Source organism: Coenobita brevimanus, chromosome 52 (assembly GCF_032717465.1).
Source record: "Coenobita brevimanus isolate Jiangsu-jjx chromosome 52, ASM3271746v2, whole genome shotgun sequence".
In the NCBI taxonomy this organism is placed as follows: Eukaryota; Metazoa; Arthropoda; class Malacostraca; order Decapoda; family Coenobitidae; genus Coenobita; species Coenobita brevimanus.
The window spans coordinates 35,044,366-35,188,544 of record NC_137005.1 but is presented as its reverse complement, the minus strand read 5'-3'; positions in this window follow the sequence as shown (position 1 = coordinate 35,188,544).

Sequence of the window (144,179 nt, the reverse complement as noted above, 5' to 3'; positions counted from 1 at the left end):
ACTCACATTTTCCAATTCCTCACCATCCAACCTCGCTGTACATTCACTAACTTCACCTCTCTCAAAGACCATCACTTTACTCTTCCCTACATTCACCTTTAGGTTCCGTTACTTACACACTCTCTCAAACTCATCCACAAAGCCTTGCAGCTCCCCTTCGTCTTCACTCAACAACACAGTATCATCTGCAAACAACAGTACAGGGAGTTTCCAAACACTATCCTCTCTCACCAGGGCCACTCCAACATCCACTACCCTACCTTGTACCTCTTTTATTACCCCATCCATGTACAGATTGAACAACCGTGGAGACATGACACAAAAAGAACTCATTTCGAAGAGTGAGGAGTTCCGAACAAGACGTGAAGAAGGGATAAGAAATTTTAAGAAAAGAGTGAAGGAGAATAAAGAAGGGATATGGTACAAAAGGATGAGAAAATGAGAGAAGAAGGAATGAAGAGCAACAAGATCAACTGAGAGAAAGGAGATAACTGATATGGAATGAGGACGTGAGGGTGAATGTGTAAGAAAGGAGGGGTGAAAGACAGGGAAAAGCCGGACTGGGAGAAGGGAAGACAAAATGAGAGTATGGAAAAGGAAAAGGAATAATAAATACAGAAATTGAGGTGCGTGTCAGCTTTGAAATCTAGACGTCAGAAAGAAGGTGTATGGAAGAATGACAGAACAAAAGCGTATTGAGAGAGAGAGAGAGAGAGAGAGAGAGAGAGAGAGAGAGAGAGAGAGAGAGAGAGAGAGAGAGAGAGAGAGAGAGAGAGAGAGAGAAGAAATTTAGAATGAATGAATACATGTAGGGGAATATGCAAGAATGTAATGATGGCAAAGAAGTGGAGGGTAATAACACGGACGAAACGAGAAGTGGAGAAGCGGAGAGGAGAAAGAAATGGGTGAAGAACGAGAAGACAGACTGAGAGAGAAGAGAGAGAGAGAGAAGAGAGAACAGAGACAGAGGGAGAAGGTGTAAGAAAGACTGGAAGGCAAGAAGAAGCAGAGAAATGTGGAAGGAAAGAAATGAGAATAAAGTGTATACGAGAGAAGAGAGAGGAAAGAAAGACCAAAACAATGATATTGACACAATTGGAAACTAGATGCGAGGGAGGAGGAGTAAGAGATAGTAATAGAGCAAATGAGAATGAAGGAAGGAGGAAATGATAATCGGAGGAAAGAAAAGGACAAATAAACAGAAAAAAAAAAAAAACAGGCGCACGAAGGGAAACGATTACTCGTAAATTTATGAGGAAGAATGTGGAAGAAAGTGAGGCAAGAAGGTCGAGGGGTACGGGGTGGAAAGACAAAGGACGAGAGTTTGAAACGAAAAATAAGAATACTAGGAAAAGGAAGAGCTAACAAAGAAGAGGGAATGGATTTAAAGCGGAGATGTGGAAGCGAAAGTGTGAGAAAAAAACAAAGACAAAAGGTGAAGGGGAGGCAGGAGAGAGAGAGAGAGAGAGAGAGAGAGAGAGAGAGAGAGAGAGAGAGAGAGAGAGGGCATACGAGCAGTGAATAGGACAGAAGTAAGGATGAAGAAGATGAAATAAACTGGTAGAAGAGAGAAGAGGGGACTTGAAGCGAAGACGTGAGTGAGAAGGTGCAATAAACAAACTGAAACAAAAAGACGAAGGGAAGGAAAAGAAGAAAATGGTAGATAAGAGAAGGAAGGGCTAAGAAAGACAAGAAAAACTAAAAGAGAGTAGACGAAGGACTTAGAAAGAAGACGAACTGGAGAAGGTATAAGAAAGAATAGGAGGCGAAGGGGTGAATGGGACGGCAGAAGGAGGGAAAAGATGAGGATAAGAGACAAGGAAGACGAAAAAAGGGAAGAAATGACAAAGCAGACTAACATATCTGGAAATTAAATGTGAGGGAGTAGGTATTGGGAGTAACAGAGAAACGAGGAGTGAAAGAAGGAGAAGAGGATGAGAGACCTTCAAAGGACAAATAAACAGGAAAGGCAGGCAACGGGGTGGGAAGATTTAGAGCCAGAGTTGTGAGGAAGAAAGGGGAAAGAAAGAGAGGCAAGTACGTAAAGGGAATGAAGGTAGAAAGAGAGAGGCGAGGGGAAGAGAAGAGTTTATGAGAGAAGGTTGAGGAATAAGAATTTAAGGGGGAACCAACAAAACACAGGAAAAAAATTAAAAAGAAAAAGACGTGAAAGAGATTGTTTATGAAAAAAGAGACTAAAAAAAGGATGAAAAAAGGGAAAAAGAATCGGAAAAGAGAGCAAAAAAAGATGACAAGAGGACACAGAAATGGGAGAAGAAGGACGCGATAGACTGAGAGAGGGAAGAGAAGGTATTAAGAATGAAGACGTGAGGGAGAAGGTGTAAGAAAGAATGAGAGATGAGAAGGCGGCAGGAAAGAGGAGATGAGGAGAGGAAGGGAGAGAAGGACGTGTGGAGAAAGACAAGCTGAAAAAGAGAAAGATTTAGAAAGATGTTATAAGAGGGAAGATATACGTAAGAAAAGTAGGTATATATATGAAAGTGAAGGAGAGAACAATTAAGAGCAATATGATCACACCAGAATGAATTATTTGAAAACAGGTTATTACGGAGAAAGTTAAAATGAAAACAGTAACAGAGTAAGAAAGAGTGAAGAAACTAGGGGAAGAGGACCGTAAAGAAATAAAGTGAAAGGAAGTTTGGAATGAACGACAATGAGGAACAGAATTTTGGGAGAGAAAAGAAAAAGAACGTGGAGAAAAAACAAAACAAAAGAATGAAAGGGAGGCAACAAGATGGAGAAAAAGAGCAAGAAGGAGGGAGGAGAGAAGAAAGATGAGAGAAGGAGGGAGAAAATGGGAAGACACACTGATAGAGGAAAGAATAAGGATTTAAAACATAGGAGTGGTGGAGATCCTGTGAGGAAGGAGATGCAACACGTTGAGAGAAGAGAGTATGAAAAAAAGAGCATAAAAAAAAAGAGGAAAATTAAAGGTGAAAGGAAGATTTGTCAACGGTGAGTCTGGGAGAAAGGTCCAAGAAAGAAGGGAGGAATGAAGGTAAGAGGAAAAAAAAAAGATAGAAGAGAAGAACGGAGGAGCGCCTAAAAGAAACGTACAGAAAAAGATGAAAAAAAGTACAGATAAAAGAGAATAAAAAAACTGGTGGCAGGACGTGAGGGAGATGTTAAATAATGAATACGAAGAACACACAGGGCGTAGAGATTTACGAGCAGGACTCATAGGAGAATGGATAAGAAAGAAAAAGCAACTAAAAGGTGGATTTATAAAAAGAAGAACCGTAAAACAGAAACCATGGGAAAAGAGAAAACACTTAAGTACTTAAAAAAGAATGAGATAATAAGAACAAGATACTAAGAACATTCAAGGAAGGGGAAGAAACAAGGTGGTGCAGGAAAAGGAAGAAATGATAAAATGAAGAGAGAGAGAGAGAGAGAGAGAGAGAGAGAGGATGAGAGGCGAAAAACAAGAAGAGCTGACAGAGGATGGAAGGAGATTTACTGCTAACACTCGAGGTGAACGAAAAAGGGGCAAAAAGGTGGAGTGAAAGGAGGGAGAAGATGAGAATAAGAGAAGACTGAAAATAGGATTGTAGAAATGAATCGGTGACTAAAATTATAGGAAATGTAGCAGAAAGAATAAGTAGGAGAAAACGATAAAAAGGTGAGAAGAAATGAGAGAAGAGCAGAAGTGAAAAGAAAACTGAAAAAAGACCAGAAAGTCGGAAGAGGATAAAGAAAGACTAAAAAACAAGGCTTGAGGAAGAATATTGAATAAATATGAGACGAGAAGGTAAATAAAAAGGCGGTAGTTGAAGATGAAAGGAATGAAGGGAAGAGAGACGAAGTAGATAAAAAAAACGGAATGGGGAGAGAAAGAACTGGAAATATAGCATGGTACAGAAAAAAAAGGGAAGAGAAGAAAATTGGAGAGAAAGAAGAGACTTGAGAAAAGAGATAAAGAGAATAGGAGAGAAAAAAGACTGAAAAAACTGGAAATCGGACGTGATAGAGAGAAATGCAAAACCGTGAAATAGACCAAAAGTTAGAGCGAAAAGAGGATGGAATGAAACCTCAGAAGGGAAATCGAGGTAAAGGAAGAGAAGAAGAATAGAATAGAAGAGGAATTACAGGAGGAATAAAAAAAGATATGAATAATAAGAGTCTACACCAGAAGAATAAGAAACTGAAACAAAGGAAAAGATGAAATAAAAAGAGGGAGCTGAACAAATGGCAGACAAGAAGATACAGAGAGCGGGATGGAAGAAAGATTGATTAAATTTAAAAAGAAGTGAAAGAACTGGAACAGGATGTGAGGGAGACGCAGAAGAAAGAGATATTGGCTGAAGGTCAAAGTGTGACGGCGGAAAGGACAGAGCAGAAAAAAACTAAAAAGAACAGGAGGACGGAAAAGAGAATAAAAGAGGTGAAAGACAGGAGGAGCAAGAAAGGATAGTAGTGAGATAGATCTAGAAATCTAGATGCAAAGGATAACAGAAGTGCATACTTGGTCGATTCAAATGGAGAGGCAAAAGATGAAGAAGACGCAAGAAGAAAGAAGAGAAAGGATAAAGACAAGACAAACTGATAAAAGTAAGTGAAAAACTGAAGAAAGTAGGGTAAGAAAGTATGACTGAAAGAATGCTGAAGTGAAAGGAAAGTGTAGAAAAAAATATAAAAAAGAAAGAAAGAAAGGGGATACAAGACAGAGGCAATGCGGAAAAAAAAGGAAAAAAAAAAATGGAGGGAGGACGATGATTCCGTTTATGACCTGAAGACGTAAGGGAAACTGGAACAATTAAAAGGCTAAAGAAAGAGATGGCTTGAACTGATATCGCCGAGGATGATGGGGAGAAGAACAGACACAAAATAGAAAAAGAGAAGGAGAAAAGGGAGCCGGGAAAACATAATAATAATGGCAAGTGAAATGTAAGGAGTAAGAGAACTTTACCTGTTGTTCCTGAGCAGAGTAAACAGCCCCCTTAAGCGCTAAAGTTGACGTCACACACCTTTTCATGTCACTGCATAGCTACAGATATCAACCGTCCTTATTAACTATCAGGAGAGTCTGAGTTGGAAAGTGAGGGAAAGAAAAGGCATGCAAACCGTCAGAGTTAACTAAAGAAGAATATAAAAAATGTGCAAAAAAAAAAAAAGAAAACAGTCAACAGAAAAGAAAATTTGGAAACACGACACAAATATGAAGGAGCCTAAAAAAAAGGGAGGAAGGTAAATAGGTAAAGTGAAAAAAAGGAATAAGACTGAAATTTTGCTAAACAGAAGATAATACAAAATAATTACATAATCAGCTGACTATGAGGTGATGAATTTATAAGGCTGGCAATGTTGGCAGGTACAAAGAAAAGAGAGAGAGAGAGAGAGAGAGAGAGAGAGAGAGAGAGAGAGAGAGAGAGAGAGAGAGAGAGAGAGAGAGAGAGAGAGAGAGAGAGAGAGACTGTGGACATAACCAGAGGCCTGAAAAGTTCACTGCGGGGAAAATCGTCTGTGTTTAGCTATTTCACATTGTCTACTTATCTGTCTTGGTCTGTGGCACTTTCTGTCTGTCGCTCTGTCGTTCTCTATCCCTGTCTCTATTTCTTTCTCTCTAGTACCATTCTGCTTCTCATTTTCCTTTTTCTTTTTGTGTTTTTCTCACGACATATTGCCAGGCTTTCACACCAGCCTTCCCGGAACTCAAACAATGCATGATATTTCCACGTACGTTATTCCTCTTCCTCAGATCTCTCTCTCTCTCTCTCTCTCTCTCTCTCTCTCTCTCACACACACACACACACACACACACACACACACACACACACAAACACAGACGCACCCACCCATCCACACGCACACACATACCTATCTATCTATCGATCAATTAGTCAATCAATCAATCAATCTATCTGTCTGTCCATTACGCGCACACATATCTATCTACCTATCGATCAGTCAATCAATCAATCTATCTATCTATCTATACAATATCTGTTTGTCTGTCTATCTGTCTGTCTATCTATCTATCTATCTATCTATCTATATGCATCTATATCTATATCTGTCTATCTATCTACCAACATATATACAGAGAGAGAGAGAGAGAGAGAGAGAGAGAGAGTTTTGTGGACATACGAGTAATTATTAGGAACATACAGCTAGACAGCAGTATGTTAGGGCCCTGCCTCTTAATTTAAGTGTAAGTGAAATGTGGCGTGTAGATCTATAAGACTTTTCTCGCCACAAGACCGTGTCAGTAAATTCAGTGAACTATGTAGATACCGAAGACCAGTGTTGTAAAGGGGATAAGGGGGTATACGCGGCAGTACGGCGTATGCTAGTTTTTTTTCAGGCATGCCGTGTGACCAAGAGATAATATCAGGTTATAGGCAAATATACTGTATACTGTATGGTAATGTAGACTGTATATTCTTTGTTCTAAACAATGCACTTCCCTGTACAAAATAGCATGCTTTCAAATGTTCTAGACTACAATCCAGCTTCCACCACTGAAAGAATTTTACCTCTCCAGTTTGCAATGTTATACAATATTATATTTAGTACTTCTAGACTGGTCATGGACGCGTTCACGCTTGCTGTGTGAGCTGCTGCACGGAGTCACTTAATAGTGCAATTACACCGCACACCATTAAGCTTGTGTACGGATAAGAACAGCGAATTCCTCGCTCCACACACCCAGTCTAGAATTCTAGATTAAACAGAACTCAAGCAGTACATACTATTAATTTCACCGTTAAAAAAAAAAAATGCTGGTTAGCCCGTCCCACGTTCATTTAGTGATTAAGGAGGGAGAGCACATAAACCCGTCGCTGGTGAACAAGAAAAATTTTAGCAACATAGCGCTGCGTAACACACCTCAGGCATCTTAGTGCTCAGAAGGACGAGGGATAGACTTTACCATGATCTTGGTGTAAGTGGACACTAACAAGAAATATCAATGGAAAGGAAGAAAAAAATAACTAGCGTCCTTGTATCCAAATTTCCAATGCATCATAGTGAAAAAAAGTAAGCGAAACAAGGAGGGGCGGTTCCTAAGACGTTTTCACCTCGCTGTTCTGTGCGTACTGGGGAGACACCTTACATGTGACTGCTTCCTCGTCCCTTAAGCCTTCTACCTTTTGCCTCTTCTCTCCAAACGCACACACGCACACTCCCGCACGCACACACAGGAACATTCAACCAGACACAGATACACATACACACATGGATATTCTGAGACAGATACACATATGGTAACATAATTATATAAGCACGAAATGAATGCAGATATGCACAAAGGTGTGTATTTATATATATTTTTGGCTAAACGCTTGTGTATATAAGGTAACACACACACACACACACACACACACACACACATATATATATATATATATATATATATATATATATATATATATATATATATATATATATATATATATATATTGTGTGTATGTGTGTTTCGTTTACAACAAGTGCCACGCAAACAAATAAGGACGTTAAATCCTCTAACCTCAGCTAGCATAAAACAAGTCCAATAACATTAGTATGATTAAAAAAAAAAATACTGTAGCAAGCTTCCCATCCAAAGGAACTTAACAACAACCTTGTGTGTCTTTCGTGCCTTCTCTGGTGTAGTCTCGAAAAGTTATCATCTATTCATTTAGTCCATTTTTTTCTGGGCCATAATCTTACTTTGATTCTTTCAAGCACCAGACAGCTGCATTTAGCTTAGGGAAAAGTTTTTGAACTGAAGAGGTTTGATGAAGCATTTATTGACCCTGTAATTTAAAGTGTGCTATCCAAAACAGAATACATTTTCCTAGCAGCACCATAAATGAAATATAATTCACGTACTAATGATGAAGATCTTAACTTGGCTAAACGGGAAGAGTGGGAAGCATCTACAGTGGATCCTTACTATTTTTTTTTTTTTTTAATGAAGCAGTCTCATAACGGTGAAATCTTATCAGCAACTATTTTGCTTGTATTAATCGTCAAAAAGTAATTCATTCTTTTTATTTTTATTTTTTAATCCTCGATAAAATCAGCTTCAATTTAACACGTTGTTTCATACTGTAATAATCATATTTCACGATTTCTTCTTGACATCACCCTCTAAATTAAGATTTTTAGGATAGTAATGGAGCAGAAAGTTATGAAGGGGTGTAGAGGAAACGGGAAGAAGAGAATAATGAGAACATAGGAATATGAGAAATTAGAGAGATAATAGAAAAAGAACAGAGGGTAGAAGAAAACGGTAGTCCCAAAATTAGGAGAGAACAAAATATAAAATGAGGACAAGAGGATAAAGAATTAGAGAAGAATGGACTGGACACATAAGAATATTAGCAGGATGAGGTGAGGCAGAAATAATAAAACATATTAGCAGCAACGGGAGGAAAGGAAGGGAAAGTATATGGTAAGAAATGAAGAGATAGGAAAATGAGAGAACATAAATATTTGAGATGATTGAAGGATAAGTGGAAACAGTGATATTAAGAGGACAAGGTAAAAACAGAAGGTGATGGAGAACGAAGAGAGGATAAAAAAAGAAAGAAAAAATGAAGAAATGAGAGATTAGAAACACATTTAGAAGTGAGAGAATGACAGGGAGGAACAGATATATCTGGAGAATGGGCTGACAGGAAGAGCCGATAGATGAGAAGAGGAAGAAAAAGAAAAATAGTTGTTGTTGTTTATACCCGGTTTGTTTGGTAGAGCAGACCCGTCGACCACAGGTCAGTAATTGTTTCTTTGGGGGCGTCCTACAGGTTCAGTACAGTACATCTAGCATACAGGGAAGCAGCGCCACCTTGTGGTAGATAGCGCCTCACCAGGGTCGGGCCAGGTTCCTTCCCCTCGACGAGGTGCAGGAAGTAGAGGAAGTTTGGCTCCCGGTGGGCGCGCAGCTGCCTCGTTCCACCCAGGGTGCACAGCTCCACCAGGTGTACGCTCTACGTTAGCGCCGAAAGAAGAGAAGACTGGATGGAAGAGAAGAGAAAACTGGAAACACCGGAACATTACAAGTGATGGAAGGATTGCAAGAGGGAAAGTGGGTAATGGAAGATAATGGAGCCAAAAGTTGGAAATGGAGGGGAAGAAACAAGTCGCGCAATAAGGCATGTAGAAAAAGTAAATGGAAAACAGGAAAGGGGGTAATAGAGGCAAGGAATTTAGAAAGAAAATTAGTAGAAAAGAGCAACAGCAAAGGATGGACTAGAAGAGCGTTAAAGGAGGAGGGGACAGTGGGAGGTAAAGAAGAGTTGAAGAAAGGAAAGAAGGAAAGATGAAAAGGGTAGGAAAATGGAGAAACAAATGTAGGGAATACGCAGAATATCAAAAGGATATTGAAAAAAAGGAAGGGGGGGGGGGAGGAACAGCGTAGAAGAAAATAAGGAAGGAGAAAACGATGGCATTGGTGTATGAGTTGGCGAAAAAAGGATAAGGAAGGGAGAGAAGCAAAATAAGGAAGGTGGAGTTTTGATAAAGTACAACCATTCTAGAAGTGAGAGAAAGATTAATAGAAACAGAGTGATTAGAACAGGTTGGGGGGAAATGCAAGAGGATAAGGGAAGGAAGGAAGGAGAAAAATGGAATAAAGAAGAAAGGAAAGGAAAAACGACAAAAGGAAGAGAAGATAATAAGAAACAGACAAAATAGGGTTATGACAGAACATAAATGGGAGAAGCAGAAAAATCTGAGCCAAGAACAGGTTAGAAGTAAATGTCAGGAGAGAAGGAAAAGAGGGGATTATGGTATGAAATAGAGAAAAGAGGATAAGGACGGAAGAAAGAAGAAAATAAGCAAAGAAGAGAAGAGAAAAATAAAACATTACATTATTAACAAAGAAGTGTTAGAAGAAACAGAGACATTAGAGAACAGGTTAGGAGGAAATATGAGAAGAGGAAGGAAGGAAGGAAGAAGGACAAGGGGTGAACATGGTAGGTCCTGAGAGCCGTATGTTGAGCGGTAATTATGGAGCATGGGGTTGGGGGTGGGACGGGAGGGAGAAGAGGGGAATAATTGGAGAGAGAGAGAAGGGAATGGTAGAAGGGAGGGAGAGATATGGTGGAGGAGGAGAAGGTGGGATGGAGTGGGGGAAGCTAGAAAGGGGCGAGAAGGATGAAGAGGGAAGAGGATGGGGTGTAAGAAATGTGTGAGAAGTGGGCCCGCAGATTTACCATCGGGATATCAGGCTGATCTGAAAGACTCCATAATTCTACTGGTTGCTTTATTTGGAGCTAAGATGTTATGCCCACGGAGTGTAATTAATCTCTAACTCTCATACAATCTTTCAGGGCACAAGCAGAGAGTTTTCTATGTTGTGTTGCCCAGGGTCACTATCACACTGTTTACCGATAGAACTGTCTCTCCTGCAGAATTTGCAAGAGATCTGCTGGCCTCAAACTGACTCAGAAAACAGATGCTTGAGCACAAAACATCGGTCTCTTACTCGTACAAAGGGTAGGGGAGAGGGAGGAATAAATGGAAGTGTGAAGAGAAGGAGTGAAATAGAAGCTGGTGCAGGAAGTGATGAATGTTGAAGGAGTAGGAGCTATGTTTGTGAAGGGAGGGAAGAGGAAGGACTGGAAGGGAGAGAATGAGAGGAAAGTGCGAGAGAGAGAGAGAAGGGTGGAGGGCATGTAAAGATGGAAGAGTGGAGGTGGGGAGAAATTGATAGGAGGGAGAGGGGTAGGTGGGAGAAGGGAGGGAGGTTAGGAAGGGAGGGAAGGGGATAAAGAGGGATGGGAGGGAAAGGAGGGGGGGAGAAAGGGGGCTAGGGAAGGAATGGAGGGTGGGTTCACGGCTACCCAACGTGGAGACTTAAATCTGTGCTAACAGTGGAATTCGGTAATTTGTGCATCATCGTCATCATCATTATCTTCATATTCTAGTTCTCTATGTTCATTAGGGACTTAGTGACACATATAGACTTGAGTTATTATAACCCACGTGCTATACGTCCTGAAACTGATAAGATTTCTGGGACTGTACGAAAATTTCCTCTTGATTCTGATGATATCTTTATTAGCTTCCTTTACTTTCAGACGATTTATTCCTCTTGGGTGAGATCTTTCAAACTGTAGGAGTTAGGCGCAACCTACTTTACCTCTTCTTTCAAGGGGCACTCTGCCAAACTAATCAAAACTGTCTGGAGTACTTTAGTAACAAATTAAAGTACGCCATCGGACTGAAGGGGTTAATGAAAGTTTGGGATGATGTTGGTATAATGGAAATAACCAGTACCCTATCTCTGATATAACAGTGTGGAGACACAAGGCTAGGTTTACCATCCTCCACAATATTAGTGACGTCCTTACCACACACTTCACCACTCCACCATCACCATCATCATTATGATTACCACAATCATCTTCATAATCATCATAATCATCATTATGACTCTAATTCTGGAAACTGTTAGCAGGAGCTACAACTAGAATATATATAAGTTAAGGCATTTTCTGTTTATATCTCCCTCCCCCCCTTTTTTTTAATGTGTCCGACTCTGGGCATAGGCTTCACAGCCTGCTCCCAAGGCCCAGCAGTCCTCCTACATACCATACACCTCTGCATGTCACCACTTCGGCGCTAACACCCACCGTCCATATTGAATATATAAATGCCAGGGGTGTCTCATGCAGGACTAGTGTATTGGTATTAGCGGGGGTATTTTTACGGCATGTCGGCGGGTCTTCTGGCAGATTAGTAAAGTCTGCTTTTATGAAAGTCAAATCCTTAAAGTGTCCCCTGTCTCCGCGGGGATTTGAACCTGGGTCCGGTAGGACTGCAGACCACCTCTCTACCGATTGAGCCACACTTTTCCTCTACGACAATTCTGTCGAGGATTAACTTCTCTCTCACCGGGTCATTAATCCCTCCTGAGGGTCATCAATATCCCCAGGTGTCATTAACGACAGAAGTGCCACAATGGAAAATTGTTAGCAAATAATGAAATATAAATCGGAATACATTAAAATACCTAAATTACAGTTTTGGCTTTTGATAAATATTATTCAGTAATCTTAACTCCAGTTGTTACAAACTGGATACTTAGTATGCACAAACAGGAAAAACAAAAGCAAACTACAAAGGCAGCAAAGCCATCAGAGCCCAGCCAAAATGGGATACAGTGATATTCATTCATCACTCTTACCGCCAACCCTGCCGCTTATCCTTGTCTTCTCCTCCTGTCCACTCCTTTATTCAGTTTCTCTGCTTCCTTGTTTTACCCAGCATTTTAGCCTTCCTCAGATACGTTTCCCTCGTTCAGTTTTTCATTTTCTCCTTCAGTTTAGTCCATTCACTCAGCTTTTCCAAGTGTCTCCTTTTCCTTTCACTTATTCTCCGTACTACTGTGTCTGTGTCCTGCCACCTTTCCTCTCTATTTCGTCCTACCCTCTCCCTCCCTTCTGCTCATCCTCCACCTCTCTTTGTTTTCAAGTCTTGTCATCTCCTTTCCTTCTTTGCTCTTTCTTCATTGTCTTCCTTGCTGACCTACTCGTATTCTTTCAGTTTCTTTTTTTTTTTCCTTTCCTTCCTTATTACCAGCCGCGATAGTGAAGCTGGTATTGTTTTCAGTTTGTCTGTCTGTCTGTGTGTCTGTTAGCAAGATAACTTAGCAACCGCTCAAGATATCATCACAAAATTTTTATAGGTGTGTAGTAGGGATGAAAATCTCCTACGAGGTCGAAATCAGTGAAAGTAGGTCAAGGTCTGTGTGTATGTTAGCAAGATAACTTCGCAACCGCTCAAGATATCATCACACAGTTTTACAGGTATGTAGTAGCGATGAAAATCTAAGACTTCGGTACTGGTGAAAGTAGGTCAAGGTCAAGGTCATAATCCAAGCCGCGCTAGAAATGTATCGGCTCGCGGCTGGTGTGATTCCCTCCATGGGGGAATTCTATTTCTTACTTTTATCTTTTACCCCTCCCTCCTACCCTCAATCAACCATGCCCTCTTTCCCTCCACCCTTCCTTTCCTATGTCTTCTTTCCTACTCTTCCTTTCTTGCTTCTTTCCCTTCCCACATCTTTCTTTTATTCTTGAACTTTTCCCTCAACCTCGACTCCAACCTCACCTCCACCCCTCATGTCTTCTTTCCACTATGCTTCTTTCATACCATCCATTTATTTTTGGTTTATTTGATTTTTTTCCCTTTGTACCTCTGTCTCTCTTCTTGTTCTTTGACCCCTTCCTCCCTGTCTCTCTGTCGTGCCTTCCTTCCTTCCTTCCATTTTCCCATCCTCTTGTTTTCCCTTCTATTTTCTTTTTTCTTTCCCTGATTACTTTTCCTACAGTTACTCTCCCGTTGCTTCTTCACATACCTGCACTTGTCATCTCTATCCCCCTTTTCCTTTTATATTTCCTTCTCTCCTTCCAGCCGATCATCTTTTAGTCTGCTCTCTCCTTCTTTCTCTCCTTCCCTTCTCCAGCCTTTTTCTGTCACTCTTCCTAGCCACCTTCCTTTCCTCCCTCCATCCCTCGTTTCTTCCTTGTATCCATCCCCCTTCTTTTACACATCTTTCCTTCCTGTTTTATTCTTTCATATCTTCCTCCCTTTTTTCAGTGTTCAAATTCTTTCCAGCTTACATCTTCACTGCATTCTCTTCCTTCATCTCCTTTCCTTTATATCCTTCCTTCCTTCCTAATAGGCTACTTACTTAGCTAACTGTCTACCTACTTATCTACCCACCAACCTGCAACCAATATGCACACTATCACTCCCTACCTTCCTCACCTCGCCACCCTCTCCCTTCCCCCTACCTGCCTACCTTATGTACATATTTCCTCAACTGTAATTGCATCGCCTCACCTTCATCTACACATTCTATCCCTACCTGCCTCTCTCCCTCCCTCTATAGCTAACTAGGTGCCTACCTTCAGTAACCTCATCCACCTGCCTCTCTCTTTCCCTACCTACCTACCTACCTAACTACCTACCTACCTACATATCACTCTGTCTGCCAACCTACTAACATACTGTTCATACACGTACCCTCTTAGTTAATTTTATTCACTCGCCACCTGCCTACACCTGTCCCTGCTTACATACCTACCTTCTTCCTTACATACCTATCAAACTTTACTCGAATTTTACATTCTCACTCCACCTACCTCCATCTCTCCACCCATTCTACTTCCTTCCCTCTATCCCTGGGTACCTACGTTCCTTCATACCTGCCTACATTCCTACCGTCCTTTTCCATACCTACCTACCTACTCACCTACCATCCTTCACACTACCCATACATGTTTTCCTCTCCTCAAGTTGTATGTCCCTCTCGCACCCTCACTTACCTCCCTCCCTCCTTTTCTTACCTTTCTTTCCCCCCCTTCCCCACCTCCTTACACTCCTTGCCCCCTCCTCCTTCCTAAATCCCTCCTCTCCGCACCCCAAGTGCATCACACTGTCCCACGCACTCACTCATTTTCCTAATGTCAACAGAAGCTCTCCTCCCTGTGTTTGTGTGAATGTGTGTGTGTGTGTGTGTGTGTGTGTGTGTGTGTGTGTGTGTGTGTGTGTGTGTGTGTGTGTGTGTGTGTGTGTGTGTGTGTGTGTGTGTGTGTGTGTGTGTGTGTGTGTATTATTCAGAGCCTTCAATATGCACACCAAATATAAAACATCAAGGTTGGTGCTTGATTATTTTTCGGAATACAGCTACCCTAGTACCTTAACAGTGTGGGAATGTCGCAAATAGATAATGGAAGGAGGGGGCCATGGGTGTCGGCACCGGCTGCTTGGGGGGCGGGGCGGTTGACACTAAGCAGTTTGAGAACCACTGATATAACCCAATAAGTGAACACCGCCTCATTTACTGGTCATTGGTATAAGCTACGTTACTAATCAATAGCAGCCAACAAGTCATGTCACTGCGGGTATATTACGTGGTGACAAAGGGCATTTATTCCATAATTCTAGAATACAGTTATTATAATTCATTCTTCTACTGGTACAATTCGTCGCACCAACAACGACTAGAATAGTGAATACTAACTGAGCCTATGCTAAGCTTGAGTTACCTGCCTCGCTGTTTCAGTGACTCGAGCAGAATCATGTAGAGTAATACTATTTGTGTCGGCTAAATAATGAAAATATATTTCTTACAGTCAGCAATTAGTACTGCTGTTTAACAAGGTTTTCCTTAGCCATATAAATCAGTAGATGTTACTCACTGTTTGTGTTAGGTATTGAAAATGACATGGTTCATACACTATAAGGGTCTGTGTCTGAAACATTTCCCACACCATTACAGCACCCCAGCAACACCACACCGATCACTCTACAGTCCACACCAGCCGTACAACACTTCCACACCACGCCAATGAACAGCACCAGTTATACCACACCAGCCACACGGTCAGACCTTTATTGTCATCCTAACATTGTCGTATGTATTTCACCCTTTCAGCCCGGGACGTTTTTTTTTTCTTTTAGTCTTGCTACTATCAAACTATTTTACGTTACTAAGTGGAGTTATCTTGCTGTGGGGAGAGTAATGGATGCTGTATCTAACCCTTCCCGTTCAGAAAGTTATTCATGAACTAAATAAAATCGTGAAGTGGTGGCAAGAATGATATGTACTGTACCAACACATAAGCCCACCTCCGGCTACGTCTTTTAGAGGTCATCTCTCACCCGCCTCTTGCTCTCATGAGTCTACTTTCACCACATAGTCCTATTTAACTTCATAAACCTATTATAGCCGTTGAGAATATTTACCTCATAAATATATTTCTTTCCCACTGGCTGATTTGTCCGCCATGAACCAACTCTCCTCTATGGACCTATTTCTCTGATGCGCATATTTCACTTCAGGGATCCATTTTTCAGTGATATTTCCCCTACACAGCTATTATCCTGAATGGATATCTTTCTACCCATGGATCTATGGACTCCCCATGGGAAAACACTTTACACCACTTGGACTTATTTTTTTCCTATGGACCCATTCCCTTACGGACCAGTTTTTACTCATTGAACCTATCCTTCCATTTGGGCCTATCCCCCAAGAAGGTATTCCTCATAGACTTTCTTACCCACACGTTCTATTTCATCGATTCACCTATTTACTCCATGGAATTATTTTCTCTCATTCATTCGCACTCACCCAGTGTAATCTGTCTCAGTTGTAGAACGGCGACTCAGCAACTTCACACACACACACACACACACACACACACACACACACACACACACAGAAACTTTAACCTAGCAGTATAGATACATACGTTCTCACACTGAAGGATGTAAGGAGCGACTATAACAGTGTAGAAAAACAGAACCGTTTTCTTTAACACTGCCACCTGCGATTGACTGTGCGGTGAATAAAGTCGTCTGGCGTCACTTGTAATACTAGAGATGAGATTTGTCTCAGCCATGAAAATGTTAACATTGACGATGTTATAGTATCCTATGACTCACTTTCAGTCAAATGTAATCATATAACCTTAGCTAAAATGCTCTACAAGACACGGAACGACCATGAAGGGTTAAGAGCACTATAAAACTGAAATCCATTTTTTACGAGATTTTACCCTGAACTCACAATTATCAAACCACCTCTTGAAATTGTGGCGTGTCTGGGCGGCTTTGGCTGGTCTCTTTACTCTCTTGTAATTCTTCCTTCCGGGTCTTTGTACTGGGTATTATTGTTCTTTTACCTTCCCTTGGCCCACATTCTCGTCCTTTAACTTTTTATTTCAGGTATCTCTGTGGCAGAAAAAGATACTCGTAATGCTGTGGCGAACATCTACTACATAGCACTTCTTCGTGACAACCATATTATTCTAGTGTTGATCAATAAATACAACTGAGCATTGGAGATGGAGAGATGGCAATTTTTGGTCAAGTTAAAATGAAAAGTGTCACTGTTTTCCATGACGGTTCTAGCACTCTCAGGCTCATATGACTCACAGCGTAATCGTCTGGCGTCAGATGTGATAGAATCGTAGATATTGCGGATCATGAGGGGAGTAATGGTGACTGCACGACCCACTTTCAGTTAATATATTTGCCTGGCGTAAGATCTAATAGAATACTAGAGTTGTCTCGCTCATGAGAGGTTTGATACATCGCCTACGCATTGTGGTCACTTTTTCCTGTCCAGGAATACTTAGCTCAGCATATTAATATTGGGTATTATTTCCCTATTTTCCAGGGTGGCTTTACTCTTGACACATATTTAGTCAGAGGTGTTAAAACACAATAGTTCTCTTGATGAAAATCCGGCTGTGTTATATTACCCCCTTAACTCTTTCAGGTGATGCTGGATAGGGACGCCTTCACTTCGTGACACCAGTATGACCGGGCGGTGGAGTTGCCCAGCATACAAACATCCCTCAGTCATCTCCCTGTCCCCAGAAAGGAAGATGGTGGACTACAGAAGGGCAGCATCAATCTACTGTCTACTCGGTTCTTTTTCAGACGCGGTTGGGGTTGCAGCCATTATACCTACTACTGCTGTGAACTTTCTGAGGTTTGTATGACTACTGTCATCTGAATAAAATCGTCTCGCCATAGCTATGACAGAATATTTAAATGATTTATTTTCATGAGAAGGAAAATCGCACTAATTCTCTCAGGGCCCTATAGCTCACTCTCAGATGAATAAAAATCGTCTGGCCGTAGCCATGACAGAATACTAAAGTGATTACAATCATGAGAAGGATAATCACAGTCGAAGGGTCTTATAACTCAGACGAATAAAATCATCTAACCATAGCTTTGAGTGAATACTAGAGTTGTTTCGACCATGACAGGGTTAATGTTGGCAGTGGTATTATCTTTTTCAGGCTCATGTGACACGAGTTCAGCTAAATCCAATTGTCTGTCGATCACAATAATAGACTACAAGAGTTTTTATTTTTAATTTTTTTAGAAAAGGTATAAAATAAACTACTCAGAGAAATAAATTAAACACCTAAAGCAGGTGCATAAGAGGTTGGACAGTTTTAGTGCTAAATCTTTATATTATTCCGGTATTAAATAGCTATCACGATCGTTCCTGTTGTTGGTCTTTCAGTTTAACTTGGCGCATATTTTCTTTCTTTTGTAACCAACATATACCCCAATGGTATAAAAAAAACAATGTTACGGCTCGACATTATTTCCCTAGCACTTCTTCTTGATTTGCTCTATGTTTTAGAGTTAAATCCTAACAACCAGACATTCAATATAAAAATAAGACAGTTCTAAGCCAGATTATACTGACATTGTTCATTTCATAATTACGATGGTAAACAGACTCAAGTGTTGTTAATCTATCATTCACGATGCAGTAGATGGTTGTGGAGTGTCTTCGGCACCAGATTTCCAAACTGTACCCAATTTCTGCACTGCACGCTAAGTGCATTCAGAGGAGAACCATGTATACATTTTTTCCACACTAAAGCCACCTAACCTGAATTAACATTGCTCTCACAATATAATCTACACTAATCATAACCAAACCTAACTTCACCTCTTTCCGTAACTAACAACCTAACTTCAAACCCTAACCTAACTTCGCCTAACATAGTACGCTCAATTTAACCAGACCCAATTCATACTTGACATTCTAACCTAATCTTTCCCAACCTAACCTAACCTAGACACTCACTGAAAAGCGTAAGAGCGCGGATTATCTATAGTAGAAATTTTCCCATGGTCCTCACCTGTCTCCCAGAATCCCAAGAGGACGATAAGGCACCAAAAAGGGGTCTGAAACTGTCTGACGGTAACTCCAATAATACGGCTAAAATTTTCTTGTTCTAATGCCCTTCAGCCAGAGGACGTCTATGCTTTAGTTTACTATGGCTACTCCAGATTATTTCTTTAACACTTGGAAAACTTACCGCTGTGATAGATTAAGAGAAAATATCTTCATTACACTCTTACGAAAGGCTTCCCAAAAGCTGAACACAGTCGTCAGGCAGTGTTAAGAACAAAGAGAAAAAGATGTCCTGTGGTTGAAGGGGTTAATCAAATGGTAGAGGTAGGACAGGAAGCTCCTCAGCTGAAAAACTGTGGCGATGAATAGTGTAAATATGGAGACTTCCCGCCACGAATGGCTTAAATCAACAAGTTTTCTTCTATTTGTTCAACTCTGTGTGTTTGTGTGTGTGTGTGTGTGTGAGAGAGAGAGAGAGAGAGAGAGAGAGAGAGAGAGAGAGAGAGAGAGAGAGAGAGAGAGAGAGAGAGAGAGAGAGAGAGAGAGAGAGAGAGAGAGAGAGAGAGAGAGAGAGAGAGAGAGAGAGAGAATAGCGGAGAACACTCACTCAGGTCCCTTTTAACGTTCATGAAAAGCCGAAAGAAATACAGAAATAAATAAAAGCCTAAGGACGTCACCATTAAGTTATTCATGTTATTAACAAGTGATTTTATCCAGCGTTATAAAGACGCGCTTGTACCGACGGGGTTAATGAAAGTTATACGCAACCCTTTCAGTTAAAAAAGCATCCCGTAAGTCGCAAATGCACATTGTGGCTCGAAGAATAAAGCATAAATAAAAATACATCACCGGATACAAGAACTTTCTAGGAGGACCAGCTGGCATGCATTTTCCTTAGTGGTCAACCTGCCTTCATATGTGTACCTGGAGGTGTTAGAGAAGTGATCTGTGGCCACTTCTCTAACGATCACAACAGTCCTGAATAAGACAGCCTTAGCATGCATGCAGTATGAACCGTAGTTATTAGCGCAAAAAAGGTAACTTATGGAGATGCGTGGCATTGAAGAAGACACTGGGTGGCAAGGAACGGATTGTCACGTCTATGCCTTGAATCGGATAAACAAAACTCGCTGTGGTGTGGATCCAACTCCTGCACTACCTCTCCATGAAACATCACTCGCATTTTTAGGTGAACAATATACAAATATTTGGTATCCTGGCTCGTGTTTTCATGGATTAAGGATGCTCCCAAATGTATTTTCCTTGGCAGATTATTTCTGTATGATACATGCATACAGTTCACTTCCATATTATTTATGAATGTTATGTCCATACTAGATATATATTAACAACGTGCAGGAGATGATTGACTACTTCAGCACGAAGTAATTATGTGTTTTATTCTTGTTCCTGCTAGACGATTAAATTTCAGACTCAGAGAGAAATTTCGAAGTGGAGTGGTTAAATATCGCAATCAATCACACCCTCACTGATAGAGGTCCCTTCTATGCTGAATAAAAACATTTGGTGACAACTTGTTTCAAATTAATTAAACGTCATCGTGTCGAAGGGGTGCAGGTGAAATAGGAAAATAAATTGCTAATGAAGAGGTGTTAGGTAGCTCTAAAGTCCACACGGAAATGGAATATTGTGTTTACCAGTTCCCCCCTTCCTTCCTGCCACCTGGAACTATTTTTGCCGGGGTTGAGGAATGATTATTAGACAGAGTTCGTGAGGCGGTCATCTCCATTACATAGGTCTTTGAGGCTGCAGCAGATGTTTCACCCATTATCCCTGGTTACGGAGCCACTGCATCATCCAGGCTACCACTGTTGCCTCACTTATTTGTTACCGCAGGTGCTTAATTTTACCTATCAGCCCACAAAAGGCTGGATGGATACCTGAGTCGAGTGGCGCTAACAGGCCGTTGTCCCACGAAATTCCAGATCTCAGCAAAGTAAATGATACGGAGTGGTAGGCGCAGTCGTAGGTAGGGATGGGGTCGGCGGGGGGGGGTGCGGTTTCGACCCTGCTAGGAACGCTCAATAATTATTTGGGGCTGTTCAAGATTTGGTTGAGAGGCAATCCTAAGTGGTTAAAATTATGGGGCTGGGGAGTTCCCTTCCCCCGCACCTCTGCTGTAGCTAAGGTCAGTTATAGTGCAGATGTCAGAAATGTGTTTGACACAAAAACTTTCGTTGCTAGCAATAATAACACATGGCTACAACTATGAAACCCTGGTTTCATTGATTCGTGACGGGAAATACTCCATATTGGATGTTGCGCGAAAAGCTAACGCCTCCCCTGCACCCACACCATTCTTCTCGCTAATTAATAATCCCTTGAGTTGGGGAAGGAAGTGTACCGCCCCTGTATTTATTCCTGGTGTCTCATGAAAGACCACTACAGTGGGCGGGAATGGGAAAGGAGGACTTGAAAAGCCTGTTTTCCCCTTCCCACAACACACTCAGGCCACCGTACGAGTATTTCTTCCTTGAAACCATTCTACGCATCCCCATCGTCCTGTGTATGCCCTAACAGCATCTGTATTCCCTGACACTATCACCATCCTATGTATTCCCGTCATCAGTTGTGTCCCCTAACAGCAGCCTGTGTATCCCTAACATTATCCTGTTTATCCCCTAACACCAGCTTATGTATTTCCGAACACCATCCATAGTGTCCTCAAAAGATATCCCTTGTATCCACTAACACCATCCTATGTATCCCTTACCAGCATCTTACATAATCACTACCAATATCCTAAGTATTCACCGACACCATCCATTATATTTCCTTACACTATGCCCTATATCTCTAAACGTCACGGCAATCCTATGTTCCTTAACTCCACCACCACCATCCCCAAACACCATACCATGTATCCCCTAACACTCCCCCGTTTATCCCCTTTCACCATCCTATTTATCTCCCTGTATATCCCTATGTCTTTAAACACCACCTTATGTCTTCTCAAACACCATGTTATGTATCCTCAGACGCCACCCTATGTATCCCCTAACACTACTCTCGTCTCACTAATCCCCCACATACGTGCGATGGGAGCTGGCAATGACCCGGGCCAGACTTGAGCTATGGTTGTGATCCTTGTTAAGCTCAGGTGTGGCGGTCCAACAGCTGGGATGAAGCTGGGTCCCGTATATAGTTGCTTCCCGGACCACGGTGATACTGCTTCATGCTGTGGTTGGCAGCAAAAGAAGTAATTTCAGCTTCACAGACTCTGAAGCATTTCTTCCTCAGCGATGTTCAATATTGTAATGGTTCTCTGTACGTTGCTGATGAAAATTATGAAAATATCCAAAATAATTCAAATGAAATGTGAGAATATTAATATTAAAATGTAATATGCAAAACATATACCAGAGGAAGAGGTATATTATAGGCTGGCAGAGCCGAGTACGTATGTAGCGCCTTAAAACCGAGAGATAGCGCTGACAAGTCTGCCGGAAACCAAGTTAATGTTGCTGTTATTATATTTAGAGACTTAAAGATAGGATACTGGACCTGCGATGAAGAGATATAGATAGATAGATAGATAGATAGATAGATAGACAGATAGAGAGAGAGAGAGAGGGGGGGGGAGAGAACTCTCAGCGGTATTAGAAAAAAAATGGAAAGGGTTCAAATTGAGTCGAAAATGTATTACCTCCCTAATAAACCATCTTTCCAGTGTGAGAATCTCTCTCTCTCTCTCTCTCTCTCTCTCTCTCTCTCTCTCAGAAAGACCTTGCTGTAGGGACATATCACGTTACAGTAAAAAACGAGCATTCCCTACAAAAAATGTGAACTTCACGGACTGATACATATATCATTAATATCATATCAACCATATACTGACAACCACACTGTCATAGTCACTAATACAACGCGATAACTACCACACTACCACAGTCATTATCAGCAAATGATCACCACACTTTTACCAAGCAACCATCACAACTACCATACCACCACAACGACTAAATCACCACCACAACAACCACATCACCATAGCCCCCTCAAGATTATGAAACATCATAAGTAAATGATCCTCACAGCACTACTGCCATAACTTAGTCATTACAAAATCAAGGGGATCTTAACATTTTTCCCTGCCCAGACCCCCAGTTGATTGCCCACGATGTTCCCATACCCCCTTCGCCACTGTCGAAGTTATCATCATCACCAGCCTCATTAGGTGCCAATATGACTTCAGATGTCAGTAGCGTGGTTTTACTTTACATGTGGACAACTAGAAACAGAACAGGAAAGAAAATCATTATGATTTTATCTAATTTATTTCTCTGTGGAAAAATGGCAAATGTCTTATATAAAAGCTAACTACAACTATTCAACAAAGATAACTTTGACTTGTTTCCGATTATAAAACAGTAACTTTACTTCATACAGTTGACGAGTTTTATCACACACACACAAAAAGTAAATTTTATTCAAGTCAATTTCTGGACAAATGTAGAAGTGTGCATGGAAAAGTTTGGAAGGAATGATAGAGTGTTTTTGATTGGTGATATGAATGGTAAAGTTGGGAATGTGAAGGTGGATGGAATAGTTGGTGAGTGGGGTGTGCCTGCTGAGATAGATGAGAATGGGAGTGCGTTAGTGGACATTTGTGCTGGGAGGGGGTTAGTGATAGCCAATACCCTCTTCAGGCATAAAATGATCCACAGGTATACATGGCGAGTGATGAGAAGGGTGAGTGGTGAACTGAGTGAAAGGAAGGCAATGATTGATTATGTGTGTGTGGATGAAAGGATGCGAAGATGTATATTGGATGCAAGAGTTTATAGAGGTTGGGGGAGTGGACTTTCTGACCACTACTTGGTGGTGGCCAGAGTTAAAGTTCAAGTAAAATGGAGGAATAGAAGAAGGGAAAGACGAGAGGAAGGAGTAGTTGCAAGGAGAGTGGAAAGGTTACAAGAGGATGAGAAAAAGGCAGAGTATAAGAGAGAAGTGGAGGAACGATTGGGCAAATATGAGTTGGAGTAGATGGGGGACGTGGAAGGTGTGTGTAGAATATTTACAGAAGAAATATGTGCAGCATGTGATGTGGTGTGTGGAAGGAAGAGAAGACGGAGGGGGGTGTAAGGAACAGCGTGGTGGACTGAAGAGGTGAAACGGGCTGTGGCACAAAAGAAGAAAGCATACAATGAATGGATGAGAAATAGGGGCGTGGAAGAAGTTGAGAGGCGGAAGAGAGAGTTATGTGTAGAAAGAAAGAGAGAGGTGAAAAGATTAGTAAGAGAGAGTAAGAAGAGAGTGGATGAGGAATTTGGAAGGAATTTGAGTGTAAAGTGGAGGGACTGTAAGAAAATGTTCTGGAAAGAGGTGAAAAGAGTAAGACAGGGTGGAAGTGAAGTTAGCAGTGGAGTGAAAGATAAAAATGGTAGATTACTAGTGGAGAAGGGAGAAAAAGTGAGCAGATGGAGAGAACACTTTAAGGAATTGTTGAACGTGGAGGATGGAAGTAATGCGAGTATAAGTGGCTGGGGAATGGCTGGAAGAAGGAGGGAGGTGAGAAGACAGGAAGAAATCAGTAGGATAGAAGTTGTGGAAGCAATGAAGAAAGTTAAATTAGGGAAAGCCCCAGGAATTGATGGAGTGTGTGGTGAAATGCTGAAGCATGGGGGAGAGATAGTAGTAGAATGGATGTGGAAGATGTGCAGATTGGCCTGGGAGGAAGGTAGAGTCCCGGAGGATTGGAAGTCAGGTATAATTATTCCCTTGTACAAAGGAAAAGGGGAAAAAGAAGTGTGTGGTAATCATAGGGGCATTTGTCTTCTTAGTATAATAGGAAAAGTATATGCTAGGATACTTATTGACAGAGTTAGAGAAAGAACAGAGAAATTAATTGGAGAAGAACAGGGAGGCTTTAGGAAGGGAAGAGGTTGTGTAGATCAGATATTCATTCTCAGATCTTTAGTGGAAAAGTTTCTAGAGAAGGGAAAGAAGTTGTATGCGGCTTTCATGGATTTGGAGAAAGCATATGACAGGGTGGATAGACTAGGATTGTGGAAAGTGTTAAGAATATATGGAATAGATGGGAAGTTGTTGAATGCTGTGAAGAGTATGTACGATGGTGCGAAGGCTGCAGTGCGTGTGGATGGTGAACTAAGTGAATTTTTCTCTTTGAAAGTTGGGTTGAAACAGGGATGTGTCATGTCTCCATGGTTGTTCAATCTGTACATGGATGGGGTAATAAAAGAGGTACAAGGTAGGGTAGTGGATGTTGGAGTGGCCCTGGTGAGAGAGGATAGTGTTTGGAAACTCCCTGTACTGTTGTTTGCAGATGATACCGTGTTGTTGAGTGAGGACGAAGGGGAGCTGCAAGGCTTGGTGGATGAGTTTGAGAGAGTGTGTAAGAAAAGGAATCTAAAGGTGAATGTAGGGAAGAGTAAAGTGATGGTCTTTGAGAGAGGTGAAGTCAGTGAATGTACAGCGAGGTTGGATGGTGAGGAATTGGAAAATGTGAGTACGTTTAAGTACTTGGGTAGTGTGATGAGTAAGGATGGAGGTTTGGAGGGTGAAGTGCTTGAAAGGGTACAGCAGGGAAGAAAGGTTGCTGGTTCTTTGAAAGCAGTGATAAGAAACAGGGAAGTGAGCATGGAAGTGAAAAAGTTACTACATGACAGTATTGTGATACCAACTCTAACGTACGGAAGTGAAGCTTGGACGTTGTTGGAAGGACACAAGTCAAGAGTGAGAGCCGTGGAAATGAGTTATTTAAGAGGAGCCTGTGGAGTCACGTGGAGAGACAGGCTGACGAATGAGGATATAAAGGAGCGTTGTGGTGTTGATGTGGATGTGATAGGAAGCGTTATGAGGAACACACTGAGGTGGTTTGGCCATGTGGAGAGGATGGAGGGTCAAAGACTGACGAAGAGAGTGTATGTGAGTGAAGTGGAGGGGGAAAGAGGGAGGGGGAGGCCGAGGATGAGATGGAGAGATGGGGTGGAGAGGTATATGAGAGAGGGGGGTGTGAGTTGGGAGCAGGGGAGTGAAATGGCAGGGGACAGGGCGACTTGGAGGCGATTTGTTTGTGGCCACCCCAAACGGGATTGAGGCGTCTGGCAATAGATAGATAGATAGATAGAATTTCTGCTCCATATTTTTTATGAAAAAAAGCTGTAATACATTTTTTTTCTTAACTTATTCAAAGACTGAGTCCCATACCCCCAAATTTTGGTACCCATGCCCCCAGGCGTTATGGATACCCCTGGTTAAGAACCCCCACATATACCATCATAAACACTTCTACTACATCTGTTGTCTCACCATCACAACCAACGTTATAACCACCACAAAAGCCACTACCAAAATTATCATCACAACTCCACACCCACCACTCCCTGTACCATCAATATCAATACATCACCACACCACCCACTGCCAAAAATATCACCACAATACCACACCCACCACTTTCCATACCATCAATATCAATATCACATCACCACACCACCCACTGCTAAAATTATCACCACAATACCACACCCACCACTTCCCATACCATCAATATCAATACCGCATCACCACAACTACATTCAAACTAACTGCCACAATATCACTACTGCAACTGCATCCCAAAACTAAGACACACCACCACATTCATGAGCGCAGTCACAAACGCAGCATCACAACCACCACCACAACCGCCACACCGCCACAACCGTCACCAAAATATAAAAATTCTCATAACAATCACAACCTTCTCACCCACTGCCACCACAACTGTACCACTGTCACATCAACCACCTTAACAACTACCACTAACTACCATCCATCACCACAACCATCTCACCAGCTTAACAACTGTCACAACCTGCACTATAACTAAGTTCCCCAAAAGCCACCATGCTGTCATAACAACAACCACACCATCATAACAACCACAACCACTATAATTACTCGTTTTACCTTCCAAGCGTTATTACTACACTGTCATAAAAATTACCATATCGACTACACAACTACCACTTCATCCACCAGCATACAGTCATAACAAATACCACATCTACCACTACAGCTACCTTTCTGCCACCACTACCACACTATCATAACTACCGGATCTTTTGTGTCTGGTGCACGTTCTTCCATTTTTATGTAAATTTCCCAATTAATACAGTTTTTAAGATGATTCCAAATTTGAATGTATTTTTTTGGGAGAAATTGTTATTTACAATTAGGTAGTTAATAATTGTTGGTTAATAATCCATCCATCCATCCATCATCCAATCCCACGTTGCTCCATGAGGTGCTTAGGAGCCCGGGGCATTAGCAAGTTGGTCCTGGTATTTAAGATGAGTGACCAGCCTCACTCGTCCCTGAGTGGCGTTACGTGAACAGTAAACCTCAACCATCCCTTGGATACTCGTATAAACCTACAAAAGCTCAGTCCGATTGGAGCGCCTTAATAGTAACAAATAATATTTAAGTATAACATTTATATACACTAACAAAAGTTCAGCGTTTGTTTAACGTTTAAACTTAGAAATGCACTGCAAAATCTTCTTGATAGGTCCGTATTTGTGTATCTTCTACGTCATACGAATTCAACGGATCTTTTGTGTTTGGAGGTTAAGCGTTAAATAAACAAACATTGAAATTCTGTTCCTGTGAAATAAATGTTACACTTAAACATTATTTGTTAAAATTATTAACTAACCATATTATTATTAATTAACCTAACCTAACATGTAGAGGTGTATGGTATGCAGGAGAACTATTAGGCCTTAGAGCAGCCTATGCCCAGACTCGGACACAAAAAAAAAAAAAAAAAACTAACCTAACCTAACTTTGTAAAAAATAATTTATCCCAAAATAATAAATTCAAATTTGGAATCAGCTTAAAAAACTATTAGTGACGAAATTTACATAAAAATGGGAGAGTGCGTGCAGCAAACACAAAAGATCCCAACTACCACGTCTTCCACTATCGCTGCCGTTCCACATTCCCTACTACATTGTTTTAACAACTGTCACAACCACCACTACCTCTGCCTTTCCACCATCACTACCGAACTGTCATAACAATTACCACAGCTATACCGGTAACATTACCATCCCACCACCTCGACCATCACAGCAACTACAACACTACCGCAACCACAACAACAACGCTACTTAACAACTACTAAAACTACCACAACACCATCAATACCACAGCAAGAAGCCACTCCACCACCATCCCCAGAGTAATAATGTATGTCCTGAGCACTAGGCCACCACAGTTACAGCCATGATACTACCACACCACCACAACCACAACCGCCACAATATTGCCATGATAACTGCAACACAGCCACCGCACTACCACAGCAAATAGACCCACCAGCAGCACCCTCTGTCAGTATTTATACCTAAACACACTTTCCCACAATCACACCATCCCGTCTACCACTCCAGTGGAGTAACAACTACCACACCACCACGAGAATCACCACAGCGCCACCACAGCTGACAGCCACACCATCACGACCCTATACAATAGTCACTAACTATGTCTTGAAGAATACCAAACAATTAAAACCACAACCTCCACACTACCACAGCCACTACTTCATCACAACTAACACCTTACCATCTGTTATACAATCTGTTTTATTATACTATTTCAGACAAAACATACCTCCGCCAGTGCCTATAATATTTATGATGTACTCCAACCTCAGGATAAGGATCCACCTCAAATTCTAATAAACTAGTTCTTGACCTTCTAACCACCTATCCACGAGATTTCATTGAAATGCGATAACTACTTTACTTGAGATATCATGTACACAAATACACAAGTGGACAAACAGACACCGGAGAATACATAACTTCTGTCCAGCTTCGTTGAAGGAGGTAAAGATTAGCACACTTCAACCACAAAACAACAGTCACAACGCCGCTACAACCACAACCTTCTTGCCATTACAACCACCACACCACCACTACCGTCGCCATCACCACCACCACAAAAACAACCACAACCCAGGGCCACACTGTCACCCCGCAGTCATTAGTTATGCTGAATGCCCCCCAGCCCACAGAAAAGTCAGGAGTCCATTCCCACTCTCATCGGAAACACCCTTTTTATGCCCTCCCTCACTCCCTCTCACCCTTCTCCTACGTCATCTATACGTTCCCTTACCCCTTTTCTCCCTCATCCCTGCCTTTCCTCACCCGTCTCCCTCCCCCCCCCCTACTTTCTCATGTGTTCCTCCCGTACCCCTCTCCACCTCCACATCTCTCCCTCCTACATCCTATTACTCCCTCACCCCTTCCCTCCCTCAGTCCTGCTCTCCCTTACTGATATTCTCCCTCATCTTTCTTCCTCCCTTACCCTCTCTCCCTCCCTTATCCTCTCTCCCTCCCTCACCCATCTCCCTTCCTAACCCTTTCTTTTCCTCTCCTCTTTCCCCTCTTTCCCTCTCCCTTTTTCACCCTTCACCCCCGTCACCCTTTCTCTTCCTGACTTTCTCCATCACCGCTCTCCACCCCTTCCCTCTCGCACTCTTACCTTCCTTGCTCCTTCCCTGCTTCACTTCTTCACCCTTTTTACTTTGCACCTGTCTCTCGCTCCACCTCTCTCACCTCACCTCTTCATCAGTTCTCCATTACCTCTCCTTTATTTTCCTCATCCCTGCCTTGCTTCACACCCCTCTCTACTATACCTTATTTATTCCATGCCTACTTTCGTCACCATTCCCTCATTTCAAGTGTGTAACTCACTCGCAGTTCCCTCACCTCACATCTCCCATTCCCCCTACCTTTCCTGCCTTCCCCTCACATTGCCTTCATCCTCTTTCTCTTTGCCTGCACTCTTACAGTACCTCAGTTTCAGCCTAACGCTACAATACCTTCCTGACCTTCACACACATCCACCCTCTCTCTCACCTCTGCCTCACTCTTTCGTCAGCTCACACTCACCCAGCAACAACTGGTTTATCATTTTTTCGCTCCTATACCATCGCACTCACAAACTCCCACTATCTTTGTCACCCTTACACTCCTTTATCCTCACCCTTATCCAGTTCCACCCTCTTCCCACATGGCCTTTCTCACCTTTTTCATACTGACTCTTACAACCTTACACTATTTTCACGCACATACTCTCACTCTACCTTTCTCACTGTTATGCACAGTGCTTTCCTCATATTCACTCCTGCATTCTTTCACATTCAATTTCCAAATCAAGTTATCCTCACAACCACTCCCATTCTCTCCTCGGTCCTTAGCCCTCATCCTCCCACTCTCTCATGCTTCCTTTCCCACTGCTTTGTAGGGAGGAAACTGTAAATATCAGTAGAAAAAAGCTAAATACTTCAAAGTCAGAAGGAAATTTGATATTACAGTATAGAAATTGGCCACAAGCTAACCTCTAAAGACCATCTTCCATTGCAAATAACTTTTTTCTGTGTTAATAATCACACTGAAAGTAGGCCACTAGGCTCTTATAAACATTTTTCTCTAACGTTCTACACTATGCTTACATGCACAATACACAAAGCCGATCAGGGTGATACTCCCAAGGGGAATGGGAACGCTGGTGGTGGGGAGAGCTGGTGCTCTCGTTTCACTAGCTACTTGACCATCACCCTTTTCTGATATTTTTAGTGTGACACTAACGTGGAAAGTAAACCAGTATTCTCTCCCAAACATTTTCATCTAACTATCTCATGCACTACTCTACATGAGCTTTACATGTCATACAACGTATCCCACTTTGCTTCAGGGGTTGACGCCAGCAACTGCATGTGGCCAGAAAACTTTGCCACCGCTACCTAATGGCGGACTTATTAAGAAGAGACGTGCCGAGGGCTCCGCCAGCATAGTCTCTGGTGCCGGGATGGGACGGGGTTCAGGTCCTGTGCTAGAGTGTACAGAGCATTGCAGTTCTCAGGCTGCCGCTTCCGCACAATAGAGAGGGGCCCGAACGTGGGAGTAATGCCCCAGGAGGCTGCCCTATCAATTGGTATATAATGGCGGGGCAGTCACAGTGCCAAGGCGTGCTTGGAGGGTGTCCCTGTAGCTGTCCTGGCAGGGTGCCTCGAGACTACTAACACAGCCACTGGTCACGGCTGGTGGGCTATGGGTCCCAGATCCCATGCCTGGGCCAGGGACTGTGCGGGTGGGTGGGGCCTGTGGTATGTCTTTCCCTACTTTTTATTCTCACCAAATTATGACAAGAAAGGAACCGGAAATTCTAAGCAAGCCTGAGGAAACTAAATCACCCAAGGGGATCAGAGTGGCATAATGGAATATGGGAAGTGTGAGGCGTAGGGCAGGGGACGTATTTGAGGCATTTGGTAGGAGGTGGGTGGATGCGGGATGTATGCAGGAAGTCAGGTATAGGGTGGATCAGCCAGAATGATTGCCGGAAAGGATACTCACTATAAGTTGTTTTGGCAGGGTAAGGCAGATGGATATGGTGGTGTGGGTATGTTAGGAAGAAATGGGTGGAAAATGTCATGCATGTAATGAATGGGTAAAATATGTCATGCATGTAATGAGAGTCTGTGACAGAATAATAGTAATGAAAATTTTGTTCTGTGAGATTATGTTTGCATTTATATCAGCGTATGCTTCACAAGGAGGCTTGGATGAGGTAGAGAAGGATAGATTCTGGGATGACCGAATACATGTAGTAAGTGGTATGGGGGATGATGAAAGTGTAAGTTTGGGAGGGAACCTAAATGGTCATGTAAGTGAAACAGCTCAAGGATATAAAGGACTACATGGGGGAAGTGCATATGGTACAAGAAATGAGGAAGGGGAAAGGATACTCGAGTCTGGGGAGGCAATGAACATGACTGTGTGCGACACCCATTTTAGGAAAAGACAGAGTAGGCTGATTACATACGAGTTTGGGGGAAATAGTAGCCAGCTAGATTATATCCTGGTCAGGAGGGTTGATAGGAGGTTAGTGAGGGATGTTAAAGTTATGGGGGGCGAGGAGTGTGTACTGCAACACAAGCTATTTTGTGACACGGTGCATCAGGAGCGGGTGATGAAAAAGTGGACCCATGCTTCTAGGAGGAAAATATTGAAGTTGACAAACCAAGCAGTAAGGGATTCCTTTTATAGCGAGATGAGTAGAATGGTGGCTGAACAGGGAGAAGTAGGCAGAAGTGTTAGTGAACAGTACAAAGCCCTCAAGAACAACCTCTTGAGAGTTACTGATTCAGTGTGTGGATGGACAAGAGACCCCCCTAAGACATAAAGTTACTTGGTGATGGGATGAGGGTATAAAAGCTGCAATTAAGAGAAAAGAAGGTTTTTCCGGGAATTGGGAAAAGGGTGGTAACAAAGAGGAATACTTTACTGCCAAGCGTAGGGCTAGAAGAGAGGTTTATAGGGCAAAGTCTAAGTCTCAGAGATTTTTACTTGATAACCTAAATAGTGTGAAAGGGAAGAATATGATATTCAAGGTGGCAAATTAGATGAAGAGGAAGAATAAGGATATCATAGGTGAGCAGAAAGTGAAGAATGATGAGGGAGAGGTAGTGGTGAACACTGGGATATTAAAGACGCCTGGAGAAACCACTACAACCGGTTGTTAAATGAGAAGTTTGAATGGGACAGGGAAGGTTTGGAGCCCTTGGGCTATGACTTACGCTGCTACTGTGGGCAGGGCAAATACAGGTGGGGAAGGCAGCAGGTGTGAGTGGTTTGACTGCTGAAATGTTGAAAGCCTCAGGAGATATAGGAGTGGGGTTGGTCACTGGTTTGATAAATACGGTTATATATGAAAGTGTTGTCCCAGATTGGCTGAAGAGTGCAATTGTAAATGTGCACAAGGGGAAGAATGATGCCCAGGAAAGAGGAAATTATAGAGGCATAAAGTAGTTTTACAAGGTATGATTAGAGAAAGAGTGAATATTGATGAGATGCAATTTGGGTTTATGCCAGGCAAAGGGACCACTGATGCCATATTCATTGTTCGACAGCTTCAGGAATAATGTATAGGAAAGAAAAGGGAATTGTACTTTGTTTTTGCTGATTTGGAGGAGGCCTTTGACAGTCCTTAGAGAGGTGGTGGAGTGGGCAATGAGAAAGCTTGGGATCGAGGAGTGGCTGGTTAGGGTGGTTATGGCCATGTATGTGGGTGCTTGCACCCAGGTAAGGATGAACGGAGATTTGAGTGAGGAGTTTTCCGCGAATGTTGATGTGCATCAGGGGTCAGTCTTGAGCCCCGTGTTGTTTAGTATGGTACTTGAAGCCCTCTCACGTGGCTTCAGAAATGGACTCCCGTGGGAGATGTTGTATGCTGATGATTTGGCGTTGATTCCAGGTAATGAAAGGAAGGCGGAGGAAAGATTAAGGAAGTGGAGAGATGGTATGGGGCAAGGGCTTGAGAGTAAATGCAGATAAAACATGAGTGATGATAACTAAGGCTGGTGGCGGTACTATCAAAGCAGAGGGAGAGTGGCCATGTAAGATTTGTTACAAGGGCGTGGGAGGTAATTCCCTCTTGTGTAGTGTCTGACAAGTGGGTGCATAAGAGATGTAGTTGTGTTAGAGGTAGACTGCGAGAACTGGAATTGTCTGGGCATGTGGAAAGGATGGGGGGTGATAACTGGGTGCAGAAAGTGAAAAGTGTTAATGTTGGGGGTAGGATAGGGAAAGGTAGACCGAAAAAGACCTGAGACGAGGTCATTGAGTGTGACCTCAGGGATAAGAGATGAGGCTATGGCACACCTAATGCCTGATTTGGCTTGTATCTCTGACCAGGGTAAAAGTAATCTTGTTGCTTTTAATGTTATGATGGGGGAATGAGAGGACCCACTGAGGGTGTCAGGAGAGAGAGAGAGAGAGAGAGAGAGAGAGAGAGAGAGAGAGAGAGAGAGAGAGAGAGAGGTAATGATTAGTGAGAGTGAGGAAGGTTCAGTAAGAGAAAAGGACAGTGACTAGGCGTGACTCATTGCTCGGGTGTTCTCTTATTCACTGTCCTCTCCCTTTCCTTTCCACCCCTACACACTTTCGCCGTTCACCCCTCTCTGCCTCTTCCCATGTCCTCCTTTCGAGACACATTTCCCCCTGTCCCTTCCCTCTGTTTCCTTCTCTCCCCCCTCCCCGCACATCGCTTTCTGCATACATTCCTCTCTACTTTCACTCCTTTCCCTCCCCTCATTTCTGCACACATTCCACACTGCCCTTTCTCTTTCCTTCTACATACATACCCTCTCCACCTTCATGTCCTACTTCTGTCCTCTTCCCCTCCTCTTCCCCCTCCTTCTCCTCCGCTCTCTGCGCTCTTCTCACCTTCTCCCTTTTCCCAGTGCACATTATCTATTCCTTTACTCTCTTCTTTAGCATCCCCCCTTCTCCTCTCCCCACATTCCTTTCTTTATCGTACTGCCTCAGCCAAAGCATTTTTTCTCCTCTTCCATTTCCCTCCCTCTCCCTTCCTTCCCTCCCTATACTCTGTGCAACCTTTTCTCCCTCCCAGTACATCGGTTCTTACTGTTCCCTTTCCCTCTCTACCTCCCTTCTCCCTCTCCCCATACTCCTCTTCCTTTCATCCCCTCCGACCACACTTACACCTCTTCCTCCTTCCCTTCCCGTATTCATCTATCCACTTGTGCACAAACAGATAACTGGACAATCAAACATACAGATACGGATGAAAACATAACTTCGATCAACTTCTTTGGAGAACGTAAAGTTAATTGATATAGAGTTATGAAGAGTGCAAAGTAAATAAACCTCTTATGGTTAGGATAATTCTAGCACTATATTCCTGCTAATGTCTGACGATTTTATTCGGATGCTAGTGAGTCACAGGAGCCATAGAGAGTTCAGAAGTGAATTTACAATATGTAGTAGAGAGTTAAGATGGGAAGGTAGGGTGTGCGAGAGAAAAAGATAACAGAGGAATAAGAGGTGGCTTAGGTTTGAGGGTAAGGGTGAGAGAGAGATAGCAGGAATGTTAAAAAGGATGAGAATTACTGTGGTGGGAGGGTAATGCTAAGGTAGGAGCAGTGAGGGTAAGGATAAGGGTGATGGGGAAAAATGATTAAGAGGGTTAGAATGGCTATGGTTTGAGAATGAGGGTGGTGGAAGGTATGTGAAAGCGATGTCTATGTTTGAGGATGATGGCGAAACTCAAAGTGAGACTGAGAGTGAGGATGAGGGCGTGAGTCAGGGTGATGGTGTGGGTACGGGTAAGAGTGAGAGTGATGATGAAGGAAAGAGAATTTTTTGCAATAATGTTCGGGATACATCAAAACTGTCAAGAAATGGTGCCTTTTCTGTCATATTCCTGTCACCTCCAGTCGATAACACTTAGCATCGGGAAGACCTCTCATAGCAAGGAGATTAACAGTTTATCTTCCTCTGAGTCCATCACTACGAATAATGTTTTATATTTTGGTCACTATACAAATCTATACAGCTCACATTTTTTTTTACTGGAGTCTTAGTTTCTCTCTTTACAAATCCACCTTAATCACATAACTGAATAAAATGGCCTGACATTAGCTTGGTTAAACCCTAAACACCGGGAAGATTGGGAAAGGATTCGAGGAAGGTTTTGGTCAAATGGAAAAGGAAATCACCTCTCTCAAAAATGCATATTTGCTCTTATGAATAGGTAGGATACATCAGAGAGAGAGAGAGAGAGAGAGAGAGAGAGAGAGAGAGAGAGAGAGAGAGAGAGAGAGAGAGAGAGAGAGAGAGAGAGAGAATCATATCCTGTGCGGGCGTTTTTATGAAGGTAATAGCACGTTTAAAATTTCTTGCAGAGATAGCAACTATTGGTAACTCAAGTATTATGCACTTCAGTTATATGGAACTGCTACGAATTTAATTAAGTCATAATAACAACCTAATCACCCAAGAAAACTTCAGTGAATAATATGTTCAAGTTATTTTGATTCACATGAAGGATGTTAAATTTATTTTCTCTTACATCATGCTTCTACTCATTTCAGTGTATAGTTGTATTTAAAATTCACAGTAGACCATGGAATAATCTAGTTGCAAAATTATTTTTAGTCTACTTATTTATTATATATATATAGATATCTATAGAGATATATATATATATATATAGATATATATATGCCGAAAAGGTCCACCCTCCGGGCTCACTTTTTCGGCTAGCTCCTGCGGAGTGCTGATTGGGCCCTCGGCCAATATACCTAATGTAACTTTTCAGCACATAATTAATCCTACTAAATTATATACCAAAACACTCCCTGGATCATGATGATTCAGAATAATTATGTATCATATGTGGGGGTAGACCCTAAGGGAGCCGACTTATAAGTAACAAACATACAAACACTCGCCTTTATTATTATTCTCTCTCTCTCTCTGTACATATATATAGATAGATAGATATGTGACTCTCTATTCTTGTAATAGGTGAGTCTTGAGTTTTATTGTTGTTTTGATAACTGAAGAGCAGGAGGAGTTAAAGATGAATACAGGGAGTTGATCTTGATTTATTATCTTCAGAGAAAGTCTTAAGTTGAGCAGCGTATAATACAGAGACAATATACTAAGTAAGTCTAGTTGGACCCCTCTTCTTATTCACTCTCTCCACTACCTGTCGGTTCTATGGCTAACCTCCTTCTGAGCTCTGCTTCCTAAATTCTGGTGTAGCAGGGGTCGTGTCACGTGTGTTACACTGTTGTTGAAATGTTCTAGAAGCCTGTATGTGAGTATGTGTGTATGTGTTTGTATGGTCACTAGGCATTGTTCGTGTGCTTATCTCTCTGACACTACCTATCTCATCCCCTGACTTGCTGCTTCCTCACTTAGACTTGTAAGCTCATATCCCGTTCCTAGGCTTGCCTGGTGCTCTGTCTATCTATCTATCTATCATGTTTTCTATAATTAATTGTATTTATAATATGGAGTCCTTACAGATAGATAGATAGATAGATAGATTCATATATATATATACGAGTATGTATATATATATATATATATATATATATATATATATATATATATATATATATATATATATATATATATATATATATATATATATATATATATATATATATATATATATATATATATATATATATATATATATATATATATATATATATATATATATATATATATATATATATATATATATATATATATATATATATGCAATAAATGAATGGATTAAAATTAATTTTGCAACTAGAATATTCCATGGTCTACTGTGAATTTTAAATACAACTATACACTGAAATGAGTAGAAGCATGATATAGGAGAAAATAAATTCAACATCCTTCATGTGAATTAAAATAACTTGAACATATTGAACATATTGTTTTTGGTGATTATGTTGTTAATATGATCTATATGTATCAGCCGTGGCTCAGTGGGTTAGAACGCTCCGCTCTGACCGAAGGGTCGGAGGATAGAATCCACCCACGGGTCATTCGTAGACATCAAGAAGGACATCCGGTCATAAAATGCTAGACGCTCCAATCCAAAAGTCCTCTACCCAGGGGCAACCCCTTAGCCCTTCTGGGATACCTGACGTAAAACCAAATTGTATATATATATATATATATATATATATCAGCACTACCAGTAGAAGCCAGCAGTGTAGCAAGCTGGAAAGTGTAGCACACCCTCCTGTGGGAAGTGCTGAAAGAACACTGGAGGGAAGAGAGCAGGAGAAGCTCTGGGCCTCTGCATTTAAACTTCTCACCGGTGCAACCATTTGTGCTGATCAGGGTTCAGGAGTTAAAGTGGAAATGACGTAAAATTTTCAACGCTGTCACAAAAATACAATACTGAAGACATAATTATACTGAAGGAGCTGACGAAGAGACTGCATGAGGGCTGTGATTTGAGATGAAGAAGGCTAATCATGAATTCCCATAATCTGTGAGAGGATCATTAAAGACATTTTTACATTCCCGTCTTCCAGAATGTGACCAGCAATAGACGATGTTAAAGTCTTCAGTTATGCTGCTGGATGGTTATGCTGCTGGATGGAGAGGGGCAAGAGGAAAGCAAACATTGTTCAAGAGTCAGTTCGTACCGAGAACTGAACTCGGGTTCTTCCAGTTGTGAGCTGGAAAGAGAGGTGTCAAGAGGAGGAGGAAGAGGAATCATTGAAAAGGGGGGAAGGGATTCAAAGGGAGGGGAGACACAGGGAGGAAGGAATGTCAAATGCAAGAAGCGGGAAATATTGAGTTGAAGGGAGGAACAAATTATTTTTGGCAGGACATATGAAAGGGACAGAATGAAACAAACAATAGATACGAGTAAGAATGAGTGAGGAAAGGGAGAGATGTTTTGGGGATGAACGGCACGAGGGACAGAGACGAGAGATGGAGAGAAAGAGGAACTGGGAGTGCTGAAAAGAACTGAAAGCACAGTGAAGTGAAAAACTGTGTTGAGGAGGGTGCACTAGACAGGATAGGTAGAAAACTACTGTCAAAAAGATTTAAAAGCTGAGGCAAGAAGGTGGGGAAAGTCAGGGATGTGTTAAGGATGACAGAAAGGTGTGTGAGGTTATAGGGAGCTGTTATGGTGTCAAAGAGGCTGTAAGGACGTTAGGAATGTGATTGAGAGAGAAAATTATGGTGTGGGAAGCGAAGGGGTGTGAACATAAAACAGGAATGATAAAGTAAGGGAAGTGTGTAAGTGTGAAGTGTGAGGGTTTGACGGTGAGGGTGCAGGAGTGTGAGGTTGAAGGATGGTGTTTTTGATGATTGGGTTTGAGGGTGAGGGAGGTTGTGTGCGTGAATGGGTGTAGCGCCAGAGCTCTAGATGATTGTGATCCATATGAAAACTGCTGAGTCTGAAGGAACTGACTTTGAAACTTCTGTGAAAAAAGTCCTTTCAGGCTATCTCAAAAGCTATCAGATCCTCCACTCCAATTCAGTTCGGTCTCTATCAATCATTCTCTACTCAGGGCCATTGAAAACCAGTTGAATCACTTTAAGGTCAAATAATTCATATTTGATTCACTAGAGCTACTTCAGGTTCACTCAGGCACAGCACAATCATTTTTGCTTGGATGTTTAATTTTATATCAGTTTAAAGCTGACCAAGATTAACTTGGTCCATTAAGATCAATTGAAATCCAGAGCAGACATTTCAGTTTTGGTCCATTACAGTCTTCTCCGAATTCAGCTTAGTTAGATCAGACCAGGTTCATTCACTGCCATTCAGGACCTGTCCGAAAGCACAGGAATTCAGTTTCAACCTGTGGCATAGAGCTGTTTGATGACACGAACTTCACTAAAATACCAGCTACTGTTCTTCCACGGGACTCACCTGAATGTAATAAAACCATTCCCATTGCTACTACTACACCAGTTCTAAACTGAACAGCTCTAGCGTGTATTCACTGTAGGTGCTGGTTATTAGTGCTAACGTGGTGAGAAGTGAAGGCGTGTAGTACACAGCAGGTCAGCTGGGTCTCAGGAAACATTATGAATACACCTCCAGAATAATCTCTGCGTTTAGGCAGCGCATTAGTAGGACCAGACATAGGTGCAGTGGCAAAAATGAAGCTGATTTAACACAGACCAACCACGACTATGAATACAAATAGGCTTTGTCTGAGTACACACCATTCTTTTGATGGACGTTTAATATTGAGGCAACACAGCAAGCCCAGTGAAGCCAGTCTGACTAAAAAAAAAGACGGATTTATTTTGCGCAGTCAGTAAGCCTCCGAAAGTAAGCAGAAGTGTCCTCATTGGTTATAAATACTAGATATTGTATACAACAAGGTTACCATGTATTCCGAACACTACTTAGGTAATGTCCAAATTTCTCAGTCAACGGCATCCACGGCTGGCTAAATCCGATATGAAGGCTAATTGCAATATGACCGCTGACCGAGATTGATTAATTTATAGCTTCTGAACCACAATCCATAGAAAAACGAATAATGCTTCTTTCTCCGGTTAACATAGAACATTGATTTTTTTTTTTTTTCCATACAAGATCGAGGTCATCTGACAAAGTCAAGGTAAAACTTGACCTGAAATCTCTAGAGCAGTCCTCACTATAAGTTAGGTTAGTCAGCTATCGCAAAACTCGTGCTGTAGTCAAATAAATAATTATCGGCACAAAATAATTACTGACTTCTCTCCCACTTCAATACTGAGCTGAAACAAGAGACTAACACTAGGATATGATGCTAATCTCAGAAAGGTATTATGGAAAGGAAGAAATGCTGTAGTTTTGTCTTATTTTGTGACTGCTACAGGAAATACGCTGCAAAAAGATGAAAATCTCAGCCAAGTTAAGTTGAGCGAACAATACAAAAATTAATCGCTGAGGAAAAGGCGTTACTACATATCCAAAGTCAATGACACTATGTACTCTCAGAAAGCAAGTGACTTTATGACCCACTTATAGCCATAATTAATCCATTCATCACGAGGACATTATGTGTTCGTTACTTCTTGCTTTATACAGGCAATGTTATTCAACTTTGCTGTATAAACTTTCCATAACTGAATAAATCCGCCTGGAAGTATGAAGAACCAGAAAGAAAAAGAAAATATCATTGGACTGCAGAAACTGATACCTCTAATGCGATGACGGCCATTCTTCTCTTTTGTTTGCTACGTATAAATTATCTTAGTCACCTAAGGAGAGTTCTCGTCTGCAAGGAGTTAATACAGCTACCACGTTTGACCCCTCTAGTTTCAATGACTATCTTTTCTAGGCTGATTAAAATCGTCTGAACATAGCAAGAATAATGTGAAAATTGCATCCTCGAGCTAAGGGGAATAAACATGTTCTTTTATTTCATCATCGCTAATTGCACCCATCGGAGGGAGGAGGGTAGAAGCCCGAGGCCAAACTACTCATTCCAGACATTTAAGATGAAAATGACCAGTCGCTTCCCTGAAGGGTCGTGTGTAAGCAAAATACCTCAACTACACCTCTGATTTAAACCCTTATTGGCCAAATCCGATTGCAGTCCATTACCTATTAAATGCCTAGGGATTCATTTTTTTGGTTTATGTGTACCACCACAGAGTATGAAATAGTTCCCTAAGTTGCAGGAAACCATTTGGCTGGGCGCTGAGGGTCGAATCAAGTAAAGGTAGCATTGCATCGAGTGGGTGCATTTGAGAGCCTCCACCTAATGTACCACCACCGGAAAAAAAAAAAAACTTTTGAACATTAACTTCTCTTTGAAACAAAAAAGTCCACTACAAAAACTCAGTTATAATTATTCATAGTGCAGGTAGGAGGACCACCAGGTGCATGCAGAGGCAGGTGGAACAGAGGCTGCAGCACTTGGAACAGAACTGGTGAAAAGGTGATATGAAGCTGGGGATACTGAGCAGGACATATGAGAATGGGTAGGTTATGTGGAAGGAGGAGGTGGAACAGAAGGTGCGGAACAGAGGGTGTGCAACAGAGTGAGTGGAACAGACGGAATGGAAAAAAGGAGGGTACTGAACAGGGGATATGGAACAGTGAGTGTGCAAGACAGGTGGGAAATGGAGCGGAAGTGGCAGAACAGAGGTGGAAGAGGAGAAATAGAGTGGGTGGAACAAAATGGGGAGGAAGGAAAGGGTACAAGATAGTGGTATACTGAACAGATTATGAAGCATAGGGTAAGAATTATAGTGGATAGCTGGACTAAAAGGCGAGGAACTGAGGGGGTTGAACGTCGTGTGGAGCAGAGGAGGAGGAGCAGTGGTTGAAAGTGAGTGAAGGTGGAAAAAAAGGTGAAACTAAGGGAACTGCAGGTAATAGAAGGTAATGTGAATGGGTATGTGGAATAGAGTATGCGGAACGGAGGGAAAGTGGAACATAGGTAGCAGAACAGAGGAGGTGAAGGCTAGGAGAACATAATGGATGGAACAGAAGGGGACGTTAGAAAGAAGCTGTGAGGGGACGGGAGGAGGGAGTTGGAACTGAGGGAGTGGGTGGAAGTTATTGTGGGTGGAACAGAGATTGTAAGTGGAAGTGAAAGGTACGTGGAACAGAAGGCGAGGATAGTATAGACAGGGTGGGTGGAACAGAGGGACTGATGGATTCGAGGGCGTAAATGGAACAGAGACTGTGAGTGGAACAGAGGGTGTGAGTGGAATGGAGACAGTGAGTGGACAAGAGAGGTAGGTGGAACAGAAGGCGCAGATGGAAATAAGGGTGTGGGTCAAGCAGAGGAGGAGGTGGAATACAGGGGAGTGAATTGAACAGAGGGCGTGGGTGTACCAGACGGGGGGGGGGGGGGAGGAATGGAAGAGAGGGATTGTATGGAACAGAAAAGGTGATTAGAGAGTAGAGGTGTAATAGAGAGTGGAAGAGTCTATGTGAAATTTAGGAGAATACAGGAAAAGAAGAAAGCTTATCAGCGTGTGTCGAGTATGAGGATCACTAGGGCAATCCACTTTTTGGACCAAGTCTTCCTCTAGAATACAACACATAATAGAATATATATCCAGGTCTCCAACTGTACTTCTGGGTGAACAAGGACAAGGTGAAAACAAACACAGGATACATGGAGAGTGGAACAGCAGGTGGAACAGACCATGTTGAAATCAAAACCAGAGAAAAACAGAGTGGAACATAGGATGGACGTAGAATCAGAGGTGCCAGTGGAGTGTAAAGGATAAAGGAGAAGGGAGGAGGGTAGATACGAAGGGTAGAGGAAAGGGATGGCAGTGGGGGAGAATGACGGAGGAACGAGGTGAATTGTGGAAAGGAGAGAAGGAAGAGTAGAAGATGCAAGAGAAAGGTGGACGGAGGCGGAGGAAGGTGGAAGATAGCAGAAAAAGATATGGAACGACAGGAAGGGTGGAGACTGAAATAAAAGGAGAGGTCGCAAGGTGGAAGGGACGGTGAAAGGTGGAAGAGAAAGATGGAGGGTAGAAGAGAATGGTTGGAATGAATGAAAAGAATCACGGGAGAAGAAGGACAGGCAAAAAAAAAAAAAGAAAAAAGAAAAAAGAAAAAAAAAAGGAAGGCTAGAGGAGAAGGGTGAAGAGTGAAGGAATGGGATGAAGGGTGGAAGGGAAGAGTGGAGAAGGAGGGAGTTCAAAATGTAAGATAAAAGAGAAGAGAACAGTGGAAGGATGGAGGGTGAATAAACAAGTAGGAAGATAAAGAAAACCGTAAAAAGTATATCAGGTGGAAATGAAGATGAAAAAAAAGATTGTGAAATAAGGTATCCACCCCACATATTTACAGCAGCTGCCTCACTCGAATAATCTCTGCCCAAGAATTCCGGCCTCATGGGAACTCTCTCTAAATTATTCACACGGGGATACTTTTCTCCCTGACCCCCTTTTGCTCTCGCTTCTCCCTTACCTTTTATCTCACACCCTCCTGCTCCCTCACTCCTTTCCCTTCTCTTACTCCTTTCCCTCTCCCCCATGCTCCCTCTTTCCCTCCTCTCCCTTGCCGCTATGCCCCACATCCACTAACTTCATATTTTCCCTCCGACCTTAAATGCTATTTGCCCTTCACATCATTTTTATTATATATTGCATACTGTTATACTGTAATATAGCATGCATACATTTTCTGTATTTTGAGATATAAGCATTTTTTTCTTACTATGAGTTATACATTTTTTATATATTCTTATACCAATAAAAAAAGAGGATTTCAATATGACGATGATGGTTATGGTGATGATGTATTATGATCGTATTTTCTGCACTCAAATATATATATATATATATATATATATATATATATATATATATATATATATATATATATATATATATATATATATATATATATATACAGTATATACAGTATATATTCGATACTTCTATATACGTTTTCTATACCGTACTATATAATGTATGAATGTATGTATTTAAGTACTTCCTGTACTGTAGTATTGAATGCAAATATTTGTCGTGCTGCAAAGTAAATGCATTTTCTGTCCTATGATATGCTTCTATTAACCCGTTCACTACGATGACGTATTCCAAACATTTTTCTTGTTACCACAAGGGTATTTTCTTCAGAATAATATAGTGGTCTTGCTACCAGTCGGGTTAATGGAAGATGCTTTTGACCTTCACCATTTCACCACGAGGTTCATTTCTTAAGGATAATAAAATCGCTTAATGGTAGCAAGACTATAATGCAGAAAACTTCGTCGTATTGAAGAGGCAAACCTACGGTCAAAAAAAAAAAAAAAATCTACATTCAGGGAATCAATGGTTTCAAGATTACCATTGTTGTTCATCGCGTTATGCTTAACACAAATATTTTAAAACGGATGGTGTACTTCAGTTGTTGGAGAATATTATTTCCTGTGGCATATTGAGCAAATCAGAATGTAGACACAATCATGAGAATTTCCTTTAACCAGTGCGGCCATCTCTACGTCTCCCAGTCCACATTCATCAGGCTGCCATCGCTCTGTCTCATAAAACCACTCATTCACATTGCACTCCACTCAGTTCTTTCACCTCATCATGTATGACAGAGCCACACAGTACAACTTGGCACATAAGGTAATTTCCACGCAAACATTATCAAACCCTCTTCATTAACATTCCACTTCCAGGTATTCAAGCACTAGCAATGAACACCTACAAACTCATTTAACACGCAGGGTAATACATCACCTCGATCAGAACACTATTTTACAAGCCCCCTCGCCTCCAAGCATCCATCCATCAGAGACATCTTTAAAACGAACGGTTCGAGTTGACCTGCCAAGGCTTGTATTGGAGAAGCACCCAGCTCTCCACAGGTAGCAGCTCGGATTAGGATGGGTTGCAGTCACAGATGATGCGTAGCCCGCTTGTAAAACAGACCCACAGAACATAACACACATAGGAGCACTACAGACCACATGCCACACTAAGACACAGGCACAGCGTAAACGGTGTAGGGAACCTGTGAGATGATGCCATTCGGGCAGTTGCTTACTTGCTGTCGACGGGCAAGTTTGGTCAGAGAGATCGGAGTTAAACCACGACGACGATGACCACAATCTCATCACCTGCCTTCCTCTCCCCTCTCTCCCCAACCTCAAGTGCATTCTCCAAGTCAGTCTCTCACTCCCCCCCTGGCTCCAGATAGCCAAACCGTTTCAGGGTGCTCCTCTGAACACTTTCCAGAATTTGGAGAGAATTTCCTAGATAATGTTTTCAAAATTATCAAGAGGTAAGGACGGACGCCTTTTTCAATCAGTAATACTTTCCCTCCACGTCGTTCTTGGTCTCATCCTCTTACTCTCCCCCTCTTACCCCTGCCACGTACCCAACATCAGGGTCTTTCATCACTCGTAGGCTCCTGTGAATCACTCTCAGCTGAATTAAGGCATATGGCGTTAGCTGAAAACAAAATAGAGTTATCCTGATCATGAGAGGGTTATTGGGTATAATATTAACACTCTCAGAGTCTTATGCTCACTCTCAGCTGTATCAGATCATCTGTCGCTAACTGGAACAAAATATCCAAGTGCATAAGACCATGAAACGATTAACAGAGACAGCATTAACACTCTCTGGCCTCCACAGTGATTCTTAACTGTACAAAACCGTCTGGTGTTAGTCTTAATAAAATAATAGAGTTGTGTCGGGCACATGAGGGTTAAGCTGTAATATGCAGGGTAAATCGCTGAGGAAAATGTCCAGCGAAGTCTCCAAAGTGAATAAGAATACAGCCTGTGGTGTTCATGGTCGGGACAACTCTAGTATCCTGTTCCAGCCACTTGAAGTTTATATTTGCCTGAGGTTGAGTCACAGGAGCTTCAGTTTTAACACTGTCATCATTAACTTTCTCTTTATATGTATATCACTAGTGTTTTTTTTCAAGCTACAATAATGCTAGATGCATCTATTTAATTGTTTAACTGAGAGCGACTCGCAGTAGCGTAAGTATTAGTACTGTCAGCATCAACGTTCTCATGGTACGGACAACTCTAGCATTGTACCCCAACTAAGTCACACCAGAAAATTCTGTTCAGGTGAGAGCGAGAAATAGGAGCGTGAAGGAAGTAGTACGCTGGGTAAATCTCTTACGAAAAATACCTTCCTCGGTCTTCCCCTGCGGCTGGTGCCACGTGCCCAGCATGAGGATCTAATATTTTTCTGGCGACGCCCATGAAGAGTAACTTTGACAGGGCGAAATTGTGCCTTGTTATGTGTTGCACTGCCCAGCCTGGCAGGGGGATGGCGAAGAGGAGGAGAGGAAGGAGTGAAGAAAGGTGAAAAATGGTGGAGGGAGGAGGAAAAGGAGAAGAGGGAGAAGTTCGAATGAGGAGAGAGGATGGGCAAAAATGTGTTGGGAAAGGAGGGAAACGAGGAGAAGGAAAAAGGAAGGAGATGAAGGAGGATGGGGAAAAGAAAGGAGATATGGAGATGAGGAACTGGAAAGTTAGAAAGAAGAAAAAAAAGGTGACGGACGAGAAGATAAGGGCAGCTGGGAAGGGAAGGAAGAGAGGAAATGGGAAAATAGAGGGGGGGTGGGGAAGTAAGATCTTGAGAAGCATGGAGAGAGAGAAAGGGGGAGTGGGTACGAGGGGGAGGGAAGTAATTGAAGTTAAGAAGGATAAAACGCGAGGAAAAAATGAAGAACGAAGGAAAAGAAAGTAGAAGAATGATGGATGGAAAAGAATGAAAGGAGGTGACCGAGCTCAAAAAGGATGGAAGGGAATTTTGAATAAGGACGGGCGAAGAAGAAATGGAAATGGGATAAGAAGGCAGGCAAGGCAGTTGGGTGGAAGAGACAGGAAGGATAAAAGGATGATGGAGGGAGGAGGGGAAAAAGGGAAGGGAGGAAGAGAAAAAGGAAGTGAGAGAAGATAAACACTGATAGAAAGGAGGTTAAAGTGGAGCGATGGGATACTGAGTTGCAATGGCGTATGTATAAATATATCTGTCTTTCTCCCTTTGTATTTTCCCTCTATCCGTTTATGGCTGTCAGACTCTGCATGTCCATATATGTGTATCTATCTGACTGTATATCTCTGTGCATGTCAGTTTAACTGTTGTTATCCAGTTTCCTTTCAATACGCCATTCTGTCTACTGGCATCATTTTGTATCTATCTATCTATTTATTTATCTGTCTCTCTGTTACTTCTACCTGCCTATCCACTTTTCTATCTAAACATTTGTCAGTCTTTCCGTTTACTTATCTGTCTATCGGTCAGTCTGTGCCTGAGTACTTTCTAACACTGCATCCTGCAAAGGGAGACCTCAACAAATGACCTTCCAGGTGTTCCTGTCCTACATACTAAAGCCATCTGCCCCGCGACACATTATCCATTTTCTTTTCATTCATTGCCAGACGCCATGTATCCCAAATGGGGTGGCCAAGGGCTTAGAGTTAATTGTTTTACAGGGAGGGGCACTAATCCTCCACCAACCCCACTTGACACGTGGGACACATTATCCGCTCCTCATAAATCCATCCAAACATCATCCATTCGTTGTTTACTCCTTCAGGGGCGTAAGGGCTCGGGGCTAGGCAGCTCAATTCCGACAATTAAGCCAAGGGTGACCAGCTTAACTCGCTCCTGATTGGCATTATAAGAGCAGTAATTTCCAACCAACTGTTGGATATAAACCCATACTGGTTAATTCGATTGGATCAGGTACCCACTAAGCCACCAGGCGTCTTTGGTTATACGGTTACCACCCAATATGGGAAATGGTTTCCTGGTTTACAGGAAACTATTTGCCTTGTCACTGAGTTTAGAGTCACTCAAAGGCAGCACATCAAATGGGAGAATGGTGCACGTTCTTCATGTAATTGCAAATAATTAATTTCAAGTTGTTTTTGCCTCATTTCTTCTCGTCCATCCATCCACCAATCATACACACTTGCTCGTTCACTCTCCCACCTTGTCCCTTTATCTTGTTCTTTGTCCTACTCTCTTTCCTTCTACTTATAGACTGACAATTGGCATACGGGATGCAGACAAAGAGTTGTGCTGTGCTTGTGGACGACCACAGTTCTTGATCTTTTAAAAGTTCTAACGGTACCTCTTAAGGTTCATTCATTTCACCCTCTCTCTTCCTCCAATTCATCGATGTGATTCTGAGCTGTACATTTAGACTTATCCACTAATGATCCCACGCTCCACTTTCCCGCCCGCATGTCACAGCGTCCATCACAAAAGAAGCAACCACAGGATGAGCCTTGTGCACTCCTGACTTCTGATTTGTTTATTATTTCTAGGTGTAGAGTCAGAAACCCTTATTACACCAGCGCCCATGACAAGCGAGGCGGGTGTATTGTTTTGCTGGGTGTATATATGCCTGTCTGTCATGCATGTGAACAGTATAATCTAAAATGTTTGATTCGAGCTTTGCAAAATTTTGTCGATGCACTGATGTTCAGCCATAGGGTTGACACCCCCCCCCTCCAAAAGAAGGCCAAAGGTCAAGGTCTTAAGCAAGTCCAAGTCAACCAGCTGTGATTCGATTTAAAACATAATTGGTGGGAAGGTTTTGAGGAAAAGGGGAATAGAATTTGGAAATAATAATTTAAGGTCAGGGTTACATCGGAAGGTCAAAGTTCTATTCCTGTGTGACTGTGTAATAACAGTTTAAAACAGTTTTTATCTTACTTGGACGAAACGTGGAAGAAGGACTGAAGGTCGCCCCAGGATGTGATTTGGATCAGACTTTAAAAAATGAGGGGCTGCTAAGAATGAGGAGAATTTGTTTTTAAAAAAGTAGGCCAAAGGTGAAGGTGGCAAGGTGAGATGAACTCAGTTTTGATCAAATTTTAACAAAACTTTTGGAAAGGTTTAGGATCTGGCAAGGATGAAGTAATTCTACCATGAGAACAGTAGGTTGAAAGTCATGTCACAGGCCAAAGTCAAAAGCAGGTGTTGCACACTCACTCTTGTGTTTAATGCTTCAGTACTCATTTTCTTCAGCATCCAGGTCGACAAAACCCTCTACACAACTTTATCTTTACCGTCAATAAAGCAACTGATTCCTTCATCGTCACTCAATATCCTTCATGTGTGTGTGTGTGTGTGTGTGTGTGTGTGTGTGTGTGTGTGTGTGTGTGTGTGTGTGTGTGTGTGTGTGTGTGTGTGTGTGTGTGTGTGTGTGTGAGTTCATCTTGCTTGGAAAAAATCACGTTATTTCGCTTGCAAAACCAGCTTGACAGAGAATGTGAGCACTGCATCGTCTCCGTGCTACACATAACAATACTCAGTTACTGACACCCTACAAGGCCCTTTACAGACCTACTGTACTTTCATACGAAGAAAAAAAATATATATTCATTAGTTTTCTGTGGAAGGGACAAGTTTTCCAAGCTTTCAGCCTTAGCTTTCTTCGTGTTTGCATAAACGACTACACTTTCCCTCATGTTATTCCTTTTTCGTCCTTTCATTCACTTTCTTGGTCTCCCTCTCCATCTGTGACGTCAAAAAATGTCAGAATTACAGGCGCTCCTACTGATGCTTACAAACAATGCCCAAATGCGAGGTGATGCAGTGTAATTAAGATTCCTGGTAGCAATTGAACATAAGGCAGAGAATATGAGAGGATGTAGCATTGCAGGGAGTCAGAGTATGAATGTGTGGGTGGGAGGGGAGGGAAAGGGAGAGGAGAGCAGAGAAGACGAGAAATGAAAAGAAAAAGTACGAGAGGGATATTGCGTGGGAAAGGAAGGAAGGATTAAGAGTAAATAAGAGAAAATGGAAGAAGTAAACAGTAAGGACTCTGAGAGGGGAAGAGACAGTGAGAAAGAGTTAACAGGAAGGGAAGAGAAAGGAAGAGAAATAGCAGAGTGAATGGAGGTAATGTAAGACGAACAGGATATATATATATATATATATATATATATATATATATATATATATATATATATATATATATATATATATATATATATATATATATATATATATATATATATATATATATATATATATATATATATATATATATATATATGAATGTATAATAGAGAGAGAGAGAGAGAGAGAGAGAGAGAGAGAGAGAGAGAGAGAGAGAGAGAGAGGAATTCATAAAAGGGAGTACGTTGGCCTCACACATCGCCCCTTCCGCCCCGATTATTCTTCCAGAGTACTGGATGGCCGGAGAGGGGAAGGGGGGAGGTGGAGGAAGAAAAAAAGAGGGAAGGGGTAGAGGGAGGGGGTAAAGGAAATTAGCAGGAAGTATGCAAGGGAAATTGATAGGAAATAGGAGGATATGAGAGGGAGAAGTAGGAAGGGATGTGGGAAACTGAAGACGAAAGGAGGGGAGAAGGGAGGGAATGGATGAGGGTAAAGGGAGGGGAAAGAGAGTAGTAGGGAGTGAAGAGAGGAAAGGTAAGTGTCGGGGAAAGAAGACTAAGTGGAAAGGGAAATGAGATGGAGGGGAAGGGAGGAAAGTTGGAAAGAGAGGGGAAGAGTGGAGGGAAATATGGAATAGTGGGGATGAGAGGAGGTAGAAACAGGGTGAAGAAGTACATGAATAGAGAAGAGAGGAGGGGAAGAAAGAAAGGTAAGAGTGAGAGAGAAGTAGAGAGAGATGAACTGGGGGGTGGGGGCGGGGAGAAGTATAGGAGTAAATAGACTGGGAGAAGAAGTAGAGAAGGAAGATGAAGTTGAAAATGTGGGAAAGTACAGAGAGGAAAGACGGGAAGGGTAGGTGTGAGAGAAAAGAGAGAGAGGTAGGGAGAAGAAATGGAGAAGGGATGTACTGAGAGACGGGTAGGAAGTAAGGAGAATGGGAGGAGAAGCAGGGAGAAAAAAACCCAGAAGGAACAGCAAGAACGAAGTGGCAGGGACATAAAAGAGGGAGAAGGGAGGATAACTAAAGAGAGGGAAGGGAAGGGAAGCCAGAATGTTGAATGAGGGAAAAGGCAAGGTAAGTAGGGACGTCTGCAGGAGAGGGAAGTAGGGAAAGGATTGTAGGTTATAAATGTGGGAAGCAGAGAAGTAGGGAAGGGAGAGGGAGCAGAAGGGAACGAGGGAGGTAAGGCAAAAGTGGCAGGAGACAGGGGAAGGGCAGGGATGAGAGGAAGAGCTAAAGGCGAGGGGAAGGACAGGGGTAAGGGAAAGAGAAAGGGGAGTGAGGAAGAAGGAAAGAGCCAGGAGTGAAGGGAAGAGGCAGGGGTGGGGGGAAGAGCAAATGGTGAGGAGAAGAAGCATGGGGGAAGGGAAGAGGCAGGGGTGAAGGGAAGAGGCACGGATGAGGGAAAGAGGCAGAGGTGAGGGGAAGAGGTAGGAGAGAAGGGAAAAGACACGGATGAGGGGAAGAGGCAGAGGTGAGGAGAAAAGTAGGGGTTGGAGAAGAAGCAGAGGTGAGGGGAAGAGGCAGGGGTGAGGAGAAGGGTAGGGGTGAGGGAAGAGGCAGGGATGCGTGTTGGGACAGGAGTGGGAAAAGTGATGGGGATGGGAAGGGGCAGTGGTGGGAGAAGAAGCAGGGGTGAGGGGAAGGGGAAAGGGTGGGGCATGAAACAGGGGTGGGGGAAGAAGCATGGATGAGGAGAATGAGCAGGGGTGAGGAGAAGTGGCAGGGGTAAGGGGAAGAGATAGGGGTGGGAGGAGGAGGAAGAAGTGGAGGGAAGTGGGAGGGGTGAGGGGAAGAGGAAGAAGTGCAGGGAAGAGGCAGGGATGGAGGGAAGAAGCAGGGGTGAGGGGAAGAGGCAAGAGTAAGGGCATGTATGAAGAGAGAGAGAGAGAGAGAGAGAGAGAGAGAGAGAGAGAGAGAGAGAGAGAGAGAGAGAGAGAGAGAGAGAGAGAGAGAGAGAGAGAGAGAGAGAGAGAATGTAGATGTTGACATATATCCTGGGCAATCAGGAGTGGTAGTGGTGGGCTGGGGTGAGAAATGTGGGAGCAGCAGGTGAGGGCCAGCCAGCCAGCCAGACGTGACCTGAATGTCGCCATCAAGTTCCAAGGGCTCCAACCCACTCTTTGGCCCTCTCTCACTAACCCCCCATCTCCCCCCACCCTTCTCCACCATTCCACTGCCGCCCATCCCCCTATCCGAGGTGGGTCGTGTTATATGAGCTAGTCTGACACTGTTTTCTTGGTTTAGGTGTTTGTTTATCATTACTACTACATTTCTCTCACATTTTGCTTTACGGGTTTCTCGGTAAGTTAATTTATTTTTATTGTGTTTGATAGGCTTGCACATACTGGGTATTTTCCATTTTTCGACGTTATTTCCTTTCCCTTGATCATTTACAAGTGTTTCAGAGTCGTTCTGAAGTTATCACATTCATTACACTGTATATTAATTCTTGGTTTTATCAGGTGTGGTATTTACGAGTATAGCTCAAAATGTTTCCACTACGATAACATCATTTATGTTTTGTTTGCTTCCACGAGATAAGCTTATACACACACACACACACACACACACACACACACACACACACACACACACACACACACACACACACACACACACACACACACACACACACACACACACACAGATCGAATTCGACCTTGTCCTGATTTTTTAGTTTTTGACTTGTTCTCGTACTTGAATCTCCTCGTCCTTGTCTCACTGCCAACCATTTTTCCGAGTTTTGCCTAATCTGGATCAAAGCTGTTTAAGTTAGCCTTGCAATCTGATCTTGATTTTTGACCTTACCTTGTGACTTTTACCTTTGCCTGGTTGTTCTAATAGTCGAATTACTTCATCTTTCCTTTACCCCGAAATCTTCCCCAATAAACTCTGTTCAGGTTTTCCTTGCCGTATGACATTGACCTTTGGCCCACTGTTCTGCCTTGTCAATACGAACCCAGGTCTTCGTTCAGCGTGGCTCCAACAGACAGTCAGACAAACAGACAAATACGCAAACATACAGAAAAAAAAAAACATAAAAAGAAGTTTGACGAGGGGAAGGAGGAATCATATTTTACTCGATCAGCCTTCCCCCTGATTACGAGGACACCTTTCAGTTGCTTATTCTTTCTACCCCCATGCTATATTATTCAGCTCTGGAAAGGCCTCCAGTATGTGAAGGGATCTATGGAGGCTGTTTCTAACACGCCTAGTTCGAGTTGTTACTCCTAAGCTAAATAAGCCACTTCACCAGTTCGATAAGACTGTCTTAAGGTTAATAAAACCCTCTGAAAGTATCAAGAAAAAAATTAATACGTCATCGGCGAGAAGCAGATGATGTCTTTTCACTTTTTTCTTAAACTTTTCAGTATGACGACGCCTGCTATAATTATTTTTTTTCTGGTGTCAAATGGTTTTATTCAGTGTTGGAGATCGCCGTAGTACAAAATCAATTAATGAAGGGTATGTCTAACGCCCCAGTAGGAAAACCGTATCCTTAGGTGAATTAACTCGTCAGTATATAGCAAAAATATACTTCATAGTCAATACCTCACCTGACTGAAGGGGATAACACCGCCTGATGACTATATGCAGTTCAAGGGAGAGACTTATTGAACTGGAAGGCTTAGTTGTAGGCTGCATTACACACTTTCACATTACTCAGATCATTTAAATAAAATTAGAAAAAAATATAGGTTAATGAAGGCTGTATATAACCTCCCTATTCGAAAAGTCTCCCTGAAGCTGAATGAAATCACCTGGAGGTAGAAAGCATAAACTAACGTAAGCGTCACAGAAGTCTAAGCTGAATTAAATCGTCTGGTGGTAGTTTGACTAAAATAAAATATGATCGTACTGAAGTGCTTAGCGGTGACCAGGTAGAGGTTGGAGGCATTTGGATGCACTGTTTGGACTCATGGATTTGACATACTGCTTTTGCATTCTTTCAACCTTTGACTAACTCTGCTTTGCATTAAATAAACACACGTAAAAAGTTAGATTTAGAGCCTTAAAGATACACACACACTTACACAAATATCAAGAAAAAGGAAAGAGAAAAATATAGACAGGTATATAGACTGGTTAGAAATATAGGCAGAAAGACTGACAGATAACACATGTACGCACTGACAGACCGACAGACAGTAAGATAGAGTGATATTTCAATATATTCATAGCCAATAAACAAAAGCGAACAGTCGATAGACAGCAGAAATTTAACAAGATATTTTTGCTACGGTCGTCTGAATGAACGTTTCTTATCGTTTATAGAGGCTCCAACATGCCTGCATGCGATGACCTTGGTCACCTAATAGTGGCTTTCCATGTCGTTCAGTCTCTGGCAACCTGTCTATTCAGCCCCTTATCCCTGAGGTCGCACTGTATGGCCTCTTAACAGGTCTTTTTTCGGTCTGCCTCTTGCAACTCTACCCCAGCTGTTCACCCTTCTCACTTTCCGACTCTGAAGCAAAATGAAACAAAAAATTCTGGGGTCGAATGTTAATCGCCCTCCACCCCCGAAAGATATATATATATATATATATATATATATATATATATATATATATATATATATATATATATATATATATATATATGTTATTGGCTAAGGTATAAGCTACCTACAAACCAGATTCGATGATGAGGTATTTTGGCAACAGACACTTAGACACATACAGACACACACAAACAAAAACTGTATCACCTTGCCTGCTGAAGGCATGGGATAAAAAAAAAAAAAAAAAAGCAAAACTCTACGGAAGTCAGTCACTGCATTTCACAAAAAACTAATTCATATTAAAAGACAGAGAGAGAGAGAGAGAGAGAGAAGCATTCGACGCCCGAATGTTACTCGCCCACCAAAGTGTGTTGTTGGGTAAGGTACTAGCTACGTAAAGAAGAAATGAGGAAAATTTGCACAACTCTACGGAATTCGACCACAGCGGTTCACAAACACAAAAAAATCTATATAAAAAATGAAGAAAAATCGCAAAACTATGTGGAATTCAGTCACAACGTTTCACAAAAAGTCGGTCGATATTGAAAAATATTTTCTGCTGGCATTTGGTCGACTTTGATTAAATCCCCACCAAAAATAAGTGGCTTGTGAACATCGACATAGTTATTTCTTGAATGTTTGGTGAAAATTCGCCCTCAACTCTTCGAGATATTTTGGCAAAACACACACACACACACACACACACACACACACACACACACACACACACACACACACACACACACACACACACACACAATTATATCGCCTCTCCTTGCTAAAGGCGGGCAATAATAATTTCACAACACACAAATACATAATTTTATTTAATGTATTCACTGTTAATGATTTGTTTACGCTGTTTCCATTTACATCTGTTCAGGCAATCACTAAGGGAATGGGGGGGGAGGCACACTACATCATTTTCACAAAATTAAGGCTAACAGTCAGTGAAGCAGCAGCCGACGTAGCTAACACTCACAGGTCATTGGTCTTGTTAGATACGACAGGCTATTGGAAAAAAAAATACTTATCCGAAGTTTCACAGAATGGAAATTAATGTCTTGTGTTCCCTAATAAAGCTCTTGGATTGATAATGTATTTAAAATCCGGTAATTTATGAAATACTTGTAATTATATCTTCAGAACTGAGTTACTATTTTCCGTGTATTTATTGATTATATTGCTGTATGTTATGAACTGGTGATACAGGAGTTTGTAGGCATATTTTGTACTTTAGCCACTATGAACGAACTCCGGTACTAGGCGTCTGGCAATGGACAGCGTTATACCCTGGTGAAGCAAGCAGATTAAACGCGAATGGGGTGGCCACGAATATATAACACCCAAGTCGCCCTTGCCTTCGCCATCAGGCGGTCCAACCCCCCACTCTGCACCAGTCTCATTTTTTTACCTCTCCACATAGCCCATCGACCTCATCCTCGGTCTCCCTCTATCCCTTTCCCCCAACACGTCACTCACGTACACTCACCTTCAGTAGTCAGTCTCTCGCTCTCCAATCATTCCTTGCGGCCTAACCTCTTCAGGGTCCCTCCTCCTTGCACAGTCTACTTAATTTTTAACATAACTATACCGTCACTCTGCTCCTTGCACGGACGTCAGCAGGGATTTTAGGTGATTATAGTTCATTCACCTTAGTTTGGCGCGGATTGTCGTCCTTTGCAGTCAACCTCCTGAGCTCAATGGCAGTATTAGACAGTACTCGGCCTGTATCCTTTTCATAGCATTTTATCTTGGTTAGCACCATTTTTTAATGTTGATATGTTTTTATAGCTCAAAATTTAAGATGCAGAGAAGACACTGTTACGCCAAGGTAAAGTGAACACATTGTAGGTATGGTCGTGCCCCATTTACAGCTGGTGTTTTGTAGTGCCCTCTGCTTCCTAGGATGGAACCCCACACTGGCCAACTAACACCTCGACCCTCTTTCTGTCCATCTCTATTGCACGAGTTAACCAATTCTCTAAGTACTTCTCGTATGCAACAAGTCAGTTTTGGAACTGTCTTACTGAATCAATATTTCATCCTGCCTATAACCTCTAGTCTTTTAAACTCAGTATGTCCAGGTTTCTCGAAATGAACGATCTTGAGTTTGGTTTTCTTTGGTTTGATCTTTTCTGAAGAACATATCTTTTTGTAGGCTTTTGTAGCCTTTGGTTCTTTTTTAGGTGAGTAGATAGATAGACACACAGACAAGCAAGCAAAAAGGTAGACAGCCAGCCAGATAAACAGACACATACAGATGAATGGACAGATAGATAGATAGGTTAATATATATATAGATAGGCAGACAGAGAAGCAAACAGATAGATAAAAATACAGACAGACAGAAAGATATATAGACTGATAGATAGACAGATAGATAGATCAATAGATAGATAGATAGACAGATAGATACGCAGACAACAAGCAGAGACAGAGCGATACACTGCAAGACACTGATTTGATCATATTGAAACAGTACGATCAATCTTGCCTCATAGAACGTGTATTGCATTTTACATTAACGAAACAGCTGAATTGTACTGAATGAAAAAAAACAAAAAATCATGGTATCACTTTTCTGACGCAGTTATATCACAATCGGTTGGAGAAACAGTTATCACTTTAAATAAGATTTTTTCTTGGGGGGGGGGGAGCAATGTTTAGACGAAAGATTTTTTCTTGGGGGGGGGGGAGCAATGTCTAGACGATTTTATTCAGCGTTAGGGAAGGTGTTTTGGGTCAAAGGGATTGTAAATGGGGGTCCCTATATATAACGCCCCTCTTCCACTACGCCGGGTGAATTCTTGTACGTTGTTGTAACGGCTCAGTCAGTGTTACTGATGTTTATCCTGCATACACACCCACGCCAACACCAGCAATCAAAGCTACTCCCACAACACATGTTTATCCTGCATACACACCCATGCCTACACCAGCAATCAAAGCCTCTCCCACAACACACGTCTATCCTGCATACTCACCCACGCCCACACCAGCAATCAAAGCCTCTCCCACAACACACGTCTATCCTGCATACACACCCACGCCGACACCAGCAATCAAAGCCTCTCCCACAACACACAAGATAATACTTGGTGAATTTTTGGTGGAGCTATATTTACGGACCACCCTATGTACAGCCGTGCTAAAGAAAATATATTCCGTTTTTACAGTCCAGACTATTTTCTTCACCTTAGGCTTATATACAGCCTTCATTTCCCCCTTCACTACGACATGTCTCCCCTAAGATGAATGCAATCGTCTTGTGGTTGTAAGAATACCTAAGTTTTATGTCATCGTATTGAAGGGGTGAGCATAACATAATACGTATTACCTCTCCTTCTCTCGTATACTCACTCTCAGTTACATAAAAGCGTTCGCAGTTAGATAGAATAGAGTACAAGAGTTGTCCCGACCGTAAAAATGTTAAAGGTGACACTGTTAACTCGCTCCAGTGAATCTTGTTCTAATAAATATAATCGCCAGACCACACCAAGAAAGGAATAATTGAGTTGTTCCGACCATGAGAGATTAACAGTTATAACAATGACACTCTCAGACTTCTATATTCTCAATGTCATTGCTAAATGTAATCATTCGGCTGCCAATAGGTGGAATAGGATACTTGAGTTATTCAGACCATGAGAGGGTTTGTAAGAGGAGCAGTCAACCACAGTAACTAACCACAGCAGCTAACCATAGTAGGGTCCCGGGGCCAGGCGACTCAGTGCGGATATTAAGGCGAGAGAGACAAACCTTCCTTCTTCTGACTGGCATAATGTAAGTAATAAACATCAATCGTCCACTGGATATAAACCCTTGAGGTTTCGATCTGGCTGGAGTACCCCTAAAGACCGCAATTGTTTCAGGCAAGGTATCTCCTACAACCGCAATTCGGCGGTGTTTTGGCGACTTTCACCAAGGGTAAATTGATCGTGTTCTGGCTAAAGAGGAAGAATTTACACACCTGACAACGCAATCCGTACCCCCGTAGGCCTAATGGTTACCGCACAATCGCACGTCAAAGTTAAAAAAAAGTTTATGATAGTTACCCCTCGAAAACAATCGAAAACAAGAAAATTTTGATAACCACATTTTTTTCTTATTGAAACAGGTCATTTCAAGTTGTTTTGTCACACCAACCATGAAAATAGGTGTATGTAGGTGTGAGGAGATTACTAGGCTGTGGGGAGATACAGTAGGCTGTGGAGAGTAGGCCTATAGGTACGGGGGTTGGAAATAACCAGCTTTTCGCATGAAAAGAAAGCACTTCATTGTGTTCTGTAACATCTACCATGGAAACAGGTGTGTATGTAGGTGTGGGGAGATAACTAGTGTGGGGAGTAGGCCTACAAGGCCTTAGTGGTACTTGGGGAGAAAAATTTCGGCAACAACCAAATTCTCTTGTGGAAACCCTCCATTTCAATGGGATTTGTCATACCAGCCATAAAAACAGGTGTGTATGTAGGTGTGGGGAGATAAAACAGGTGTGGTGAGTAGCCCTACAAGGCCTCATAATCATTCCAAAACTAACACAGACGCATATAAATGTTTATAACCATCAAGGACATCAAAATAAAGTTGAATAATGCTATAGATGCATGTATAAGAAAGGAAAAAAAAATAATTTGTTTCCGATTTCTCTTTTTACTGTCCTAACTTTTCATTACACATTTATCACACCTGCCATTACAATTATCACATTATCATTACACTTCATCACACTTATCATTACAATTTCGGCAACGACTAAATTGACCACGAAGGGCTGGCGGTTGTGTTTACCCAGAGTAAATGTTTGCTCGGAGACGGAGACTAATCAGAGGTACTAATCTGGGCAGGTAGGGAGAATGAAAAAAAAAAATAATAATAAGATGCATCGTATGTAGTACAACACATAGCATTCTCCAACTATGTACGTACGGAAACTGGTAGGTACGACGTAAGAAATGAACAGAGTGAGGTGTAATTATATGCAAATTTGGGAAGAAGTAGAAATAATATGAAACAGGTACGTACATCAGGCCTGAAAACTCTCGGGGGTCTGTAGGGGGTTGGAAGGGTATTGAGGGACAAGGAGGGAGGCATGGGGTGGGGTCTGGGGGGGGGGGAACGAGGCTAGCAGGGAGGATGGAGGGGCAAGAGAGGGTGGGAAGGGACGCAGGTGGTGGTGGGAGGAGAGATGCAGGTGCGTGGAGGGGTGGGAGAGTGATGGGGGACAAGGATTACATGGGATTACATAGGAAAGCACACAGCAACAGACCTTATGGTCCTTTCGAGGCTGCTTGTTACGAAGAAAACTATGACTACAAGATCTAACTCTACATGCTGAAGGATAAGGATAGTAAAGCAAGAAGGCTCCCCCCACCCCCAAACCCTCCAGGAAAAAATGAGAAAAACCATCATGCAGCATGGAAAAACTGAACTGGAAATTTCATAGGAAATACTGGAAAGGAAAAGTCACATTCTATAATATTTTGTCTATAGCTACCCAGTTTGAGTAAACTGAAAGAGAAAGTAATCAAATACACTAATAGTTACGGCATGACATTATAAACCGGTACATTGAGTCAATGGGAAGTCTGTGGAAATAACGTGGAAACTACATACTGCACAGTGTGGATGTTTAGGGGTGGTGTGGCAGCCTTGCCTGGCACTTTTAAGGTAGGCAGCGGTCAATCAGGCCCTAGCTCCGTTCACTCCACTGAGACAAGGAACTCTCCCGTGTGGGACAAGTACACAAGTTTCCTCCTGAAGCAGTGACCCCTGGTACATTAAAAAAATCCTGATGGTGGTCACTTGACTAACAGGGACCCTCTGCGATCCACAGCCCATCACAGGTCAAAAGTAAGAGTAGTGACCATTAACTCAGGACTATCTGTGCAGATCCTAATTTGTGCTTATATTACTTTCTTTGCATTAGGGAGATTGAAAAATATATAAGACGGGTGTCTTGGACAAAATGGGACTGCACAGTGCACAGTGTAGATGTACAATGCACAGAATGGATGTTTAGGGGTGGTGCGGCAGCCTTGCCTGGCGCTTTTTAGGTAGGCAGCGGTCAATCAGGCCCTAGCTCCGTTCACTCCACTGAGACAAGGAACACTCCCATGTGGGACAAGTACACAAGTTTCATCCTGAAGCAGTGACCCCTGGTACATTAAAAATAATCCCGATGGTGGTCACTTGACTAACAGACCCTCAGTAATCCACAGCCCATCACAGTTCAAAAGTAAGAGTAGTGACCGTTAACTCAGGGCTATCAGTGCAGATCCTAATCTGTGCTTACTGTATATTACCTCATTTGCATTGAGTAAATCGAAAAATGTATAATGACGTGGCGCGACACTATGTATGGGTATGTTGTTTACAGGGTGTCTTGTAGACAGAAGGGGAATGAACTTACACATAGCTATAAAAGCAAGTTATTCGGACAGAAAAAGAGTCAGCTGAGGATTCTCGTGCAAATACTTGTCTATTTTGTTTCTAAATGTCTCAATTGAGATACTGTTCATGGTATCTGAGGGTAATCTGTTCCAGATATTTGCAACTCTGTTAAAGAAGAAGTGTTTTGCTTCATGGGATTGGAAGCGCTTTCCCATAATTTTGCAGCCATTACTTCTGGTTTGACTTGACCGGTCTATATTAAAATATTTATTCATGTCTAAGTTGTCATATCCCTTCATGATTTTGAAAACTTCAATAAGGTCCCCTCTTAACCTGCGCATCGTTAGGCTAAATAATTTAAGTTCTTCAAGGCGTTCCTCATATGGTTTGTTTCTAAGTTGTGGTATCATTTTTGTGATTCTTCGCTGAATTTTCTCTAATTTTTCAATGTCCTTTCTGTAGTATGGAGACCAGAATTGCACACAATACTCAAAATGGGGGCGTATTAGCGAGTTGTACAAGGCAAGTCTGGCTTTTTCCAATTTAAACTCAAAAGTTCTTTCAATAAAACCCACCAGCTTGTTTGCAATTTTAACCACCTCGGTGCACTGCTTGCTTGGTTTTAGGTCATTTGATATGATCACACCAAGACCCTTTTCATTGTCTGTAGTTGATAGCTGGATATTGTTCATTTTGTAATTCGCATGGATGTTGTTACTTCCAATATGAAGTACTTTACATTTTTCTGTGTTGAATTTCATTTGCCATTTTTCTGCCCAGCTTGCTAAAGTATTAAGGTCATTTTGTAACTGCTGCCACTGTAATTTTGAAGTTACTTTATTGTTTTTTTTTTTTTTATCATCTGCAAATTTGGATACTTTGCAATTTAGACCCTCATCAATATCGTTTATATAGATAATAAAAAGTATCGGTCCAAGTACCGAGCCTTGGGGAACGCCACTGATCACATTACGCCATTTGGATTCTTTTCCGTTTATCACAACTCGCTGTTTTCGGTCTGAAAGCCAGTCCTGTAACCATTTCTGCGTATTTCCTGTTATTCCATGTGCTCCTATTTTGCTCATGAGACGCTTGTGAAGGAGAGTGTCAAACGCTTTCTGAAAGTCGAGGTAAATTATATCTACTGCCCTTGAGTCATCGTATGATTTGTAAACATCATGGAAGAAGTCCAGTAAGTTAGCTAAGCATGAACGACGATGTCTGAATCCATGCTGCGAGACTTTAAGTATATTATTTTCTTCTAGATAATTAACTATTTTATCTCTTATGATTTTTTCCATTAATTTGCACACTACTGATGTTAAGCTGATTGGTCTGTAATTTCCTGGGTGCGACTTATCTCCTTTTTTGAAAATTGGTGTTACATTTGCTAGTTTCCATTCGCATGGAACTTTCCCAGTACTTAACGATCTATTGAATAAGACAGAGAGTGGCAGCAGTAACTCATTTTTTGCTTCTCTGAGAATTCTCGGTGATATTTTATCGGGGCCAGGGGTTTTGTTTATGTTCGTACTATTTATGGCTGAAAGGATATCATTATTATTGATAGCATAGTTACTAGGGACTGTGCTATTTGCTTGGTTTGTGGGTAACAGTAGGTTTCTGATGGTGTTTTCAACTGTAAAAACAGACGCAAAGTAATCGTTAAGAATGTTTGCCATTTCGACCTCATTTTTTGTGTGTTTGCCATTGTTCGTTTCTAGAGAACCTATTGATGTAGTCATAACCTTCTTCTTTCTAATGTAACCGTAAAATTCTTTAGGATTTGATTCGCAAGTATTAGCAATGTGGATCTCCAGTGCTCTTTTGCTTTGTTTAATAAGTCTTTCTGATATGCGGTGTAGATTTTCGTACCATAATTTGTCATCATTATTTTGTGCAGTTTTATATTTATGGTATGCCTGTTTTTTGGCTATTAAGTTTTTTTTAATTTCACTGGACCACCATTTTGGTTTACTATTACCAGTTGGACGCCTGTTATGTAGTGGCACACACGACTTTACCACTTCATTAAATTTTTTGGTGAATATTTCCCATGCTTGGTATATGTCATTGGTTTCAGACATCTGATTCCAATCTGCAGTTGCAAGTAGCGCTCTGAGCCTAGTGAAATCAGCTCTATGATATTCTGGGACCTTTTCTTCGCTCTCTGTTTCTTTTACTTTTTCAGTAGTAATATTAAACTGTATAATTCGATGATCACTGGAACTAAACTCAGGTCCTATTTCAATGCTTTTAACAAGGTTATCATTTGTAGTCAAGATGGTGTCTAGGATATTGTTTCCTCTCGTTGGGTATTCTACATGTTGGGAAAGGGCACTTTCTTGAAGATTCGTACAAAGCTCTTGTCCTGAGTGTGCCATTAGCGGTTCACCTCACTTTGTTACCGGTAGATTAAAGTCTCCAAAAATTACTCTATCCTCTTGACATTTTTCCACAATTTGATCATAAAGTTTTTCATCTGTCTCAGTTGACTGTGCTGGAGGACGATAGACGAGACATATTTATTTTCTGTGAATTAATGCTTAGCTGAACATAACTGGCATCTATGTTGGTAATACTGGGTTTGGATAGCACAAGTGGGTGGAGACTAGTTTTCACATATAGTAAAACACCGCCACCAGCTCGATGTGGTCACTCACGGCTGAAAATATTGTACCCTGTTAATGAGTATTCCACTACAAAGTCATGGTCAGATGTGTTAATCCAGGACTCTGTGATGCCAAAAATGTCATAATTTTCTAGGTAAATAAGAGATTCTAAATCCTCAAACTTGTTCTGTAGACTACGTGTGTTAACATAGCAGACTCTAATTCCGTCCCAAACAGTTGATGATCTGACTTTGCGAGTATTTATGTTGAGGTTACTGCTCCTGGACGTGCCGCGTTTTTTATTTGAAGAGGGCGACTTTATTGTGTAAAAGTCTACCTAGCTGTGCCGCTCCTACCGAGTTTAAATGGAGACCATCTTTCTGGAACAGAGTATATTGCTCATAAAACTGGTCCCACAGATTGACAAAGTCGACTCCCTTTTGCGTGCAGAGAGATTTGAGTCGGTTATTTGTGTTGAAGGCCTTATCATAAAAACTATTCTCTGCCTTGATCCTTGGGAGTATACCAGATATTATCACATTAGTGGACTTAGTTTTGAATCGTTTGATCATTTCATGATACTTTGCTAGCAATTCCTCCGATCTATTGCGCTTCAGATCATTTGTACCAACATGAATGACATATAGTTTTATAATTTGCGTCTTTTGTGACCTCATCGCAGGCTTCTGTGATATCACATAGTCCACCTCCTGGAAAACAGTACCTCTTTCTGCTGCTGGGGCCGCATCCACAAAATTCCTCCAGCTGACCACGTACAATAGAGTCCCCAATAAGCCTTGTTTCTTCTGTCTCATCAACCACTTCGGCAAGGATCTGGTAGCGATTGTACATAGTTATGGGAAGGTGCTTCCTCGTACCTTTTCTGGGTTTTGCGAGATTTCTTACTATAGTAAAGGGGACTTTACATGGCGAGGAATGTACTGAATCGCTGGGTGAGGAAGATACTGGTACACTATCATTTGTAATTGCCTGATGGGCGGGGGCTTGTATGAGCTCATTTTGTAAGCGTCTTCCCTCTTGAGTGCTGTTGCTGACTCCTACGTTTGCCGCAACAAACTCTTTCAGTATGTCAAACTCTGCCTTGATCTCACCATAATTTCACTGCGATTCGGCTAAACCATTTTCTAGATCTCCTCTCATGATGCATAGTTTGCACACAGGTGTCGAAAAGTAATCCGAAAAATACTGAGGCGCAAAACGACCAGTACACTCCTGGCAGTCCTTCAGGTTAGATGGCATTTTGCAGCAATATTTCCAAAATCCCACAAAAATAAAAAATAATTTACAACTGGTTAAGGGATGTTGTTATAAATGGACAATTTACTCTATAAATGAAATATTGAATTTCTATGGAGATTCACTTACTTTTTATATACTATCTTCCTTTACCAGTATGAAAAGAATAGAAAATCTACCTGCTATGGTACAACCTAACTTACCACGAATTGTGTAAAACGAAAAGAAAATCTACTTGCTATGGTATAATCTAACTTACCATGAATTGTGGAAATACATCATAAACTGATTCACTGGGAGAAAAAGGAAAAAAAAAATAGACAATGGAATGTTGGGGAGAAATCAAAATAAAAACCTAGCTTCACCCAGTGAACAACTGTTTATAGTGTAAAAACTATTTCACTGGTGTAACATCAATCACACAGTTGTTACTCTATACAGAAGACAATGCTATTCAATTGCACTAAACTAGCAAGCAACTCAGTTAATATTTGTTAACGTCAGACTTTACAGTAAGACGTACAAGGCTGATAGTGAGAACTAAAAACAAAGAGAGCTTGTAGGTAAACACACTCAGTTCACTACACCATTTACTAGTGAGAAAGGATAATCTACTTGCTAGATATCGTTCTAACTGACCTTGATCTGCGGGAAAATAAACCATAATATGACTGAGACCAGAAATAAAGGCGGGAAAGGGCAGGAATACGATGCAGAGGGTGGGAATATAATGTAAACAAAGGGACATGCGAACACTTTACACCTTTAACCCGCTCAAAAACTTTTACATGAAATCTATTTAAATACTTTACACAGGGGAAATATGTCTAGGACTCTTATACACTGATCTCTTCACTTTCACACTAATATTCACTCAAACTTGTTAAAACACTTGGATATGCAGAGCTCTGTGAATGTGTTATTCCAAGATGGCTGCCGTGTGAGGAGGAGGGGAGGAGTGAGGGAGTGGAGTAGAGGGTGGCATGGAGACGGCCAAGAGGGGGGGTGTCCCCCCAACACTCGGAGTTGGTCCGATCCCCCCCTCACGCCACATCAGAGGCGGGTTCTCATTGGCCTGAAGCCATGTACATCATAATTGGGGTGGAGCAAGCACTCCGCAGTTTTTTACAGGCCCCGCTCAATTGATGTGATTAGGCATTTGGCATAAAACTCAAATCGCATCAACTGATGCGATTAGGACTTTAGGGGTTAACCCACTAGACCACCAGGCTTACAGTTACCTATCATGATCCATATGTGGTAAATGGTTTCCTGTTCCTAGGTTACAGAACACGAATTGGCTTGGCAGTCAGTGTATAGACATCTTAAGGTATTTACAAAATTAGTGGGTGGATGGTGGTAGCCTCCACCTACCAATAATTAATGACTGAGATTAGCCACAACACAAGTAATTAACTACAGCAATTACCTACACTGGAACAGTAATTAATAAGAGTGGTGCAGAAATTAACCAGTGGAACGGTAATTAAACTCATTGGAAAAACATTTAACCAATTCAACTCACCATAGCAATGAATAAAGGTTGTCAGCCACAGCACTACAGTGGAGCAGCAAATGACGACAATATTAACAACAGTGAAAGAATAATCAGCCACAACAGCTAATTAGTGGAACAGTAATTACAGTAATTTACCACAGCGGTGTTGTCTCAGCCACAACAGTTTGAGACAATGGACCAGTTATTAATCACAGTAATTTGTAAACTGGACAGTAATTACCCACAGTAAATAGTAACAGAAATTAACTACAGCAGATCAATAACTAACCACAGTAATTACTTAAGGCTGAACAGTAATTAACCAATGCGATTAAACCCCCCCAAGTTAAGCACACTGGAAGAGTGATTAACAGTACTTTAATTACACTATCATAAGACTTTATTAAGTTTTGCAGGGAGTTCCACTGGTCAAGGGGGTGATGAATGCACGTGTAACAAGTCTAGTTCAATGTCCTTTAAGCTGAATAAAATTGGAAGTACAGAGATACAAAAGGTAAAAGTGTGTGTGTGTGTGTGTGTGTGTGTGTGTGTGTGTGTGTGTGTGTGTGTGTGTGTGTTTTAATAATGGAGCCAAGGGAAATTACACTATTCGACAAATTTCTTCAACTTTTTATCTAGTTCAGAAATGAGAATGGGTGATATGGGGTAAATTGACGGTTCTGCTTACAAATATGTTTTTACCTTTTCTCTATCACGCACAAATTTTCTGAAACTCAGCGATGAAATTTTTATTCCACTTGTCAAAAATCAGTATGCTCCTATCGCCTGGTTGTGCCGGGAATATTCTTTCAATCGAGAAATATTAATTGGGATGTAAAAGTAATATGCAGAAACAAAATCAAGTGTATTATTCCACCACTGTATGTAAATTTCGTTATGAATACAGGTACTCATAGTATGGTGTTTGATGATTTCTGTTATAGTATTTTTATTTCTTGTTTCTGTCGTACTTGAAGTTGCCTCATTTGCAGCTGATTTTTGGGTAAATCAAGTGCTGCATTAACATAGCATTTAAGGTATTAACATCTACATTCTGAGCAGTATTACTGTGAATAGGTGCAATCGTTCTAAAAACTCGGGATTCAGAAAATTATCAACACTGTGAACAGATGATTCTTGTTCCCTAATCTCATGACCAGATGTGGTATGATCAGTTTCAACATCTTCACCCACCCTAAACATTGTGTCCTGAACCAGACCAAGTAAATGAGGCTTTTTAATATTACTGGGAAATTTCACTCGTAAGACCTGAGCAATCAGCTAAAGCTCAGATTCATAAGATTTCCCTATCAAGATGTCTGGGATCAATTTACAAACATTCTCTTGCATCATCAAAATTCGTCACACTATGATAGGTAAATACCGTACATAATTAGGTTCAAAGCAAAGTCACTGTTCTATTCTGGCAGTGGTCGCCATTTTGATTCAGTTATGGACCACTCAGGGAGATTTTTTACTCCGAGGGTCAAATTAAAGACATAGACACTTAAACAAATAAACCTTACTTTGCAAAACCTCTACACAAGATATCACAGAATTAGGTTCATTACATGATGAACATTTGCACAGTGGAACACTTCTAGCCTAATTAGAATCATTTACAAAGTTACCCAAACAAGGTCAGTCAGACACTTCAGCAATTAGAACACTGAATGGGAACAGTTACATTACTAGGGCGCTATGTAGAAGTTAAATACAAATTCCTAAGACTCAGTGTCTTGCAGTACTTCTTACACTGTATCATTAAACTAAGAGAGGGACTTAGAGGAGGCTGGAGTCGTGATAGAAATGGTCTACCACCCCCAGTCACTCCTGATATATCCCAGTAGCCACACCTCTTTTTCCTCCACTGACCTATCCGAACAACAACATTATACCTGTTTCCATTAATCTCTTCAAGAGGGTGGTCACAACAGGTTATTCAGCTGGGGTTGGCTACTGCATTCTATGGCGGCAGTCCTCATCACTTGGGGTCAGTTTTGCTAATTTCTCTCCTGGTAATTTGATGCAGGTTGACTTTTACCATCACTGATATGCTCTGATCCAAATTTGGTCGCAGGTGAGTCAACACAGACGTCAGCCATGATAAGTTGCCACCAAGATCAACAGTCACAAGACTGGTTCCCCAGAATAGAACTTCACACGGCCAAAGGCTTCATGCTGTCAGTGTCCAGATTAGAGGCTGAGCAGCGGCTAGTATCACTACAGACGACTTCATTCAACTTAAGAATGGCATTTATTAGTGAAGGGGTTAATGAAGGCTACACCTAACCCTAGCATTATGAGAAGGTTACTCTCAGATGAATAAAATCGTCTGAAGGCAGTAACAATTAGCTAGAAAATGCTTCATCGTAATGAAGAGACTATCTCTCTGTATTTTCACTCATCACAGTTCTTATTATCTTTACGCAGTGCTAAATTATTATTATTATTATTATTATTATTATTTCTAAAATATGTATTATTGTCATTACTGTTGCTGTCGTTCTTGTTGCTGTTTTCTTTATAATAATAATTATAATGGAAGTACTAATACTATTATTACTACTACTACAACTACTACTATCACTACTACTACTACTAAGAAGAAGAAGAAGAAACATAAATAAAATAATAATAATAATAATAATAATAATAATAATATTATTATTATTATTATTATTATTATTATTATTATTATTATTATTTTTATTGTTATTATTATTATTATTATTATCATTATTATTATTAACATTAATGGATATAGCCAATAATTCTTTAATGTACAAAATGATCTACAGGTATACAAGGCGAGTGATAAGAGTGATGGATGATGAGTTGGATGAATGAAGGCAATGACCGAAGAAATGTGTGTGGACGAACAAATGAGAAGATTTTTGTTGGACACGACAATGTAAACTGTATAGAGGCTGGGGGAATGGACTATCTGATTACTACATAGTAGACGCAAGAGCCTTGTGGTGAACTGAGGTAAATAGGAACGGGAGAAATAAGTTCCTTCAAAAAGAGTAAAAAGGATACAAGAGTATGAAAAAAAAAATGAAGGATTACAAGAAAGAAGTGGAGGAATAACTGGGTAGATATCATCTGGAGCAGATGCAGGAGATGGAGGGCATGCGTAAGATATTCATAGTAGAATCTGTGCGGTATGAGGGGTTGTGTGTTGGGTGACGAGAAGGCATAAGAGGGTGCAAGTAACAGCATGGCTAAATGAGGAGGTGAAACGAGCTGTGGCAGTGAAGAAAACATATAGTGATTGGACTGCAGGTAGGTGAATGGACGATACTGAGAAAAAGGAAAACAATTATATGTATAGAAAGGGAGAGAGGTGAAAGCTCTAATTAGAGTAACAAAAGGATGATTGAGGACACTGAAAAAAAAAAAAATAAATAAAACTGAGGGTAAAATGGAAATAAAGTAAGAAATTGCCTTGAAATGAGGTCATGAAAATAAGACAGAGTAATTAGAGAAGCAGTAGAGGTGTAAAAGATAAAAATGGCAGAATATTGGTGCAGAATGAAGAAAATGTGAGTAGATGGAGCGAAGACTTTAAGACACTATTGACCATAAAAGACGAAAGTAGTTATATTCAATAAATCTGTCCTTAGTGTAAACGTCTATCTGTTAGCAATAATGATGGATCACCCTAATGGGCCCATAAGGTTTGTGTGATTAGTGTAACTCTCTCTCTCTCTCTCTCTCTCTCTCTCTCTCTCTCTCTCTCTCTCTCTCTCTCTGTCTCTCTCTCTCTCTCTCTCTTTCTTTCTTTCTCTCTAACACCTCACACTCAGGTGGCTGACAAAAGTTTCACGAGTGTCGCATTACATCCCGTCGCTTCCCTCTTTATCTCAGTTCTCAAAGTTTTTGTACCTCTTTCTTTGTAACATTCCCTGCCACAACCGCGTTTCTGTCCTCTCTGTCTCTCCACATTCCTCATTTTCTCGTATATGTCACCTTTTTTTTAGTATTTGCTGTGTTTTCTCTGCTACCTCTCCTGCCGCCACCATTTTTCTGAGCCACTTTCATGCTATATTATTTCCTCTTTACGTCTCAGTCTCTCCATTTCTTTGTAAGTTCTACAATTTTCGTTTTTATCCAACCTCTAAGTCTTTTTCTCAGCATCTGTATTCTCTCTGGCCACCGTCTTGTTTCTCTGACACCTTCCCTGTCGCCAGTTTGGCTCTGTGCTGCCTTTCACCATCTCTGTCTGTTTTCTGTGTCTCTTTCTTTCTTTCTCTTCATTACACAATTTCTCTCTTTACCTGGCCTCTTTCTTTGTCACCCTCCTTCTACCACTTCGTTTCTGTGACACCCTTCTGCAGTGCTATTTCTCTTTCTGTATATTCCTCTACTTTCGTTTTCATCCTACTTCTCTGTATGTTTTTGCCTGTCTTCCATTGTCACCTTTCCTGGACCGATTCTTTTCCGTGCAACTTTTGTGCCATCTTTTCGCCTCTGTAAATACCCAGGACTCTATTGTTCACTGGGACCTGAATAAATCACCTCTTAGCTGGAATACGGTACTGTTATAGAGCTCTTCCGACCCTGAGATGATTGTAGTACTAGTTTTAACACTATCAGACTGCTATGACTCACTCTCAGCTAAATAAATTCCACCACTGGCAGCTGGAAAATATTAAGTGCAAAGTGTTGGGTTAACCTCTTCAATCTTGCCATCACCCATCATTTTGTGTCACCGTCCTGCCATCATCCATCATATTGTGCCACCATCCTGCCATCACCCATCATTCTGTGCCACCATCCTACCATCACCCATCATTTTGTGCCATCATCCTGCCATCATTCATCATTTTGTGCCACCATCTTGCCATCGACCATCATTTTGTGCCACCATCCTGTCATTACCCATAATTCTGTGCCACCATCCTGTCACCATTCTTTGCCGCCATTCTGCCATCAATTAGTGCCACCACCCTGCCACCACAAATCATTGTGACACCACCCGGTCATCACCCATTATTCTGTGCCACTATCTTGAAACAGGTATCTTCCAGAATATTTCCCTTTACTGCAGTACCAACCCCCCCCCCTCTCTCTCTCTCGTATTCCCCAGGTCCAGCCAGGTCTTTCCACGAACTTTCCCCTCAAACTTTCTCTCTCCTCAACAATGCCATTCCTCAGAAGCACCCTATTCGTTCCTTAATGTTTCTTGCAAGTCCTCTACAGTTAGTACCTGCTCTTCCCCTGCTATTTCTATTACTAATTCTGTGTTACTATTTTCTGCTAATTATGTGCTGTTAGTTTGGCTGTTCCTGTGTTGATACTTCCTGCTCTTCCTGTGTTAATATTTCCGGCATTTCTGTGTTAATATCTCCGGTGTTCCAGGTTAAACATTTCCATTATTAATTGGTTAATACTCCTGCTCCTCCTGTGTTAATATACTGCTTTGCCTGTGCTCATATTTCGTATTCCTGTCCTTGTTTTTCGCTGATGGTGTGATAATATATCCTCTATTCCTATGTTATTTTTTCCGCTGTTTCTTTGTTAATATTTCTACTATTTCGGTGTTAGAATTTCCTCTGCTTATGGGTTAAAATTTCCGGTATTCCCGTGTTAATATTTCCGATAATTATCTGTTGATATTTTTACTATTCCTGTGTTATTATATCCGCTACCCCTGTGCTAATATATCCATCACTCATGTGTTAATATGTCTGCTATTCCTGTGTTAATATTTCCCTCTGTTAATGAGTTGATATTAAATAATTTTTCCTATTCCTTTATTATCATTTTGTTATTCTTGTGTTAATGCTACGTACTATTCCTGTGTTATTTCCCCTATTCCCGTGCTAATATTTCCGCTATTTCTTTATTAAGGCTTCTGCTATCCCTGTGCTGATTTTTCCTATTATACTTTTGTTTACATTTTTACCATTGCTTTGTAAATATTTCTGCTTTTATGGCCATCTTGTTGGGCGGTTTTCCTGTGATATTTGAAAGCTTCCTCACACCTGCTTCTCAGAGATGTATCCTGTTAATTGGCTATATATTTTAAACCCTTCAGTCCGAGAATATTTTACTCTAATTTTGACTTTCTACAATATTATTTCATTAAACTTGTACTGAAAGGCCTGATGAAGGCAACGTTTAACCCTTCTGATCAGAATGATCTAAATTTAATGATGCTGCTTGGAAATAACACAAATAAATTATAAAAGACGTTATCAAAAGGACTCCAGCGATTCGACCCCTACTTTACAGGGCACTTAAGTGTTCATTATAATTTAGATATCTATCTACTGTATCTATCTGTCTGTTGCCAGAGGCCATAATCTCGTAAGGGGCAGCCCTTTGTCTTTGAATTAGTTGTTTTACGGGGAGGGACACTAAACCTCCGCCAACCCTCTTGTTGACACGCAGGGAACTTGAGAGGGTTGGTAATATGTTTGCCTCCCAGTGCTGTCAATGGTTTCCTGATTCACAGGAAACCATTTGGCTTGTAACTCAATATCACATCGCCTGAAAAGGAAAAAAGAATAATAAAAAGAGAGAGGAAAGATTGGAGAAATATGAAGTGAGGAGGGCTGACACAGTAAACGAATGAAAAAGGTTTGGGAAGAAGTAGGCAGCACTGCATCAAGTGAATGGATGATGGTTACCATCACATACCACAACCGGCTACTACCACCACCTACCACCAACCAATTCAGATATGAGTTAAAAATACAACTTTTTTCATACAATTACTGGCTCTGTAAAGAGAGGGAGACTGGCAAGTCAGCTACAGGTATTTTTTTCTGCACTCTACTGTGGACCTGTAACCACTTGTAAACCGGCAGTATATAAGTGTGTTCTAAGTAGGGTGTACGTGACCTAAAGTCTGGTCTAGTTCAAATTCTGCCTACACAGTCTTTTTTCTAGAGAGATAGGAGTGGGCCGGCTTGCAGGCCAGAGACAAGGGTGGCGTGGTGGAGGCAAGACCTGTAGTGTACTTGTGTAAATACATGTCTGCAAAATCGCCCAGGACTTAGGATTTACCTACGATCAACGAGTGGGGGACTAAGAAGTGGTAGATAGCAAGTGGGATAAATGTCATTTCACATCGTCTGTGGGCAATCTCTGTGCAATTGCCCACTTCCTCACGGTACAGTACCTTCCACGACGACAGTCTGTTCCTGCCCCCAGCCTCCAGCCTTCCTGTACAGTTTTTGGTGTGGTTCTGCTACAGATATACCTTCAACCCACACCAACTCCCACCTGCCACTACGCCACCACAACCCCAGTGAGTCCTTCACCACTAACCTGTTAAGACTACCTGCCAGAACTGCCAGTCCTGTAAAACCAACCATTAGGTTACCACACTTTCAACTGGCTTGGTGGTTTAACCCCTCACATCCCACCGCTGCCACCACTTGTTAGTCCCCCACTCGTTGATCGTAGGTAAATTCGAAGTCCTTGGCGATACTGCGGATATGTATTTACACAAGTACACCACAGGACTTGCCTCCAACAAGCCACCCTTGTTTCTGGCCTGCAAGCCGCCCTGCTCCTATCTCTCTCTCTCTAGAAAAATACTGTGTAGGCAGAATTTGAACTAGACCAAACCTTAGGTAAGGGAATTAGGTCACTTACAGCCTACTTAGTGCACACTTACATACTACTGGTTTACAAGTTGTTACAGACCTGGCAAACAATTTTTATGTAATGTTTATGAATTTAATATTTTCTTGTATGTTCAGGGGAATATTTTGGTGTCCTATGTAAAAATTAGTAAGGAATAGGTGTTACGATGCGGTACTCCTTATTAGTAGTAAGAGATGTGTTTCACTGGCATATAAAATTGGGGGAAACTGGCAAATCAGCCGTAGGTAGCATTGGAACTGTAATAAGCATTTTTATCCTGAAATTTGCTGTGGAATAATACTGAACAAGAACTTTAAAAATGTGATTTATAGCCCAGACAGTGTGCTTTGGATTATAGTGCTTTCAAATTTTTAAATTTCATTCGTCACTTCAGTGGGTGGGGTTTTCTCATTCATCTATGAACCAGCTTGTTAATTTGTTGTCTTGAGGATTACGAAAAACCTAGACTCTGATGATGATGGTGGTGGTGATGGTGACAATAATGATAATGATGGTGACGTTAATGATAATTATGATTATTATGATGGTGGCGATGATGAATATGAATGTCTGTGGGTATGATCTAAATGTCCCAAGGGTTAAGTAATTAATTTTGTTGGTAGGAAGGGGATGATTACTATCGTCCCAGGGAGGTACAGCCACGAAGTAGTGTGGGACCAAAAGCTCGGTAACTGGCCTAAAGTACAGTAACACTCAAAGGCGAGGTACTCAACAACATTTACACAAAGTGCGTGCTGATACCACTGCACATACGGTACATATCTCTTCTTCACAAGTACAATCTATCTGTAAGGCCAGGGGTTGGACTCGTTAGCCCTGAACAGCAAGTTGGCCTAGGAAATGAAAAGTCTGAACTTAAACTCATTGTCCTAAATAACAACTGACGATGATATGGTAATACAGCCATTCCAGCGATTATCAGCGCTACTCATCTGTGGTACACTAGTGGTGATGGGGCTACATGACACCCCGTTTTGCTGTTATACCCTATATATAGTACACTGTATTGGCCTAAAGTTACCATCCCTGTATATTGAATGCTGGGTTGTAACAAAAAGCTAAGACTAAAACACGATGCTAGTCACGAAGGAGCATTACTTTGAGGATGTGTATTAGGAGTACTGTATGTCTTATTCAACCACAAAGGACGAATATCTGAGTCAAGACAAAATGACTATAATCATCATCAGGGAGTAAAAAATGGAATACACAACATTGCATGACAAAGGCTTTCAAAAGCGTTAACGTAAATGTACGTATGTACAATCTCACCAAAAAGTTTCCAAATGGTTTAAGCACCATGCATTTTAAAATATATGACTAAAGAATAAGAAGAAAACTCTCCTTGTGTGAATCTGTCAGTAATGGCTATTGCACCATACACCAGTGCACCATATACCACTGCACCATACACCACTGCACCATACACCAGTGCACTATATACCATTATACCATATACCAGTGCACCATATACCGGTGCACTATATACCGGTACACCGTATAACAGCGCACCATATACCAGTGCACTGTACAGTAGTGTAATGGCTTCAAAGTGCCTCACTCAACAATCAAACCTAACAACCGGTTCGAGATGGCAAGCTATGTTCTCCTCTTTTTCACATCCATCATGCCCAGGTGCGCTGTCAGATTTTGGTGAGGGTGTACATAAAACGACAAGGATACAGCCACGCTTCCACAAATTTCAGGGTGTTCCAGATCGACCTTGGGAGCATGGAGATTGGCTTTCACTGAGTATCTTATACTGGCAACTTTTAATACCTTATGCATAAATTACCCTGTGTGGCATAAGTATGCTCTCTATACAAAGCCTTCATACCCTCTTCAGACCGGGCACGTCTTTTCTTATTTAGCCTATCTACCCCAGACGATATTATTCAGTTATTTCTGTGACATGGGCCCCTCCAAATTAATGTGGATATATAAGCAATGTACAAATGAATAATAAGGTGAAAAACTGCCTCAGGACCCTCACTCCTTAAGAGGCTGAAGGAAATCTCTTGGTGATAACATGAATGACACAAAACACCTTATACAAACATAGGCAACGCCATGCTGTTGCAGCCCTCCATCTGACCAAGTACATATCCCCTCACCACCACCCAGCACACTTAACCAAGCGCATAATGACTTTTACCCCCCACCATTCTGTATAAAACCGAAACATTAAATTTTAATAAAATCAGTGATATGGAATAGGAAACTGTGACAGGAAGTAAAAACACCACCAGCACCACTACCACAATCATCATCATCATCATCACCACAACCATCACCACCATCATCACTACCACCTCCTTCATCACCACAATCACCACCACCATCATCACTGCCACCACCATCATCATCAGCACCACCACCACCACCATCATCACTACCGCCACCATCATCACCACCATCATCATCCCTGCCACTACCATCATCATCATCATCATCACCATCACCACCACCATCATCACTACCACCACCACCATCATCATCATCAATGCTACGCTATTCCAACTCCCCGTCTGACCAAACACATACCTCCCCCCACCTCCCTGCACACCTAACCAACAACATAACGGCCTCACCCCCCACCCCTCCCTGTGTATAACACAGACATTAAAACTTTAAAATTTCAGTAGTTTATCCATGGTAAACATAACCTGGTCCCTTTATATTATGTGCAAGGGGTCATTGAAATCTCTTTTTTTTCATTTAAAAAAAACTACTTAATACAGCATTCTACCTATCAGAAGGCACAAGTTCACCAAAAGACACAATTATGTGAAATTTCATGACTCTATAGATTCGCTCCGGAAGCGAAACTCTTCATCCAGTTAGCTGGCCTGCTGCCCATCTCTATGTACGAACACCAGTGATAACAATACCCTCCTCTGATCTTGTAGGTGGAGAGTAAAAAGTCATCATCTTACTGGAGGGCCTAGTGGTGAAGGCTTAAAACATGTTCACCCTTACTGCTCAAACAAAGAAAAAAATCGTCTGACGGTAAATGAAAGGGAAGCATCATTGTATTGGTTAGTAGTTCTCTAAACGATGAAAATCTTCCTTATAGGGACAGGCTACGTGCTTGTTTTTAATTTCATCAAGATTTGTTATTCAGGCAACAAGAGGAGTTATAGCCTCAAGTGGAACTTCGTTACGAAACTTCCCGGCTAAGCTAAATATAATCAAATGGTATAAACTGAGCACAATTAACAACGCATCATTGGGATGAAGAAGTGAAAAACCGAATAAAGCCACTTGATATTGACAAGAATGAAACATGCATAATAATAATAATAATAATAATAATAATAATAATGATAATGATAACTAGTTACCTATGCTTATTGTGTAGCCACAATCAGGCAGCTTCACCATATGTTTGTGTTATATAAGGTATGTGTAATATAAACAAGATCTGAAGACAGTAAAGTAACTTCTTGTGTAAAAACAAGAGATTTGAAGCCAAAGGTGTTGAAGAACGCATGTGTAAATTTTACGTTTGACTTAATAACTGGCTAATTGTAGGCTTAACTGTAACCATATTCCTTTCAGATCATAGGAGGGACCTCAGCTGTAAATCTGGAAAGTTACAACTTTAAAACTTTTGTGGTTTTCTTTAAAACGTGTTGCAAAGAAAAAGCGGAGGGGATTTGAATACGGTACTTTCCAGTAGGCTAAATAACAAAATATTAAGTCAAAATTTTTCAGGTAATACTTTTATCTTAGGATTTTCAACCAAAAAGCTGTATCTCATTTAGTTTCTGAGTCCTTAAAATTTAAAGTATGCAGTTATTATGATAACAATGAATATATCACCTTTAAAAGTAGATCAAGGAATTTATATTTGGCACAAAGACTTGGGTTCCCCTAGGATACCTTCATGTGTAATAGCATCAAGCTCGAAGAGGAAAAAGTGGAATTACAATAATGATGATGATGACAGTAATAATAGTAGTAGTAGTAGCAGTAGTAGTAGTAGTAGTAGTAATAATAATAATAATAATAATAATAATAATAATAATAATAATAAAAACAAGAAGCTTTGCGATATACCTCCTCCCATTGTGTAGCCACAATAAGGAAGCTGCGGTATATGATATGTAAGGTATGTATAGACGACCCTAAGGTAATTACATGTGTAACATTAACAAGATCTGAAAGTAAAGGTGTCGAAGAACGCATGTGTAAATTTTATTTTTTTCCCGGTAACCGGCTAACTGAATGTTTAACTATATACATATTCTTTTCAGATCATATAAGAGACCACAGCTATATATGTGAGAAGTTACAGTTTAAAAGCTTTTGTGGTTATCTCTAAACCATCTTGCAGAGAAAAAACTGAACAGATTTGGATTCGGAACTTTCCACTAGGCTAAGTGGCAAAATATTATGCCAGAACTCTTCAGCAAACATTTTTATTAGAGGATTTTCAACCAAATAGCTGTGTCTCAATTAGTTTCTGAGATATTTCAATTATAAATATGCAATCTTTAGAATAAAAATGAGTATCACCCTCAAAAATAGGAGAAGGTCATTTATATTTGGCACAAGGATTTGGGATACCCTAGGGTACTTTCATTTATAATATCATCAAGATCGAAGGAAAAAAAAGTGCTACGAAAAATAATAATAATAATACTGACAAAAATATAGAGTCTCGACTTTTATATGGCGAAGCTTAATGATACTGACGAAAAGAAGCTTCGCCATTTATATAGCGAAGCTAATAATAACTCTGACGAAAAGAAGAAACTGCACCATTTACATGGTGAAGCTCAATAATGCTGACGAAAACAACAAGCTTCGCCATTTATATGCAAAGCTTCATAATAATAATAATAATAATAAAAACAATAATAAAAAAACAAATAATAATAATGATAATAATAATAATAATAATAATAATAGTAATAATAATAATAATAATAATAAATGACGTCATCACAAGTAAGGGGTTCATTTTCAACAATATAGTGTACTGTGAGATTCAAGGTCATATCAAAAGGTTAACTATCTCTATCTATTGCCAGACACCATAATCCCGTAAAGGGTGGCCATTTGACACTGAGTTAGTTGTTTTACAGGGAGGGGCACCAACCCTCCACAACCCACTTGTTGACACGTAGGGAGCACGTATGGTTTGGTTAAATGGTTACCACCCAGCGTTGTAAATGGTTTCTTGGCTTACAGGAAACCATTTGGCTTGTCACTTAATGTAAAGCCACCTGTAAAGGAAAGACAAGGAAAAAAAAGTGACAGGAAAGATAGGAGAAATATGAAGAGAGGAGGGCAGGCACAGAAAAAGAATGATAAAAGCTAAGGAAGTAGGCAGCACTACATCAAGTGAGTGGATGTTGGTCGCCACCACTTACCACAAACGCTTCCATTTTTTTACATACCTATTATTTTTGGCGGCGTGGAAATCTAAAAATCAAACATTACTTGTTATTAAAACCCATAGATTGCTCTAACTTGTGTATATTTATGATGTATTGCAAGAGATAAAAGCAAGTCTGTACCATATTCCTTCTATTCCTAATATTTCTCCTCCTCCTCCTTGTTCTGCTCTGTTTTCTTCTTTTCATTTTGGTCATCATCATCATCATCATCATCATATTCATCATCATCATCATCACCAATATCAGTTTCATCACCCTCATCATCTTCTATTAACCACAGTCTAAAATAATTTTGAACAAGAGTACTTATTATTTAAGCTTTCAGTATCTTCTGCTCTGTATACATGTGTTACATTTTGCTCTAGTGTAAAAAATAAAAGCAAATTGATTTTATCTTTCCCCCTCCCCCCCTCCCCTCTCTCTCTCTCTCTCTCTCTCTCTCTCCTTCCTTTAATTCGATCTTCCTTGTCCTCTTCCTCCCCATCCTCCTCCTCCAGCTCTTCCTCCTTTTCCTTCTCCCTCTTTTTCTTCTTCTTCTTCCTCTTCTTCTTCATTTCCTTCCCCTCCTCCTCCTCCTCCTCCTCCTCTTTCTTATGAGTGTGCTGTACAACTCCAGACTTAGCCGGAGTGTAGGTAGACACTATATGTATGGATGGCACCCATGAGCCCATAAACCATAACAAAATATAGTCCTTCGTAACTACCAAACACGGAGGAATTAAATTTTCTAAGCATTTGACCTTAATCCTCATGCTTGTCTACCAAAATAGCTAAAACAAAATGGTAACAAACTAAAACACCGTCGACAACAACCTCAATTTCTCCATATTTTTCTTTCTTGATTTCCTCTTTTTTTTTTCTTTTTTTTTCGTTGAGTCCTACAGTTCTAAGACGGCAAGCCCGTCAGCTTTGATTTTTCACTGAAGGGCATAATTCTCCAATGGATCAAAAAACATTGTAGATATTGCCCAGAGGTCAAGAGTAATGGTCTGGAATATGCTGACTTTTACAGATTTGATCCAATTTAAGCAAAACTTGGGAGGTGGGTACAGGATGAGAAAACAGTAGTGCGTGTCAATTTTGAGAAAATTCGATCAAAATTTTAAGTCTCTGGACCTTGCCAAACTCTTGGCCCTTTAACTTTAGAAGTTTTACTTCCGTTTGAATTACATTTGGTAAAATGACTTAGGGCCAGCTGTGGACAAAATTGCTAAATTTGAGGATGATGAGACAAAGGCAAGGTCACAGGAAAAGGTCAAATTATTCACTTTTGATCGAAATTGAGCTAATGTCAGTGGAGGGGTTCATAATCACGCAAGAATGAAGTTTGAGAATAGCCCAACGAAGGTCAAGGATGCTGCGTGAGGTTAAATATTCGGTCACAAACCGATCGTAAGGCGTGTGTGTTACGCTCTCCCTGTGGCCCTTCACGTTATTTTCTCCAGAAGATTTAATCCAGGTCAAGAAAAACCTTTCGAACTAAGGTAGGTTACTCAGTGTCTTCATTAATGTCTGCACTACCATGGTGGCCAAAAAAAAAAAAAAGAGGCTTTCATACATGAAGGCTTTTAATATGAATAACACAATAGTTTGAAATATAAGGTGGAAGATGATGTATGGATGGTAGTGCGCCAAAAATAATCGGAACAGGGTCGAGGCAGTAAAATGACATGCAATTCTATTCCGTACGAGTAATATATATATATATATATATATATATATATATATATATATATATAGCCTCAGTGGTAAAGTGGGCGTTTTCGTACACTGAAGGATAAGGGTTCGCGCCCCGCCAGGGTAATAAACTTTGGGAATGTTCTTCTGGCCACGTACTACTTTCGCGGACACAGGGGATGCTGTGGTTGAACCAGTGTCGCATACTATAAAGTATGCTTGCACCCAGTCGGCTTGTGCGGGCCGATTACACTTGGTTCACAGACTACACACACATCCAAAGCCACTCCAACACTACAATTACACTTACAAGCACTTCTCACCCTACATACAATCTCTACCAGACAGCCTAAGCCACTTGGTAGAGATACATTGGCTGTATCGTCCCCAGTTCGGTCGGAATAGGCCGGTCCTGCAGTGGACACTCAAACGGCTGATGAGATTATATATATATATATATATATATATATATATATATATATATATATATATATATATATATATATATATATATATATATATATATATATATATAATCAGTATCTTTCTTCATCCATAAGATGCAGTTGAAGTAAAAGCAGCATTCCTGACTTTCGCTAAGTCTGTTTAGTGCATAAAACTGAATTTGTATCAGGTTCTCTTCACTCATACATCTTGCAGACAGTTTACAATCAAATCAGAGCGAATACTGAATTGAAAAGGAAACAAAATTAAAACCAACCAGCGGTAATAGTTGCATTGGTTTTATATAAGTTGTTTTCTCTAATTCAGAACCAAATATTTCGTAATAAAATTACAGTATTCATGTGACGAATTGCGAAAACTAAACAATCTTTGAAAACAGTTAATTTATGGAGACGCGGTTATTGTACAAATAAAAAGCTTTTATCAACACGACCATCAGAACAATGTTTCTCAGTTTTAAATTTCAGTATGTTATGTAAATTATCAGTAACTGTAAACTCTGGCTAATTCCCTATTACTTGACCCAAATGAGAGACGGAGTGGAAAATAACAGATCTTTGATGACACAGAAAGTTCAGTCTGGGCGAAAAGTTCTTATTCTATTCCACTGCGTCTGTTTCACAGTTAGGGCATGTCCGTCACTTCCTACGTGTCATATCAGTGAAAATCATCTGTGGGCAGAGAGACACAGGAATCCTCTCTCATCTTAGGAATACAATCAAGCAGATGACATTGGGAAGCAAAATTGGCGTTTATTATTAGTCCTATTCTAATTAGGATGAAAACAGATGGTTTAAACCATGTTTCAATTGCTATAGTCATTTACCATAAAAATGAAAATCTGCAATTACTGGAATGTTAATTGTCGTGTCTAACCGGGTAAGCACTGGTGCTTTTCAATTAGAATTAGAAAAATTTTTTGTCCTTGATTGTGCTGTCGCAACCAAAAGTCCTACCGTCTCTCCTGATTCTCTCAGAGCTGAAAACCAGTCTGGCAAATCCACTGGAAACGACACTGAAACACTGACCTGTGGCCTGATAAAGAAATCATGTGTTAATTACGGAAGATTTACCTCACTGATTTTCAAAGTCCATTAGGAGTGAAGTAAGAGAGGCGACACGACTTTTGATGCCGAGTGCACATTACAAAGGGAAGCTGCAGTGATTCGATTGTTTGCATATTCATTTTGGGTTCAAGCACAAACCATAGCGGATTTTTAAAGGGCGTTCTGCTAGTATGTCCTTTCATATGCTTGTATATGCTTGCACCTTGTCGGTTTTGTTGATAACATACATTGACTCCTGAGGTGTATATACATAACCAATGCAGCACTTTCAGGGTCACATGTATCAGTCTCCCTAAGGAAAGCCTTGCTCCTTGACCCTTTACCAGTAAAGTGCGCCTTGTGAGCACGTGATGAGCATGCAAGCGCCATGTTATCATAATTTCTCATTTATACAAAATTATTGGCGAACTCTCCGATATTTAATTCATGTAGTGCATTAAAGTACTTGGAAAGTGTGATGAGTAGGGATGGAAGTTTGGAGGGTGAAGTGCTTGAACGGGTGCAACAGGGAAGAAAGGTTGCTGGTTCCTTGAAAGCAGTAATAAGAAATAGGGAAGTGAGCATGGAAGTGAAAAAGTTACTACATGACAGTATTGTGATACCAACTCTAACGTATGGAAGTGAAGCTTGAACGTTGTTGGAAGGACACAAGTCAAGAGTGAGAGCAGTGGAAATGAGTTATTTAAGAGGAGCCTGTGGAGTCACATAGAGAGACAGACTGACAAATGAGGATATAAAGAAGCGTTGTGATGTGGATGTGGATGTGTTAGGAAGCGTTAGGAGGAACATACTGATGTGGTTTGGCCACGTGGAGAGGATGGAGAGTGAGAGACTGACGAGGAGAGTGTATGTGAGTGAGGTGGAGGAGGGGAGAGGGAGCGGGAGGCCGAGGATGAGATGGAGGGATGGAGTGGAGAGGTATATGAGAGAGGTGGGTGTGAGTTGGGAGCAGGGCAGTGAAATGGCGGGGGACAGGGCGACGTGGAGACGATTTGTTTGTGGCCACCCTGTACGGGATTGAGGCGTCTGGCAATAGATAGATAGATAGATAGTGATGCCAAACAACACAGTGTTACGACGGAAAATCTTTTTTAACTTTATTTTCGTAACTGAGGCGTTAAGCGCTAAGAACCGAACACTCTGGAACTGTCTCCCTCTATCTGTATTTCCTGCTACCTATGATCTCCAGTCTTTCAAACGCAGTGTGTCCAGGCATCTCAAAATGATCGGATCTTGAATTTGGCTCTCTATTGTATTTTGTTTTTCTCTTGGAGGGAACTGTTACTGCGGGCCATGGCCTTTGGTTCCTTCTTCCTCGCATTAAAAAAAAAAAAAAAAAAAAAAACTCCCTTGAAATACTCGAGATTCCAAGGGGATCCTACGCTTTTATGGGCGAGTTTTTGGTTGATAAAAAAAAATGAATGTATCACATGCGGAAAGAATTTCAACTTTACTTCACATAGGAGTAAAGTTATTGTTCGAGAGAGCGAAGCGAGAGAGAACACCAAATTTAATCGCAGTTTGGAACCCCGACTTATGTACCCGAGCGAAAGATTTATTGCATCAGCAACAAATGGGGGCAGGGGTCGGGAGGAAAACTCTGTAGTACAGTAGAGAACTTTCTTGGATATCTTAGCCAATTTTGAAGTTACAGTACAAGAAAGACAGACACCAATTTGGAAATCTCACAAATATCTTCAGATATTTTCATTTCCTAGACAACCCGTAATTCCCAATAGTTTTTCCGTAAATCAAGGAAACGATTTTTTATAAGGCATATTAGCCTAACAGCCGGCTGCGCAAGAAGCAACGGTCTAAGGCTACGTGAGTATTTTCCGACGATTGCTGAGAGTAACCAAATTTTGCCTTTTCAAAACAAATTATACCTTCTGGTTGGCCCTAGACCGAAAATTAATACAAGAGGAGTATTAATTTTACGAAGCGTTCGGGAATATTTTTGGTGTAATCTAACAAGTTCTTTTTAGTATTTTCAGGTCAGGAAATCAGAGGAAGATGATGAGCCACATGAGACACTATTCAGCACTGCCTGATTTGCTCGCTCGCTCACTCGAACACGTTCCAGACTTTCATTGTGGGCGCCAATTACATGTTTAACTTCAGCTTAGCATCATGGGTCGGGTAAGGCCGGGCTGGGCCGGGTCAGGCAGGGCTGCTCATTTCCAGACTTAATTGAGGGTAAACATCACTCGCTTGCTCGTCGCCAGTAGGGGACTTGTTAGTTCTAGCTATCACTCTCCCTCCTAAGAAAGGGTCCGACCCTAATATGGAATGATGCCAATTTTTGTACAGGTACAAGAGAGTATAGCCTTTTAACTCGCTGCGTCCCATGTGTGTGTGAACGTAAAGCACCACGGGAGCAATGCCATCATTTTTGACGAGAGTCTGTTTTAAGTTCAGAGCAGCTGCATGAATATCAAGTTTATCCATATATCTCATTAGCAACTCATATGCAACTCCATCGACCTACCTTCATGTCGATCTCTCTGTCTTCCTACCAATTTATGCATCTTTATATGTATGTATGTATGCATTACAGTATGTATGAATGTATATGTATATTTATGTATGTGTGTATTTATGTATGTATGTTTTGATCTGTCTGCTATGCTATTTACCACCCTTGCGAAACGAGCGGAGTAGTGATGTTTTCAGCTGTAAGGTTGGCTGGCTGTCTTTGTTTGTGGGTAAACAAGATATCTCATGTACGGCTTGAGCTGTCAACATGAAACTTTCAAGGTACCAAGATATGGCCAAAATCTTGGACGAGTCCGAAAATGGGCACTTGGGGTCAAGGTCACCAAAATGACTGCCAAAGGTCAACTAGTACCTTTGGTGACCTTGACCTAGACCCCGAGTGCCCACTTTCGAACTCGTCTAAGATATTGACCATATCTTGATACCCTAAACTACACTCCCACACTACACTCCCACTTCACACTCCACTTCCACTTCACACCACTCCCATTCCATACTTCACTTCCACTCCACAATAAACCCCATTCCACACTCCACTCACACTCCACACTAAACTCCAACTCTACAATACATTCCCACTCCACACTATCCCCACTCGAACCTGTACTCCCACTCAACACTACATCCCCACTACACACTACACCCACACTCCACACCACCTCCCTTCCACACTACACTCCAATTTCTTACCACACTTCCACTCCACACTGTCCCTCACTCTACACTACCCTCCCACTCCACATTGCCCCTGACTCCATACTACCCCTTACTCCACACTACTCATCACTTCACGCTACCCTGCTCTTCACTCTACCCCCACTCCACACTATCCTCATTTCACACTACCCACATTTCACACTACCCCCACTCCACACTACCCACAATCCACACTATCCCCAATCCACACTACCCCCACTCCACACTACCCCCACTCCACACTACCCCCACTCCACACTACCCTCCAATTCCATATTACACCTACTACACACAACTTTCCATTTCCATACTATCCCCACTCCAAAATACATTCCAATTCCACACTGTCCCGCTCCACACTACCCTCCATTTCCATATTACCCGTACTCCACACTACCATCCAGTTCCATACCACTCCAATTTCACGGTATCCTCCAATTCCAGACTGCCCCCACTCCACATTACCCTCCAATTTCACACTACCCTCACTCCACACTACCTTTCAATTTCACACTGCCCCCACTCCACACTACCTTTCAGTTCTACACTACCCCTACTCCGCACAAACTTTCAATATCACACTACCTCCAGTCCACACTATCCTCCAAATTCACACTTCCCGCTCTCCACACTACCCTCCATTTCCCCACTTTCCCCACCACCGTCCAATTCCAAACTACCCAATTGTACACACATCCTTCCCACTCCACACTACCCTACTAGCCCACACTACCAGCTCACTCCACACTAACTCCACACTATCCTCCCGACCCACTTTGCACTCCACACTACCTCCGCTTCACACTGTCCCCCCAGGCATCCATTATCACACACTGCCCATTCCTGTCCCTCCTCCTCGTGTTGGATTATCTAGTAAATCATATGACTGAACTAATGGGACGCTCGGCAGATCGCATTCCTCCGCCAACAATGAGCTGTTTGTGGGGTATGTGACAAAATTTCGGCTAATTTCCCTATGTATGTATTTCACACTTAGGATATGCGTCACTTTTCTTCCTGATGCATCATAACAAAGAGAATCATCTAAGGGCAGAGAAATACAGGAAGCCTCTCTCAACTTAAGAGTAGTAACATCCAGAGGAAAGAGAGAAGTAGAACGTGATACAGTATGTGAACCGTTTCGTATACTTTTAGAAAAATCAAAAAGAAAAAGATTATACGAGCATCCACTTCACAGAAAATAGTAATTTTAGGGGAATGTAAATGGCATAGATTATAATTTGGCTGAAAGTTATTTAAAGGTATCCAAGGAGAGAGTAAAATTCAAGTGTTCGGATATAAGTTTGTATTTCAAAGTCTCACACATTCTGCCGATATGTTTTGGGAGATGAAAAGTGACTACCTGGAGGCTGCATGAATGGACCTCCTGGACCAGGGGATGGAGACGGATGGCGAGTGAGGCCATACCCTTCCCCATCATTTGCTGCACTATAGATGTAGCTTGTACAAACATACACCTCTCATTATGCGTAATAGTCTTAGCCATATCTATGCCAGTGGAACATCTCCTTCGTAGGATAATAATGGCTTTTTTTTTCCACAGATAATGTAATTTTTAATTGTAACTGATTACAAATATTTGGAATCGTAATCGTAATAGATTCCAACGCACTGTGCGTGGTATCGTAACCGCAATCATAGAACTCTTAAGAAATCGCAGTCATAGTTTTCCTAAATAATCGTAATCGTTACCCTGGGTGAAGGAATCATAACATGTCTGCTACAGATTACAGAGGATATACAGATAATAGAAGGCTTATTAGCCCATAACGAGGTAATATACTGGGAAACAACGGGGAGGTACTTTGGTCGTGGTCACCCTCTCGCAGTGAAGGCGCCCGGCTGTAGACAGACATATACAATTAACAGGGCAATTTTCTCATTTCGTTATCATTCCCTCATCGCGCAGACTGTTTAAAATGTTGAGGATCAGATATAGCCTTCATTAATCCCTTCAAGGTGCTCAGGAGGGACTCTTCCCGCGGTAACACCGATATAACCGGGTGGTATGGAGGAGCAGCACGGGTATGCAAACGTCCTTCAGCAATCCTCCTACCACCTGACTGAAAGATGGTAGACTGCGGGATAAAGACAGCTTCAGCCTGGAGTCAATTGGGCTCACGATCAGATGAACCTGGGGCCACAACACCACCACCACCAACAATTAATTGCTTAAAAAAAGGGAAGATGACGTCTGTGTACGGGGAGGGGGGGTGAGGAAGAGGAAGGGAGGGAGAGAGATTTAGAAGTGGAGAAGGAAGATGTAAGACAAAGCGAGTATGAGGGGAAAGAAGGAAAGTGACACAGGGAGAAGAAAAGAAGAGAGGAGAAGGGAGGGGGGGGAGAGTGAGAGGGTAGGAAAGGAAGGAAGAGAAAGGATCGGAATGGAGGGAGAAAGTGGGAGAATGAAAAGAAAGCAAAGGGAGAGAAGCAAAGAAAATAAGGAAGTAGAAACGAGGAGATGGAGGAATGTTAGCTGGGAAAGGAGGTGGTGGAGTAAATGACAACAAAACGAAAAAGGTAAAACAGGAAAAGAAACATTGGGACAGGATATGTCATGGAAACTGGAAAAAATGGAGTGAGAAAAGAAAGAAGGATGGAAAAAAAAGTGAGAGAAGACTGGCGAGGGAAGAGAAAAAAAGGGAACATAAGTACAAAGAAGCACAGACAAAAGAAAACAACAATAGGCCAGCTGGTCCTTCTGAGTAAGCTTTTTTTTGTATAGGCTAAAACTAAGGTGATGGTAGGCGGTGGCAAGCATCATCCACTCACTTGATGTAGTGTTATCTACTTCATCCTTCACCTTTATCATTCTTTTTCTGTGTCTGCCCTCCTCTCCTGCTGTTTCTTCCATCTTTTCTGTCATTCTATATTACTCTTCTTTCCTTTCCAGGTAGCTTTACATTGAGTGACAAGCCAAATGGTTTCCCTAAGTCAGGAAACCATTTACAACGCTGGGTGGCAACCATATAACTAATACTACGTGTTCTCTACGTGTCAACAAGTGGGTTGGCGGAGAGTTAGTACCCTTCTCCATAAAACAACTAACTCAGAATCAAATGGCCACCCCTTACGGGGTTGTGGCCTCTGCTTATAGCGAGATAGATGGACAGAATATTAAGAAAACTGTTTTATGAGCCGAAGAGTAGGATAACAAAGCAGAGAAGGCGGGGTGGACGGATAAAGGGAGGCAGGGGAGGGTCGAGTCTGATAATCAAAACAATAAGACCTACCATAACTCCAGCCGTCTATCATCAATATAACCGGCAGCAGCCGGCACATGAAATTATGATTATCTTACAGGGGTCGCCGCCCTCTTCATGTAATGGCACAGCTGCCTCTCTTGTTGGTTTCAATTTCTGCGTAAATCGGGACTCAGCTCTGGTGGCGGTGGTTGTTTATGTTTGTGTTTGTGTAGGTGCTTTTCCTTGCTTGTGTTGGGTATAGTGTTTACAGTGTGTGGGTGTGCTGCAAAGTGTGTTGTGCTATTTTGTTTATGTGAATATTTGCGATTGTATGGTTGTGTGTGTGTGTGTGTGTGTGTGTGTGTGTGTGTGTGTGTGTGTGTGTGTGTGTGTGTGTGTGTGTGTGTGTGTGTGTTTTCTTACCTAATTGTTCTTACTTTACAGGAATGAGTCAAGTTCGTACTGTCCAGTGTATTAAACCATTTTTATCATACATATCCTTAAATTTATTAATAATTTTGGCACACACTATTTCATTAGGTAGTGCATTCCACTGACCAAGTGCCCTATTTGGGAACTGAATTTCCTTACGTCTTTATCGGTTCCTTTTATGTATTTTTTGGTAGTGTCTTCTTGCTGATGTTTCCCTATAGGTTATATACTCCATTTGTCTATTTTCTTTTTCCCAGATATACATTTTTATAGCATAATCATGTCTCCTTTTTTTCCCTCTCTTCTGTAGTGTTGGTAGATTCAGTTTTTTTAGTCTTTCTTTGTAGCTTCGATCCCTTAAGCATGGTACCCATCTTGTAGCTGCCCTTTGTACTTTTTCAGTCTTACCTATGTGTTTTTTTAAGATAAGGATTCCAGACTACTGATGCATCCTCCAGAATTGGTCAGATGAATGATGTTATTATCATTCTCAGCATGTCTTCATTTATATATGTGAATGCTATTCTCATATTAGCTAGCAGTGTATACATGTTACGTCCCTTCTAACTGATGTGGTCAGCCGGAGATAGTCTGTTATTGATAATCACTCTTAGGTCCTTCTCCATTTCTGATATGTGTATAGGGTGAACTTCCTAAGTTATAATCCCGGTCTGGTCTTTCTTCACTTTTACGAAATTTAATTACATGACACTTGCCCATATTAAATTCAATTTGCCATTTATTGCTCCATTCATGAAGTTTATATAATTCTGCTTGTAGCTCTTTGCAAGAATTTATGTTAGTAATTCTTCTTTGTATTTTTGCATCATCAGCAAACATATTTTGATAGCTTCCATTTCCAATGTTACTATGTCATTTATATATAATGAAAACATAATTGGTGCCAGCACTGAGCCCTGTGGAACTCCGCTAGTCGCTTCCCTCCATGAAGAGTACATTCTCCTTAGTACTGTTTTCATTTCTCTTTTTCTTAGAAAATCCTGTATCCAACAGTGCAGGTTGCCTAGGATTCCTCGTTGATGGTACAGTTTCCATAAGTGTCTCTGGTGCGGTTCTCTGTCATATGCTTTCATGAGATCTAAATAGATACTGTCCACCGATCCTTCTTTTTTCTGTAATGCTTCTGTAACTCTATCAAAGTAGTTTAATAGATTAGTAACACATGATTTTCCCTCTCTAAAACCGAACTGTCTTTCCGTAATCATTCTGTGTTCTTCTAGATGGTTTACCCAATCTTTTCTTATCAGCTTCTTTAGTATCTCACAACACTGGTCAGTGATACTGGTCAGTGGTTGAGTGGATTCCGTCTATTCCCTCTCTTGAATAGGGGAACAATGTTTGCTTTCTTCCAAATATCAGGCAGTTTACCTTGACCTTGAATATTAAATATAATGGTCTGCTTAACGATTCTGGATATTCATGTAGCATCCAACCTGAAATTTCGTCAGGACCATTTGCTTTTCCTTTGTCTAATTTACTTAACTCTTCCTGTACTTCATTTTCTGATATCTGTTTATCTGGTAATGGTATGGGTATGCGTATTCCATATCATCTCTCTCAAAATTATTTTCTTCTGCAAAAATTGATTGGAAATTTTTATTTAGTGCTTCACAAATATCTTTCTCTTGTGTATAGATGCTCTTCCTGTCCGTAATGGGCTGTATTTTATCTTTAACTTTGGTTATGCTTCGGATGTATAGGAAAATAGCTTCGGTTGATCACTACTCTTATTTATAATGTCTTCCTTAAATTGTCTTTGAGCTTCTCTCCTTATCCTTGTATAATAATTTCTTGCCTGTTTATAGTTGTTATATGCCCTCTCACTATTGTGTCTTCTGTATAATTCCACAGCAAATCTATTGCGTTTGACTTTTTACATTCTGTATTAAACTATTTCTTTATTTTCATTTCTGTTTCTTTGTGCTGAGGGATGTAATTTTGAACTCCTATTTCATAAAATTCACAGAATTCTCTGTATATAACATTTAAAAATCTTGCTTTTAAGCTCCTTTTCCTAATCTATTTATAAGAAGTACTTCTTTAGGTCATGGTAGTTGCCGTTTTTGTAGTTTAGGCTCTTTTTGTAACTCTCATTACTGTTAACTATGTCATATGCAATCCTGAAGTTGCAATTTAATACTACTTGGTCACTTTTGCCGAATGGAGGGTGATACATTACACTGTCAATATCATTTTCTTGTCTAGTAAAGATAAGATCAGGTACTGATGGATCATCAAGTCCTCTTTTTCTAGTGTTTTCCTTTACTTGTTGTGTTAGGAAAAACTCCTGCACAAGATCCAGGAGCTTTTAATCCCAAAAGCTTTCATGGCATCTTACAGCTAGAGTATTCCAATTTATGTTTGTACTGAAATTTCCAGTTACTATAAGTCTTTCAGATATCTCATCCATTCCATCTAGTAGGGCTCTTAACCTCTGAATTGTACTTTCTGCCAGGTCTTCATATTCGCCTCTTTCCCAAGTGTTTGTTTTGGGTGGCATGTATAAATCTGCCACAATTACTTTCCCTCAGATGTGTTAATTTCTACTTCAATCAGTTCTACTTGTGAGGGTATATCTAGTTCTGTTTCTTTGACTTGTAGATTTTTCTTTGTTATTATTATAGTTCCTCCTCCTTTTCTTAAATTTCTGTCTCTTCTCCATATATTGTATTCCTCTAAGTTTAGGATATCGTTTGATATCTTTAGGGTTAATATTGTTTCAGTTAGGCAGATAATATGTGGTTCTTTTTCTTTTGTATAGTCTTTCATCTTTAATTATTTAGACACCATTCCATCTACATTTGAGTATATCAACATAATCATCTTGCTTACATACTTGCCATAGCTTGAGTCTACTACCTTCCTTCTTTTTATTCCCTGTTGGTTATGTGCCATTTTCGTACCAACAATCCAGTTACTTTGTAAAAAAATTTACTCTTCCTCTGACTGTTCCTCGTTCTTTGTTTTTGCTTCCTCCCGTTTCTCCTTTAGTATTCCCAATTCCTCTCGAGTCAGGCCTTTTTTTTTTTCTTTTAATCCATACTTTTTTAATTCCCCCTTTTCCATGATTATGTTTCCATTTTTTTTTTGTATTTCCTCCACAGTGTTCACACTCTGAAAGGTTATTTTCAGGGGCCTTGGATTATTTCTCTTATATTTCCCTAGCCTTTTGTGTTCCTCTATGTCTTTATCACAGATATTCTCTGATACTTCCATCAATATGTTCATTATATTTACCATCTTTTTGTCTCAAAAATTTGTTTCTTATTTCTTTTTTATACCAGTGATTACTATAGATTTGTTAATGCCTGCTGAATCTTTGAGCAGTTTTGGGTTGTTTTTAAAGATTTCTTTCACTTCCTTTCTAATGCTTTTTTCTTCAACTTTTGTTTCTAAGTCTTTCCTTACATTCACCATTTCAGCATGCATAGTTTGTACTTCATCTTTGCAATTTCTCATTGTTTCGCTCACATGGGTTGTCTTCTCTACAGTATCACTGCTTTGGTCTATCAGACTGCTTGCTTGCCTAATTGTCTCTGTATCATTTCTGAACTCCTTCTTAATACACTCATGGTTGACAACTTTACCTGCCACTTCACTAGTCTTCCATCTAAATGAAACCACCTTAACTGACAGCTCATCTATTGTTGTGTCTTTTTTTAATAATTCCTTTTCTAATTTTTCATTTTCTTCCTTCTACATGCGTAATTTCTTCTTAATTTCATCTATTCCATTTTGAAAAGTTTTCTCCAGTTTAGTCACTTTCTCTACTAATTTATTTTATGTTTCCATTCAACCAGTTCTGGGTAGAAATGATCATACTTTTTTTTACCTTTATCCCTTCATTTTACTCCTTCTTATTCTCTTCACTAAATATTGTGCTCATATTCCGGTAATTCTTACAAAGATAACTTTTACTTACAAGTTTGCATCTCTCTGCTACCAGACTGGTGGTAGACGACACCCAGCTGATGATGCATTGTATCACCGGATTCTTGCGATAATTGGATGTATTCTCTTATTTGGACAACACATTTGCTTATACTTGCTCTACTATATTAGAACATCATTTGATTTAATCTAGTACAGAGATTGACTCATACAAAGATACGATTTAGGTGTGACCAGTTGCGGCCAAAGGGAGCCAGTGCAGAGCGAAGTGACGGACGTCCTCACTCTGTTGTGTCTCTTTGGTGTGTGTGTGTGTGTGTGTGTGTAATGTTCAGCTATGTGCTGGTGAGTGAGTTTGTGTTGGTTTTGTGCCTGTTTCTGTGCATGGGTGTGTGGATGGGTGAGCGGTGATATTATTTATAATCTTGTTTCTCTATGAGTACAAGATTTTTTTTTTTTTTAATTATTATTACTGTATCGTTGTGTTACTCCATACATTTATCTTGGCAGTGTTCGGCGTTGGTGTTGTTTGTGTGTTTGGTTGTGACAGAGTGTGGTGTTACTGTAATGTTTTTCAATATAATTTTCGCCGACCTTAGATCTTTACACACACACACACACACACACACACACACACACACACACACACACACATAAAGTGACGTCACCTTCCGAAGGCGTCTTAATGGCAATAGGTCCTAAGTTTATTGTTAGTCTGCGAAAGCTGAAATACAAAGATCCTGGACCTCTTTTAATTCCTCTTCAAAAGCATAAGAGGAACATGGTCTTTCTGGGGTAGAAAGAAAGATTGAACCAGAACAAATAGGATTAGAATGTTCACCTTTTTGGCTCGGCAACTCTGAGTACCCCTGCTAGTCATTAATAAACCAGTGCAACAAGTCCTTCACTCCAATCTGGGTGCGAGGCCATCGCCATATTGATGGCAAGAGAACAGGCTCACTTACTTGCAAAGTGGGCTGTAGAGCTCGAGGAGACTTGGGACGCTTCTCCTGATCTACTGTCGAGTCTCTCCCTCGGAAAGAAATCGATAAATCTTCTTTGGCAAGGTCAGTGGACCAGATTCAACATTCCACCGAGCAAGCCACTCCTTGACTAATGGGATTCTGGCAGCTGTCAGTTGCCTGGAAGAATAAATACTGGCAAAGCTGAGGTTGAACTGCATGTCCATCGTCCATACGTTGCCATATATTGAGATACGGTTTCAACCGGACTGTGACACCTGTGATGCGGTGTTACCAAACGGTCATATCATCCTGCACTGTAGGAGATATATTCGTGAAAGTGTTTCACTTATCCCTGAAACAGTACACCTAGTTGCGCCTATACACCATTAGGACACCTGGGTCTCACAGACCCACCAAGTAGAAAAAAAAAAAAAAAATACTTGTGTTTTATTTACTGAATCTTTGACCAATCTACAACCTTTTTGGTTCAATTTACTATGCAATAATGAATATATAATTAAAATTAACATATTTAGAGCATTTTAGGAAAATTTTTGAAAAAAATCTGTACCGCTTCTGTTTACATGGACCCCATAAGAAAAGAAACGACACAATGATGCTCACACTGCTGTCAAAGCTAGTGGCATGAAGAGTCTTCGTTGTGTGGGGAGGGCAATTCCATCCATCCATTGCCAGACGCCATGTATCCCAAACGGGGTGGTCAAGGGCTTAGAGTTAATTGTTTTACAGGGAGGGGCACCAATCCTCCACCAACCCCACTTGACATGTAGGGAATTTGCATCACACAACAGTAAATTTCAGTCCCCCTTATCCAGGACACCTGGGTCTCACAGACCCGACCACGATTTTAGTGTGTTATACACCAAAACAGAAGGAGACCTGGAAAACCACACAGACACCTTTAGCATGGGCATCCAAACTTAGGAAGCTATTGGGAAGGACAGGGGTCCCTGGCATATAGTAGTTGCTGAACCAGTAAGTGGCAAAAAGTGGCCGGGTCTCACAGACCTAGGTGTACTGTTTAAACATTTGCAGCGCAGCAGACGTTCCCTTCACCCTTTCCACCATCCAGGGTGATGAGGACAGTGTTATGACTGATAAATTGATGGCTTTCTTGAGAGAGACTGGATCGATCAGTGTGATGTGACTATTTCATTTTTTTTTTTTTTTTTATGTAAGTAGCCTATGTATATAGAGTAAAATTTAAATGGGGTTGGCAGTTGACATGATTGAAATAGTTCCAGCTCCGACAGTTATGTTTCTTATATTGGACTCCCCAATATTAAACCACGAGCCTCGCCTGACATTCACTAGTTGATGAGTGAAGTGTGCAATATTAAACGATATTGGCCACTTTCAATCGATGGTGTTCTGTTAGGAGAGGTATTTCAGTTTTTGTACATCTATAAATGATTTGCATCCTCATGTACAAGTTCTCTTAATTAAGGTCGACAGTTGACTTATAAGGAATAGTTCCTGACTCCTCTGGTCCTCTTTCATTTACTGATGATCAATACATAAGTCCATATGCATCGGCTGACAGTCAACAAGTGATGAGCGGAGATGTGTAATGTAAAGAAGCATTCCATACTAGCAGTCGATGGTGTTCTGTTGGTAGAGGTATTTTTCCCATTACTGTAGGTATTGCTATTAGTATCCTGAGGCTTTAGTGTAGGTTAGGGATTTGTTTGTTAAGTTTATCGGTTTTAAGACATTTGATTAGAGTTATTTTTCTTTGTAACTTAACTGATATCGTAAAAAGCTAAAAAATCTAAAGCAATCTCTCTCTCTCTCTCTCTCTCTCTCTCTCTCTCTCTCTCTCTCTCTCCAATATCTGTCTGTCTGTCTATCTATCTGTCTATCTGTGTGTGTGTGTGTGTGTGTGTGTGTGTGTGTGTGTGTGTGTGTGTGTGTGTGTGTGTGTGTGTGTGTGTGTGTGTGTGTGTGTGTGTTTGTGTGTGTGTGTGTGTGTGTGTGTGTGTGTGTGTGTGTGTGTGTGTGTGTGTGTGTGTGTGTGTGTGTGTGTGTGTAATTAAATTGAGAATTAGAAAAAATGATAATAAAAATTTGCCTTAATGGACTGAGATTTCGGCCTAATAGTCGATACACACAAAAAAAAAAAAATAAATAAATAAATAAATTAATTAATAAAGTGTTAGTACTTGCTAAATAATCTCTTTGACTATTAGAGATGTACCGGTATTCTAAGTGTTTAGATTTCGTGGCGCCTCTTCCTTAGAGATTTATTCTGCACATTAAACCTCATAACCACTAGCATATCGCTGATCCAAGTAATGTCTGTATCAGAGCAATATATATATATATATATATATATATATATATATATATATGAGAGACACACATTGCACTTCTGTGTACAAATGTTTTTTTCGTTCCTGGCCGGGAATCGAAACCGAGACTTCCACATGAAAGTCAGGCACTGTTACCACCACACCGTGGCGTGATAAAAGCTAAGCCACCTGAATTCTAGGACGAACCATGTAATTCCGTTGTGGGAGGATATACTTGAAATTGTAATATATCCTCCCATAAAGGATTTACTTGGTTCGTCCTAGAATTGAAGTGGCTTAACTTTTGTCATGCCATTGTGTTGTAGTAACAGTGCCTGACTTTCATCCAGAAGTCTCGGGTTCGATTCCCAGTCAGGAACGTAAAACACACACACACACACACACACACACACACACACACACACACACACACACACAGAGAGAGAGAGAGAGAGAGAGAGAGAGAGAGAGAGAGAGAGACAGACAGACAGACAGAGACAGAGCATACACGACAATATGAAGGTGTACTATAAAAAAAAAAAAACAGTAAAGAAAAAAGTCTCCTACAGCACCTAGATACAGAAGCAAGTAGGCTCTCGTCTGTTCACCATTCCTTTCAACAGAACCCAGCAGAAAGGAAAGAAAAGAAAACAACAGAGTTAAAGTCAAAGGACCAAAATGAAGCTCTGCAAAACCTGCCATGGAGAAGAGAAGGGAGGAAACGGAGGAACAATAGCCTTAAGATGGCCAGGGAAGGGTGGAAGAGGCGGAGAGGAGGGAGGAGAGAGAGGCGGGAGGGAAAAAAAAAACAGTGCAAGAGGGAGAAAAGGAAGAAAGCGTGAGGAAAGATGTGGGAAAAGAAACGAGAGAGAGAGAGAGAGAGAGAGAGAGAGAGAGAGAGAGAGAGAGAGAGAGAGAGAAGGGGATGCAGAAAGATAAGGGAGGGCGCAAATGCGAAGAATAGGAAAGGAAAGGGATGGAGACGGAGAGAAAAAGAAAAAAAAAGAGGGAAGACGAGGAAAATGAGAGTAAGGGGAGCAGTAAGGGAAGAAATGAGGGAGGAAAACAGGACAAGGAAGGTGAAGAAGGAAGGACGGAGGGAACAGGAAATGAGAAAGGGGAAAGGATGGAAGGAAAAGGAAAAGGAAAAAGGAAAAAAAAAACGAAGGATGGAAAGTGAGAAAAAGAGAATAGAGAAGGGATGAGAAAGAGAGAAGAAAGAAGGAACGAGAAGGGAAAAGATAGGAGAAAGAGAGAAACAAGAGGGAGAAAGTAACAGATATAGGAAAGGAAATGATGGGGCAAGATCGGGAGGTAAAAACGAGAAAGGGAAGAAGAAGGGGAGAGGAGGGAAAATGTAGAAAGAGGAAGAAAGGAAGAACATAATAAAATGCAGAGGCAGAAAGATATAGATGGGAATGTGAGAGCAAACAAATAGAGAAGAAGAGGGGGAGAGGAAAAAGAGACAGAGAGGAAGAATGGAAAAGAGAGAGAGAGAGAGGAGGGAGGTGAAGGAGAGGGAGAGAAGCAAAGACTAGAAAGGGTAGGGTGTAGCCAGGCGTGTTATCAGCGTTCTTGTAATACCAGGGACAGCCTTGCCTTCTCACAAGGTACCCTCCCACAGCTGCCCCCGCCTACCCTGCTTAACCCCATCACAATGTACTCCTTCCCCTGCCACACAGTCCTTCCCCCCTTTCGCACGAGTTCCTCCTACCTCTTCCCCTGTCTCCCCTGCGTACCTTTGCCACACTCCCTCCACTGCCACATATCCTCTCCCTCTGCCACACAAATTCTTCACTACACTCTTTCTCCTGTCTTCCCTGTTATCTCTCACACACTTCTTCCCCTGCCACATATCCCCCACCCCTACTTCCCTTCCCTCCCCTGCTACAGACCCAAGCTTACCCCTGCCTTTGTCTTCCTCTATCCTACTCGGACATACATACCCTCCCTTATCTTCTCTTTCCCTGCCATGTACTCTTTTTCTCTCCCCTCCCTGCCCTGTCACTCGTCCTCCCTCCTCCACTCCTTGCCTTCCCCTGCTCTGCTGCAGACACACTCCCTCTCTATTTCCCCCTCCTTGCTACCCTGCAACATATACCCCTTCCTCCCTTCCCTGGGATCTCCTATACCACAGCATATACTCTCTTGCCTTCCTCCCTTTACAAAACATCCCCCTCCCTCGATCTACCCTGTCGCCTCCGTCATTCCCTTTCCCCAGTCACTTGTCTCTTTCCCGTTCAATACCTTCTTCCACGTACTGTACCTCCCTTCCCTCACACACACACACACACACACACACACACACACACACACACACACACACACACACACACACACACACAAACACACACACTCACACACACACACACACACTATTTTCTTTTACTCTCCAGTGTACTTAAATATTCATGTTCTTCATTCAGATACTTTCTTTCGTTCTCGTTTCTGCTCTCAGACGTACTCTCACTCTTTCACAACTTCCCCGCACACACACACATGCACGCAGCAGTACGATACACTATGGTTCTCCACGCGCGTGTGTGGTGTAAATTTTTAAACTTATTTTTCATGGATCCTTTGGAATGGCCGTGGTGACTGTGTGGTCCGCGCAGCTGACTGTGGAGCTGTCGACCCGTTAATGCCAGGGTTCGAATCCTGGTGCGGGCAGCTGGCACCACTTGTATCAGGTGTCCGTCCATACTTAATGGGTTGCTAGGTAAAATGAGTTCCTAGGGAAACACCTAGGGAAGATAACTGTGGTAACCTAGATGATTCAGTGGCCTTGTCTCCTAGGATATTAGATGAAAACCCGCCACAGGTTCAAAGGACTGAGTTACGGAGATCAGTACCGCTGATAAGCACCTTATGGCGTTTGCCCCCACCTTCATTGTTATGCAGCTTAGTCTGGGCTCCAACTTCTCGAGACCAGCTACGGTGCGGGCCTTGGGTTCTTTGTTCACTACCGGGTCAGAGTAAACAGACAAGGAGGGGGAAGTCCAAACACTGACTGAGCAAAGACACACGTATATTAACAGTAAGCTGGGTTACAATATATCACACACTACAGTCCGTGACCAAACCTAGTGAATATAGAATATTAGCTGACATGGAACAATATGTCTTACACTAAATGTCTCCACCTAGTTCATACAGAATTTTGACCAACCTAAGAAGTATATCTTCACTTATAAGGAGTAATGTCACTTTACAACACATGTATACTTCTTACAGTAGTTCAGGTATATCCTGTTCCTGTATCGTATAACACTCCTAATACAATTTACTCCAATATACACAGTGAGTGACAGGGACGGAAGCACATTTCCATTCCACAACCATTCGCGTGACATAGACGGAACCTTATACTAACTATGACACATCCATGTGACATACATGGGGTCTAGGCTATCCTATGTTTCACTCGAGTGACAGGGGACGAGGGAATATACCAGTTACAATCTATTCGCGTGACAGGGACGAAGGACAATATGATTACATAGCATTCTCACGTGGGCCAATCACAGAGAGCAAACCCGTGTTACAGACACTCGGTGTATAAGGAGTAATACTGGAAAAAGGGGGTATATGACAACACAGCGACAGGGGCACAACACTGATACTTAGAGATGGTTTGTCATGTATTGCAAAGAGGTGGAGTCACATTAGGGAAAGCAACTGGGGCCTCCTGTCTCGTGCCTGCACTGGCTATCAACGTGAGTTTTCCCCTGGGGTTGCAAGTTCACTGATCCGAGCAAGGGGAAGGGGGGGGAAACACTAGGGGCAGTGGGGAGGGTCTGTTTTTAAGTATTAATACCACCAGAGGACACAGCTGCAACCTTAAAGTCTTTCTACTCATGGACCAGGCGGAAAGGGACACCAGGGCGTGGTGCGAGGCCCATTATACGGGAAGTCCCAGGTGGTGGCCGGGCGTAGGGGGCAGGCCGTCTGGAGTGTGCTCCTGGGGAAGGTCACTGTCGGGATCGCCACGGGCCCTATGGGAGCTGATGGGCGGAGTGGTGGGCGGCCCTCTCTTTGTAGGGGCCCTGGGTTAGGAGTGGCCCTCGGGACTAGGGCCGAATAGGACCAGGAGGCACGCAGCATGGCACTGGCCCTGCGTCATAGTAGGGGTTCTGGGGGTGGACCTGGGTAGGCCAAGGGTCAGCTGCGTGTCGGGCAGTGTCCTTTTGGGGCTGCGGTCCCGTTCAGGATGGCGGTCAGGGGATGGCTGCGGCAGCCTTCATCAGGAGGGACCCAGTGGCTGTGGTGGGTGGCAGGGGTTATTCGCTTCCTCTGTGGGCTGTGGTCTCACCTGGGGGAAGAGGCCGTCAGGGGTGGTCTGCGGCCGCAAACTCTAGAGGAGTCTGACAGCGCCTGCTGGGGGCGGGGGTGGAGTCGCAGTGACAGGACACCTGGCCTTGGCTCCGTCTTGCCCTGGCTGGTCTCTGGCGGGGTACCAAGGGGGGAGCAGTTCCCACTCTCCGGAGGAGAGAGGGGGGGAGAGGGGCGCCTCACTCCACTGCAAGAGGGGCAGGCTGAGTAAGGGGGATCACCCTCAGCAGGAACCTTGAGAGTTACAGAGGGGGAGCGGCCGGCGGCCTGCTCACCTGCTTGGCGGGCCTGATGGTCCGTGCCGGAACTCCCGACCTGGGCGCGAGAGGGAGACCTGGCAGGCACTCCTTCGGCCAGAGAGACCCAGTGGGCACTGCCTAGGTTCCTACTTGGGACAGAGGCGAGAGGAGGTCTGGAGGATACTCACTCGAGTGCTGAGCCCGAGGACGACAGGAGGGAGAGGCCCGGCGGGCACTCCTGGCATATGCCACAGGTCCAGTGGACTCTGTCCCTCTGCTGTTGGGGCTGGGACACCTGTCCCAGGGACAATGGGAGGGGGAGGCCCGGCGGGCTCCTCAGGCTTACGCCACAGGTCCAGTGGACTCTGTCCCTCTGCCGCCATGACTGGGGCACCTGTCCCAGGCATGACGGGGAGGGGATGCCAGGTGGGCTCTCCTGGCTAACGCCACGGGTCCGGCGGACTCTGGCCTCCTGTCTTCGGGACAGGGGCAGCTTGGGAGATGACCAGCCGTCTGTCCCACTTAGGTAGCTCTGGCGGAGTCTACCTCCAGGTCTGCCTCCCTCCTGAGGAGAACCAGCGAAGGTCGTCTGTCGGACGTCCCGACGTACCGGCTCCCGAAGGTGGGTGGCAGAGGGTGGAGAACCGGCGGTCACTCCACCTACAGTAAGTCCGGCGGACTCTACTGTGCCGCTGCTCCCCTGGGGCATAGCAAGACTGGAGGCTCCAGTGGAGTCCTCTCCTCTTGTGAGGGCCGATCCGGTTGATAGGGCATTCGAAGGCTTGCTTGGGATTTGGGGGTTGTAAGTGCCACCCCAATTCTGGTGAGTGCTTCCTCCACCGGAGTGTAGTCACTCAAAACTGCGTACTGCCTGGTGGTCTGGCTGCGGGGAAAAGGGGCGTTGTGTCACAGGGGAGATATGTCGCTCCTGCTCGGAAGGCTTGGCAGGTGAGAGAGCCTCTCCGTCATCTCCTTGTGGGGTGGGGGTCACCTCTCTGTACCCTCCTCCTGGGATGGTGGTGTCCGGCTCACTCTGCAGAGCAGGTATTCCATTCACTTTACCTTGATGCTGGAATTCTTTTATGGCTCCATTATGGACCATAGATCTCCAGTTGGAAACCAGTGGGCTACCCTTACCTTACCGCCTAACTTAACCTAACCTGACATTACGTTGTATAACCTAAAATGAACTATTCCTTCCTAATTTACTCCAAGGTAACTTTGTTTAACTGAACCCACCGAAATGATATTTAAATTTTTCTTCCAAACTTGACCTAATTAAATGCAGTTTTGCTAACCTAACCATAATTCACCTAATGGGCCTTGCCTACTGCTGTTTAATACAGCCTTTCATATCCTATCCTAGTTTAATGTAACCTAACCAAACCAAATAAAAAATAACCTAACCTATCTTACTGTAAAATCCATTTTCTCCGAGGCATATTAGCTAATCAGTCATAACTGAGCCTATAATGTAACTTAGCCTATCCATATCGAAATTAAAGTAATCCAAATCCAGCCTTTATATGTATGTCAGACTCTGGCCACAGGCATAACAATCCTTTCCCTGAAGCTTGGCAGGCCTCCCACATGCCACACACTCTCATATCACAAATTCTGCTTCAATATCCACCGTCCAAACTGAATATATGCTATGACTGTCTCCTGCGGGACTGATTTGGTATTATCCGAGGTGTTTTTATGGCATGCCTGTGGGTCGTGTGGAAGTATAACTAAGTTGCTTTCATCGACTTTCAAATCAGCAAACACTTCCATGCCCAAGCGTGGGATCCAACTTGCGTCATTTCGAATAGATTACGTCTCTAACCACTCGGCCACAAATTCCCACAACCAAGCATAATCTAATTGAGCGCGCGGATGCTCATACTACGTTGCAAATAGTAAAGAAAATTTGCACAATATTTTTCATCATATGGGTTTGGCTCTCAATGACATCACAGCTGGCCTGAATGAAGCGAGCGTTCTGATTGGTCCAGTGGGGCGAGAGGGTGTGGCTTATCTCTCGCTGTGACGCTTCTATCTGTTTGTCTATCTATCTGTCTTGTCTATTGATGGAAACAGTAAAGAAAATCTGCGTAACATTTCATCACCAGAAGCAAGGCCCTCTGTCATGCGTCCCAGGCATTTACCCGCTTCCTTTATCCCGTCCAACCAAACAGAATCTCCATCTATCGCCGCTAGCCAATCGGAATTCCGCTTTCACTGTCCGACTACACGTCATAGTGACACCCCGACCGCATATGCCCATCTTGTTTGGTGGATTCAAGTTTGGTACGCACTGTTTTGGTTTGGTACACATCCTTTCATTTTTTTTTTTTTTTTTGTTCTTTTTAAAACCGTTTGCGTTGGGATATTATTTGATACCGTTATTAAACTTCCTCTTCCGTTACCTTTCTTCTTTCTTCCTTCTCTCCCCTTTCTGTTCTTCGTTCTCTTCCTTTTCTTTGTATGGTTTGTTAAAGAAAAAAAAAAAAAAAAAGGTAGCTGAATGATCAAAACATTCGTAAAGGATGTTGGAAAAAAATGTACACAGAAAAAGAGTGTTGAACTTTCTCTAAGGAAAATTGCATGTACTGAAATTCCTGAGTGTTTGAATCTTGAATCGCACGCACTGAGGCCGTCCGAGTGTGAATGCATTACCTGGTACACTATGTCCCAGAGTAGCCTTATTTTAACTAGTATTACGTAACCTAACTGAAATGATCCTAACCTACCCTACAAAGATGCCAATCAACCCATCCTATCCTCAATTGACCGAACATTATTTCTCATAGCCTAACTTAACACGGCCAGACCGATGCTTATCTGTCCTACATACGCCAAACCTGTAAAAAAAAATTAACAAACAAAAACTATTCACAAATTAAAAGGGGCAAGAATAGGGATTTAAATACAAAACAGTAAAAGCACAAACATACCGATTCTCGAAAGGCCTCTTACCAAGATACGGCGGAAACAAACTGATATTTTTTTGAGCAGTTGCACGTCCCCCACCCCCCTCTCTCTCTCCGTTTAACTATTCCCCTTTCATTCCCTCTCATTCTCTCCTCAGCCAATCCAATCCATTCCCCTCCTTCCCTCCATCATCCCCTCACATTCCTTCCGCATAGTGTTTCCATTCCCCTCTTAATCCCTGCATCACCCCTCCCAACACGTCGCACCCCTCCCAATACCCCTATCCCTCCCAATCCCATCAAACGTAACAACAATTCTTCATCCCACCCAGCCAGTAACCCTCCCAAGCCACCTCATTACCCCTCCCAATCCTTCCACTCTCCTCTCCCTACCTCTCCCGACTCCTCATCTATCCAATGTCTCCAGTCACTCTAAATCACATCCCTTCCAACCTCCCTCACCCCCCCTAACTCCTCCTACCCTTTCCAACCCTCCCTAACCCCTCTCAACCTTTTCTGTTTCCCTAGCAGTTCTCCTCGTCTCTCTTAACCCTCTCTCCTTCATCCCTGCAAACCCAACTCCGTCCTCTCAGCCTCCCTCATCACGCCTCTGAACTATTTCACCCCTCCCAAACTCTCCCAACCCTCCTCATCCCTTCCAGTTCCCTTTCTCCCCTCATAACCTCCTCATCCCTCCCATCCCTCACGAACTCATTCATTCATCTTATGCACTGTAACAACATATTCACTTTAGGATAACCAAAGAGTACATCTCCATCCACAGTGTACTGCAGTTAATTGATGTATGTTTTTTATTAATCATAATTTTTTGTAAGAATATCCATTGGCAATTATTAGGAATCACAGTCTACTCTACCTGATAACATGAAATGATAAGTCAAATGACTGCCCAAGTACTGTCATCCTTTAGAGATATTGTAGTCATGTATACTGTTCTTAATCTCGACAAATGTATCTACATCTAAAAGAAATCTAAATCCCTCTCACTGCTCTAACCCCGTGACCTCTCCCAACCCTCCTCATCACCCCTCCCAACCCCCTCACCTCTCCCAACCCCCTCACCTCTCCCAACACCCCTCATTTCCCCTCTCAACTCCCTCACCTCTTCCAATCTCCATCATCACCCCTCCCAACTCCCCTCATCACCCCTTTCAAAAGCTGTCATCATCCTCTCCGAACCCCTTCCATCACCTATCCCAGCCCCCTAACCCCTCCCAGCCTTCCTCGCTTCTCCCAACCACCTCACTCCTCCCGACACCCACAAAACCCATCCCAACCCCACATTACCCCCAACATCTCTCACTTTATCTAACCCTATCATGAAACTTGTTGGTTAACTAATTTTTCTTCAGTCACCCCCCCCCTTCCTCTCTCTCTCTCTCTCTCACACACACACACACACACACACACACACACACACACGCACTCACACACGCACGCACACACACACACACACACACACACACACACACACACACACACAATTTTCGTTTGCTCTCCACTCTGTTTAAATACTCATGTTCTTCATTCAGATACGGTACATTAATTCATTCTAGCTTCTGCTCTGAGAAGGACTCTCACTCTTTCGCAACCTCCCCGCACGCACATATGCACGCAGCAGTGCCATACACTATGGTTCTTCACGCGCGCGTGTATGGTGTAAATTATTAAACTTATTTTTCATGGATCCCTTGGAATGGCCGTGGTGACTGAGTGGTCCGCGCAACTGACTGTGGTGGTGTCGACCCATTAGTGCCAGGGTTCGAATCCTGGTGCGGGCAGCTGGCACCACTTGTCTCAGGTGTCCATCCATACTTTATGGGTTGCTAGGTCAAATGAGTTCCTAGGGAAACACCTAGCGAAGGTGACTGTGGTAACCTGGATGATTCAGTGGCTTTGTCTCGTATACTGGGTGAAAACCCGCCACAGGGTTAAAGGATTGAGCTACGGAGATGAATGCCGCGGCTAAGCGCCTTATGGCGTTTGCCTCCACCTTCACCTTACCTTTAGGTTGGAATTCTTTTATGGCTCCATTATAAAGCATAGGCCCCAGTCGGAAATCAGTAGGCTACTTTTACCTTACCGCCTAACTTAACCTAACCTGACATTACCTTGCATAACCTAATATGAACTGTTCTATTCTAACTTAATCCAAGGTAAGTTTGTTCAGTTGAACCCAGTGCAATAAAATTTAAAATTTTCTTCCAAACTTGACCTTATTTAACGCAGTTTTACTAACCTAAACAACCCCAGCCTAAGTTCACCTAATTAGCTTTGCCTACTTCTGTTTAATACAACCTTTCATATCCTATCCAAGTTTGATCTAACCAAACCAATACAAAAATAACCTAACCTATCTTACTATGAATTCCATTCTCTCCAAGGAAGATTAGCTAATCAGTCATAACCGAGCCTATAATGTAACTTTGCCTATCCATAACGAAATTAAACTTATACAAATCCAGCCTTTTTGTGTATGTCAGACTCTGGCCATAGGCATAACAATCCTTTCTCTGAAGCTTGGCAGGCCTCCTACGTGCCACACACTGTCACGTATCACAACTTCTGCTTCAATATCCACCGCCCAAACTGAATGTATGCTATGATTGTCTCCAGGACTGATTTGGTATCTTTCTCCGATGTGTCTTTATGGCATGGTGGTGAGTCTTCAGGAAGAATAATTAAGTTGGTTTTATCGACTTTCAATTCAGCAAACTCATCCTTATCCAAGCCTAGGCTCCAACTTGCGACAAGCTTGCGCCATTTTGAATAGCAGATTACTTCTCTAACCACTCGACCACCAGTTCCCACAACCAAGCATAATCTAACTGAGCGCGCCCATGCTCATATTACGTTGCAAACAGTAAAGAAAATTTTCGCAGTATTTTTCATCATATGGGTTTAGCTTAATCGAAGACATCATAACCTGGCCTGAATGAAACGAGCGTTCTGATTGGTCGAGCGGGGAGAGGGGCCGTGGCTTATCTTTCGCTGCGACATACCTCTATCTATCTGTTTATATGTCATGTCTATTTATATGTTTGTGTCTCTATAGTTATATATCTACGTCGATTGAAATAGTAAAGAAAATCTACGTAATATTTCATCATCAGGAGCAAGGCCTCCTGTCGCGCGTCCCAGGCATTTACTCGCTTCCTTTATCCCATCTAGACAATCACAATCTCCCTATATCTCCGCAAGCCAATCAGAATTCCGCTTTCACTGCCCGACTATACGTCACAGCGACACACCGACCACGCACATCTTGTTATTGGTGGATTCAAGTTTGATACGCCCTGTTTCGGTTTGGTACACATCATTTCATATTTTTTTTCCATTCTTTCTAAAACCGTTTGTGTTGGGATTTTTTTTTTTTTATACCGTTATTAAACGTTCTCTTTCTTTTTATTTCTTCTTCCTTCCTTCTCTTTCTTCCTGTTCTTCTTTCGTTCTCTTCCCCCCTTTCTCTTCTTTGTAAGGTTTCTTAAAGAAGAAAAAAAAAGAAGAAGATAGCTATATGATCAAAACATTTGTGAAGGATGTAGAAATGTAAGCAGGAAAAGTATTAGACTTTCTCTAAGGAAAATTGCATGTACTGAAATTCCTGAGTGAGTCATGAATCGCATGCACTGAGGCCGTCCACATGTAGATGCCTTTAAGTGATACACTATATCCCAGAGTAGCCTTATTTTATTGTATATCTAACCTAACTGAGCTTATCCTAACCTACCCTTCAAAGATGCCAATCAACCCATCCTATCCTAACTTGACCTAACATTATTTCTCATAGTCTAACTTTACATGGACAGAACGAATCTTATCTGCCCTACATATGCTAAACCTGTAAAAACAAACAAAAACTGTTCAGAAAATTAAAAGGGGTAAGAATAGAGGAGTAAAAACAACACCAATTAAAAAAAAAGTATAAACACAGACATACCGCTTCTCGAAGGGCCTTTTACCTAGATACGGCGGAAACAAAAACAATGTTTCTGAGCAGTTGCACGCGTCTCTCTCTCTCTCTCTCTCTCTCTCTCTCTCTCATAGACACACCCACCATTTACTGGGTAATTATGTTTATTAAAATATACACACATAAACACACACACACACACACACACACACACACACACACACACACACACACAAAATACATTTTACCAAGCACATGTATACGCCTGCACATGAATGCATACATACTGTGGATATGGGAGAGGTGTGAAGGGGAGGGGGGAAGTTACACGCCCAGTATATGAGAATATCCATCCTCTCTCTCTCTCTCTCTCTCTCTCTCTCTCTCTCTCTCTCTCTCTCTCTCTCTCATACACTGAAAAGTGGAGAGAGAGAGAGAGAGAGAGAGAGAGAGAGAGAGAGAAAAGCGTGCCACATTTATATAGGCACCGTAGCACGATTTCACCGCTAAGTAAATCGCTCAGATGAATTTCTTGATGGTTATCCCTTTGAGGTGGAGCTGTCAGGATTCCAGGGGCTTGAATGCTGAGGGGATGAGTGTGTTGCCCATTTTCACTGGACATGCTGTTGATTAGTTCTCTTCTTTCCCTTGTGGTCTGCGTCCTACCTCATCCTTTTTGGGGTAAGAAAATGAGGTAGGATAATGATGATGATGATGATGATGATGATAATGACGACGACAAAGCAGTTTCAGCCTAAAAAGTGTTTTAAGTCGAACAAAAAATCTTATACCGTCATATTTTGTACAACTTCGATAATTATGTACACCGCTTCCCGTCCGATCAGCGAAGTTAAGCAACGTTGGGTCTGGTTAGTACTTGGATGGGTGACCGCCTGGGAACACCAGATGCTGTTGGCATCCCTACATGTCAAGTGGGGTTGGTGGAGGATTAGTGCCCCTCCCTGTAAAACAATTAACTCTAAGCCATTGGCCACCCCGTCTGGGATACATGGCGTCTGGCAATGAATGAATGAATGAAAATTCTACCACTGTATGTATCCTCTCCCCTCCCATTTCCCCAGTCTATTCTCCGTCTTGTTATATCCTTCCACATTTATGCCCTTTCTCACTCTTCTTTACTCCCTTTCTATCCTCACATTCCCCTACACTCTTCTTCACCCCATCCCTTACCCATTATCCTTCCCTCCCCGTTTAAGTTCACCCTCCCGTTCCCCATTACCTCTCACCTCCCCTCTTCCTCACATCTCCTTTCCCACATCCCACCTTGACATCCCCTCCCATCTCCCCTCCCCCCACACCCAGTCATTCAACGCACAAACTACACACAAACTGTTCTCTGTATCAATACCCATACACACATACATACTCGTATTTACCGAATACCAAAATATATTTCCATGCCATTAATAACGACCCTTTTATCTATTTCTACCAATGGACTTCACCAATATAGTAGTACTTCTAAACCAATTCGCTGATTGAAACCTGCGAAACAGGCGAACTGGCTGTGGAAATTTGAAAAAAATATGTACCGAAAAAAGGTGCAACTGGAAAAATAATAAATGTACAGTGCAGGTGGGGGGAAATCCTATATATATATATCCGAAAAAAGTGTGAGTGAAATTTAATTCCGTGGCAAATGAAAACTACACAGATCGAGAGTCAAGCACGTGATGGGTGAAAAAAATCTAATAAATAAACAAATAAATAAAAGTGTTGAAAAAGAAGAATTTAAAGGCAAACCATGTGCGTTTTGAGTCGACCCATCAGGAGCAAGGTTCAACGATGGACGAAACGGAAGCGAAGAAGGGAATGTGTTGGTGATTTTATGTTGGTGTGTTGCTGATGGCATAATATCCCCTTTTGATCTTCTTTTCTGATCTTTCCTCCCTTCCCTCCTCTCCTCTCTCTTTCCTTCCCTCTGTCTCTTATCCCCTCTTCTTCATTTCCTTCCTCTTTCACTCGCCCTTTTCTCTTCCACATCCCTCTTAGTTTATCCGTCCCCTGTCGCCTTCATCTTTCCCTCCCTTCCACCTGATGATTTCCACAGTCTTTCCATCCCCTTCCCCTCCTTGACATTACTTTCCCTCTCCTCATTCTATTTCTCTCTCTCCTATAATTATTTCCCTGTAGACCTCTCTCCACCCCTCCTTTCAGCCTCTTCCTCTTCTCTCTCTTTCCTCTTTCCTATTTCTTCCCCTTTCCTTTTTTTTTCCTGTCCCTCAAGACTTCTTTAATTTCCCCTGCATTCTCTCCATTTTCTCTCATTGTATTTCCCTTGTCTACCCTCTTTCCTTTCCCCTCAACTCCTTTTTTAAATTTCTCTTCTCCTCTCGTCTTCCCTTCCTCTTCCATTTCCTTTTGGCCTTTATTTCCCTCCTTCTCCTTCTCCTCCTCCTCCTTCCCTTCCCGTTCCTACCTTCACCCTTCACTTCTCATTTTCCTCCTGCACCTCATTTCAAACTTCTTCCCTTGCACCTCGTTCTTCTCCCTCCCTACCGCCTTTCACCCCCTGCAGCAGAGCCTCCCTCCTCCTCTTTCTCTTTCTTCCGCCTCGTTATTTATATATTTTTTTCTTTCTCTGCATTTATTTCTACCCTGTTCACATTCATCCTTATGCACCCTTCCTGATCACATCACTCATTTTTTTTATTTTCTATAGTTCTGTTCTTTCCTTTTGTTCTACCTGTTGTTTCACTTTCTTTTATATTATCTTACATAGCAATACTTTCTACAATTCTGATTCCAATTCTCTTTCATCTTTTCTCTTCCTCTCTGTTCTTTTCTATCATGTCACTCTTTTTATACGTAGGATTGTCTGTTATCCTCATCATTAGCTCTTTCTTCCTCTACCAAGATCTTTTTTCTGATTACATCTCTAACTCACCCTTTTCTTACCTTCTTCCTCTGTCTTTCCATTCTTTCTCCCTAACTTCCCAAACTTCCCTTTTCCCTTTCTCAGCCTTTCCCTCTAACTTCCTCTCCTTTTTCTTTCGGTCTTATCCCAATCTTCACCTTCCTCCTTCGTCCTTCTTCCTATCTTTCCTTCTCTTCTCCGTCCCCCACTGTTCCCTTGCCCCGCTAGCTACGCCCTCCAAGCACCCCTACACTGTGAGAGTCAAAAGTTACATATGGGTCAGCCTCGCCGGCCTTCTTAATAGTACGGAAGATATACAGTGTTGTTATTACCTCAGGCAGTTTGAAATGCGGTGACATATGCCATAGAATAAGTTTTTAAAATTCCAATGCAAAGATATGGGATCCTTTGTATATATACTATCCTCTTAAGAACAAGCCATTCGACACTGATAAAACAGGTCAGAAAACATATCAGTTTATGTAATACGTAAGAAACTGTGATGCATGATGAAATGACTGGTTGATAGGTAACTGCAATTCTTAGGATCTAAATTATTATTATCATCATCATCCGGACCTCCTTTCCCACCCTAGGGCAGGGTGAGAAGTAGCAACTTCCAGACAGCCCAAACTTGCCCAATCCAATGGGCCACGCTTCCATTCACTCACGATTCAAGCCCCACGATTCCTGGCACTATCTGATACGCCAAAAACAAACGTATCCGATAGAGTCAATCCGGACTCTATCACACTGAAAAGGGATGCCAGATCCCTGATCATGCGTTTCTCCTCACAATATTCGTCCAGCCAGTTCGATCTCTTGTCAGTCCCCTAGCCTCACCGGCTTCCAAACCTCTCTTCCTCACACACTTATCCACCATACCCCTCTACCTTCTCCTTGGCCTACCGCGCCTCCTCCCTCCTTCAGATTCGCTCAGATATACCTCTTTCACCACTCTATCGTTATCCACTCTCTCCACATGACCATACCATCTCAGTACACTCTCTTCGATTCTGGTGTCCACTGACCTCCTCACTGCACATCTTTCACGAATCACAGTATTTCGTATCCTATCCACTTTCTGTACTCCACATTCATTCCTCAGCAGTCCCATCTTCACTGCTCTCACTCTTGACTTTTCATTTTCAAGTCACACCATAGTCTCACATCCATATGTTAGAGGTGGCACTAACACTCCTTCATGTAAGCCTCGTGCAGCTGCAACACTGAAGCCTCTGTTTCTTATCAAGGCCTTCATTGCACCAGCTACCTTCCTTCCTTCCTTGTGTAACTCTACTTTCCACTTCTTTTGCACATTTTCCTCTCTTTTCTATCACTGTACCCAGGTATTTGAACTCTCGCCAATTTTAGTCTCTCTCCATTCATTGTAACGTCACACTGGGAGTCACTTCTCTCTCAAAAACCATCACTTTATTCTTTTCTACATTTACTCTCAAGGCACGACGCTCGCAGACATCAGCAAAACTCGGCACTAGTCTACCAAGTTCTTGTTCGGCATTTACAAGTACAGTAGTACTGCATCATCAGCATACAACGAATTTGAGATATTCCATCCATTACCATTCATTTACCAACGCCATCCATTTTTTTTGTTTACTACATCCGGACACTTGTATGGTGCTCAGTTTATATAGATTCTCCCCCTATGGAGGAGAATCTATATGGATCTGTCCTAAGCTTAGTAAATTCGCCTGACCGTGGCAAGAAAAAACTGAAATTAATACATCATAGTAATGAAAGTATTAACACCCCTACCACCTTCCCTCCCTGTTCCATCCTTTCCTCTGATTACTTCTAAATAGATTAGTCAGTCGGTTTTCATCTGACAACTTAGCTACCCCAATAACTTGAATACTAAGTCATGGTTGCCTTAAACCTGACAAGCCTTACTTATGAGCTGTACACACACACACACACACACACACACACACACACACACACACACACACACACACACACACACATATATATATATATATATATATATATATATATATATAAGGCCTCTGTGGTACAGTGGAAAAGTGTGCGTTCTCGTACACTGGAGAAGGAGGGTTCACACCCCGCCAGGGTAATAAACTTTGGGAGCGTTCTTCCGACCTCGTACTGCTTTGGCGGACATAAGGGGTGCTGTGGTTGAACTAGTGCTTGCACCCAGTTGGCTTCCGCTGGCCGATGACACTTGGTTCACAGACTACACACACATCCAAAGCCACTCCAACACTACACTCACACTTACAAGCACTTCTCACTCTACATGCAATCTCTACTAGACAGCCTAAGCCACTTGGTAGAGATACATAGGCTGTATCGTCCCCACTTCGACCGGTATATATATATATTATGCCGGTAAGATTAGGGAAGTTCTTATTGTACGGAGGTGTGAGGAACATTCCAGAAATTAAGTGTTATGCCATTAGGATTCGGGTAATGTTTGTATCTAGAGATGTGTGGAACATTCTGGAGATTCTGGTATATATTTCCATTTCTTTCTTACTGTAGGAATTAGTTCTTGTCATTATTGTTCATGTTAATTTAAGTGTATTGTTGTATGTGAAAATGAGGGATAATTTCTAGGATCTAGAATGTGCATTATTGCATCAGAAAATGTGAATTCTTTACTAGATCTTTACTTTCTGGGCTGTGCTAGCAGGGAAAGCCAGGGGGAAATGTTGTGCAACTCTCCCTGCTGAGAGTCAGCCAAGTGTAAAGGATGGGGTACAGTACGTGCACATGGTGGTCAGTGAGAGAGCAGTAATAGAGTTCAGTTCAGGAAATGTGTGAGTGCAGACTGAGTCAGCGTGCCAGGTAGTTCAGATCAGTGAGTCGTGTGCACGGCAGTTCATTTTCTTCGTCAGTGAGCCATAAATGAATCAGTGACAGAGTTTGTGAGTCAGACAATGAGTAATCAGTGAAGGGCAGAGTGGTTAATCAGAGTCAGTAAGTGAGAGTTAGTCAGCCAGTGACCGAGTAGTAGTGAGTGAAGGACAGAGTTAACGTGGGAGAGATAAATCAGTGTTTTGCTACTGTAACTAGAAGGAATAAAACCAAGTGTTCTTCTGCCTTTGATTAAATGCCTTCCATGTCTACATGTCGATCTCGAAAAATCAACCTAATCACTGAGGCTGAAACAACATTATATATATATATAGGTAGACACTGATTGATATATTGATTGACTGATAGATGAGCCATAATTCGCTCGGCAAAATTCGAGTTACAGTTCATAATATATTCAATATATATTTATTCTTCAAATAGATAGAGAGACAGATGGATAGATATAGATATATGGAAAACAAGAAAGGACCCGATGCAAGAAAACATGAAAAACAGAGTTGCACTTTACTTCTTTTTTTTTTTTTAATGAACAAATGATTGCTATAGTTAGATTGCAGATGACAGGACACATTAGGTTTTAAAGAGTGAGGTCAGATGCAGAAGGAAATACAAAATGTAAAGGGTATACCTACATCTGAGTTTATGAATACATGAACGACTAAGAGTATCAGTAAACTCCTGCCTCATATTTACTGTTGCAGTGTATTTAATTCTTGTTGCATCTAGACCATTTTTTTCGTAGATCCTGTACCTGTCCCTCTCGTAATGAAATGTTTAGAAAGTTTCCGTCATGCACGCCATTTCGACTATATTCTTGCATTTTACGGATGATTTTTTTCAAGCCTTTCGTAATGAATACGAGAGCAACAATCTCCATTGTACCTCCAAGTAGGATTATATCTTTCCTGTTTTATTCTTATTTTCTCCAGACGATTTTACTCAGCATGAGACAAATCGAAATGAAGGAACCATATCTCTATTTTCCTGTCTTTTATCAGCACAATCTGTTTTCAACTCATTTTTAGCGCGTCCTCTTATTTTCTTCTCTCCACAACTCATCCGCTTTCTCCGTCTCTTATTTTCTCATCTCTCTCTCTGAATCTATTTATCTGTCTGTCTGCCAATCTATCTTAGTTTATCCATTCTCTCATTCGTTTCCTACTCCACATTCTCGAATTCTCTTACTATTCATTATGCACTGTTTCTCGTTTTACTCATTCTGTTATTATTTCTGCCTCTTTCTTACTTTCTCACTGTCATTTCATATGCTTACTTTTTCATTTTCACTCTCACAAACCATTATTATTATTTCGTTTTTCACTTTGTTTTTCCTTATCTCCCTCACGGTCTCACTTTACATTATACTTTATTCCTACTCAATTTCTTCTTCCATCCTTCTCTTATCCTCTTCCTCAAACTGTCCCTCTACATTTATTCATTCTCCTAGATTCTCCTGCTTCCTTCCTCTCTCACCGTTTTACTCTTTACTCCTCTCACTTTCTCTGCCTTCTTTGTCACTCTTACCTATTAGCTACCTGTACCTTACTTGCTCATTCCTCCCTCTCATTCTTTATCACTAGTTACTCGTTCGCGTTCGCTCACATTCGTTCTCACTTTCGCTTCCTCTTGTTCTTCCCGTAACTTCTCAAAACCTTTTTATGTTGCCTCCTCTTTCTAATTTAAAGAATATCTAACTTTCCAGTGCACTCTCTCTCTCTTTCTCTCATATATATATATATATATATATATATATATATATATATATATATATATATATATATATATATATATATATATATATTCTCAGTTCATGATGTCTCTGTGTCCCAGCATTTTTCAGTCCTATTACAAGGATGAGGATTGCTTCTGCTTATTCTTCAGCTTGGGAAAGTGCAAATGTAGCGATAGTTGTTGTTTAGGACTCAGGTTCGTATGAAAGTGAACCCAGTGGACTACAGGCTGAAGCTGCCCTCTGCTGCAGCCCAACAACCTCCTTTTGAAGGATGGGGGGGGGGAAGGGGAGACTAGGGGCATTGTTTAACTGTGCAGCACCACAACCCTGCTGTATCGGTGTCGCCAGATAAGAACGTCCCTCTCCAGTGTTAAAGAAAGGTACAGGCTGTTTAACCCGTGAGGCTTCAATACAATTCGTCAGTAGATAGCAAGACTCTAATGCAAGACAAGTGACACATTTTATAGCTGCACCCATGGTAACAGTATTCCCCACCCGAACATTAAAAAAGATGTCCTATATGTCTGAACACACTCTCCAGACACATAGCAAACACACTCTTCATGTACACAACACACACTTTAGATACAACTCAGAAGTGGCCGCTGTGGAGGCGTCGAAGACCAACTGAATTGAAAGTGTGGCGCTCATCCTTCAAAAATGTACCGTGACTCGGTAAGTGAGCATGCAAGTGAGAGACACAGTTAAGGACACTCTGGATTTGGCAGCCACTGTGGGCGTGGCAAAAAATAACATCCTCATACTGCAATATTATGTCGTGTTTTTACTTTATTTTTCCTGTCTCCAGAAGATTTATTTATGCTTATAAGAACGTCACAACCACCTCCTCTTTCTTTTCCCTAACACTTCCTATTCCTTGCTTTCCCCTCTCCATGTTTCCCTCCCCCTTTCTCCCTGCCAGCCTTTTGCCTCTCCTCTCTTTCTCTCACTCGATACCCTTCCTTGTTCTATTATCATCTCTCCACTTCTCTTCCTCAACATTTACCGTATTATTGTACTTACACCTTTCTTCCCTCTTTCCTTCCCACACCCTCATTTTCCTAAGTCTTCCCTCTCTTCTCTCCCATTTGCAATCCATCCTTCACCTTCTTTCCCTTGTTATCCTTCTCTTTACTGTATCACCCTCTTATTCTCTCTAAATTCAGACAAACAGGACAATAATCACAGAATCTTCCCGAGAGACACGATGATTCAATATATCGAACGAGTGGGGAAGTTAGTGCACAAATTACTTTCATGTCAGATACCTACACGGAAACAGCAATTTCCAGTTTGCATTTATCTAGATAATGTTGACTTTTATTAATACTCTATCATCTTCATCAATACCTTAACCATCATCAACATCATCATAATAATAATAATAATAATAATAATGATAATAATAATAATGATAATAATAATACTAATAATAATAATAATAATAATAATGATAATTATTATTATTATTATTATTACTGTTATTACTATTATCATTTTTTCTTGTCTCTGCTTTATTTCGCCATCATCAAAGAACCTTTTTCTTTGTATTTTAGCTTAGCAATAATTTCTTTTACAAGGAATCAATAGCAAGTCTGCATTGATTTCCAGTGACGACAATAACCGTTACCAGCAGAGGGTACATAAATACATGAAACACACACACACATACACACACACACACACACACACACACACACACACACACACACACACACACACACACTTACATACTGGAAGGCAGGCGAGCAGACAGGAACTTCCCAACATACTAATTTATATATATATATATATATATATATATATATATATATATATATATATATATATATATATATATATATATATATATATATATATATATATATATATATATATATGGCCTACGCCCTCTTTCTCTCCATATATCCTGTAAGTTATCATCCGGCGTTCGTCATGCTTCTTGCCATTTTTCTATATCTCCTTTCCTCTTTACTCTTCATATGTCACCCTCTCCCCATCCTGCAGTCTACAGTCAATAGCTTCACTTTCCCTAACACACACACACACACACACACACACACACACACACACAAGCATTCTCTCTCTCTCTCTCTCCCTCATGTCCGACTTTACGCCCCATCACCCTCCCTCCTTACCCATTCTGCCTCACATTACCCTACCTCCCCCTTCCTTCTCTCAGTCTCACCCCCCCCCTTCCACTCTCTCTCTGAAATACAATATTGGCCCGTGAAGGAGGCTCTAAAGAATTTTTCGAAACCCAAAGGAAGTGAGAGAGAGAGAGAGAGAGAGAGAGATGAGGAAGCAGATGCACGAACCATACAACCCTTACTGAAATTAAGTGATCAGACCATGATTTTAACAGCAATAATTCGGTAATTTTTTTTTACCTCCATTTTTTTTTGTTCATCGAGAATCCTCTTGAAGTGACTGAGTTAAAGAAGGTTGTTTCTAACCACCTGGTGTCCCAAAACTGTCTCCAGAATCATCTAACTCGTCTGGTAGAGGGAAAGTAAATATTCAGACATTCTTGTGATGGGGAAATGAACGGAAACATTTGTTTAAAAAATAGGTCAGTGGAGAGATAAAGTCTATTGTTTTATTTTTTTCTGTCTATCTTCTTAACATTTTATATTAATGTTGAGAGACTTTGAATTTGACAAAATATCTCTCTTCCTCTCTCTCTCTCTCTCTCTCTCTCTCTCTCTCTCTCTTGAGGCAGGGGTGGGGAACCTTTCTCCTGTTAAGGGCCATTAGGATATTTTTAACATCATTCGCGGGCCATAAAGATTATCAACTTAAAATCAACTGTAGCCCAGTACATTATCTATCTATCTATCTATCTATCTATATCTATCTATCTATCTATCTATATATTATACATATATATTCGTTCATGAGTTTCTGAAATTGCATTTATGAATTGCCCCGCGGGCCTGATCAAACTGTTTTGCGGGCCTTATACGGCCCGGACGCCGGATGTTCCCCACCCCTGCTCTAAGGTATATCTATCTATCTATCTATCTATCTATCTATCTATCTATCTATCTATCTATCTATATATATATATATATATAAGTTTTACGCCGTGTCACCTTTTTTCGATAATGGCTACGGCATTACCCCTGGATAGAGGACTTAGGTTTGGAGCGTGTAGCACTTTAGGACCGGATGCCCTTCCTGACGTCTACCAGTGACACTTGAGAGGACTCGAGCCTCCGACCCTTCGGTCAGAGCAGAGCGCTCTAACCTGCTGAACCACGGCTGATACATAGGTTACGGTTATTTTGCGAAATAGGTCATTATCCAAATTTCCCGGTCAGTTTGGAAAGAAACTAAAACCCTGGAAAGTTTGCAAAATTACTTTGAATATCTGGGTACTTTGGAAAAGCACATGAAAACCGGCTATTTTGCAAAATCATCAACAATTTATTCGGTCAATTTGCAATTACGTTAGGTTAATTTAGGCTGCAGTTAGGATAGGCTAGGATAATCTAGATTAAGATTAGGTTAGGTTAGGCTAGGTTAGGTTAGGTGAACGCTTAACATAACTTAGCATTCTTCACAATTTACCTAACCTAACCTAACCTGACCTGACAACCTAGTCTGACCTATTGTCAACTGGCTACTTGTTTACCCTTCACATTGCTTCCGCACACACACACACACACACACACACACACACACACACACGATTTTGCAAAACAGCCGTTTTTCATGAGCTTTTGCAAATTACCCAGACATTTAGGGTAATTTTGGAAACTTACCAGGATTTTGGTTTCTTTGCAAATCAACCAGACATTTAAGGTAATTTTCCAAACTTAACAGGGTTTTGGTTTCTTTGCAAACTAGCTGTGAAATTTGGAAAATGACCAATTTCGCAAAATAACCGTACTAGCTATCTATCTCTATCCATATCTATCTGTCTATCTATCTATATCTATCTATCTAACTATCATATATCTATCTCTCTATCTCTCTATATACTGTATATATATATATATATATATATATATATATATATATATATATATATATATATACATTCTCTTCTGTCTTCCTTTCCTTCATTCTTTCCTTGTCCTTCTGCCTTTGGGCAACTTTACACTCCCTCTTCTGTCTTTCTTTCCTTCATTCTTTTCTCTTCCTTCTGCCTGTGGGTGATTCTACACTGAGTGACAAGCCAAATGGTTTCCTGTACACCAGGAAACCATTTACTACGCTGGGTGGCAACCATATAACCAAATTTTGGCGCCTGGTTATTTAGTGGGTAATTATTGCGCTCCAATCGGATTGAGCCGGTGAAGGTTTATATCCAAGGAATGGTTGGGGTTGATTGCTCGTGTAATGCCACTCAGGGATGAGTGAGGCTGGTCACTCTCATCTTAAATGTCGGGACAACTGCCTAGCCCAGGGCTCCTACGCTCCTCATGGAGCAATATAGGACTGGATGATAGATAGATAGTTATATATATATATATATATATATATATATATATATATATTTATATATATATATATATATATATATATATATATATATATATTCTAGATTCCAGATACAGTGTTCATCAGTTCCCCGCATCAGAACAACCGGAGCCCTACTTCTTCCCTGGTGCATCATCACTTCTTGATTCCGTGTCTCGTAACTGTTTCACTTTTGGCTGGCTATTTATGCGTACTGAATTAGCCTGTTGTAACGGCCAAACCCAGTACTGTATTAATTTCCAAGGATCTACTATGTATCTTTCCTGCTTCCTCTCCCTGGAGTCCCTCTCCCTTCCAAGAGTCCCTTCCATTTCAAGAGCCCCTCCCCATCCCCATCCATCTTCCACTCCCAGCAGCTCCTCCCCGTCCTAACAGCATCTCCCCCTTCCCCGCAGCTCCTCACCCACGAACAGCCTCTTTCTCTCATAGAAGCACCTTTCCCCTCCCAGCAGCTTCTTCCTTCCCCAGCAACACCTCCCTTTCCTAGTATCCTGTCACCTATCCACATGCAACACTATCCCTTCCTTGCATCCTCTCCACGTGCAAGAAGTACCTGTTCCATGCACCAAGCCTCCCCCTTCCCATCAACCCCTCCCCCTCCTAGCAGACCCTCATCATAGTTTACAAACCTCATATCTCAATACTGTATGTTTCATTGATCGGCAAGATAAATTAGTCTGACAGTAGGCAAACGATTATCCCAACTCTTCAATTTCAGAAAAAGTAGAAACGAAGGGAGAGAGAGAGAGAGAGAGAGAGAGAGAGAGAGAGAGAGAGAGAGAGAGAGAGAGAGAGAGAGAGAGAGAGAGAGAGAGAGAGAGAGAGAGAGAGAGAGAGAGTTTTGGTAGCCCTATCTTAATCTTAAATGGTGGTAATAATCTTAAACTGGAATCACCAGTTATGGGTAAGTCCGATTACTATGTGTCTTCTTTTCCTGTGTTCTTTTGTGTTTATCAGTTGGGATCTAGGAAATTCTCTCTCTCTCTCTCTCTCTTGTTTTATTGCTTGTGCATTTTTTTCTGGCTTCTCATTCTCTCTTCTCCGTGCCCTTCTTAATTCCCCTTTGGTCTGTTGTTTTTCAGTATATCACTATTAATCTCCCCCCTCCCTCTGTCTCTCTCTCTCTCTCTCTCTTCATTCCATCCAACAAACGTTATAGCTAAAATTAAAGGGAGAACTATGAAGCAGTATAACGCTTCATAGAAAATCTTGGTGTGGAAATATTGCAAAAAAGCACAAATGAAGCACATAAAAAACTAAAAAAAAACTATTATCCCAATCTGAACGTTATTTATAAAGCTGTTTTCTGTGTATTAGAGTAAGGTAATGATGCTAGAAAGGAATGCAAGCTGGAATAAAGGAACGAATGCTTACCTTTGTACTAAAGGTAAGCAAATTTTTAAATGTGGATGTTAGAAGCTGTAGCATGATTACCATCTTTATTTATAACCAGCCTGAATCAGTCCATGGCTGGACACAGGCCTGTCCCACAAATATATTTTTCCACTCAGACCAATTGGCTGTTATAGTGTTCTATCCTGTCCCAGAGAATCTCCGAATCTTAACTCGCCAGGAAGATAAAAACAACTGGAACTGTTAAACTATCGCTAGATCATATATTTGACTCTACTATGTTCGGGACAAATGAACTGATCTATTTAAGCAGGAGCCAGAATATTTTTATTCAGCTAAGAGAAGGCCATAGGCCTCGAAGTGCTAATAGTGTTACTAGTGTTCCTCTCATGGCCGGTACAGTTATTCAGTACTTTCCATGTAACGCACGGCAATTATAATCATTTACGGGTGAGTCATAGGAGCCTCCGATGTTAATTAATACTTTGGTATCACCTTAATTACATCTCATTGAAACAAGGGCAGTTTACTATAGAATAATAGAGATTCATTTAAGTAGGTAAGTGTACTTTTACATGAAGAGATTCACGCAGTTATCCTAACTTGCTATTATCTCACTGTGGGTCTGTCTATTTTTAAGGTTTCCGACTGTGTCCATCCGTTTCTGTCTGTTTGCATTTGTCAACCTGCTCGTCTATTTCCGTCAGGTATGCACAGACTACTTATATGACCTAAATAAAATCATCTCGAAGTCTAACTTTTTTCATCCGATGACGTCCTTTTTTATTTTATTCTTGCTGTCCTCAGACGAATTGATCCAGCTAATCCCCGTTAGTTAGATGAGATTATTTTTGGTTCCTGGTACCATGTGATAATTCTATATCACTTTATTGCAAACTTATCGAACTAAAAGGATTAATTGTTACTGATAATAACCATCATTTACTGCTATAGCTAACGGTGCTGGAGAAGGCCGTCATCTCGGAAAGCTCCAGTGACTGGTTATAGAGATATATCCATATCTCCCGAAAGGAAGATAGTGATTTGCAGGAGAGGGGCACTTCAGCCAGTGCTCCACTGGATTCACATTCATATAAACCGGGGTCTACAATAACTGTTACTACTACTACTACTACTGCTACTACTGTTACTACTACTATTATTACTACTACTACTACTATTACTACTATTACCAGGGAGCTCTTCATTCTGAATGAAATCACTGGGTAACAGCAAGAATAAATCCAAACTCACATCCTCGTATTAAAATGACTGATTTTTTTTCCTAACTGAAGTTGATAGATATTAATTCCATAAATTTTTTCCACTACCATTTGCTTTCCAATACCTGCATAAAATCGTCACGTGATAGCAGTAACAGTGCAAAAATATAACAGTAGTGATTTAAGAAAGGAGTAATTGAAGTGGAGTGGTAAATGAGTATTTCCAAATCGCAAACATACGTCTGAAAGCATCGTCATCGTCATCATCATCATCATCATCATCATCATGACCTCAAAAGTAAACTCTAGACGTGTGCGTTGCTGGGTGTAGTTTAAAAAGTCATAGCAATGTTAACGATACAGCAAAATTACCGAGACTACAGTAACTCAAAGAAGCAAAGAGGATCTTGGGAGAAAGAGAGAATGTATGATTCAGAAAGAGTTGATGATTATAACTCCCTCACTTGGTGTGGACATCTCTAGTATTTTACACTAGCTAATGCGAGACAGGTGTACTCAGCTGACAGTGAGTCTTAGGAACCTGAGAGTGTAAAATACTGGTACCAATAGCCTCCTCATAGTTGGATCCGTTCTAACACTGTATTGTAGCTAACGTCGGATGGTTATACACTGCTGACAGTGATTCATAGGAACCTGAGAGTGTTAATACTGGTACAATTAAACATATAATGGTAGGAACTCCTCCAGTACTCCATTTCAGCTACTGCCAGGTTATTTTATTTATTCTGGTCCCATGAAATCCTAAAGGTATCACCAACTCTCTCATGGGCTTAGTACTATATTTCAGCAAGTACCAAACGACTATGTTCAGCAAAAGGTGAGTCATGTGAGCCATAGTCTGTAAGTACTAATATCATTCACCTGCTCATGGTCGTAACAACTATTGCAATCCCTGCCAACAAATGCCAGACGATTTTATTTATTCTGAGTGAAAAGCCTTTGAGTGTATAGATACTGTTATCACTGGTGACCATTTCTAGGTTATGCCTCACAGTTTTTTTTTTTTCAGCTAACAATAAGTCATATCAACTTGAATAATAATGAAAAGTTCCGTGATATTCATAACGTGTAGCCATAATAGGTTTGTTCAAATATTCAAGTAATTTCGCCAGATTAAAGGGAGACGGGACTAAGTCTTTCTCTGACCCCCCTGTTTTTTTTTTATACAGAGAGAGAGAGAGAGAGAGAGAGAGAGAGAGAGAAACAAAACAGACGGAGAACACACACACACACACACACACACACACACACACACACACACACACACACACACACACACACACACACACACACATATACACACACACACACGGACATTGCAAATAAAGCATAAGAGAAGGAGAGACAGTAAAGAGAAGGGATAAACACGAAAGAAGAAAAACTGAGGAGGTGGTATGAGTAAAAGAGAAAATATTTAACAGAGAGAAAAATGGAATATGGAGAAAAAAAGGGAGAATAGAAAGAAGAAATACGAAAGTGGTATGAGAGGATCATTATTTTTACCATAGAAAAGGTCCTTGTAGTTATTCCCGTATTTTTTCCTTCCCATCTTTGCCTGGCAGTCTCTCTCTCTCTCTTTCTGTGTGTGTGTGTGTGTGTGTGTGTGTGTGCGCGCGCGCCTGGTTTCGGTTACAGAAACAGAAAAATAAGTTTAATGATACACTCAGTTATAAAACCAAGAGCATCAAAGGAAAAGGGGCGGGGAGGATCAAGGGAGAATAAGGGAATGCAGAAAATAATTATTTGCTGCGCATTTCAGATCCCGGAGCGTGTCTTTAAACAGTTCTGTCCTTTCTGTCTACCAGTAACGAATTTCGGTAGCCAGACGCTTCATGTCCGTAGAATTCAGCGAAGTTACTCCAGCCCACACCACGGAGACCAAATCATAACAAACTAGAGAGGCACAGGGGCACCCTGTGGAGCGCATCTCTCCGACAAGGGCAACGTTATTTCCAAACCACTCTTCTTGACGGGTTAGGTTTCCTCATCATTGATTAGGGTTTCACAGAGAAATGTTTTCCAGATCCAGAATCTGCAATACTATCCGGATCAGTTCCATAAGTTAATCGATTGTTCCCTGGGACATGGGCTATCTACCCATGAAATTTGGTCCAAATGTCTTTTAGTTTTTCAGTAATCTTACAAACAAACAGACAGACAAACAAACAGGTGAAAGCATACTCTCCTTGTCGGAGTGAACTAATCCACACCATAGCACCTTCCATACACCATACCACATAAATTCACCCTCCCACGACACACCACACCAGACCAAACCATATCAAACAATTAGACTCCACAGCACCTATACTCCACACCGCAGAAAATCACCATCGCACAACACAACACACGCAAGTGTATTATCAGAAAAGGCTTTGAATCTCCAACATCTAGTGTTTGTGTAATGTACTTATCATATTTCAACATATTTACTTAAAAAGTTCTTTCAGGAGCTGAATAAATGCGTCTGTCGGAAGGAAAGAATCAAGTAATTTCGTCATCGCAACGGTGTTAATTTATTCGCGATAGGAAAACTATTTTCCCTATTGTTCTCGCTACCTCCAGACGATTTCATTCAGCTTGGAGGTTTTCAGCTTTGAGGAGACTTTAAACTACAGTAGTTACATACTGTCTTCATTAACCGTCTCTGTAACAGAGGTCTTTCCCGAGCTAAATAATAGTCTGGTGGTTGCAAGAATGAAATGTCAAAGTCGCCATCCCGACCAGCGCGTTAATAGCGACTGTTTGTAAGCTTCACCTCGCCAGGGGTGCACGAGGGGAATGTTCATAGTGAGAATATAAAAAATGGAATTACAGAGAAAAAAAGAATCTAGCGAGAAACTGAGAACAATTGGATTTACAAAGTGATAGGAGTGCACAAAAAGACTGATTGGACAATCATTCCTGAGGACGTAATTTTTATTTGATTCTTTCTTCTGATACATGACTTACTTGAGCTTTGAGAAAGATTTATTTATGAAAATGAAAGGGCTTGATATAGGCTCAACGAACTCCTTCATTACAAGATGTCCATTTTATGCTGAACAGAATAGGCTGGTGGTTGTAGGATTAGTATTTAAAATTGTGTCTTCTGGGGAGAGGAGTTAGTCGTTTCCATCTGATAACATTCTTTTTCATGCATGCTACTTCGATGTAGTTTAATTTCTTTTAGTGGACATTTCAAACTGGATGAATTAGATACTACCTTAACTTACCACTTTATTATAATTATAAGTTCGTCCTAAGCTCATTAAATTTGTCTGGAGGTAACGATTATAAACTAGATTAATTCACCACCGTATTGAATGAGTTCAGACAGAAGAACAATGTATTCGGGTATAGAAACGAAATCCTGTGAGAAAAAATAAACAGATAAAATTGGGTAGATGCAAGAAAAGTTAAAATGAAAGAAAGGGGAAATATTCTGATAAGAAAGCCTATGGCCGAGGATTATTAAACAGAAACGGGTGGAAGAATAGGCTGGTAGGGTATGTAAACAAATACATGAGACAAGAAAACATGATGCAGTTAACGAGCAGTGGTGAATGGAAGGAGATTATTTGCTAAGAGAAAGAAATATATGTACGAAATGGTAAACAGAGAGAGAGATATACAGAAAACCATTATGGGGCGGGAAGGAAACCGATAGACCAGAGGACAAATACATACATAAGATGGGGAAATTTCATCCCTTTAGCCCAAAGATGTGATTATCATGTTTTCTTGTTCTCACCTGATGGTTATATATAGCTTAGGAGATATATTTCGAGCACCAGAGTTTACACATATCTCTGGGTAATCCCCTCGCAACCAAAGCTGATTAAGGCCTCAAACTGAACAGTGTTGGTAACGTCGGTAAAATGAACAGTGTCACGGAAATGACAGGGTTCAGAGAGGACCTGAGATAAAAGGAAGGGGAGAATGCTAAGAATAAAAACAATATCCCCAGTACCAGACAAACAGTGTCAAAAAAAAAAAGTATTGAATGATGGATGGAACAAAAATTAAGCGGGAGATTCAGGGCCCTTCGATTTAGGCCATTTGTGTGGCGTGTCGTGGTGTGGAGTGGTGTGGAGTAGTGTGTGGTTTTGGAGGGTGATATAATGTGGTGCGTTGTGTGGTGTTGCGTGGCGAGGAATGGTGTGACTGCTCTAAAGTCACTAAAACAAACACCTTTTATTTTATAGCAGTTGAACTTGCATGATACGATATTAAGAGTATATAGGATGTATACAGCCTACAGTACCAGCCAAATAGATATTTCTGTTTAAGAAGTCTGTTTATTTTCCTATCTGTTTATCTACCCACCTATCATTAATCTATCTGTTTGTCTATCTATTTATCTATCGATCTCTGTCTCTCTATACAACCATTTATCTGTCATTCTTTCCATCAGTCAATCTGTCCATCTCTCTATTTATGTATCTATCTATCTATCTCTGTCTATACAACCATTTATCTGTCTGCCTATCAGTCAGTCTATCCATCAGTCAATCTGTCCATCTATCTATCTGTCTACCTGTCTGTCTATCTATCTTTCTGTCTGTCTGTCTGTCTATCTGGTTCCTGTCTGCATATCGAACTCACACTGAATAGATATATCAGTGTCTAAGAAATTTCTTCATTTTCATATTTATCAAGCAACAGGGCAGGGATCATTTTCATTTTACGTGCGTACGTTGTCTGAGATATAAAATAATTAGCCAATTAAAAAATAGCAAAAACACTGCAAAAAAAGTGGGAGGGAGTGAGTACGGTATATGAAGTGGGGGAATCTGAAAAACGACAGAATTGGCTAAGAGAGAAAAAAGTCTGTACAAAAAAATAATAGCTTTACAGGGTAATTTGAGGATGACTAAATTTTTAGGCAAAGACGATGAGGAAAGAGGAATAAACGTTAGCTGTGGAGCGGAGAGAAAAGTAGGTGTGCAGGATTGGGATGAACTGTATGAGTGTTTATGTGTGTTTATATGTATGTACAGTGAGGGACAAAAGTTCGCTTATCATTCCACTGCATGTACTTCACACTCAGGGCGTGTCCCTCATTATCTTCCCCTACACATATATACTCGTAAGGGTGCGATGTGTGTGATAAATGGGTGCATAAGAGATGTAGTGGTATCAGACATAGACTGCGAGATAATGTTGACTTTATGTGTACGGCGTGTCGGGGTGAGCAGGTGGAGATTGTCAGACGTGAAAGGATTGATCTTGCTGGTGAATCTCTTGAATGTGTGGAAGAGTTTTGTTATTTGGGAGACATGTTGTGTGCTGGAGGTGGGGCTGGAGCTAGCTAGGGTGGCTAGGGTGAGAATTGGTTGGAAGAAGTTCAGGGAGCTCTTGCCTCTCCTGACATTGAGAGGACTCTCCCTACGTGCTAAGGGGTCTTTGTATGCAGCATGTGTTAGGAGCGTAATGCTGTATGGTAGTGAGACCTGGGCAGTGAAGGAGGAAGATATTCGCCGGCTCAGACGTACAGAAATGACAATGATTAGGTGGATGTGCGATGCGTCCCTGCGTCCAAGGCCTGGAGGGGCTGGGTTTACGATGAAAGAGTTGAGAGGTAGGATGGGACTGGAGTGTATTGGTGTTGTGATGAGGAGAGGTAGAGTGAGATGGTTTGGATATGTGGAGAGGATGGGGGATGATAATTGGGTGAGGAAGGTGAGAAGTGTTAATATTGGGGGTGGGGTTATGAGGGGTAGACCAAGAAAGACATGGGACGAGGTCATTAAGTGTGACCTCAGGGTTAAGCGATTGAACAGGGAGGCTGCAATGGATCGTGCAGCGTGGAGAGCCGCCATTAGGTGACCAAGGCCGACACATGCAAGCATGTCGGAGCCTTTAAAAACGAAACGAAACGAAACGAAGGGGACGGCTTCATGTGGTAACGTTGATACTCATATAATCACTGCCCGGTTATACGAGTGTCTCATTTCCCTCCCTATCCCTCATAGGATGGATGGTGGACTGCGGCAAGAGGGCAGCTTCAGTCTGTAATCCACCGAGTTTAGGTTCATTTCAGCCTGGGGTTGCAACAACAACAACAGTAGCTACTACTACTACTGCTACTACTACTACTACTACTACTACTATTATTACTACTATTACTACTACTACTACTACTGCTACTACTACTACTACTACTACTATCACAGCTACTACTACTACTACTATACTACTATTACTGTCACAACTAATATTACTACTACTGCTACTATTATTACTACTACTACTACTATTGATGTGGATACAGAAACATACAAAGCCGCTCTTGCTTTCGCTTCATCAACACCTACCTTCAGTCGAATATCATTTTATTTATTCTTGCTATTTTCAGACAATTTTACTCAGCTTGGGATAAACCTCTGCAACTGCTAGGGTTAGGTATAGCCTTCATCAACTACATCAGTATAAGAGGCCGTCCCTAAGCTGAAATAAAGTTTCTGGAGGTTGCAAGAACAAACCTTTAAAATATATCATCAATGAAGGGGAGTTGAAGAATGTGCGAAATAGGAGAGGTGAAATATTAAACGAACTTTTGCTTCCGACTGTACAGACGAGGTGCAAGCTTTGGACAGTTTTTGTACGGTGAAATTTGTGTATGCGTCGGGATCTACCGTTCATAGATTTTTTAATGCACTTCGAGAATTAAAATGGGCTTCCAACTTTACTTCTAATGTTGAAAGTATGAAGACAAAATGAAAAAGGCACACACACACACACACACACACACACACACACACACACACACACACACACACACAGAGGATTATAGTTTATTAGATGGTGCCAGGAATATAATGATCGGAATGTGTGTGTGTGTGTGTGTGTGTGTGTGTGTGTGTGTGTTTCCCTGTTTTTAAAAAAGACTTTTTAAGCTACGTTTAAAGGTGTATGCTCCTCTCCTCTCCTCCCTTCCCCTCCACTCCTCTCCCCCTCTCTCCTCACTGTGATCTTCTACAATATTCACAAACATAGGAACACTAACTAGGATAATATTACTTATGAAGCATCAATAGGTGTTAGATGTGATAAACCTGACTCCCACTTTACATACTGTATTCAGGAGCAATAAGGAGAACTCAGACATGTTCTATCATCATCAAAAAACTTCAAAAATTATCGTTAAAACCTTGGTACTTATCCACACCTTCGCGCTCTCAGATTTAATAATTTATCTCACTCACTTTATGATGTGGTCATAACCTGTGATCTTTTTTGTAACAGTGACGGTAACTAAGATATTTATGGGACCACCGTCAATAGACTGGGTTGTTTGTGGAATAAATGAGTTAACAGTTAGCGTTAGTTAGTAGTTTGCAGTTACTTGTTAGCGTTAGAAATTTGCAGAGAACAACAAGTGGAATTTATCAGTTTGCCAGCGTTGTTTGTAGTGTATAATCAACAGCCAGAGGAATAGGATTAATCCCCGAGCTAGACCTCATCAGATCGTATAGCCCTGCTAGGGTTACAGGACAGCGTTACTCCTCCAGTCACAGCAGCCACCGGGCGGGGCGCGAAATCGCAACCTCACTATTACGAGCCCGACACCCTACCACTGAGCTACCGCGCTCCCGGCCAGAGGAATAAATAAAATCTAAATTACTTTGCAGCTAAAAGTTAGTAGTTTGTGGCCAGCAGTAAGTCAGTAGCTACTAGAAGTAATTAGTTAGCACTTAGTAGTCAGCAGTTAGCCTAGTTAGTAGTCAGTAGTCAGCAGCCAAAGGTTAGTAGTTGGTAGCCAGCATTTTGTCAGTAGTTAATACGCAGCAGTTAGTGGTTAGTAGACAGCGGTTAGCCTAGTTATTAACCAGTAGTCACCGGTCAGCAATAAGTCAGTAGTCAGCAGTTAGTAGTTGGTCGTCAGTACTTAGCTAGTAGTAAGTAGCCAGTAGTTAGTTAGTAGTTAGCAGCAAGCAGTTAGTAGTTAGTAGTTAGTCGTCAGTAGTTAGCTAGTGGTCAGTAGCCAGTAGTTAGTTAGTAGTTAGTAGCAAACAGTTAGTAGTTAGCAGTCAGCAGTTAGTAGTTAGTCTGTATTTAGCTAGTAGTCAATAGCCAGTAGTTAGTTAGTAGTTAGTAGAAAGCAGTTTGTAGTCAGTAGTTAGTAGCTAGCAATTAGTAGTTAGTAGTCAGCAGTTAGTAGTCTATAGTTAGTAGTTAGTGGCCAGCAGTTAGTAGTTAGTAGCCAGCAGTTAGTTAGTTGATAGTAGCCAACAATCAGTTAGCAATTAGTACCCCGTAACTAGTTAATGGCTGGTAGCCAGCAGTTAGTAGCGAGAAGTTAGTTAGTACAGAGTACCCAACAGTTCTATCTATCTATCTATCTATTGCCAGACGCCTTGATCTCCTATACGGGGTGGCCACAAACAAATCGCCTCCACGTCACCCTGTCCCCCGCCATTTCACTGCCCTGCTTCCAATCCACCCCCACCCCCTCTCTCATATACCTCTCCACTCCATCCCTCCATCTCATCCTTGGCCTTCCAACAGTTACTTTGAAGAAAGTACCCAGCAGATAGTAAACAGTAGCCAGCAGTTAATCAGTAGTAATGGGAACTAGTTTTTAGGAAGTGTGGTGTCCCTGTGCACCGTTTTGTAATAGCCACAATAACTACGACATACAGGTTTTCACAGCCAGTTCAGTCAGTCGGTACATTTTTTTTTTTTAATAAATAATGAATGGAGGAAGGAAAAACAAAGGAAAAAAATAATAAGTCCATGTGCCTAAAGGCATCTTCCATTCATAAAATATTTATAACAACTGGATTTAAATTGAAGTGGATTAAATGTTTGTGGGAAGCAACTCCCAGGAAGTGAATTCCAGAGAGTAGTAGTTTTGGGGATAAATGAATTTTTATAAGCAGAGGTTCTGCACTGCGGGGGAGAGAGTGTGAGTTCATGGGAGCTCCCAGCTGCCCGAGTATTTCGGGAGAAAATGTGAAGGGGAGACACAACTGAAGCAAGTTCGTCAGAGCACTTACTATAAAAATATCGATAAAATAATGCTAAAGAAGCAACATCTCTGCGTACTGATAATGGAAAAAGGTTCGGAATAATGGCAGGATTATTGATTAATCTAATGGCTTTATTTTGAATTTTGTCCAACTGCCTCAATGCAACCGCTCCACATCCACTCCACAGTGGCGAACAGTATTCGATCTGAGAACGAACATGACTTTTGTATATTGTGGCCATCTACTCGTCAGTGAAGAACTCACGAACTCTGTACATAAGCCCCAGTTTTTTAGAAGCATTTTTAGCAAGGGATTTAACATAAGCCGTCCAGTTTAGGTTGGGGTTTAGAGTAACACCCAGGATATCAATTGTAGTGGATATGGGAATACTGACATCATTTAAAATTATGTGAGAGTCTGAGGTATTCTTTCTGTTGGAGAAATTAATGTATTTAGTATTTTGAGCATTAAATGAGACCAGATTTCTTTGTCCCCATTGATTAATTTTAATAAGGTCCTGCTTCAGAGAAATTGCTGTATTTATTGGGGAATTTATATTATCAAATTGTGTAAAGGAGGTACTAGATGTGAAAGAACTATGAAGGGTCGAGTCATCAGCATAAGAGTGTATTGGGTTGTGAGTGACAGATAGGAGGTCATTTATATGAATGAGAAAGAGGGTTGGGGCCAAAACCGATCCCTGAGGTACGCCAGCATTTATGGAATGAAACTGAGAATAAATTCCATCTACCATGACCCGTATTTTTCTATTATGAAGGTAATAAGAAATTAGAGAAACCAGTGATGCAAGGCTATAGTGTGACATCTTAGACAATAAGGCCTGGTGCCATACTCTGTCAAATGCTTTTGATATATCTAGTGCTATTGTGTGTGTTTCACTGTGTTGGTCTATTGTTTTGTTAATCTGATGGGTAAGAAGGCAAAGGATGTCTACAGTTGAACGTTCTTGTCTAAATCCATACTGCCGATCATTGATTAATTTATTGCAGAAGTTCGGCCTTGGGGTGTGACCCAGCTCTGACCTTCCCAGGTGATCATGATAACTCTAATATTTATGAGATCACCAGCAACTGCGAGTGTACAAGGCTTCTCTCCTGTCCGAAAGGGCGCAATATTGATCACAGGCTGGGGCACCGAACAGTTCGATGAGTTGAATTTTGCCCAAACAGATTTTCCTGATAGGCCAGAACACCCACAGACATATCATAAAACTACCCTCGCCAATCCCAGCACACCAGTTATGAATGGGACAAACCTAACATGTAATCGATCTGGACGTTGGCCATTAGCTCCGAAATGGAAATATGTGAAAGTGTGAGCAAGTAAAAGAACTGCTGGTCCTCAGAGAATGGACTCTCAATATCAGACACAGAAAAAGTCGGATTAATTACTTAACAGTAGATGCAGTGAGACAGAGGAGGAAGGTTAAAGTGTATCTTCAGATCTATAGGGATCAGTGAATGGGAGAAAAGTAATGAAAGAGAAGGAGTAAACTGAGGGTCAGAGATAAAAGAATTAAATTAAAGAGAGAGAGAGAGAGAGAGAGAGAGAGAGAGAGAGAGAGAGAGAGAGAGAGAGAGAGAGAGAGAGAGAGAGAGAGAGAGAATCCCACCTATAAACTACAAACAGCTCAATTCATACTGACGGAAGGCTCCCCCCAGGCTATATAAACCTGTCTGGGGTTAGCAAAGAATGATACAAAATACAATGGCGTTAAAAGGTTAATGAAGACAGTTTGTGGTGCGTTCGGTCCAAATTCTAATTAGTATAATAAAATCGACTGGTATTAGCACGAAAAAAAAAAAGTTGTGAAGGAATTAAGTTTCACTGATAATCACATTCATTACTGTTTTCTTACAGTGAACTGACAACAACATTTTTATTGACGTTGAGAAACTGTTCTGACAGGTTACATATTTTAGACACTTTAAAACATACGTGAAAGTCATTTAACCTACACAGAATAGTCACAGGGAAGTAAAAAACTGCATATACGGTACCCTACTAAATTCAGGAGTACAAAGTAATGTTGGGACACTGGAATGCATAATGGTGGCAGCTGAAATGTAATGCTTAGTAAAGGGCGATTTACATGAAGAATGAAAAGATATAAGCCTATCGACTGCAAAAGGACCATTAAAGCATACAAGCAGTGTTTTCCAGGTGCCAGTCTTACCCTAGGAAACGACCAACGACAATCTATAGTATATCCAGTTCCCCAGTTGCACTGCTGGGAGAACAGGGATACGAGGGAAGGAAACTGTTCTCCAAAGTTTGAACGGCCCGGGATTCGAAGTCAGTTATACGCTGGTTATGCTAATCAGTAAACAACGGTCCCCCTAACGATGTACAGTCACAGAAATATTACCTTCCCAAGGTTTGACGAAGACGTAACAGAAAAGTTGAACCATTTGAAACACTCATTGGTAGACATAGATTCTCGCTGTGTTTCGCCAGATGTTATTTTTCTTTGTACGATACTGTCTGCTTGTACAATATCTACAGTTTTTTTTTTTCGTCTTGATTTTCACATAGTCGTTTATATCTTTAATGTTTTCCAGTAACGTATGCATATGTATGTCTTCTCCTTCAATTAAAGAGCATAAAGATGGAACTTGTAACAAGAAAAAAACTGTACATTCATAGCCATTTATATCAAGGAAAAATAAGTCGCCGAATAGCATCTGCTTCCATTACGATACCATTGATCATCTGCACACATACAGTGCAGCTGGGGACATTATTTGTAATCACTTCAGCTCCTCATTCTCCTCTGTTGGCTAGTGTTCCTGACGTAAGAGAGCCTTTATTTATTTATTTATTTTTTTTTTGCTGTCTATAGATGCTGTGAATCAGGGTGGAGAATTACAGATATGACGAAGTACGAGTAGACGTACTAGAATGGCAGCCGAATCCCCTCCCCCTTCCCCGCACAAATAGGCTACCTTTCTTATACCGTTAACGCTTCCTTGAGTAGATTCTCTGTGATGGAAGTTATCAGGATCAATAACGACCTCCATCTCGCTGAAGAAGGCTGTCAGCACGATACACAAAAGAATCCAATATAGTCTCTATTGAAAACTCGTATTCAATGTATGCTAGGGCTGTCGCATGCAGGACTGGTGCCCTAGTTTTAGCGAGGTCTCATGGAAGATCAGCTAAGCCTGTTTTAACGAAATTCATTTAACCAAACTGTGTCCTGCCCCACCCGGGAGTCGAACTCGTAACACTTTAGACTACAGACAATCTCTAACCCCAAAAATGTCCCATGAAAGTTCGATATGGGGACTGTGGTGGAAGGAGAAAATGGGGAGTGGGTGGAAAGGGATGGGGGGGAGGGATGGGGGGGAATGGTGGTGGATGGAGCGCCAGGGCGAGAACAATACAACCTATTAGGCGTTGTAAGTTGTCCTGTATGACCTGATGATAAGATATATTTCCAAATGTACTGCAGGGTAATTCTTTCTTGTGTTTCATTACTTCCCAATTTCCCACGTGTGCCTCCTTAATCATATGCTTCAGGACGCTTTCCATGAAGACAAACAACCCATAAATACGATAACGACAACAACAACAATAACCAAAAACATCAGCACACAAAAATTACCTACCCTGGGGGTAGGGTTTTTTTTCAAGAATACTCCCCCAGTATCCCTGCTTGTCGTACAAGGCGACTAAAAGGGTTGGCGGAGGGTTAGTGCCCCTCCCCGGAAAACAACTAACTAAAAAGACGAACAAGAAGCCTCGGACAAGGACTGACCAAAAGATGACGACCAAGGACCGGACAAAGGACATGGTAATTGCAACATGGAATGTAAGAGGTGCGAATGATGAGGTGAAAGAGAGAGAGAGTGTCCAGGTGCTTGAGGGTGCGAAAGTTGATGTATGTGGAGTAACTGAAACTAAATGGTGAGGTAAGAGTGTGAGAGAATGGGAGTAATTAATGGGGTATATGTGCAGGAGTAGGTGAGAATGAAAGGGCAAAAGAAGGAGTGTGTTTAGTTGTGAGTAAAAGATGGAAGAAGAATATAAGAGAGTATGGATCAGTTGGGTCAAGGATTATGTGAGAAAGATTGAAAGTTGGAATACAAATGTGGGCGATTGTGTGCGTGTATGCGCCAACGCAAGATCGTGCAAGCAGAGTGAGAGGAGAGTTCTGGACAAATGTGGAAGTGTGCATGGAAAAGTTTGGAAGGAATGAGAAAGTGTTTTTGATCGGTGATATGAATGGTAAAGTAGGGAATGTGAAGGTGGATGGAATAGTTGGTGAGTGGGGTGTGCCTGCTGAGATAGATGAGAATGGCAGTGCATTAGTGGACATTTGTGCTGGGAGGAGGTTGGTGATAGCCAATACCCTCCTCAGGCATAAAATGATCCACAGGTATACATGGTGAGTGATGAGAAGGGTGGGTGGTGAACCGAATGAAAGGAAGGCAATGATTGATTATGTGTGTGTGGATGAAAGGATGCGAAGATGTGTAATGGATGCAAGAGCTTATAGAGGCTGGGGGAGTGGACTTTCTGACCACTACTTGGTGGTGGCCAGAATCAAGATTCAAATAATATGGAGAAATAGAAGAAGGGAAGGAAGGGAAGAAGGAGTATTTGCAAGGAGAGTGGAAAGGTTACAAGAGGATGAGAAAAAGGCAGAATATAAGAAAGAAGTGGAGGAAGGATTGGACAAGTATGAATTGGAGCAGATGGGGGACGTGGAAGGTGTGTACAGGATATTCACAGAAGAAATATGTGCCGCATGTGATGAGGTGTGTGGGATGAAGAGAAGACGGAGGTGGGTGCAAGGAACAGCATGGTGGAATGAAGAGGTGAGACAGGCTGTGGCACAAAAGAAGAAAGCATACAATGAATGGATGAGAAATAGGGGCGTGGAAGAAGTTGAGATGCGGAAGAGAGAGTTATATGTAGAAAGAAAGAGAGAGGTGAAAAGATTAGTAAGAGAGAGTAAGAAGAGAGTGGATGAGGAATTTGGAAGGAATTTGCATGTAAAGTGGAGGGACTGTAAGAAAATGTTCTGGAAAGAGGTGAAGAGAGTAAGACAGGGTGGAAGTGAAGTTAACAGGAGAGTGAAAGATAAAATGGTAGATTACTAGTGGAGAAGGAGAAAAAGTGAGCAGATGGAGAGAACACTTTAAGGAATTGTTGAACACAGAGGATGGAAGTAATGCGAGTATAAGGCTGGGAAATGGCCGAGAGAAGGAGGGAGGTGAGAAGACAGGAAGAAATCAGTAGGATAGAAGTTGTGGAAGCAATGAAGATAGTTAAATTGGGGAAAGCCCCAGGAATTGATGGAGTGTGTGGTGAAATGCTGAAGCATGGGGGAGAGATAGTAGTAGAATGGATATGGAAGATGTGTAGATTGGCCTGGGAGGAAGGTAGAGTCCCGGAGGATTGGAAGTCAGGTATAATTATTCCCTTGTAAAACGGAAAAAGGGAAAAAGAAGTGTGTGGTAATCATAGGGGCATTTGTCTTCTTAGCATAATAGGAAAAGTGTATGGTAGGATACTAGAGAAAGAACAGAGGAATTAGTTGGAGAAGAACAGCGAGGCTTTAGGAAGGGAAGAGGTTGTGTAGATCAGATATTCATTCTTAGATCTTTAGTGGAAAAGTTTCTAGAGAAGGGAAAGCAGTTGTATGCGGCTTTCATGGATTTGGAGAAAGCATATGACAGGGTGGATAGAAATGGATTGTGGAAAGTGTTAAGAGTATATGGAGTAGATGGGAAGTTGTTGAATGCTGTGAAGAGTATGTATGATGGTGCTAAGGCTGCAGTGCGTGTGGATGGTGAACTGAGTGAATTTTTCTCTTTGAAGGTTGGGTTGAAACAGGAATGTGTCATGTCTCCATGGTTGTTCAATCTGTACATGGATGGGGTAATAAAAGAGGTACAAGGTAGGGTAATGGATGTTGGGAGTGGCCCTGGTGAGAGAGGGTAGTGTGTGGAAACTCCCTGCACTGTTGTTTGCAGATGATACTTTGTTGTTGAGTGAAGACGAAGGGGAGCTGCAGGGCTTGGTGGATGAGTTTGGGAGAGTGTGTAAGAAACGGAATCTAAAGGTGAATGTAGTGAAGAGTAAAGTGATGGTCTTTGAGAGAGGTGATGTCAGTGAATGTACAGCGAGGTTGGATGGTGAGGAATTGGAAAATGTAAGTATGTTTATGTACTTGGGGAATGTGATGAGTAAGGATGGAGGTTTGGAGGATGAAATGCTTGAAAGGGTACAGCAGGGAAGAAAGGTTGCTGGTTCCTTGAAAGCAGTGATAAGAAACAGGTAAGTGATCATGGAAGTGAAAAAGTTACTACATGACAGTATTGTGATACCAACTCTAACGTAAGGAAGTGAAGCTTGGACGTTGTTGGAGGGACACAAGTCAAGAGTCAGAGCAGTGGACTATTTGGGAGGAGCCTGTGGAGTCACATGGAGAGACAGGCTGACAAATTAGGATATAAAGGAGCGTTGTCGTGTGGTTGTGGATGTGATAGGAAGCGTTAGGAGGAATACACCGAGGTGGTTTGGCCACGTGGAGATGATGGAGGGCGAGCGACTGACGAAGAGAGTGTATGTGAGTGAGGTGGAGAGGGGTAGAGGGAGGGGGAGGCCGAGGATGAGATGGAGGGATGGGGTGGAGAGGTATATGAGAGAGGGGGGTGTGAGTTGGGAGCAGGGCAGTGAAATGGAGAGGGACAGGGCGACGTGGAGGCGATTTGTTTGTGGCCACCCCGAACGGGGTTGAGGCGTCTGGCAATAGACAGATAGACAAAGACGATTGTTTGAACAAAAAAAGAGATGAGTAACAGTAAAAACAACACTCAGTAAAAAGAAATTTAACAACAAACACACCAACATTATCTACTCTATGATGACACTTTAATATAAATTGCTCCCATTACCTAATAACTTTAGACAGCTTTGAAGAGGTTTATGGAACTGGAAATTTTAATGGAACTTTCACTGAACCAGCAGGATCTCTCAAGGAAAGAAAGACTGTATGAGGATAGCAAGAATAAACTAAAAAGGACGTCATCAGCAACAGGAAGGCCCAACACTCCCGTGTGGTGCTCAGGACGTTCACTCCAGAGATTGAGATGTAAGTGGCGGGCTTGAGACACATGCTCACTCTTGTTCTCATTCTCACTTTACTAGTTATGCGACCTGACATTTTTCTTCGTCGTCTCTTTATCTTTCTTCTTTTGTATTAACCCTCTCACGTTCGGAATAACTTTATTATAATACAGCTAATGTCAGGTAATTTTCTTCAGTTGAGTGAGTTATAGAAACCAAAGTATTAACACACACACACACACACACACACACACACACACACACACACCGCTCGCTGGTGCAGTGGTAACGTTCCCGCTTGCCAACTGGTGGACTGGAGTTCGCGCCTCGCTCAGGTTGCGAAAAGTTTCACTGACGAAGTGGGTGGTTACTGTCCCCCTTGAGGAAGGGGACGGGTGTGTGCGTGTGTGAAGGTCACAGCCTTGCCCTTAGATCGGACTATATGAGCTTTCAGCTCCCTTCCGAGAAGGTAAAAGCTGACGATCACGACCATCAAGAGATCCTGACCGACCCGGTAAATTACACACACAAACAGCAACAGCAACAACAGCAATCCCTACTGTATCCACTGCGTGTGGTTTAGGACGCTCACTCCATATACCGGTAATGATATTGTGAGTGGGGGAACTGAGACGTTATGCCCTCTCTCTCTTACTCTTCTGATTCCACCTCTTATCTCTGTTCTGTTGCCACGTCGTCACATATTTTATTTTAGTTCTGTCGTTTTCATTCTTTATTTCGCCTGTCTCCCTTATCTTCTACCCTTCTGTAAGTGTGTTCTTTCATCTCTGTCATCCCCTCTCCCACTCTCTGTGCTGCTGTTGTTGTTGTTTCTGCTCCTTCTTATATGTGTAGGACACTCACCCCGAAGACAGAGCGCTGTAAGTGACGAGATTAAAACCTATGTTGTATTCTTTCTCTCTTACACTCATCACATTTCTTGTTAGACTTCCCGTCATACTTCTTTGCCGTTTTCGCTTTTTTCTTTCAAGTTAACCCTTACGTGGTCAGGAAAACTTTAGTATTATATTTCAGCTAATGTCAGGCAAGTTTATTAATCTCAAAGTTTGTCGGAGGCAGTGTTGTCACAATAAAGAAAAACAAGAAAAAGCACTCAGAGAATGTAACACCCTCTCCCACCAATTAGCCTAAAGTCCTAACGTTAATTTTGATTTTGCCCTGTAACCTTGACCTTTGATCACCTGCTCTATAAATGGAAGTACTTCGTTCTTACCTGATCCTTAACTCTACCATGTTTGGCTGAAATCATATAAAAACTTTTTTTTCCCCTTGTTCTCTGACTATGCGTTTCTTTGCCTTTTTTTTATTTTTAATTTGTTTTGTTTTGGAGGCTTTTCATGTGACTTTGTCATCTGATTGGCTGTGCTCAAGAATGAGTCCCTATTTCCTTCCTTTCTTTTTATCTTTCCGAAAAGTTTCAGTTAAATAGGATGACAACTGTTTCATTTGAATTTACCCATCTGACCATGATCTTTGACCTTTCATCAAGAGAAAAATGTCCTTTAACACGCTGGCTGATTTTCAACCCTTGTGCCAAGTTTGGGTAAAATCATAATTGATATTTTTCTCAGATACAGACTCACGTGTCGAAACTTGACTTGTCCCGGGACCCTGGCCTTTGATTCTCAAAAGCAAATCCATTCTTTCTTTCACTTGACCTCGTACTTGTTCTGACAATAAAGCAGCTCCATAGCCACCCCACTTCTCCTCCACGAAATATAGTCAAGTCGGATAACTGGGTTATTTTGTGTGTGTGTGTGTGTGTGTGTGTGTGTGTGTGTGTGTGTGTGTGTGTGTGTGTGTGTGTGTGTGTGTGTGTGTGTGTGTGCGCGCGTGCGTGCGCTGTGCGCGTGCGCGCACACACACACACACACACACACACACACACACACACACACACCGATCAAAACTAAATACCAGCACAATTCGAAGTGTGTCTGTTCTGTGCGTGGTTCAAGACGCTCTCCCCGGAAATTGAGAATTGTGAGTGGCGGGATCGTGAGAGCTATTGTCTTCTCATAGTCTCCTGATTCTGCTGATCTCTATAAGTCGCTATATATATATATATATATATATATATATATATATATATATATATATATATATATATATATATATATATATATATATTTATTCATTCATTCATTGCCAGACGCCATGTATCCCAAACGGGGTAGCCAAGGGCTTAGAGTTAATTGTTTTACAGGGAGGGGCACTAATCCTCCACCAACCCCACTTGACACGTGTATATATATATATATATATATATATATATATATATATATATATATATATATATATATATATATATATATATATATATATATATATATATATATATGCCTTTTCGGCTTTCTGGTAGAAATTATGACGGTGCTGCTTGTAGTGATGATAATGATGATAGTAGTAATGATGACAGTTTTGGCTGTAGTAATAATATTGATGGTGGAAGTGGTGGTTATGATAATGGCTGTAATAACATTGGTGGCTGTCGCAATGGTAATGATGATCGTGAAACTAATGAGACCACTCGTGATGATAAAGTTAGAAAAAACAATGGTGCTGTAATGGAGGTCGATGATAGTGGTAACTAATGGTGATAGTGGTAGCTGTGAGAGAAGTGATGCTAGTGGTGCTCATGAGTGTGATAATAATTATAGTGCGGGTTGCAATGATGATGATTATGTGAACTAGTGGTCATAGTTATGCTGCTGATGATAGTGGCAGTGAAATTTATGACGAAGTATAAGGCTTTCTCTACCTTTTCCAGCTATTCACGAATACTTCCATTACCAAAATAATATTACTGGTAGTATGCAGGTGTAACTAAGACATATGGGCATTTTATGTTTTGTTTCTTACCATTATTGTGCAGTACCCACCTCTCTCTCTCTCTCTCTCTCCCACACACACACACAAACACACAATCAAACTCTTGTTTCACTAATTCCTCCATAAGCTTTCACAGTCCACATATGATCCACAGTCTTCCCTTCCCTTGCGGTTTCATTGTTCTTAGACCAGCATTCTCTCTGTCTGTCTGTCTGTCTGTCTCTCTCATGGCACAACATAGTTCAGTTATTGCTCTCCCCTCCCCCCCCCTCCCTTTTCATCCTTGTAAAATCTTTTCATGCATGTTCTAGTCACCTCTAATTCTTCCAAAATCTTAACACATTTTCTCCCACATTCTCCTTGGCTACCTATTTCACTTTTCTTCCTAACTATTTGCCCAGCCGCCATGTACTTCGTTTTCATTACGATTTTAATGTTTTTCCTACATTTTTCATCGACATCGTCCTCCTCCTCCTGAATGACATCCCCCCCTCCACTCGAGTCCCAGTTTCTCTGTCTCTCGCTCCCTCTTATTTTTTAACATTTCTTTTGCCTCGTTCGTTTTCCTCCTTTAGATTGCTGTTTCGTTTTTTCCCTCCTTTCTCGATACTCTCAGGCTTCTGGTTTCACAGCTTCTCCTGAGAGGTTTCTGTTCCTCTATTACTCCACTTACCTCCTCCCCCCCCTGCTTATATGTCCATCTCTCTCTCTCTCTCTCTCTCTCTGTTCACACACGGAAACACACACACACACACACACACACACACACGTGCGTCCGCAAGTATGCTTGCACCCAGTCGGCTTGCGCTGGCCAATCACACTTGGTTCACAGACTACACACACATCCAAAGCCACTCAATCTCTACAATTACACTAACAAGCACTTCTCACCCTACATACTGTACGAGTAAAATCTCTACTAGACAGCCTAAGCCACTTCGTAGAGATACATTGGCTGTATCGTCCCTGCTTCGGTAGGGATAGGCCGGTCCTGCAGTGGATACTTAAACGGCTGATGATATATATATATATATATATATATATATATATACACCTCATCAGCCGTTTGAGCGTCCACTGCAGGACCGGCCTATCCCGACCGAAGTCGGGACGATACAGCCAATGTATCTCTACCAGGTAGCTTAGGTTGTCTGGTAGAGATTGTATGTAGGGTGAGAAGTGCTTGTAAGTGTAATTGTAGTGTTGAAGTGGCTTTGGATGTGTATCTGTGAACCATGTGTAATCGGCCCGCGCGAGCCAACTGGGTGCAAGCATACTTTATAGTATGCGACACTGGTTCAACCACAGCACTCCTTGTGTCTGCCAGTGCAGTACGTGGCCGGGTGAACAATCCCAAGGTTTATTACCCTGGCGGGGCGCGAACCCTGGTCCACCCGTGTACGAAACGTACACTCTACCACTGTACCAAAGAGGCTCCATATATATATATATATATATATATATATATATATATATATATATATATATATATCTATATAATTGTGACACTAAGTATCTCAGTAAACCCGTTCTTTAGTCTGTAAAAACGGGTTGGCAACTAAATAGTTGGCATGAATATAGCTAGTTTCATATCCACGGGGGGTTAGTAAACTCCAAGACACCGCCCAGGCATTAGTGTTAAGTTATCAAGCACATAAGTTGTGTACTGTTATTTTTGACATTTGCGTGCAGTCTTCTTATAATTATCGCCCGCTTTTACAAGGCAGAACGATAATGTTTTTCCCGCCTGTGTGTGTGTGTGTGTGTGGGTGTAAACCCAGAAACAAGATAGAGAAGGATAAAATAAGACCCTTAGTATATTTAGTCACGTTATAGAGAATGAATATTGTATGAATTAATCTTTTTACAATATATTGGAAAACAGGCAGTGTACAGAATTGGCAAGATTATGACTGTCAATGCAACAACGCCTTAGATGCTGTATAAGATCATAAGAATAACAAATGCTACAGTGTATAAATGAAAACTAAGCCAATAATTGTGTTCAGTTACCATTTATTTTATGGCTATAACAGTACTAAGTATGAAGAAAAAGTCATAGCTGAGCAAGAGGAACAGGCAGGACATTATAGCTAGCTGCTAGCACTAAACCAGCCAAGTTGGCAACACTTACCAGCTGACGAAAATAACGAAAGTCAGTCTCTCTCTCTCTCTCTCTCTCTCTCTCTCTCTCTCTCTCTCTCTCTCTCTCTCTCTCTCTCTCTCTCTCTCTCATTACAGAGTTTAATAGTATATTTAATTTTTCGAGAAAAAGTGATGGAAGCTGAAGTTCCGGACTTTTGGAGAATTTTGAAAATCACTCCCGGACGAAAATTTTGACATCTAATTGCAGGACATGTCCTGGAAAATCCGGGCGTATGGCAACTCTGGAGTACACTGATGGGTAGAGATAACAAACGGAGAGAGAGAGAGAGAGAGAGAGAGAGAGAGAGAGAGAGAGAGAGAGAGAGAGAGAGCATCTCTATCATAAACTACAACCAATTTTATATTCATTCTGACAGATGGCGCCCAACAAGCTGCATAAAGCTGTCTGGGGTTAACAAGAATGATAAAAAATACAATGGCATTAAATGGTTAGCGAAGACAGGTAGTGGTCAGTTCGGTCCAAATTTTAATAAGTAAAATAAAATCGCTTGGTATTAACACGAAAAAAAAAAAAGTTGCGAAGGAATTAAAGTTCACTGATTATCACATTCTGTTCTGTGTTCTCCTACAGTGAACGGACAACAACATTTTTAATGACGCTGAGAAACTGTTCTAACAGGTTACATATCTTACACTTTAAAACATACGTGAAAGTCATTTAACCTACACAGAAGAGTCACGGCGAAATAAACCACTGCATTTACGGTACCCTACTAAATTCAAGAGTACAAAGAATTGTCGGGACACTGTAATGTATAATGGTGGCAGCTGAAATTTAGTGGTTAGTAAAGGTCGATTTACACAAAGAATGAAAAGATATAAGCCTATTGATTGCACAAGGACCATTAAAACATACAGTGTTTTCCAGGTGCCAGTCTTCCCTTAGGAAACGACCAACGACAATCCATAGTATATCCAGGTCCCCAGTTGCACTGCTGGGAGAACAGGGATACGAGGAAAGTAAAATGTTTTCAAAAGTTTGAACGGCCCGGGATTCGAAGTCAGTTATATGCTGATTAGGGCCCGGACACACCTGCCCGCGAACTGTGATCAACAAGACGAAACGAAGCACCGGGTTAGAGCTGTTTCAATATTCGAGTGTGAACGTTGGATTGACCCCTGAGCCTCGTTTCCTCCTGACGATCACATGTTCGGGGGCAAGTGTGTCTGGGCCCTTGTGCTATCCAATAAACAACCGTCCCCCCAGCGATGTACTGTACAGCCACGGAAATATTATCTTCCCAAGGTTTGACGAAAACATGAAA